Below are 144,179 nucleotides of genomic sequence, written 5' to 3'. Positions count from 1 at the left end.
TTATTTTTTAAATTATCAAATAAAGAATAACGTTGGCATCTGAATGTCCTCTTTCACCAGCACCCTCCCTCTACACTTACCATTCATACCTAAAACCCAGAAATAAAAGTTGGTGCATCCATCCAGACCTTTTTACATGTATGAAGTACACTTTTACATATATGCACATTTTTTATTTTATACTAATAGGCTCATACTATGTATATGGTTCAACAATTTGCTTTTTAAATTAAAAACATTATAAATATATTTCTGTCAACATAAGGGTCCAATTAATTATTTTTAATGCAGCATGATATTCTATAGCATGGAAAGGTCATAAATTCTTATTTTTCTAATCAAATTTTTAGAGCATTTCCCTCCTTATTACAAGCATTGTTGCAATAAACATTCTTGTGCATACATCTCTGTGCATGTGTATATTTCTGTTAGATGGATTTTAGAAGCAGAATTGCTGAAGCCAAAGGGATACATACTTTCCTAATCTGTCTAATTTTCCATTTTCTTCAATAGTGTTAGAAGAGTGGCTTGTTGGAACCTCAACTCCAGTTCTTGGGAAAAAAAAACAGTATCAATTTTTAAAAACATCTCCTCATATTTAAGTATTGGGATGCTATATCTCTGCTGTTTTCATTGCTGAGTACATGTGAAATTGTGGATTGTTGTATATTTGTATTTATGGGTTTTCCATTGTAAATTACATATTCATGTCACCTTTGTACATTGGCATACTAGGCTAATTCTTATTTCTATACTGCATTATAAAAGACTTTTATATTACGTAATTCACTTTATGTTAATAATAGCCATCATAAATATTTATTCCAGTCTGTCATTTGTCTACTAGCACTGTTTAGTGAACATAAGCTAAGCGTCATCTCTATCATTCTTTTGCTTTATAAATTCTCATTCTGTGTCTTACCTAAGAAAGCATTTTCCATCCCTAAATTTTCAATATATTTGCATTTATTTTTTGCTACTACTTTTATAGTTCAATTTATTTTATTTCTCTCTTTAATTCTTCTAAAATTCAAATTTGTATATGGCATGTAAGAGGGAATTAAACCCTTTTTAGCAAATTTATAGCCAATTTTCCAGACCATTTATTAAAGGGTTGATCCCTTCCCCATTGATTTGAAACACTTCTTTAATTATGAACTCAAGAAATCTTCGAGCTTTTGAATAAGTGTTTACCTCCTTTGGTTTTACTGTTTGCACTTTGTTTTATTTTTCTAAAACTTCCGTCATTATAATCAAATGATACTGACAGCATTCATAAGCTAATTTTTAAAACATATTTCATTGCATGGGGTGTCACTTCTCAAGTTATGATTAAACTGAGTTAAGCTAAACAAGATTAATATTCTTCAAAAAATGTTAAAATGACTTTTTCTATTTTTAACTTTGTGCCTCAATTCACAGAATGACTCTCTCTAATATTCTTAAAAGATATAGAGCTACAGTAATCAAAACAGCATGGTATTGGCATAAAAACAGACATATGGATCAATGGAACAGAACAGAGAACCTAGAAATAAACTAACAGACCTACGGTCAATTAATCTTTGACAAAGAGGCAAGAATATACAATGGAGAAAAGACAGTCTCTTCAGCAAGTGGTGTTGGGAAAGCTGGACAGCAGCATGTAAAGCAATGAGGTTAGAACACTTCCTTATACCAAAACAAAAATAAACTCAAAATGGCTTAAAGATTTAAATGTAAGACAAGACACAATAAACTTCCTAGAGGAAAACATAGGCAAAATATTGTCTGACATAAATCTTAGCCATGTTCTCCTAGGGCAGTCTACCCAAGCAATAAGAATAAAAGCAAAAATAAATAAATGAACCTTATTAAAGCTTTTGCACAGCAAAGGAAACCATAAGCAAAACAAAAAGACAACCTATGGAATGGGAAAAAATATTTGCAAAAGAGGAAACTGACATGGGCTTAATTTCCAGAATATTTAAACAGCTCATACAGCGTAACAAGAAAAAAACCCAACAACCCAATCCAAAAATGGGCAAAAGACCTAAACAAGCAATTCTCCAAGGAAGAAATACAAATGGCCAAAAGGCACATGGAAAAAATACTCAGCATCACTAATTATTAGAGAAATGCAAATCAAAACTACAAGGAGGTATCAACAGTCAGAAAGGCTATCATTAAAAAGTCCACAAATGATAAATGCTGGAGAAGATGTGGAGAAAAGGGAACCCTCTTATATAGCTGGTGGGAATGTAGTTTGGTGCAGTCATTATGGAAAACAGTATGGAGATTCCTCAAAAAATTAAAAATAGACTTACTGGATGATACAGCAACCCACTCCTGGGCATATATCCTGAGGGAACTCTAATTTGAAAGGATAAATGCACCTCCATGCTCATAGTAGCACTATATACAATAGTCAAGACATGGAAGCAACCTAAATGTCCATCAACAGATGACTATATAAAGAAGCTGTGGTATATTAATATAATGGAATACTACTCAGCCATGAAAAATAATAAAATAATGCCATTTACAACAACATGGATAGATCTGGAGATCATCACTCTAAGTGAAGTAAGCCAGAAAGAGAAAAAAAAAATACCATATGATATCACTCATATGTGGAATCTAAAAAAGAAAAAAAGAGGATACTATTGAATTCATCTACAAAACAGAAACAGACTCACAGACATAGTAAACAAACTTACGGTTACCAGGGAAAGAGGGTGAGAAGGGATAAATTTGGGAGTTTGAGATTTGCAAATGTTAGCCACTGTATATAAAAATATATTTAAAAAACACAAATTTCTTCTGCATAGCACAGGGAACCATATTTAATATCTTATAATAACCTTTAGTGAAAAAGAATATGAATATAAATACACGTATGTATATGCATGACTGGGACATTGCACTGTACACCAGAAATTAACACATTGTAACTGACTATACTTCAATTTAAAAAAGTTATCTTTCTCAAGGGATTTAAAAATCACTATCCTGGATCTGGAAACTAACAGTCATAAATTGACCTAGGTATGAATCAGTTTATATTGGAAAGAGAAGAGACAATAGTTTTAGTAGTTTTGCAATTATTTCCATTGTACTTCAGTGGGCATTCTAAAATGTGTCTGTATAGCTTGACTATTTGAGAATACAAGGTTAAACAAAATATTTATCTCAGTAACTTAGATGAAGCCTTTTTGAACTAGATAGTTGTCCTTCTGAGACACTTTGTAAAAACATGATTTTATGATAGTTTCTTGACCCCAGGCCACCTTTTCCATTTGGAATATTTTAAATAGGAAAAACAGTTCTCCACATCTTTGATTACTGCAATTATTGAAAAAAGTGCAATATTTACATTACTATAGTGTGGGGGTGATATGAACTGTTTTTATTTACATTTCTAACAACATATCTGTGGGGTTTTCCTCATATTAACCAACTTTCCAACTTTTTGGACACTAAATGGATGACCTACAATTCAATTCAATTCTGCCATCAATTATCTGGGGTTAACACACATCCCACAGGTTGAGGGCTCAATCCCACAAAACTGCCCCCAGGTTCAGATGCCAATCACAAGTCCTAGGTCTCCCATATTTCTGATTGACTGCTATAAATCAGTTCGATAATTTCCTAGAAAGACTCACAGAACTCAGGAGTGGGCTTTACTTACTATTACTAGGTTATTATGAAAGATACACCTCAAGAACAACCAAATGGAAGAGATGCAAAGGACAAGGTGTGGAGGAAGGGCATGTAACTTTCATATTCTCTCTGGGCACATCACCTCTCAGTACCTTAACCTCACCAGCCAGGAGGCTTAATATCCTAGGCATGTTTGATTAAGCGGGTGATCATTGATGATTAATTCAATCTCCAGGTCTCACCTGCCCCAGATGTCAATGTAACTGAAAGTTACAACTCTCTACACATGCCTTGGTCTTTCTGTAGACCAGAATCCATCCTGAAACTATCCGGGGGACCCTAAAAATCTAAGAGTCACCCCATTAGCATAAACTCAGGTATGGGTAAAAGGGGCTTACTATAAATAATAAAAGATGCACCTATCACCCTTATCACTCAGGAAATTCCAGAGGTTTTAGAAGCTGTTTCAAGGACAAATACCAAATATGTATTTCTTATTGTATCTTATTGTATTGTGCTTACACAATAAATAGAATGCAATTCTAATAATACACATATCTATGCTTCTAATATTTGTTTATATGAGAAAAGACACTAATTTTACAATATTTAAGAATTATTCCCTATATTAAAACATTAAATATGATTTCTTATGAGCAAAATTTCAGTGAAGTCGTAAGAAAACACTGTGATAGAATGTATTGATTAAGCAATAAAATCTATCTAAGCATTGTTTGAGTATTTTTCAAATATAAAATACATCCACAAGCAGTGTAGACTATAATCCTGTCATAATACATATATTACTGGTTCATAGGTTAGTTTCCTTCAACTTGATTTCATTCTGTGTATAATTGGAGCCATTAAGCTCTACATATAAAATCATAAAGATGGCAATCAAAAAACATCAATCATATAAGGTTGTTTTGATTCAACTAAATGCATTGTTTGAAAATGCCTAATTGAAAGTAGTAATTAATTACATCACGTTAGTGCTTTTATCCCCCTACAGCAATTGTTATTGCTTTAGATATGGGTGCTATACACAGAGCATTCGAGTATCAACAATAAGAACTATTCAATGTATTTGTCATTTGACTTTCTTATTTTTAACTTATAATCAATAAACGACCACTCAGATTTCTTCATATCCCTTATATCCATTGGGTTTAAATGTACAGACTTAAACAGAAACACTGTAAAACCATATTACATTAATTTGTATACTAAAAGCTTAATTTTATAAATAATTATTTTTCCATAAGGAAAGGAAAGAGGTAAGATTATTTACTGTATTATTTGTATTAATTTAGCTTTTGTAAATTAGTTTGAAGACTAAGCTAAGATTATAATACATAGCTTAATGTTTTGTTCGTAATACGAATTTAAGCTTGGAAGATTTTATTAAAGTCTAACATAGTTATTCTTATCAATGTTGATTGTTGTAACACATGATAAGGAGAATTGCATTATTTTTATGCATATGATCAGATATTGATAGGCTTTAATACTTGAGGAAAACATAAGGCACCCATTCCAGTGTATGTCTATGCTTGATCTTGCTGAAGAATTTCCATAGCAATTTTTAATTTTTACTAACATGAAATTTAAGGCTATTTAAATGAAAATTAGCAGATTATATGACTCTATTAAAGTAAGTTAAATACTTTAAAACTGTACCTTTATCTTTAAATATATAATTTCTTACTCTAGCATATTTCAAAATCATGTGTTTTCATAGGCATACCTAAATGAGTAATGTAGATAATATAGCCATACAGACTCCCATTGTCTCTAACAAAGACTTCTTTAAGAAGATTTAATATGTCACTCATAAAACCAAATAGACCTTTCATTATAACATGTAGACTAATCCTGTTGCTCTATCCACCCTGCTTCTCCACAAATCATGTTCCTAACCATCTTACAAAGACCAGAGAACATCCTACCTGCCATAAGGTATTGCTTTGGGTCTCAGTACAGTGATATAACTGAGGCCAATTTTTAATCTAAGGAATTTCTAAGTGAAAATACTGGATATTTCCATCCAAGGCGCTTGCAAAACTAAGTTAAATTGAAAAGTTCATGACAGAAACTGAACAGAAACATCTCTGTCAGCCTCAAATTTCTCCTCCCATGCCTAAGTTAGGTTCATCACCTGTTGCTTTAAGGGACTTCATTGCTGGCATTGTTCCAATTAAAGGGAAGTTTGCCTGGGCATTCTATGCTACATGAACATCTTCCTTTGAGTCTGTACCACAGAATCCACTATTTGATTATAAATTAGGGTGGTGAGAGGATGAATGCAGATTTGTGTGTTGCCACTATAACATTTTGAGCTGAAGTTTTCAGGTCTTTGAATTTATAAGCTGTTTCTTTTATCATTTTTTAATCCCAAGCAATAACAATAAAAAGGTATTATATAAATGCTTATCTTTTAAAATAATTATTTCACATAATTATAAAGATTAAATAATTCATATATGCAAAATGATTAGAATACAACAGCATGACACATAGTAAGTACTTTACATATAATGGTTGTTATTTTATGATAATTAACTTAGAGGAAATTATTCAATTTTAGAGAGCAGCTGCCACCAGTGAGAAGTATAGTAAAGAAGGCATTAATCAGAAGAGGTATTTATTATTTGCTTGCCTTAAGAAAATACTCCTCTCTTTGGTATTTCTCTAAAGAATAAAATATGAATTATTACCTTTGATTAATTTTGGTTGCTAGATTGTTTCCCTTTGAATACCAGATTTAGTTTAATTTGGACAATAGTGGTCCCAGGTTTTATTTAAGTTTATTTGAAATAACCAAAAATTCCTGATAAAAAGAAGCAACTGGGATAACAGAAGAAAATGTTATAGATCAGTATAGGGGGAGTGGCAAGAGTTGGCAATGAAAGAATTTAAAAAAGAACAAGCCAGAAATGTCAGCTATAACCTACAACTGGATGTTTTGTAAATTATTCAAGTTTTGTACCTTTACAGACAGAAGATCTGGTAATTTTTCAGTTAGCTCTTTATTCATTCTCTCTTCAAGGAATGAGCATTCAGGGATAGGCAGCTGGATTTACACTGATGAAATGACACATCTTTTAATAAGGCTGACATTATGATGAATGTAAGGCTCAGGACAAACTAAAAGAGATAGTGTATGTCAAACTAAAGAGTAGTCCTACCAGGAATGGGGTGCCATGGTAGGATTTTAAGCAGATAGTGACATTATCAGATTTTATTTCAGAGAAGGTACTTTGGATTCAGTAGATTAAGTTTATATATTCAATCACTTAACAAATATATGTTGTTACATGTGCCGGATATTGCACAAGGTGCTCAGGATAGCAAGGTGAACAGGACAAAACCCAGTCTTTTTCATGGAGCTGACAATCTAGCAGGACATTATGACAACAAACAGGTAAACAAATAAGTAATAAGATTTTAGATAGTGAAATGACCATGAAGAAAAAAAAGCAAAATTAAGCAACACGGTGTGACTGATAGGTGTGATCCATCGTTGGTATCACTAAACAGCACAGTGATACTGTACTATCTTTGAGGAGTACCATCAGATTTGAGACCAGAATGAAGAGAAGGAAGTCACCACCTGAAAGGCTGGAACCAGAGAATGATCAAGTGCAAAGAGCTGAAGGAAGAAAGAGCTGGGCCTGTTAGAGGAATGGGGAAAGAAGCCAATGTGGATACAGCAAATTGTATGAGAATAAAAGTGGTACAACCAGAGTTTTAAAAGCTAGTTTCATAGCTCATGTAGAGTGTCCAGCATAGAACATGGGAAAGACTACAATTTTATTTTCAGAGTGGGAATCTATTGGTTGATGTTTAAAAATGGAATGATGTGGTCTTAATTTTATGTTTAAAACTTAACTTTGAATTGTAAATAAGAATGTATGCAAGAGGGAAACCACAGTTACAGAGAGATCAGAGGTGACAGGTAGTAGTGGCTTATACTAAGTGGTAACAGAGGATGTGGTGAACACAGAAGTGGAGCTGCAGGTACTCCCTGAAAGGATGCATGGAAGGGGTGAGGAAAAAAGAGATCAAAGATGATTCCAGGGTTTTAAGTTAAGAAAGTAGATTGGTATGGCATGTCATTAACGGAGGAGTAGAAGTAAATTTGCGTATATACAGTTAGGGCTACATCTGAAATGTAACATGGCCTCATGAAAAGATGCAAGAGTCATATCAGGGCTGTGATGTTAGGGGAGTCCAGGTTATATTCAAAGACTACATGTCTTTCTCCATTTAACAAGTCTTCATTTCTCAAGATTAATTGCTCTCAAGTCTGTTCTTTTATTGACCAAAGCTATTATAGTCTATAGTTTTCCCTTAGTAGTAATACTTACTTTATTGGGTTACTGTGAGAAATAAATCAGATAGAAACATACTTTGCACAGTCAGGTTATATGAAGTAACCCTTTATGAAAAATACTGGCAAAGTTGTATGTTTCAATATAGTAATATGTTGTGTCCTATGAATATTATTATTATTAAGCAGTATTTATTTACTTAATAAATTTTAATTATCATTTATGATGTATTAGATACCACTCTACATGTATTTAACATAGAAATGAAAAGGATTGATACAATTACCCTACTCATGAAGTATTCTTTTAAGAATTCTATTAATTTTAGATAGAAAAGCCAAATAATATACAAATAAATAATTAATTTAACAAAGTTATACAAAGCACCAACAACTTTGTGGGCACTGCTGTATGTGCAGGAAATACAGAGTGAGCATAAGAGATAAAAATCTCTTCCCTCATGGAAATTACATTCAAGCAGTGAAACAAACAAGAACAACATTAGAACAGATCAGATTAAACCCTGGGAAAAGATTTACAATCGAATGAGATGATAAACTTAGTGGGTGGCAATTTTGATTGGTTAGACTGCAATCACATGTTTCACATGTTTACTCAAAAAGAGAGGATTATACAAATATTTGACTCATTGGGAGTTATCTTAATATGTGCCTACATCAGTTCTCAGATACCGAGCCCAATAAGTTGCAGATATTCTAAACATACAAAGATGCTGAAAAATGCTGACATATTTTCAATAAAGTTCTAACTTTTATGCAATTTTAACAAATAGCATACAATATGAATATTAATAGCATTTAATGTAACTGAGTCAATGCACATTTTAATGAAAGACAACATTCACAATAATAATATGTTGTTTTAGAGTAAACTATCTCACATTTAAAAATGATCAACAGTTATGATGTTAGAGAGAAAACTAATTCTTTTTAGTTTATCTAAATGGAAATCACAGTATAAAAGCAAGAAAGAACCTGAAAGATCATTAGTGTCTCATTATTATTTGTTTCGTTACAAGACTACAGGAAACACTGCAGTTATTATCTTTTTTACCAACTCTCTTTCCACGGACACTCTCTCTTTTTTTTAATCGATATTTAACTGATCTACAACGTTATGCTAATTTCTGGTGTACAGCATAGTGATTCAGCTATACATATATAATATTCCTTTTTATATTTTTATTATAGGCCATTATAAGATATTGAATATAGTTTCCTGTGCTATTCAGTAGGACCCTGTTGTTTATCTGTTTTATATATAGTAGTTAGTATCTACAAATCCTTAACTCCCAATGTATCCCTTCACGACCCCTCTTGACCCTGGTAACCATAAGTTTGTTTTCTATGTCTGTGAGTCTGTCTGTTTTGTAAATAAGTTCATATGTGCCATTTTTTTAGACTCCACATATAAGTGATATCATATGGTATTTTTCTTTCTCTTTCTGGCTTGCTTCACTTAGTATGACAATCCAGTTTCTCTTAAAAATAAGAAATGCAAAATCTTCGCAGATAACTCTTCTCATCAAGTGGTCCTGCTCAATTTTATCAGCAATATTTTTCAACATTCTTTCATACTCATAACAGATTAGCTACATTTTCCTTATCGTATCATCACTATCTGTATCTCTGAGAATGCTCCCTTCTCCACTCCTCTTCAGATGTTTAAAGCCCCAACAGAGTTAGTGCCTCTTACAAAAAGGAAAAGACACCAGAGCTCCCTCTCTGCCATGTAAGGATACAGTGAGAAAGTAGACTTCTGCAAGCCAGGATAGACTTCTCATCAGGAACCAAATTGGCTGGCACCTTGATCTTCGATTCCCTACCCTCCAGAAATGTGAGAAAATAAATTTCTGTTGTTTAAGCCACCCAGCCTGTGATATTTTGTTATGGCAGCTGGAGCTGCTTGAGACAATTACACTTTATATAATACGATGAATTTTATATTTTACGTTATATTCTTCAAGAATTAACTGCTCTCCTGAATAACCCTGCCAGTAGAATGCGTATAATTAGCCTAGCAAAGCAAAATTAATATTAATAAATTGTGGAAATTAAACTGCATTTGGCATTTGGGACTTAGCTAAATGATATGCAGATATAAATGCATAGAGTCTATTAAAAATCCCACTGACTGCCAAGGATCCCAGATAGAGTAGAGGTATCTCCAGCTTTATACATTCATTACAGAATTTGTTTTACTTTGGGTATTTTATCCAGAGTTCATGTTTGAGACCCAAATTAAATCATTTAATAAAGCTCTGAACCATGGAAAACATAGTTACAGCATCTCTAAAGAACCCAGATTAAAAACAGCATGTATAAAGATATTTCTTTCATGAATCTACTCTGAGATTAAATCCTTCAATACTTTATTGACATAAGAGTTTGGACTCAAAATTTTAAAATAAACTAACAAAAAGACACTCAAGTAGTCAGTACGGATTTTTCCAGAAAAATAAATCTCCACTTTTTAGTCTATTCCTCTTCCCTGGTATGGAACAATATATTTAACCTACTATTATCTCAATTTCTTTCAGTTTATCTCCATATTCTCTGAAATAAGCAGGCTAGTAAGTTAGAAAGTATTAGGTCTTCCAGCTGATTTATTTAAGGAAACATCCTTTTTCATAACTTTTCATTTATGACTTAGACTTGAAAGAAACTCATGCATATGTATAATGCAAAATAACCTTATATTAATTCAAGGTAATCCGGAAGAATTATATATGACAAATTTTCTCATCTCATCCTTATACACAACCTAAAAGGTTTGTATCAGCCCTGTTTTATAAAACAATAAGTGAAGCAAAGTAAACTCATATTGTCATTAAGAGGTAGACATAAGATTTGAATTGCATTTTCTCTAGATGTCCTGATAATGTTTTACAAAATCAAGGGGTCAATAATAATGACGATCATAATTTTTAAAAAGTAATAATGAAATAAAGTAACTTCCCCAAACTCTTACAATGGATAGTCTTTCACCTAAACACTTAAAAACAATTCTAAGAACTCTACAAAATACACTAAGTTCTGTGTGCATAATTGGAGTATAAAGTCAAAGAAGGAAGAGAAAGCACACACTACTAAAGCCATGGAAGAATTCACAAGTAAAACAATTTAGCCAACATTGTTTATTTTACCTCTTTAACATAATAATAACACATTATATGTAGTTATTTATAGTACAAATGTTTTTCCTTGCATTTTACAATGCCAGGATGTATTATGCATGAATATTTTAAGTATTATTTTAACCTCCATTTTGAAATGAAAAAAAAAACTGAATTTAAGGACATTAAGTGACTTATCTAACGTGACTCAGCCAAAGATGTCAGTGGTAGATCAAGAATCTAACTGTTCTACTCCTGTCCCATAAATCTTTTCTTTCAATCTTCAATGCTAGAACAAAAGTCACTTCTTCTCCTATAAAATCGTGCCTTTAAGCTGTAAGTAATCCATACATCTTACAATAAGAAATGCTAAAATTCATTAATCAAAGCACTTGTTTATTGGATTTGTTATCAAGGTAAAAAAAGAACATACTTTGAATAAATATTTAATTTCCTCCTAAGGGCACCAAGCTAATAATATCATTCATCTTCTATCCCTTGTACTTACAGGCAAGGAAAGGTTGCTGAGGAATAAAGTGCTTGCAGGACTCAATATTAGACTATTTAGATTTACAAATTCTTGGTGATAGTAATGTTAGTAAATATAGCCCATCTGTCATTTTTTATTTTAAACTCAGAATGGAAATAACATAATCTCTCACTTACACAGCATATGCTGAGTTATGAAACCAATAAAATTTAGATGAAATATTAAGTAAAAGGCCTGATGTAGGCAGAACAAAGGGTATAGATTGATACAAACTATTAAAACTTTGATTTGGGACAGAATGCAAAGAAAAAAGCTGCTAAAAGTGTTTAACACTTTCAGAGAGCAATCTCATTTTTAGTTGCAACATGAACTATAGGACTTGCATAAAGATGCAGCATTACTATACCTGCAATAGGTTTTAAACATTTTTAAAAGAGACATTAAAGTCTTACATGGTTCAGATGGCTCCAAATACTTTAAAATATTGCCAGTTTGTTTCATGAGTAAAATTTTTAAATGTAGAAATGGTATCACATGTCATACAATCTAATGATGACTTTTATTACCTATAAGCTGAAATGTTTTTACTAATTAGGTAGATAATAGAAATAATTAGTAATTAAGGTACCAATAGAGTTGTGTCCTTTCAGTTCTGTCTTTCAATAAATTCACATTTTGATTAATAACCTTTTCTTTCTTTTTTTGCTATTGTTATTACCCAGAAGACTGTCTCTTATCATTACGTATTTCCAAAGAAGAGCAGACTAAAAGGAATGCATTAATGTCCTTCTGTTATAGGTTAATATTTGTAGGCTTAAATAACTTAGTTATTGATAACAGTTCAACACATTAGATTAATTATTAGAGAGATGAGGCAGGATTTAATTTGATCTTAGCCATTTTAACTCATAGCTCATTGAGTTAAGAAATACATTTAATCAGTAATAATACTTGTTGCTGGCAAGACAACAAATCACACAGTTTCAATGAAAGGTATTTTAAGTTCTTCATGAAATTCTGATTAAGTTGACATATTCTTCTTTGTATACACACACACCACACACACAGACACACATATATATAAACTTTTTTTCTTTTCTGTAATTATAATCACTGTACCGTCCATGGTTGCTAAGGGAAAGTCAACCATTAAAATATAAAAGATAGTAAAAATCCAGATATCTCATCTTATTATTCTGTTTCTAGAGAGTTAACATTGTCAGCTTAAATTGATTTTACATATTTGCAGGTAAAATTAAGTGCATTTGAAGAGAGTAGCTCACTATTAGTCAATTACAAGTTCTACTAACATTTCCTTCCCTGGAACTTAGATTCAGGTTCTCCATATGTAAAATGGTGATGTTAAAATCATTCTGAATTTTAAAAATCTCAAATAAACAACCTAACTTTACACTTCAAGTAACCAGAAAAAGAAGAACAAATGAAGCCCAAAGTTAGTAGAAAAAGGAAATAAAGATCAGAGCAGAATTAAATTAAATAGAGACTGAAAAGACAATAAAAAGATCAATGAAACCAAGAGCTAGTTCATTGAAAAGATAAACAGAATTAACAAACCTTTAGCTAGACTGACCATGGAAAAAAAAGAGACATAACTCAATAAATAAAATCAGAAATAAAAGAGGAGACATTACAACTGATATTATAACTACAAAGTATTATTAGAAGCTACTATGAACAATCATATGCCAACAAACTAGACAATCTAGGAAAAAAATGGATAAATTCCTAGGAACATACAATCTCCCAAGACTGAATCAAGAAGAAATAGAAAATCTGAACAGACCAATTACAAGTAAGGAGATTAAACTAGTAATCAAAAATCCCCAAAACAAAGGTAAGTCAGGAGCAGATGACTTCAATGATGAATTCTACCAAACATTCAAAGAAGAATTAATCATAGTCCTTCTCAAACTCTTTCAAGAACTAGAAGAGGATGGAACACTTCCAACTACTTGGGATATCACCTCAGATCTGCTAGAACAGCTATTATTAAAAAGACAAGAACTAACAAGTATCAACAAAAATATGGAGAAAAGGAACCCTCAAGCACTGCAGGTGGGAACATAAATTGCTGCAACCATTATGGAAAGCAATGTGGAGGTTCCTCAAAAAATTAAAAATAGAACTACCATATGATCCAGCAATTCCACTTCTGGGTTTTTATCCAAAGAAAACAAAAAGACGAACTCAAAAAGATATATGCACTCCTATGTTCACTGTGGCATTATTTACAATAGGCAAGATATGGAAACAACCTAAGCGTCCATTGCTAGATGAATAGAGAAAAACATAAAGAAAGGGTAGATAAAATAACATACACACACACACACACACATCAGGCCAGGGGAGACTGAAATATACATATATGATGAGATATGACTCAGCCACAAAAAAGAATGAAATCTTGCATTTGCAACCACATGGATGGAACTTCAGGGCATTAACCTAAGTGAAATATGTCAGAAAAAGACAAATATCATATGATCTTACTTATGTAAGAAATTTAAAAAGAAAAAGAAGCCAAATTTATAGATACGGGGAACAGATTGGTGGTTGCCAGAGGCAGGGGGTAGGCAAAACTGATGAAGGGAGTCAAAAACTACGAACTTCAAATTATAAAATAAGTCATGAGGATGTAATGTACAGCATGGTAACTATAGTTAATAATATTTTATTGTATATTTTAAAGATGCAAAGGGAGTGAATCTTAAAAGTTCTCACAGTAGGAAGAAAATTATGTTAGTAGGTATGTTGATGGATTTTAACTAGAGTTATCATAGTGATCGTTGGTAAAATATACAAATATTGAATCATTAAGCTGTACATATGAAACTAATATATTATATATCAATTACATCTCAATAAATAAAAATAAACAAAGAAAACAATCAGAGCTATGCCAAATCAATGGAATTCATTAGAAAATGAATATTTAACATTTAAAATTTTCCAGTATTTTCTATTCTCATTCTTTATGAGTCAGAATTATTTTAACCAGAGATCTATTACTTTCTGTATGAATTTTACAATGGAGACTCGATAAATCAGTTTGTGTTCAGATCAAAATTTTAACAATTTTTATTTCTGCTTCTAATATAATATTTTTAGATCATTATTTTTTAAAGTCAGGTCTTCCAAAGCTAGACTGAGCACATCGAAATGTTACGAATATTTTTTTCTTTAATTTATAGTAGTCAACAACCATTTTTACTCTTTTAAGAATGAGCTGTTTTATTTTGTATTTAATTATACCAAATGTATTTTATCAAGTAATAACAAATATATTTTGTAGTTTTTAACATCACTATTAGATGGGATTCTTCTGACAGTTTTTATTATCCTAAGAAGTTTATAATTCAAAGTTGTGCCAGGGTTATTTTGAATAGTTTATATTCTTTACAAAATGGTTAATAGTTTGTGTCTATTTTTGATGAAGATCAAAGAGAATTTCCAGGACAAAGACTTGGAATCAACTCACAGTCAAAAGAAATAAATGTTAAGACATTGCTTTCTGTAGAATAAGACCAGAAGTAAATGAAGATTTGGTTACCTTTGTATTCTAATTTAACACAACCTATTAGTCCAAATTACAAATGTATAATCTGTCATTTTACCCTCATTATTCTTATTCTTTGCAGACTCGAAAGACTTTGTTTTTTTAAAGCATCCTATTAGTATGCATCTAATCCGCGGAGAATTCTAGGCTGACCCTTAGCAAAAGTATTAAAATAAGCACTAACTTTCAGACTACTTGACTTTTCCTTTCCATGCAACTATTTCACACCTTAAATTTCCTCCAGAGTTACAAAGACTCCTGTATTATTTCTTTCCTCTTTTTCATCAATGATTTTTTATAAAATTAAGTCAACTTGGAAATAAAGACATTAATTTTAATATGAGTAACATTCTAGGCTCCAAGAAGTTGACATCATTACCATTCTCATAAGAAAAGGAGATGCCCAAGGAGACAAATGTGATAATCAGCAAAACAAGCAGCTGAACTCAGGTCTCTGACTCATTTAACTTTAACTGAAGAACTGAATGCTTCTGTTCTTTTAAAAGAATTCCTGACATCAAATACACTGAGGAAAAACTAACAAATCCACCTCTCTCTCTCTCTCTATCTCAGTATCCATAAACTTCTACTACTAACTAAATCTGTGTGTATGAACACACACATGCACATACATGTGTGCATAGACACACAATCCTGGAAAGGAAGTATTCTAGTTCTTTTTAAAGGGCACTAAATGCCAAATAACAGTAACTACTCCATCTCCTTTTAATCTTAAATGATATTTGGTGAAGTCAGTGGCTGATTCATTCATAAATAACAGCTGAAAGCATGAAACACTAAGAAAAAGTAATGACTGACTGGCTGAGAAGCTGAACAAAGCTTTTACTAGTTTCAGATCAGAAAGTAAAATAATTAAAGCTCAGAGCTAAACAAGGTGAAGGGTGCAATCTTTAAGCTGTGACCAACATCATGGGAATACTAGCACTTAGATGTTGATGCTTAAATACCATCCTCCACTAAAGGGTCTAGAATTCCTTAGAGAACTGACAAATTCTAGGACTGGGGCAGCGAAAAGCAAGATGACCTTGGAACATCTTCTTGTGCCCAGATTTAGGAAGGGCCTATAGAATGATTTTAAAAAGTTCAAAATGACCCTGCAACTAGCTGAAAGATGATCCCACTGATCAAATCCCACTGATCAAATTTACCTTTAAAGTAGTTTTGAAATGTGTCAGTTTATAGTACGTTGCTAAAAAAAATGGAAAATGAGTCTAGATTGAAAATAATTTAAATTAATATATATTTATATTAATATAAATTGATAACATGAAAGTTTAAAAATAATCATGATATTTTTAAAGATTCATCTACTTCACTACAGGGTTAAAAAGTAACTTGACACTTAACCTCTGCCTTGCAGACACCTCTTTCATCAAGTGACGAAAGCACGTGTGCCAAACAAATAGTCTACTGAGTGACTTTCGTAGTCTCTTCCTGGCTGATTGTGAGGTGGAAGCCAATTAGATAGAAAGATGTATCCTATTGCTTTGACCTTTTTCTTGCCTTGCTTTGCTCCCCCCACTTTTTTTTTTTTTTAAATCACCTTCACTGCTTGGTCTTATACTTCCTTAGAATCTTAATTCTTGTTTAGTCACTGCTATTTTAGGACATTATTGAAGACATTTGGTTTTACATTGAAATTCAAATGATATAATACTCATATCAATAAAATCAGACTGAACAATCCATATAATCATCACAATAGATGCAGAGGCAGCAGTCAATAAAATTCAAAATTTAATAAAACTATTAACCTAGTAATAGAAAAAAGCTTCATTAGCTTAATAATTAATATCTACAAATGGATATCTACAAATAATAACATAATTAATGATAAATCAGTATCAATAGCAGAGTTAATGATGAAAGAATAATTATACATAAATTTATCTGAGCTGCAAATATAATAAGATGTCCCTCTGCATTTATAATCACTATTATATTTGATGCTTTATTAAATGCAAGAAAAATAACTACAAGAATTTGAAAGGATTAGAACTGTCATTTGCAGATGACATGATTAGTTACATAAAAATCTTTAATCTAAAATAGAAGTCAACAGAATTAAAATGCAATATAGTAAGATCACTTCATAAAATTTCCATATACAAAAATCAACTGCATTTGAAGGACCAATAAGAAAACACATTAAGATATTATAACATTTGCAATTTACTCAAAAAAAGAGATTCCTGTGAATAAACCTAGTTGTAAGAATTTTAAAAACAAGAAAACACAGTACAGAAATAGATACTATTGAGAGAAATTACAGCAGTTTTTTAAGCATTTAAGAATATATCACGTTCATGAATAAAATGATTCAGTATTATGAAGAACTGATCTATAGATCTGATTCAATGCCAACATAATATAGTAGTGCATTATGTGTATACGTGTGTGTTGGAATTTACTTATTTTCAAATTTATATGGAAGTGAAATGAACCAAAAATAGCCAAGATAATACTGATGAAACAAAACACAGATAGAAAATTTAACTTAGTGGATATCAAGATTTATTTAAAGCTCCAGTAATTAGGAATGTGTGTTATTGGTGCCAAGGAGAATCCAAATAAGTTAGTAAACACAACACTTAATTTATGTCAAATGTGGCATTTCAGAGCAGTAGGAGAAATCTTCACAGTAAGTGTATTGGGTCAATGAAATATATATCCATTGATTCCTATCTCACTCCACACACACATACAATTATATGCAAATTATATATATAAATGTGAGAGGTAGAGCATTATATTCTCTCTAGAAAATATCCATAATGAAAGAAAATAATAATAAATACATGCACATAACTAATTTACATTAGAGGAGAGGGGATATTATGGTATAATTGATACAGAGCAAAATTCATCTTTTTAGATGTACAGTTTGATGAGTTTTGGCAAATTTGAAGCTTACTTTTTAAACATCACAAATTTGTAAGAAAAGTAGTATGATAATCTAGACCACATTAAAATTTATAAAATCTGGCTTATCAAAAGATATTAAAAGTCAGGTGAAAAAGTCAAGCTATAGACCAGAAAAAATATTTGCAATTCATATTATAACAAATTTTTTGAATACTGAAAATATAGAAAACCCGTAAGCCAAAAAGAAAAAAGGAAAATCTATTCAAAAAATGTGGAAAAGATATGAATAGACATTTCAAATCAAAAGATACTCAAATGAAAAATAAATGAAAGTATGTTACAACTCATGAGGGAAATGTTCATTAATACCACACTTTTGATCACGTTCTGTGCTCATCAATGCAAAAGTACACAGACAAATCAGTGTTAGCTAGGATGTAAGGTAACCAGAACTCTCATTAGTTGATGATGCAAGAATAAGATGGTAATAATGCTTAGGGAAGCTGGTGATATTTACTAAAAGTATACATGCCTTAAGACCCAGCAACTCTACTGCTAGTATATGTGCAAGAGAGATATATCCCAAAAGATGTATAAGAATGTACATAACACTATTATTTATAAGAACCCAAAACCTTAAAACTAATCAAACATCTATTCACAACAAAATAAGCAAGCAAGCAAAAGTTTAGTAAATTCACACACAAAGGCCTATAATTATACAACAATATCAATAAACTATTCAAATTCAGTAACTTGTATGAACCTCACAAATAAAAGATTAAGCTTCAGAGACCAATCACAAAAGAATTCACATTTTTATTCCATAGAATAAAATGCAAAAGAGGGAAAATGATCTATAATTTGAGAAGTAAGGTAGTACTCATGTTTGGAGAGACCATGGGAGGTACTGTAAACAATGAGTAAGGTTTTGTTTTATAGAAGTTGAACACTTGGTTCACTTCTGATCTTTCATCAAACTTTACACTTAGAATTTGCTTGCATTTCTCTATGCATAGTATACTGAGAGAAAATATTTATTAAAATCGGTTGGTATTTTTAGTCTATCCTGTATTTTTCATTGAAATATCACCATATTAAATTAACTGCCATGAAGGATATTTGATATTCACATATTATGTACCAGGTTTATTCCGTAGCTTTGACTAGAATATTGACTAGAGATATTTCCCTGGAATATCTCTTCAGTAGTCCCAAAATCACACGTACAGCATGAAAGGTGGTAATCAGGTTATCTCAGTGAATAAAAACTTGTTAGCTAATCATGTAACAGCAAAGAGTAGGAAGTTCAGTGGGCACCAATTTGAGTGTCCATCCAGCCTTCTTTACTAGGCATTGCCTGCCCCACCCACAGGTTTGCTTCCTTGTATCACTGTTTCTTTTCTATGATTCAACTCTCCTGGCTTCAGATGGCTGAATATAGGTGGAAATATCACCCAAACTGGGACATTTTCATTCTATCTTTTGGAAGCATGGAATTTAAATTGAAAATAGCTAAACATAAGCCGGCCTATTAAATAAAGGTAATATAAATCTGAAAGCCATTAATTCACCAATTTCTGCTTCTTTATTCAAACATGTCAGTCTGCAGAGAAAGGACAATGAACAAATACAGAGAAAGTAGAAAAACTAAAATTTGAGAAAAGAGGTCATCTGGCTTTCCAGTATTGAACAGCACTTTCTTGCTAAGGCTCCATGTCATTTCGCCTTGGATTACACAAGCATGTCCACTATTCCTATCAAAAATACATTTCTTTTGCTCCTATTGTTTTTAATGACAAACTTCATCTACATCATAATTTTATTTAGGATATTTTGCATTTGTATTATATGTGCACGAGCGTTAGTGGAAAGAGGAGCAATGCAAATCTCCCAAGGTGAAGATATTTATGATGGGATAAGATGTACTTTGATATCAAATAATATAGATTTTAGAAATTAGAGTATTTTGGTTAAGTGATTATTTTTATACCTAATTAGAGATACAGATCCAAAAGGGAACTTTTAATAACAGAAATTACAGGTATATAAATAAAATAAACTAGAGTTCAGGTTATAACTACTTTTTCTCATGGACCAATAACACCATCCTAACTGTAGATTTATACTTCAGCAGACCATTATATTGTGATAAAAGTTTGTACGAGGTTTTTATACAGAATGTACACCTCTCACTTGCTACATAAGACTTTCTTTACTGTATATAAAAAGTACCCCATTAAAGTGACATAATTTAGTGGCAATTTTTAGTTAACAAGCAATCTTAATGACTGTGGATAATGTTAACTATGAACACAACACAAAGTTTATAGGATAATGTGCATGTCACAGGAGCAAAATTATAGTAGAAAAAATCCATTCTTTATATATTTTGCACTTAAGAACTATAAAGGTCCATTTTTTTCAGATATTAAAACAAAACAAAAAACTCTTCTGCATTGAGGGAAAGAATTAGGAATGGTGTGTGTGCGTGCGTGTGTGTGTGTGTGTGTGTAAACAAACTTGCTTCAGGGGACATAGATTAAACGTTATGTACAGAAATAAAAAATGAAAGCATTTTATATTAAACAAAATTACCAGCTGAAGTAAACTGCCTTTTTTTTAATGATGGTTTCTTGTGGAAAGTTTGACCAAAGACTTACATCAGACTGCATTTTAACTGTGATACTGTAAGTCACTAGGTAAACAATAAAAAACTAAATTTCAATGTTTTATAGCTCTTGGATAAATTGGGCTAAAAACTTATGGTCATCAATGGCCTAAACAGAAATCCCCCTTCCCTTTTCTGCTTTGCCATCTATTGACAGAGCTAATGTTTCTTTCATATGCAATAATTGGATGCACAGTCTAAATCAGTATGATCCAAAAACTGCTGAATTTGCGGTTAGAAGATCTGGGGTTATATGCTTGCTCTCTGACTACCTAGCTGTGTGACAAAAGACAACTCAGTTTCTTTGTCATTCTCATAACTTAAAAACTGAAAACAACAGTACCTTTCTTGGGGAGGGATAGATTAGGAGTTTGGGATTAACAGATACACATTACTATATATAAAATAGATAAACAACAAGGAACTAATGTAGAGCACAGGGAATTATATTCAATTTCTTGCAATGAGCTGTAACAGAAAAGAAACTAAAAAAATATATATGTACGTATGTGTTTGGTATAACTGAATCACTTTTCTGTATACCTGAAACTAACATTGTAAACTAACTACATTTCAATAAAAAATAAGAATAAAATATCAAAAAAAGTATCATAATAATTAACAAAAAAACTAAATATAAAGTTTCCGACATAAAATATGTTTGTAGACAATCTTTTCTCCTTATTTGCAGAGAGGCACTTGACATAATAATACTATTAACATACATTCAACATTTTCCAATACCTATTGAATGTCCTCTCTGAGTTAGATTTTAAAAACACAGTAGTGAACAAAATCTTGTTCTCTTGAAATCTGAGTTATTGTGAAGTAGGTAGATAATTAAACAGAAACATGAGGTCTAATAATTTATGATAAATTCTGTAAAATAATAAACCAGACAAAGTCACAGAGAATGAGTAGAACATAATAAGTATCATTACTCAGCCTACCTGAGTAATTGGTACCTGAGAGGAATAATAAGGACCTGGACATATGGAGACTTTTGAAAGAAAGAGAAAGAAGGGAAGTGTTAATTGCAGTCAGAGAGAAGTTGGTGGAAAATGTCATTGAAAAGATATCAGATACTAGTTCACGTGGGATCTTTCAAGCTTTGATCAAAGAGTCTGATCATTTTATAACTGTTAAAAAATCATTTGATGATTTTAAGTGGGAGGGTATCGTGGTCTCTTCTTGAGTTTGGTTTACAAAACTCTACACAATCTATTTGCTGTGTTAATGCATTAGAAGAAGGTGAATGGAAAAGAAGTACCAGTTAGAGGACTATTGACATAATCTACCAATAAAGCATGTCTTCCAGTAATACGAGGAACAGAAATGTAAATGCCCCGAGAAGAGGTTAAAAAAAATCAACTCAATCAACTGAACCATTTGATTTCTTCTTCTGTATACCATGAAGCCTAATTTTTTTTTAGTAAAAGTCACATGGTAACAAGAGAGGGCAAATAAACATACCACAGGTCATCTACCCTACGTGAACCATCTCACTCTTCCATACTGCACAGTAGCAATTTGAAACTGAGCAACAATCCTTAACCATTGACTCTGAATAAAATAAGCCAACACATTAGTACACTTTAATCTTTCTGATACCAAAATCTACATCACTCTCTTCTGTAAGATCTTTGTTTCCTTTTCTCTGAAGTTATCCTGCCTCTCAAGTCCATAATTTCACCAATTTGGGAAAGATATTTAACCACATATCAATCCCTCTCTTTTTGGTTTATTCAATTATTGCCTCAGTTGTATCTTCTAAGAACTTTAATACTGGTTCAAGATTCTCCTGTTAGTGGCTTTTGCAGTAATCCAGGTGGGAGGTAAAAATAGTTTAGAAAATGTAATAGCAGTGGGGATGGAGGGAAGTGTGTGTGTGTGTATGTGCACATACACACACACACATAAACAAATATGCATCAGAATGTGTACACAAAATACATTCAATAGATACTTAGTATGGTGGACTCAGTTTGACAAATTAAAAAGCAGAAAGAGAGGAAAGGAGATAATAAAATTCAATGTCATGGATGACTTTGAAAGAAAAAAGTTTTAAGGGATGAGCAATGGTAGAAAGAATATAGTGGGGCAAAGAATAGTACAAAGTAGAAAAAGGAAAACAAATGAACATAGCTTACTTTTGCAAGAAGCTTGGCTACAAGTAAGAGGGGAAATCAAAGTAAAATGTAAAAATCAATGCTATTCAGTTGGAATGCAGTTTTGAAAGGAGATGGTGTTTTGTTTTTATTTTGCTGTCACTGTTGAGCCTTGAAGTACTCATACACTTATGACAAGGAGTGGGTAGGGAGAAAAATTGAAGATCAGGGATTGAAAAAAAGAATCAATATTTTAAAGAGCCACACCATGGTGACGTACACAAAACTTCTACCGGATACAAGTGGAAGGATTGGCATATAATAAGAGGAACAACCCTTTGAATATTAGGAGAAAGAAAGTGAAAATATGGATGCAAGTGCAGTCATTTGTTATGAATAATGGTATGAAGCTGAAGGAATTTCAATAAGATGATGTTGCAACCATTGAAATGCACCACTTGGTTCTTTCTTCAGGAGAGAAACTGCTGTGAGGAATTTGATTAGCTAACATCCTCCAGCCATTGCCTCTTCATAATCTACAACAGTGTTTACTGTGAAGTCCCTCCCTGCCTGGGCTGCATCCAGTTAATGGCTGAACACAGCTGGGGTACCAGAGCCGGGCCACTCTAGCCCAGTGTGAGCAACCTCTAACAGGAAGTATTTGTCCCAAATCTCTTCAGTGGCCTGGCCAAGACTCTCAGAGCTACACTGCAGCATGAGAGTTTAATCCTCCCTACTTAATCCTCCCTCTAGTCCTTTCTCCTTTCATAGGTGTCAGATCTGCCTTGCAATCTGAAGTCCTTCTCCTCCTACTCCAGCTTACTCTGCCTTTGTCATTCATAGGCGCTTTAATAAGTCTTTTACATCCTTGAGTCCATCTTAGTACCCTGATCTCAAAGGACCTGAACCAATAGAGAGAGACTATCTCTCTTTGATCAAGGATTGTATAATTTTTCCAAAAAGAAAAAAAAAAAAAGAATGCCATGAAAAATATTAAATGTAGAATAAAGAGGACTTTTTTTCTTATTAGATATTTATACATATTAACAGGCTATAATAAGCAAAAAACACAGGGTTAAGACAGATGAATTAGGTATTACAAACTTCAGTAACAGTCTCATACTATTAAAATTCAATTTAGGATAAAGAGGATATCACAGATGACACTGAATCAATTTCTATTTGAATAAAAAGCAAATTTTGGATCATCAACTCAAATTATATGCTACACATGATAAATGAATGGCATTAGATAATTATGGCTTCCTGAAACTGCATTTTCAAGCTTAGCTGTCAGATGTGTGAAACTTTTCTGTTAAGACTTTTGCTCCATATTCAAATACAGGGTAAAATATAGGGGCTAAGAGAATTATGTTTGGACTTCTACAGACTTGGACTTGAGTGCTAGCTCTATCATTTCATAGCTTTAATTTGTCAAATTATTTGAACTTTTAAACCTCAATTTTCTCATCTGCAAAATTAAGGCCAAAAAATATCTACCTCATAAATAAATAAAAGTATTGCCTTAATTGCAACAATGTGGGTAAAGTTCAGAGTAAATATTTAATGAATGTTTAATGTTTATGTTTAATGGATTTGTAGCTATTATTGTACTGATGATAGTAGTAGCAGCAGTAGCAACAGTGTTTTATTACTTTGAAGACTGATCTCTACTATATCTAAATTATGACCTACTGGATTAACAATAGCACATTCTGGGCTCTGCTTTGTATCACCCTTGTTTTAAGAGGAGAGGGAGATGTAGAAATTTGATTAGTAGAGGCAGACAGTTAAAGTGCTACAGGACCACAGAAACAGGTTCACTAAGAACACATTACTAAAAAAAAACAACAACAACCTAAAAGTAACCTCAGTGAACACTGTCTAAGAGACTAAGGATGACTACTTGAAATGACGACAACAGATAAAATTTATGTTCAAGCCACCATAAGAAACTTCTCTTTTCTCTACCCTCTGGTCATAAGTTTCTAATTGAAAACCAATGAGAATAAAAGGGAAAAAACTGCTCAGTAAGAAGAAAATTGAGTTTAAAACTGTGGAAACTCATCTAATATAAACTTTAGTTGACATCCAAGATGGGGAAATGGTTCCAGAATCGGTGAAGAAGGCAGCCAAATCATAAAGGTTAAAATCAAAACAGTTTTTAAAAATTACACTTATCTCTTTCAAATTTGCATACAAGCCACAAGGTATGCTGGAAAATTAAAAAGTGATCACTGTTGCTAAATGGTCTGTAAACAGTTACTAGATAAGTATCATTATCTTAATCAAAAGCATTCATTAAACCCACATCTAAATTGGCTGGTGGTACAGTGTTGGGCATTGGGAACAAGGCAGCTTAATATGTGGTGATCCTTACCCCGGGGGGATGGGAGGAAAAAACTGTCTATCTGGCATAAAAGACAAATGAAGTAGCATTAAGCAAATACTTTAATAGGAAAAGTATAGGTATTAGGTTTAGAACAGAAAAAATAAAGGCTTCCTCTTATTTCTAAGTGATTCTATATGAAAAGTATCTCATTGTTCCTTTAAATAGATTCATCAGTGCACTTACATCACAAGAAGACTGATTTAATCCCAATTTTAAAGGTCACAGTAATTACATATATCGTGGCACACTTAACAGATATCATCTGAGCACATTTGCACAAGACAAAAGAAGTGGCCAGTGTAGCTATACTCAGCAATCCACACATCTTAAAATTGTCACCTTCAGAATTATTATGATAGAATGACCTCTCTACATGCAGTTTTCATGTAGAGAGTGGTCGCCGGTATTATATATTATAACTAACGTGTAACATAATCAGGATATTATAGCACGTGTGTGCACATGCATGTGTGTATGTGTGTGTGCGTGCGTGCCTTACTGCAGTAGAGAAGGATGCAGTGAATATATCTGAGAAGCAGGAGACAACTATACAGAGCATTCAGAAGTCTGCACCCCTGCACTTAAAGCATCTCTCTAAGTAAAAAGGCTAGATATCGCATATCATTAAACCAGCAATGCCTACCAGAATGAATCAAACATCTTCACAAAATCATGAATACTTTAAGAATATTCTAATTAGATTTGGAGAATACCAACCTCACCTCATTCAAGTCTCATGTTGTGCATTGAAAACATACAGAAAATGTGCAGATGTTTTCTAAATGTACACATTTAAAAAATGTTTCTTTTATCCTCAGGTAAAGGAAAGATTGCATCAGGCAATCAAAAGAAGAAGAAAGAGCAATTCAAGGAGAGACTTTTTTTTTTTTTGCTAATTTCCAGAGGGAATTAACCAATTTTCTGTATTATGATAGAATCAGCATATTGAGGATTGGACCTATAGATAATGTCAAAAGAAGAAGAGGTGCTTGCAGCTTTGTGTGCCTGCTGAATCTTAAATATGAATGGCTGCTGAGCTTCTGTTTGCTCCACGATTACCGGTCAGGTTTCATCAGATTGGAGCCTGCTGTTTAAGCTGTATTTAGGACACGACCCTAGCAGCTGGCTCCACTGAATGAGCCGCTTCAAGGTGGTTATTACTATGCATGCAATAACTAAAGAATTTGGAAGAGCTAAGAAAAGCAGTAATCCTTGTGTACTCTATTGAATATTTTGGTGGATTTGAAATCCAACTAAGCAAGGAGCATATGAAAAATAAAAGTATGGTAATTTACACTAAAAATAACTTTAATATTACCATCTGGATGACAGAAAATGCCATACAACTTTGTCAGAGTAAGGAGAATCTATTTTTTAAAGGCTTACAACTTTAAAAAGAGTTTGGAAGTTTTTACTAAGTTTCATAAATTTACAAAAGCATTCTTTAAATAATTGGTGTTTGAATAATATCTGGAAAAATGAAAAACGTCAAAATACATTTACTTTTATATCCAATGTCTAGAAAGAAGAGGATTATATCTTATTCAGTCCTATATCATGTAAGACATATCATATTGTAGTCACCCATAAATGTTTCTTGAATTAAAAGTTATCTACTAACGTTTGAAAATATAAAATGAGAGCTTTGGAGAAGCTCTAAAGAAAATTTAAAACCACCCAAAAAATGAGCATTGTGGTATGAAAAAGTCCAAAACATCCAAGAGAACTCAATCTTGTCTTTTCTGTGCAAAAGATTGAAAATTAAAATAAGGGTTAATGGCAAATAGTTTCAATTTACAGAATATCAACAAATAATATAAATATCATTATCTGTATTCTTTATATTGGTATTTATTCAATATAAATATCAAGAAAGAAAAGTAGGAAATCTATCTTTCTAAGTTTTGTAGTATCTAATTGACTCCGGAAAAGAGAAGATGCAAAAAGAGCCATATCATTTTTTCACAGAGTAAACAACTTAAATGTGATCAATATAGCTTTTTACCTAGATATGTTGATCAGCAAATACTTCTGAAATAGTTACCATTATCAGGGTTACCAAATAATTTGGAGATAGGAAATGACATATACTGATAATGATTGCTAAGTAGTTCCATGTAGTCAGATAAGTCTGTTTTAGAGCAACAAACTAGGGTTGCTTAAACACTAAAATATCCATTGAAAACTCCAGGGAAAATTGTGGCATTAGAACTCTTTGAACTCCAGAATCTGACCAAAATGTTTAATGAAAAGTTAAAATGCTAGGCTAAAGGCATGAAGGATTAAAGGAAGAAATTTCATCCCCTCTGAAACAGAGATAAGGTGTCAAATATATTTTATAGCATTATACAACATTACAAAGTAGTATTGTTTTTACCATGAAAACAAACCAACAAACATTAAATTTAAAAATATTTTTCCTTGCCCTTCCCCTAAAGGCATAAGTAAAATCTTCCCTAGCCTCCTTCATTCCTCCTACTCTATCTGAATGACATACTACAGCTAAATTGTATCTGATCAAGGGTTGTTTGGATTGATCTCTGATGGTAGGGTCAGTTTCTGGATTCACAAGTATCTCTGTGACTTTATTCTCCTCTCCCTCTATAGACTGTTATACCAGCAGAGTCATACTGGGTGGGGATACTCTAACCTCCCTCTAGGAAACTACCATGACACAAACATTTATCTTCCCGAGAAAGCTGGGGGTATATTTCAGGTTGTATAAAGTTAACCTCACGTTAGCTTTACCTAGAAAGTTCAGGAATGAACATTTTGTACAGTTACATAAATAAATGTTTTGAGTTAGAGTATCTCTCTATTGACCTGTTTCTATTCAACAGGGACTTAATGGATTCATTTGCCTTCATTCGATTCTTTCCTATTCATTCCAAATGCCTAATGCAATTGCAGGCCATTATATTGCAATTACTCAATAGGAAAATACTTTTAAATGAGAGCTTATGAAAACATTTTATAGTATTTCAATTGGAGCCAAAAAATAACTGCAGGTACAAGTATTATTAAAAAAAAAAAAAAGGAAAAAACTACACAGTAAATAGAAAAGCTCCTTTAAGATATTTCTCCTCATAAAGGTTGCTAAAGCTGAAACATGGAGAGTTAAAGAAAATTATATTTTGTCCCCTCTTTATATTAGGTTAGATATGAAGAGTTTGGTTGGCAGAGGACAATAAATTTCAACTAATTTATTCTGCAATTTTCAGCAATTATGTATTAACATGTCCACATATATTACAGTACTTTGATTTCACTGGAAAGGTATCAGGATAAATGATGCTCTTCAAAGCCACATAAAAAAATGATTCTAAACTGTAAGTATAATGTTTAGGTTTTATAAATTAGTATGTTTAAATAGTCTATACTTAGGACTCTGAAGATATATAATAGCTTTTAACTTTAATATTACATATTAGAATTACTGAAATGTATAATTGTATATAATTCTACATATAACTGCATAGAATTTGCAAACTCTTGCCAATAAATAATAAATGAATAATATTATAAGTAATAATAATGAAAGGCATTATAGACTGAGTTAAAATGCTTAGTATTGCAAAGAACCAAAAGTAATCAAATTGAGTTTTTTTCTTTACATAGGAATTTTCCACACTATCCCTAATACCTCACACTTAAATGTAAGCTGCTCCAAATTACTGCTGTTGACTGTTTAATTTTCACATGATTTCACTACTTGTAAAGAAGTAACAAAATTTTAAAAAGCTGTTCATTTATGACAGAGTCAATCATGAAACGGTCCAGTTTGGAATCATTGTGCCTCACCTTCCTTTCCCCAACTCCAAAGTTCTTAGAATGACTCAATTAGTGGTTCCTCTTCTAACTAAAGGAAACCTCTAGGCTTTATTCCTTCCCCTTTTATCATGCCAGAATGAGAACAAGCATGTAAAATAGAACAAAACACTAAATGGAAAGTGCTATGGTACCAAAAAAGGATCATGAGAGATCCAGCCCTTCAGTTTTTAGAATGGCATCTGCTGATCTACCTAGATCACCTGAATTAATACTGAGTGTACACTGAAACCACGTTAGAGTAACTTATCTGTAACAGTGCATTTAAAAGTCAATCAGAAGCATTTAGAGCAGTGCTAGTTGTTCACTTAATAAGACCAAATTTGTACGGCAGAGGTATGATTCGTTGGTTATTAGCTCATAATCCATGTAAGTGAGCTATGTAAATTAGCTAGTTACTCTATAACATACATATAAAATCTGTAATACAATTTAAAATAAATTGAACAAAGTTAAAAGTAGCATATTTTAAATATGAGCTTTACTTTTTTAAAAAGATCAGTATTCACAGATGAATCATTAGGGGAAAAAACTTACTTGGAACTTATATAGTAGTCAGAGATGGCAAAGAGCTATATATTATTTATCTCTTTAGTACAAATAACCATTTCCTTTCATTTAGCTACTTTATCAATCAGAGTTCAGTCAGGAGATAAAAACACAGTAATTTGAAGAGGGAAAATTTAACATAAAGAATTATTCATTAGAGCAGGAGACGAGTAACAAGGGATTGGCTAGTAAGACATAAAGAGAATGCTGAATAACAGAGCACAGATACAATAAATAATATAATAGCAAAGATAATATCATGTAATATATAAATATTTCTCTTTTCTTTTCCCCAAACTTAGTATATTGAAACCCCACCCCACAATGTGATAGAACTAGGAGGTGGGGCCCCTGGGATAGATGAGGTCATGAGGGTAGAGCCCCCATGCGTGAAATCTGTGCCCTTATGAGAGTCACAGGAGAGCTTGCTGCCCCCTGCTTTCTGCCGCGTGAGAGCACACGGAGAGGTCAGCAGTCTGCGGCTTGCAAGGGGGCTTTCACCGGAACTTGACCTTGCTGCCACTCTAACCTTAAACTTCCACCTTCCAGACCTTCAAGAAATAAATTTCTGTTGTTTAAGCTAGTCAACCTATGATGTTCTGTTATTGTGGCCCAAACTGACAAAGACAGTCACTACCCCTCTGCCTAAGAGAAAACACCCACGGTGGTGTTCCCTCCTTACTTACACTCCTCCTCCAGCCCAGGACTGAGACCCAGACCTCCCGGGAGAAGGCGCAGCCATGACTCATTGCATGGCAGAGAAGCTGCTCTGGTGCTGTGTCGGAGGAACTCGCTGGACATCCTCCCTCTGGAACTTGCTGGGAACCTGCTCTCTGGGGTGCCTGGAGAAGCCACCCACTGGGACATGTCACTCCTCAGTATCTGCTGTGAACCCAACCAAAGGGATGCCAGAGGAAGCTGTTGGCTGCCTTGAACCGCTGAGCCAGGAGCCACAGATACTATAAGGTGAGAGGAGCACATCAGAACCAGGAAGAGAAAGTCCCTTCCTCTTCCAGTATCTTTACTGGCAAAACACTCGACTGACAAAGACTGACACTAGTTCAGCTGGCAAAGAAGAAACTGCACAACTGAGAGGCAATAAATTGATCATTGTCACAGTTATTTATCTTATCAATGAGTAAGTCTCTTTTACCTCCTCACCTCTTCTAACTAGATTTGTAACACGGCCAATTCTCCTGCTAGATTTGTTTTCCTTTCTCAACAGAATATAAAAAGTCTCAACTATCTCAAGACTTTAAAAATCCTCTATTACTATAATTAATAATACATACTTTATAGCACTGTATGGAATTAAAACATTTTTTTCCTAACTTATAAAGCAATTGGCAAGATAGAAAAAGTTATTAACAACCTTACACAGAAGACAAACCTGAAGCAGCCCAGACAGCCCACTTCTGCACTCTTCTCACAGTAAGCTCCTATAATTCTAGAATACTGCTTAAAAGCTTATGTTAGTTTCCTTCTTCTTAGAGAATTAAATCTAAACTCCTTAATTTGGCAAACAGACATTCATATTCTAAACTCAAATTACTTTTTCATCCTTTATTTCCTTTTAATGTTATCACGCTCAATATTCACTCCAAAGACACAACATGGCTCTCTCTTTCCTCATTAAGTCATGTTCCTTTTTGGCAAATATATGACTCAGTATATTCTATTTCTTCTTCTGGCTCAAAAAAGCCAAAGTCAATAAATGGAGTAATTATGTACACTTGGCGGAAATGGAAGAACCATATTACTATATTACTTTTAAACATAGTAGGTTAATCCAAGTAACGTGTTCAGAACACTGCCTAGCATATTCTAAGTGCCCAATAAATAAATGTTAGCTTTTATTGTTATTATTTGCCTAATTTCAGTTTTCTCACCTCCAGCATTGGTGAAGTGGCTCTGTGAGAACTACTACATATTCAGATTATCTTTCTTCTGGAATGACTAGGAAACTAAGAAAATACTGGGCAGTAGAGCTGACTAAATTGTGGGAAAAACAAGTCAATTACATGGTGACTCTCACTTCTAATTCCCCATGACCAGAAGTGTCTCCTAATCTTTGCCATTGCTGCTGCCTTTCCATCATCATCACTGTCATCTACAAAAGTAAAACACAATGAGTCATTGGGGTCAAGTAACATAACACTAAAATGGGCCAGGTTTGTTGCATCACCCTAGACCTATGGAGAGTAAATGAGCTGAGTGAAGGGTGGCAGCAGACATGGCCAATGAGGAGAAATCAACACATTATCAAAAGAAGGATGTATGAATGCTAGAGAGAATACAAAAAGTGCTTACTGTGTATCCATTAATAGTGACCTATTTTAAAGAATTCTGTAGTAACTGAATGCCAGAAATACGTTGAAATATTCAAATGCCTTGATCATTACTTCCAATACTGTCATTTTAGAGGCAAATATATTAATGGTCCAGAGAATGCATATTTGGTGCAAGGGCAAACCCTGGGAAACATGAGAGCCAGGAGTAGAAAGAACCCAGTAATTTTAATTAGGTTAGTATTTGCTCAGAGTTATGCTTTGAAAGGTGCTTTAACATAAGCCAAGAAATGTAACTAAATTAGAAGCATCAGCAAAGAAAACTAATAATTTGCAAACTGCCACACACTAAATAGCAAAGAAGGAATATTCTGCTGAATACTGTATCAACCCTTCAAATCTCACCAAAATTCACAAAAATTCCTAAGAATGCATTTTTCTAACTTTTCTCCAAAACCATTATTCGGTATTAGCTCTTGGCTTCGTGTTTCCCATTAGCTGAGTTATTATTTTAGTAATGTTGTGTAGATTTAGCATCTGCTTGTGCTGTGCTTTTCACCACTTCTAAGGAATGCTGATGCTCCTTGCTTCCGAATAGCACTCTCTCTAACTTGACATTGATGATCATGTTATATAAGCTGTATGCAACCTAACAAGCAACAAAAAATTGAGTATTATGGACTCGCATGTTCTCAGCAAACATCTTTATCATGATATAGAGAAGTTCCATAATACAGAGGCTAAGATATTTGTCTCAGGATTCAGAAGATCTGAGTTCAAACCTCAGTTGGAACTTAAAGTTGTGTGACCTACGATGTTACTACTACTACCTGAGATTTCACATCTTTAAAGTAGATATAATATTAACATACATCCAATAATGCTATTTTTATGATCAAGTGAAATAAAAATATATAAGGTACTTAGTACTACCTTCCCCACAGGAATCACACAATTAATGCCATGATTGTTGTTGTCATGGCTACTCACGGTCTATGGGGTAGGAGCAAGGAGTTCCAAGGTCTGGAGAAGCTTATAGTCTCACTACAGACAGAAAATGAACTGCTGAAAAAAACTCGGGACATCAGACTTTATTAGAGAGAATAAAAAGGATTCAAATGAACCCAATATCAAAACCTGGAACCTTGGAGAGAGCACTTATTGCAAGGAATGTTTCAAATATAAATTAACTACAGTAGCTCCATCTCTTTGGGCAACTCATCTCCTCCAAACCTCAGTTTTCTTCATAAGTAAAATGACATATGTGGCTTACATTCACTGAAGGATACTCTTTGCCAGGTATTGTTTAAATATTCAAAACAATCCATCTTATAAGTCAAGTTCAATAATTATTCCTCTTTCACAGATGAGTAAATAAATTCCAGAGAGGTGACATAAAATGCCCAAGATCACCCCAAATTTACTGCCGGAACAAAGCCATCTAGTTTGGCTCTAGAGTTCATACTCTGAGTTACTGGGTAATTCTGCCTCCACTAGATCAGCATGGAAACTATTTGTAAGGTTTCTCTAAAGATGAAGTGCAGCCCAATGCGTGGAAAACAATAAGCACAGAGCCTGTCACATAGAGCAACTGCAATGCATTTTAGCTATTACCATTAATATAACATCATTGAAAAGAAGAGGCCGCTAAAATCTGACACCTTTGTCATACAGAAAGTACTTAAATGTACAGTTGACCCTTGCACAAAGCAGGCTTAAACTGCACAAATTCATGTATATATGGAGTTTTTCAAGAAATTCTACTACAGCACTATACAGTCCATAGTTGGTTGAATTTACAGATGTCAAACCACACGTACAGGGGGCCGACTGTAAAGTTATACTTGAATTTTCAACTGTGTGAAGGGTTGGTGCCCCTAACTCCCATGTTGTTTAGGGATCAACTGTATTTTTTTCCGTACCAAAAAAGAAAAAAAAACAAATTTGAAAGTTAAATTTCATTGCTTCTTGGCCTTTTGGCTAAGATCAAGTGAAAGCTAAATTCATGATTCAAAGAAGAAACTGAGTGCTTATTTGTGTGAATGGCTTAAGAAGCAATATTTCCCATGCTCTCATATCTGTTACTGTATTTTTATATGGTTACAAAATTTTCTAATCATAGCTCCCACTCCATTTTTTGTCAAAGCACATTGCTATTATAAGAATAATAAAATAATATATGTTTTTAAAATATAATATTATCCAAGTTTATGGGGAAGTTTTCTTTATCTGACCCTAATTAGAGTGAATTAGCACAACTCTGTGGGCTTATACATTATATTTAGCTTTTTTGAGCCACCCTAGTAACCAATGTGACAGTGAATGTGAAAAGAGTCTTACAAATTGTAAAATTATTTTTAAAAGTAGAGGAATTTATCTATTTTTACCAACATGACTCCAAAAGATCTATTTCAAAAAAAATTTTAGCCTATGTCTCCAATGTAAGTTTGCAGTTCACTTTAATTCTTCCATTACCCCATTATGTTAAATATATATCTCAAGCCAAATCCATTGTTTCCTTCCCATTAAACCAGTAGCTTCTTTCAGCCTATAGGAAAGTGTGGTATTACAAAAGACAATGAAATTTCTAGGTAATGGTAGATTCAAAGAAACCAGAGCGTATGTCTTCAGACTTCTAATTCAACACACTTCTACTGCAGGTGAGCAGATAATGTCAGATAATGTTAGAGAGACAGTATAACATGGTGTTTCAGGCATTCTGAATCTGCAATACGTGGGTATGATTCTTTGCTCTGCTGTTTCTTAGGTTTATGACCTTAGGAAAGTTACTTAACCTCTTGTGCTTCTGTTTTCACATCTTAATCCAATATACTTCAAATGGTCTCTCTGGGGACTAAATGTACTAATTTATGTAAAGTGCCTAGAAGAATCTGACATATGTCATATGTTAAATAAGTGTGAGAAGTTCTTAAATTATATTTGTAATTTGAACATGCTAATTAATCATCCCTTCTCCCTTTCAAGTTCTGATCAATAATAACAGACATAAAAATTCAAATGGAATTAACACACAGTATCATACGGTACCAATAATTTACATACAGTAGAGTTAGACTAGAGGATATGATGGTATCTTCTATCCCACTTGGGACTGAAATCTCAAGACCCACACAAGCCTGCCTTCCTCAGGGAGAGAGGCCAGTAGATGATATAAAATATTTCCTCAGAACCATCTCTCTACCCGAGCTGGAAGTTTTGGCCAGACGAAAAGAATCAGAGAGGAGAGTACACTTGGAAGGTGGGAGGGCAAGGGAATGAGAATGCGCTGATAGCAACTGCTACTTTGAAAAGGGGGAAACCAATGGATATGAAACTCAGAAATCAGGTAAGTCACTCGGCATCCTAAAGCAAAGGTGAGTGAGGTGATAGAAATGTGGCTTGTAAGTGTTCACCAGGCTACTCCTCCCTTGAGAAAAGAAGCTGAACTTTTTCTTCTCCTTAAAGGAAAACGAAAAATCTCAAACAAAAGCATGGTGAGGGAATAAGCATTCTTTGACCAGAGATTTCATAGGGATTGGGACATTGGTGGGTTAGAAACACTTCCTGCAAGTGTTTGCTCTTTTGACAAACATTGGACCATAGTATGTGACAGGGATTGTGCTTCCACAGGATGAAAAAAATAATAAGCAAAGATTAATAGATTCACTGATGTAGGGATTTTAGTTCTCATTAAGCGAATTAGAGGAAGGTGCTTAGAATTCTTCAAAAGACCATGTGCTCCACAATGCATAGGTAATAATATCCCCCCCAATAGATTAGAGTGTCCAACACAAATTCTTTGCAATCTCCCAGGATATATTCTTAAGCATTCTACAAGTATTTGATCTAGTGCTGAGGGAGCTGGACTAGATAAAAGACTCTCAAACCTTTTCTTAGTACAGACTCCTTCAAGTAGATAAAACTCTTATTTAAAACCTTGAAATGTAAGCTAATAAAAGATTCTCTGCTTGGTCTCTCCATCATCATCTTCACCTTCCCCTGAGGAGTCCTGAAAAACTTTCATCTCTAAAGGACATATTTGAAGACCACTGGACTCATGAGCAACAAGGATTTTCTTCCCAGTTTACTAAAGTGCTAATTCTAAGGAAGTCTATCTTTAGCACACATAGCCAGAAAGCTTAAATGAAAAGACACTGCTAGCAGAATCCTCTTTTAAAACATTCTTTTCTTTAAAGTGCAACCAGAAAATAAGAAAAAAAAACCCACACGTTTCTAAGAATGTCTTAGTAAACATGTATTTTTTTCTAAATTATGATCAAAAAAGTTATTCATTATAAAGATGATACTATATAAGTAAATTAAAATACTGTTTTTGCTCTAAATTTGCTTAAAATAGTTTTTTGCTTAAGCATAAAGTATATTAATAAAACATTCAAATAAGATGTTTAGCAAATTTTCCTGCTTTTAGAGCTTTCTTTTGTCAAGTTCTCTAAATTGAAGCTATTGTAATAATTATAGCTAGTCTATTTCTATGTATTTCTAAGTATTTACAAAAAAATTTAAGCCTGAATAATATGTTTACAGACACATGAATTAAAATACGTCCTGTCAAGTATTCCTTTGCCCTCATACATAATATCATAACATATATCAATACAGTATTTTGTAATGACAGCTCTAGCTGTTTTTCTTCCGTGCCTCTGTTCTTCCTGCTTCTTTAAAATACAGACCATTGAGAAGAAGTGAAGCCATTAGAATACCCATTTTATATTAGCACTCATAGTACGCAGTAACGTTGAATGAAAAATTGGCAAAGGATAAGAGCTTGACAGGGTTTTTTCTGTGCTTTGCTATTTTTCCTGGGCACATGCAGATGGCTATTTAAGAATGGGCACAGTGTTCAGCCTGAGGTTTGCCAACAATGAGGACTTAGAAGGTAGAATAAAGAAAGTCATCAATGAGCACAGTAATGGCAGGAAATGGTTCAAAAGAGAGCCTTGTGTTGCATACAGAAATATCCTAAAGTGCCTAAAGTAACTTCAGTAATCATTCATTATAAAATTTAGGTTTTCAATTTTGGAAGAGTGTACCTAGCCAAAAAACAAAAAAAGAAGGAAAGAAAAAAAGAAAAAAAATCTGAGCTGAATAATGTAGTTACCTAAAAGCTTTGGAAATTCAGTCTTCATAACTAGAATGTCATTAATCCATTTATTTTTCATTTATAGAATCAACAAATATTTATAGCTTGTTAATGATGTGCCAGGCACTATACTAGGAACCAGAGATAAAGCATGGGCCAGACAGCATTAGGTATGCTTTTACAGAACTTTCATCTAAATAAAATAGACATACAGTTAAACACACAAATCAAATTACAAGTGATGTGTCCCATAAGATATTTTCTCTAGGAAGCTGTGTGGTCTACTGGAGGGACCATGAATTTTGAGGTTCCTGACAACTGCTTTCAAGATCCTCACTCAGACACATGCCAGTTTTGCTACCTTAGAAAAGTTATTTAACTTGTATGAGACCATTTCACTAAGTGAACAATAGCTACACTGCTTGATAGTTTTGCCTCAAACATTAAATGAAACAGTGAACATAAAGGACATTATACCTGGCACATGCATATATTTAAGATTTTGTATCTGCTGTCCCAAGTTTTCAATAATAAAAGCAGAGATTAATGAGGTCCTAACACTTTATCTAAATTATTCTCAGAGAAATTCTGTGGGCCATTCCAAAGTCATTACTGTAATTACAGTGAAAACTTTGATTTTTGATGTGTGTAATGGTATTTCAAAAGAATTAATTTTATTCTTTCCTTTTATTGTATCTTGCTTTAATTTTTCCTATACACAAATATTTTATTTTTATAACCTTAGGAGGGATACTAAAAAGCTGAGTTGACCCTCATTACTTATAGATCTTGTATATGCCAATTTGCCTAGTGGCTAACATTTATTTATAACCACTAAATCAATATTCACAGAGCTTTGATGTGATTTGCTGACATGTGCGGAGTGAAGGAAAATTTGAGTTGCCCAGCTGCCATGTTCCCACGTGAGGTGAGAGGAAGCAACACTCTGCCTTCTTCTCTGGCTCTCATACAGATGTCACTTGGGATGGAGACGTGGGGGGAGTGTGGTTAATGCAAGAAGCTCCTGCTCAGGGTCCAGCTGGATGGGGTTTGAATCCCAACCCTGGCACCTGTTAGTTGGGGGGGGCTCAGGCAAATCACTTATTCTGAACCTTTGTCTTCTCTTTAGTAAAATAAAAAATAAAATAAAATCTACCAGGATGAGTTGTTTTTATGGTTTAAGATTATAATCTATGTGAGCTATATGTGTTTGTAGTATGCTGTTAGGTAGATACATAGGTAGAGACGAATATATTTCCCCTAGAAACAATAATTCAGTGTTTGCTAATTCAGCATTTGTTAGACTTTATTGAATGTAACTACCACAAATAACAGAATTGATTGTAATTTTTTGTTTTACAGTTGACCCTTGAACAACACAGGTTTGAACTGCATGGATCCACTTCCATGTGGATATTTTCTTCAGTAAACACTCACTACAGTACTACACGATCTGCAGGTGTGAAATCACGGATAAGGGGGACCGACCAGAAAGTTATACCAGGATTTTTGACTACCTTGGGATTGGTACCCCTAATACACATTGTTCAAGGGTCAACTATGTATAGTTAAAATTTTATTTTCAACTCCATGTGCTATTAAAGTAATTACTAAAAAATAAACTATACTTTGGAACATAACCCAAATACTTTGGTTAATTTCCTTTTGGAATAGGAAAAGGCATTAATGTTAGTCTTAGGGGGCAGTGAGTTTCACTCAGGAGATAGAGTTTACACTTCATGATAAAGTGATCCAACTCTCCCTATTTTTTGCATAGTAAAGCAATTTTGAATGCATTTGTTACTTCCATAGATAAAATTTTGAAAAGACAACATGGTCTGAAAGTTTAATGTTACAATTTGTGAAAACAAGAATTATCAGACTCTGTCACATTTCAACTGCTTACGTAACTGAATTACATAGTAAAAAATATGTGAAATAACAATGAATATAAGACCCCTCAGTACTCTGTAACAATATAGTTTGTGAAAACAGAGACAATTCACGTACCTATGTTTAGACTGATTATCAATAGCTATCTATATAATTAGATATAATACTGCAGTTTTTAAAAATTCCATTATTTGAAATTAAATATAGGAAATCCTATTAGGTTTCTTTGAGTTAAAAGAATAATCTTTAAAAATCTGAGATGTAGCTGAACACGATATTCTTACTTTAGCCTTTATAATCCAAATACCTCAGAAAGAATAATTTAAACTTAAGCTCTAAGTTACTCAAGATTTTTATCTTAAACAATAGATTCTGAAAACTAATCTATGATAATTTAAAACCAATTTTTCTGTGTTCAGCATTAGTCTCTTTAAAAATATTTTCCAAAGAGATTTGTCAGACAATGCAGACTGCAGTTGAAATTGTGATCTCAAAATATCCTAAATATGCTATGCAAAATTAGCTGCCCAGAATTAATGTTTATATATATTATTACATATTTTAAACCAAGCTCATTCTCAAAGAACTGGTAGAAAAAAAGAAATTTCAAAAACTGATTAAAGTTAAATAATTCTCATTTGGACAAAAAGTAGTTCCACATTTAGAGTGACCTGCCAGCATACATCCTGGTTTTTATTCTTTTTTCTCTTCTGCCTCAAATAGCTAATATACAAGGTCCATTAAAACATGTGTTATATATATGAATACTTGTGTTAAAATATGAATAAATGTTATTAGTGAGAATATGCATCCTATTTCTTTGGATGCTAACCTAAAATAAATTGGCATTTTTCTTCAAAGACTAGTTCATGACAGTGTTGTGACCTCAATTATACTAACTCATAATATACTGAGCAGCCCTGCAAGTAGGTGCAAATAGCTAAAATAATCACTTTTTGAAACGATGAAAGTCATAATTACAACACAATTCTGACTCTGTCACCACATGATTTCTATAAAAAGACGTAAACTTAAGTAGGCAGCTAACTGAATGAAGTTACATAAGTTTCTCAGTGGTCATGTAACCTGAGCACAACTTCTAGGATTCCTGTTTTTTTACAACGTGAACACAAATCGATCACAGAGACTTTTCTGAATTCAACCATACAAATAGAACTCTATGGATGCCACTATAGGAAATAGATGTGAGCAATGTTTAAAATAACATGAGTTAAGTTCCTGGCTCTGTGAATTTGCCACAGAATTAGACATAATAGAAACAAGAAGAAAATGTCTTGATATTAAATAAGGATGAGATATTTTTAAGGTGAAATTCAGCATTAAAAATTCTAGCCTCACTAATGGTATGAGTAACTAATAGTCAGCTTATTTGAACTCTGCTGCCAGGTTACTTCCCCTATGCTACAGTGCTTCCTTGAAATGGCTTTGAAACACAATTACACACTTCATAAATATATTAGCATTCCATTATAGCTGAGTTCATTATTATATATATTGAAATATACTTTGGATCAAATGATGTTCCTTAAAACTCAACCTTTACCAAAAAGTCTTATAAATAAGATGATAAGCCTACAAGGTAAGCATTCAAGTTGCGCCTTCAAATCAGCAGAATTACAGCCTATACCATTCTTCAGAATCATAAGCCAGGACAATATCAAAGAAGCAAAACATAGTACACTTCCATAAGGCCAACATCATGTAAACTAGGCTGTGATAGGAAGAATAAGGTCCCCCCAAACAGGTCTACATCCTAATCCCCAGAACCAAAGGATGTTGTCTTATATGATAAAAGGCATTTTTGCAGATGTGATTCAATTGAGAATATTAAAACAGGGAGATTATTCTGGATTATCCATATAGGCCCAAAATAATCACAAGGCCCCTTACAAGGCTAAGGAGGAAGACAGGAGAGACAGATCAAAAAGATGATAATGTCAAAAGGATTCAGTCCAATCTCGCTAACTATGAAGATAACGGAATGGGGCCATGAACCAAGGAAATGCAACTGGCCTTTAAAAACTGAAAGAAAATATAGTAAAAGATTCTCTCAGAGCCTCCAGAAGCAACCCTGCCAACAACACTGGGATTTTAACCCAGTGAGACAGACCGTTTATGGACACTCATTTTGGACTTCAGACCACTACAGTTGTGAGTGTGTGTATGTGTGTGTGTTTAAGCAGATTAATATTTTGGAGGTGATGGAACTATTCTGTACCTTATTTATGTTTGTAACTATGTGTCAGTATGTTTTTATTAAATCTCACAGAACTGTATAATAAGAGTACTAAATTTTACTGCAAGTAAATATAAAAAATTTTTAAAGGTAATTTTAATTGTGAAGAAGTGTTTCAAATTTGTATTTAGATAATTCTCTGATTTTGTTTCCCATGTATAATATTGCATTTTACCATCATCTTCAAAAAGTAAATTAATATATTCCTTTTTCATTAAATACATTTAAAATATTCATATTGATTGAATTGGAATCTTTTGTGTGTGACCATTGACACTGTTTTGAAGAAATGGAAAATTTATAATTCAATTACTTATTCCTTGAATAAAAATGTATTGTTTATTCTATGTACTATATTTCAGTTGAGACAAGCATGAATGGAAATATAATGTTGAAATCCTGAAAAGTTTCATTAGAAATCTAAGAAATGTCACAATTTAGGAACAGTGATAAACTATTCAATAATTTGATTCATAAAATTCATATTCTTTGGCACCAATCAAAAATTACCAGACATGCAAAAAAAATAGGATAATAAGAGTCATAACACAGAGTAAAAACTACCAATATAAACAGACCCAGAAATGACAAAGATGGTGAAATTCACCAGCAAATATTTCAAACATATATTATAAATTTTTTTTAATTAAAGGAAATTTAAAACAAAATTTTGCAGAGACACTGGAGTTAGCAGATTTGACAGTGCAGAAGAAAATAGCCATGAACTTGAAAGACAGAATTGAAATACACCAAACAAGAGGACAGAGGATAAAAGGGTTGGTAAATATGAACAAATCTATGGGTGATCAATGGGACCATATCATGCAATCTATACTGTAATTGAAGTCACAGGAGATGAGTCAAAGAGCTTTATTTTATTCCATAGGCTTTATGGTCATATTACTGTATTTGCTTTAAAAAGAATAATCCAACAACACTTTGTAATATGTATCACACTTGAAAGTGACTGATAACAAGAAGAAAGACTATGAAGGAAGATGATTGCTAGCACAAGTGTGAGATAATACTGATATTAGCAGTAATGTTAGCAGAAATAAAATAACAATTACTTGGTTTCTTTAATAAAATTGTTGTTCATTATTTCCTTAACAATACTTTTGCAGAATGTCTACTAGAAGCTTGTGTATTGTACCAAGAGCTGAGGGAGTAAAAAAATGTAGATTATTAGGACAAAAATAGAAAAATGTTATAACAAAGGTATTTGTAAGATATGGGTATTGAGAGAGAATTCATATTTCCACATATTTTAACAGTTAACTTGCTCTAGACCATCTTCTCCAGAATATTGTTATAAGCAAAGAACATTCGATAAATGGTGGCATATCCTACATTCCATGGTAAAAAAAGATAGATATCTCCTCCTACCACCAACCCCAGGTTTACTTACATTCCAGATAGCAAAGGTGGAGATGCCTCCCTCTCCTTCTAAGCACAAATATGTAGGTCAGTATCATCCAGACAGTGTCTCTCTTCATAGGGGAGTATGGGCAGTTTTCCAGCAATGCTTTTTATAAAATTGAGGTTTCCTAAACTTCAGGTTCCTCTTCTATAGTACATCACACAGTGTGCACAAGCAATACCTAATCCTCTTTTCATCTCTTTGTGGTAATTGGGGATCAGAGAACTGGCACAATATGTAACTCTAGCTACTGTAGTAGCAGTAAGACATTTTCTTGTATTTTGGACCTGGGACAGACGAACTTGTTAGCTTGAGGTTGGGTAAAATCTCATAACTTTTACAGTTTCTGACTTTCCAATAAGGGTACAAGAGAGAGTACAGATTGACTACTCAGCACAGAGAAGTTAGGTATAGCTTCATTATCACAAGTGACATTGCACTAGACATTGAAGAAATGTCTGCCCTTGTAGGCAGGAGAAGCTGCTTGTTTTTTAAACTAGAGAGCGTTTTTATGAGGTGTAGTGCCAAAGGCATTTTCAATCTGATAAATAATGACTAATACTTAGCCTGAAGAACAAACAGCAAGTTTTGGAAATGGGAAGTTTTTTTTTTTAAGTATATCCTCTCCAATACATTAAATGAATCATGCACCATGATCAAGTCAGATTTATCCCAGGGATGCAGGGATTTTTCAATATATGCAAATCAACCAACATCATACACCACATTAACAAACTGAAGAATAAAAACCACGTGATACTCTCAATAGATGCAGAAGAAGCTTTTGATAAAATTCAGCATCCATTTATGATCAAAACTCTCCAGAAAGTGGGCATAGATGGAACATACCTCAACATAATAAAGGACATATATGACAAACCGACAGCTAACATCATACTTAATGGGGAAAAGCTGAAAGCTTTCCCTTCAAGATCAGGAACAAGACAAGGATGCCCACTCTCACTACTTTCATTCAACATAGTTTTGGAAGTCTTAGCCATAGCAATCAGAGAGGAAATAGAAATAAAAGGAATCCAAATTGGAAATGAAAAAGTAAAACTGTCATTGTTCACAGATGACATGATACTATACATAGAAAACCCTAAAGAAGCAACCAGACAACTACTAGAACTAATCAATGAATACGGTAAGTTGCAGAATACAAACTTAACATACAGAAATCAGTTGCATTTCTATACACTAACAATGAAATAGAAAGGGAAATTAAGGAAACGATATCATTTAACATCATGCCAAAAAGAATAAAATACCTGGGAATAAACCTTCCCAAGAAGGCAAAAAGACCTGTATGCTGAAAACTATAAGATACTGATGAAGGAAATGGAAGACAACATAAACAAATGGAAAGATATATCGTGTTCTTGGATAGGAAGAATCAATACTGTTAAAATGGCCATACTGCCCAAGGCAATTTACAGATTCAATGCAATCCTCATTAAGTTACCAATGACATTTTTCACAGAACTGGAACAAAACCTTTTAAAATTTGTATGGAAACACGAAAGACCTCAAATAGCCAAAACAGTCTTGAAAGAGAAGAACAGAGCTGGGGGAATCATGCTCCCTGACTTCAGACTATACTACAAAGCTACATTAATCAAAACAGTATGGCACTGGCACAAAAACAGACACATAGATCAATGGAACAGGACAGAAAATCCAGAAATAAACCCATGCACGTATGGTCAGTTAATCTATGACAAAGGAGGCAAGAATATACAATGGAGAAAAGACAGTCTCTTCAATAAGTGGTGCTGGGAAAACTGGACAACTACCTGTAAAAGACTGAAATTAGAATATTCCCTAATACCATGTACAAAAATAAATTCAAAATGGATTAAAGACCTAAATGTGAGACCAGATACTATAAAACTCCTAGAGGAAAACACAGGCAGAACACTCGTGGACATACATTACAGCAATATATTTTTTGAACCAGCTCCTGGAGTATTGGAAATAAAAGTAAAAATAAACAAATGGGATCTAATTAAACTTAAAAGCTTTTGCACAGCTAAGGATGCCATCAACAAAACAAAAAAACAGCATACAGAATGGAGAAAATACTTGCAAATGATGTGACTGACAAGGGACTAATTTCCAAAATATACAAAGAGTTCATACACCTTAATATCAAAGAAACAAGCAACCCAATCCAAAAATGGGCAGAAGACCTAAACAAGCAATTCTCCAATGAAGGCATAAAAATGGTCAATAGTCACATGAAAAAATGCTCAGAATGCTAATTGTTAGAGAAATGCAGATAAAACTACAATGAAGTATCACTTCAAACCAGCCAGAATGGCCATCACTGAAGTCTACAAATTACAGATGCTGGAGAGGGTGTGGAGAAAAGAGAACCCTCCTACAATGTTGATGGGAATGTAGATTGGTGCAGCCACTATGGATGACAGTATAGAGGTTCCTTAAAAAACTAAAAACAGACTTACTATGTGATCCAACAATCCCACTCCTAGGCATATATCCAGAGAAAAATAAAATTCAAAAAGACATATGCATCCCAATGTTCACAGCAGCACTATTTATGATAGCCAAGACATGGAAACAACCCAAATGTCCATCCACAGATGACTGGATAAAGAAGATGCAGTACATATATACAATGGATAAAGAATAAAAGCCATAAAAGGAATAAAATAATGCCATTTGCAGCAATATGGATGGACCTGAAGATTGTCATTCTAAGTAAAGTGGGCTGGAAAGAGAAAGAAAAATGCTATATGACATTATTTCTATAAGAAATCTAAAAATAATAACAATAATAATAAGGACACAAATGAACTATTATTTTGATTTCTTGAATATGTATAAGCACATTTGACTGTCCTTTATGATTGGATTACCACATTCTGTCAATTCTTATTTTGTAGTTGGCTTTATTCCTTTGATAACTATGTAAGTTTAAAAAGCTAAAGATCTGAACTGTTCTTAGAAACAATTAGTACATACATTAAAACTAAAAAAAATGTGCAGTATGCTGTATATATGTATTTACATGCAATATAATGTGTATGTGCAGTCGAACTATAATAATTCTACATAACAAAACTGAAAAAGGGGGTGGGGAGTATATCCTCTCCACAAGCCCCAGAAATGCAGGTATACACCCTCAACATTCTCCTTCCTGCCTTTCCAAATCTTTAGAGCCAACAATAATGAAACACTTTCATGTATGTGTTATACCTTACTCACGTTCAGGAAGGACGATAAGTAGTCTTAAGAACCAGTATTATACAGTCAGTGTTAGTTAGCTAATAAGCCAGTTGTTACTTAAGTGTAATATGGAAAGGTGGTTTTAAAAAATAGAAGATAAAGTTCATAAACTCAGAAGTAAGATGAATTGACTGTTTAGTCATGTTATTGACTTGTAATAGAAGATTTAACAGCATTCTAGGCAAGGGAAGTTGCTTGCCATTTAACGTAGGGCAAGTTTTTATACCTTTAATGCCAACTGAAGAGAACGTTACAAGCGTGGTTTGTCTTTGTTTTTAACAAGTTTTGCAGTAAAATATTACAAATTATTGTACATTTCTAGTATACGACTGGCAGAAGATTGTAGGTGCTTAGTTAACGTGAAATGAATGCATTAAAAGTCTCAGCTGGGGTACCCCTACCCACCCAAAATCCAGGTAAAACTGACTTACTCCACAAACGACTGACCAGCCTGGGTAACTGATTTATATATATCACCAATTCTGTTTATTTTTACCCAGAGGAGACTTAAGAATTATAATCATGACTTTCTCATTTCCTGTTTGAATAGTATGTTTTATATCAACTATGTCTGTCCTTGGAGTTAGAACAATAACTTTATTGCTATTTGAAGTAACCAGTTTTTACCCACCGAAGTAGAATTACTTTTTTATGTGACTTAAATTATAAAAATTAAGTAATGTCAAATAGAGTAAAACTGTTCATTTTTTGATGAAATTATCTTTATATAATCATAAGTCATATAGATATCCTTTCCCCATTTCATGCCCTATCCTCAATAACCACTTGGCCCCTAACTTTTTGCCATCATTATTCTTTCCTGAGCTTAAAAACTATTTCCAACCAACTTTTATTCTTGAACATATCCATTTCTCTAGGGCTTTATAGGGTCTGAGATATTACTCTATTTGCAAGCTCACAAGTTAGCCTGCCACAATTTCATGAATGGTGGCAGAAGACATGAGATTTCTGGGTCAGAGACAAAGTATTTTATTACTCACAACACAGCAGACAGCGCTGGCTTCATATCTACATCAGTTCCTCTTGCCTGTCAAGTCCATGTGGCAACATGAAACAGCCAATGGGGATGCTGCATGCAAAATAAGTTTATGCCACAGATGTGGTACCTCAGACTTAGGGAACCCTGATATTTTATAACATAATGGGTTGCAAGGAAACATGCCTAACCTTCTCCTCAGAGGGAGATATTACCTCCATTATCCGGCACAGTAAACAAACGTACTGTCTGCTCTAAAGGAAGACACTACCTTTATCTTCTAAGTTTATGGCTACCCTAACATACTTGAAAAGGTCATCTGGGGATAAAAGCTGGCAATGTCTCTGCTCACGAGACATGCAGAAATTTGAGTGACCCAGAGAACTGTCTCCCCAAATAGTTTACCCCACTTGTTACCCTTTGTTTTTTACTTTATGTTTATGAATTTAAAAAAAAATTAGTAGCTACCTGACCAACTAACACATATGTATACACACCCACACGTTGCACACAAAAATCTTTTTTTTAAATAATGTTTAACCAATATTTAGGGTCACTGTAAAATTTTAGTAGGATAGTACATAAGAATATGCTTTGTGAAGTGCAATTTATACACATCATTTTTCTTCTCTCTGTCAACTTATCTATTTAGATCTTCTCTTCCAAATTTTCTTTCCATGTTGGTATTTGTTAATAAAGTTTATTCTTTCCCTCAGAAAAAAAAATTTCTATAATTGAAGAGAAGGGTTCTATATTAGCAGAATGGCTTCTGAGATTTGGATTTAACTATAAAAATATATAGAATATGTGATACTAAAATATTCTATGATTGTAATTAAATATTTTCATTATTCTAAATATTTCATTTATGGAAAGTATTAGTAGTAAATAATCATTCTAAAAATTTTCTTTATTTAAAATAAGGTGTGACCTGCATTTAGTCAGGATAGCACTATCTGAGAGTAGTATAACGTGAGCCACATAAGTCATTTTAAGTTTCACTATGTTAAAAAGGCAAAAGGAAAAAAGTGAAAAATTTTACATTTTCTCATACTAAGTCCTCAATATCCAATATGTATTTTATACTTCCAGCACATCACAATTCAGATAATATTGTTATTGGATATAGTTCAACTATATTTAATTTCATTTTTTCATTTTATTTTTCATTCCAAGTTCTCAATAGCCACATGTGGCTATTTGTTATTATATTAGACAACATAGAGTTAAAAGCTACTGAACAAAAGGCAGAATTTGTGTTATTTCTCAGGTCCACTTGGTAGATTCCTTCAAACGGCCTCTGTTTTTAAAAGTGCCTCGGGTACATGAATTACTTTTTCAGGCCTAGAGAATTCATTTCAAAGAGACAGAGGGTAAAATATTTGCTAAACAGTGTTGCTGAGCATCAGTAAATGGAGTACAATAGCAACAGGAGTGAACGGAAAACATATCCTGCCTCTGGGAATGGAAAAAAAAATGTATCAGGAATAACAAAAGCTACAGTGCAACTTGAGGAATACGGCTGACACATATCAAGAGTGAAGGGTCATATGGTAAGTCTATTTTTAGTCTTTTGAGGAATCTCCATACTGTTTTCCATAATGGCTGCACCAAACTACACACCCATCAGCAGAGTAGAGGGGTTCCCTTTTCTCCACATACTCTCCAGCATTTATCATTTGTGGACTTTTTAATGATGGTCATTCTGACCAGCAATCCCTCTCCTGGGCATGTATCTGGAGTAACTCTAATTCAAGAAGTTACATGCACCCTAATGTTCATAGCACAGTATTTACAATAGACAAGACATGGAAACAACTTAAATGTCCATCGACAGATGACTGGATAAAGAAGTTGTGGTATATTTATACAATGGAATACTACTCAGTCATAAAAAAGAAATAAAATAATGTTGTTTGCAGCAACATGGATGGAACTGGAGATTGTCATTCTAGGTGAAGAAAGACAGAAAGAGAAAGAAAAATACCATATGATATCACTCACATGTGGAAGCAAAAAAAAGAAAAGAAAAAAGAGGACACTAACGGACTCATCTACAAAACAGAAACAGACTCTCAGACATAGTAAACAATCTTATGGTTACCAAGGGAAAGTGGGTGGGAAAGGCTAAATTTGGGAGTTTGAGATTTGGAAATGTTAACCACTATATACAAAAACAGATAAATACCAAATTTCTTCTGTATAGCACAGGGAACTATATTCAATATCTTATAATAACCTTTAATGAAAAAGAATATGAAAACAAATATATATATATATATATATATATGAATGAATGAGATGTTATGCTGTACATTGGAAACTGACACATTGTAACTGACTATATGTCAATAAAATAAGTAAAAAAGTAAATAAAATAAAACATTGAGGACCCCTATAAAAAGTGAAGGGAAGGGACTTAAACAAGATAGTAAGAGACAATTAGAAGGGATGGAGAGCATATAGCTCAAGTAGTAGAGCACATGCTTAGTGTGCACAGGGTCCTGGGTTCAATCCCTAGTACCTCCTCTAAAAATAAGTAAATAAAGCTAATTACCTTCCCCTCACAAGAAAAATAATACAATTAGATACTTATGATATGAGATAGACGGTTGAAATAAAGTTGAATTATTGTGAGAAAGAAATATAAGAATACAAGCATTAAGGATGTTGTAAAAGGAATAAATGTAATTTGAATTTGCTAACATCTCAGTTCACTCCCCAATCCACCCTTACTCCTTCAAAAAAATGAATCAAAGTTAATTGGGTAAGACCAAAACTCTAAAATGAATACAATTATAACCTTAATATTTTATTAGCTTGTAAGTTGACTACTACAATAGTTAATGTTAACATTGTAGTAATTGCAATGCTGTTACAATATTGTGTTAATATTTTACAGCAACTAATGAGCTTAAGTAGATTTTAATTGAATTTTGAAATGTCTCGTTAATCTCTCATGATGTGTTATGCATCAAATATCTAGATAAATTCCTAAGGAAAGATATTTTAAATAAAATCAACATGAACCAAATGTTTAAAATGTTAAAATGCAATCTAAGACTTACCACTCAACATAATCCTATCTTTTAAAATTTCCCTATTTACTGACTTATTTGGTTTATATCCCAAATTCTTCTATTTCCTAGAAATGCAAAGAATGTTAAAATTACATATTGCATAGAGATAATTTAGTGGAGACTCAGTACAAGTAGATTGACTCTTGATTTAGCCAATTGTTTAAGAAAGAATATTTTATTTCTTTTTCAAGATATTAAGATGCTGAAAGTGAAAGCAAAAGTACAATTTGAAATGCAAAACTGAAGTTACTCTTTAAGTGAGTACCAAGAAGTGTAAACCCTACAATATGAATATTTAAAATATACATCAAGCAGATTTATCAAAACCCTTGGGAAATACAAACTTCAACCTAATGAGAGAACACTTGCAAAAGACAAAGTATATGATTTGGAATCCTTCAAAAAGAAAACAGATGCAGGGAAATTAGTGCTGTATCTTCATGGCTCCCATGATGCTCCTTAGAAGCTGCTGAATGGCACCATGGATCTGTCAATACCTGTTAATGTCATTATGCATGAACCTCTATTGAAACCCATGTAAATTGGTAACACTACTGAATATAATTTTATATTTTTCTTCTTTTGTTTTTCTGGGCATTTGGATCTTTGTTATTTGATTTTTCTTTTCAAAAAAGTATTTTTTATGCTGCCAGAGCTACTGTGGAATAACTTTAAAACATGATTGTAAAAATCTCTCATTGTGTACCCGTGCTCTTTCTTATTGTCCTCAAATTCAGGTTTTGTGTTTAAGAGACAATGATATCAGCTAAACAGTCTCAAAGCCATGTCTTTGTGACATTATCTTGCGATGTAACCAAAGGAGAAACACAACATGTTTTGTTGTAGCCTTTTCGCCATGTAACTGTGGATCAGATATTTTTCCCCAAGACAGTTCATTAAAAAGGCCTCAAAGGCTGTTTCCTCTCCTTGTGATGGATGTTGTGCTCATGTAAAGTGGGAAATAACTGCTATTAGTTTTTGTTATGTCTTCTGGAGGTTCCTCTGCTTCATAGACTGTACTGATTCTGGATTTATCAGTCAGGCCCCTCAGGTGTGCCATATTTAATTGGGCTACCTGGAGGCATCGTTAATTAAATAATACACATTGCCATAAGTTACAGCATTTTTCCCCTCTGATTGTATTTGCATATGCCACACTCAAGAAAGACTGTGAAACACAGCAAAATAACAATGGCTTGTTATAAAATAACCTTGTTAAGTCACAGGGCTACTAATAAACTCAATCATGTTCCATGTTATTGAGCTTCTAATGCTTACTGCATCGTGCTAATTTAGGGAGGCTCTTCCCATAACTATTCCTTTATCTTCTTTGCTGTTTTCAATGGCTAACATACAAAGAACTCCTATTCTTGTTATCTCAGAAATATGTGTTGTTAATCAAAGGAGTCACTGAATAAGCGAAGGCAGACAGATAAATCATTTATCTTACTCAGGAGAAAAAAATTTAAACATAAAACAAATAAATAATTTAAAAATTAAGCTAACCCAAACCCAAAGTCAATTAATTCATCTTTTATGCGAAGAAGAATTTTTCTATGATGTCTACCATTATTATGCTGTATTTAACATCATTTACTAGAAAAACAAAACTTGCCGTGGCAGATGAACAAAATATCTTGTCCTCCAACTTCTCTCTCAACTTAAAAAATATTTTATTTTTTCCTTGAAATATAATAATAAATTTATTTAAATAACAGTATTTCATATACATATTTATTGTGCAGATTACTACATGACAATCATTAGGATAGGTAATGTACGGTACACATGTTGTCTGTAATCTTTACCAAAGACTTAAGATTTCAATTCCACTTCAGATAAAGAAAATGAAGCTTAAAGAGGTTTAGTGGCTGGCTAGAAGGTTTCAAAGCAGCTGTAGGGACACTAAAGACACTTGAAATTTAGAGTATCAATTGCTGAACAATATGATTAAAAGCACAAGCAACAATTGAAGAGTAATTGCCTATAAAAGAGAAATAAGAAATATATATATTTCATCAAACAGGAATACCTATTAATGTGCCAACACAAATTAATAGACTTTATTTTCTAAAATTCTCCACCTGATGAAGAGAAAAACACTGAGAATTTCAAATTATTGTAATTAGTTTAACTATAGTTTAAATATAAAAAAGACATTTTCTAAGTGCTACTTTAAAATTACTTTCTCATTTTTGACTTGTCTCACCAGCTTTTTTATTTCATTTAGTAATCACCAGTCAATTCATAACATTCTTAGGCAAGTATATCTTTAAAATTTTTCCAAGTAAAATAAGAGCTAAGAGTGGTAACCAATAATTGGATTCATAAGAATGCATAATGTAATTAGCATATTACCCTGATATTTAGAAAACCAATAACCCTGCACTGCTTTGTGCACTTGTTTCTGATTTGGAGTCTATTCACTCTTAATTTTTCACAATATAATTTTATTATGAGCATCAGTTAGAGTAATTTGGACAAATGGACACTGAGAGCACTTGCTGGAGGGAAATAAATATTGTGGTGGAATTACAATAGAATTCATTGCTGCTTTTCTGTATAAGACAACTTATTATTCCTAAAGATGAATTCAGAATTACCTAGATATCAGGAAGATATTTAATGAGACTGAAGAAACTCGTGAAGATGAACATACTTTGACCATATTAGCATTTCTGTTATTTATCCTCCTTCTCATTTGTGTCTCTTTCTTGTGCCCTCCCTGGAGAGCCCGGCTTATCGTTGTCACTGGGTCTTGACCTTCTGCTCAACTTACTGTTGAGTCATCCAGACACACCCCGGACCCAACAGCCATCTTAGTACATATAGGGAAGTTGGGGGTTGTTCTGCACTTGGGTTGAGATGAGGAATTACCCTACCAAAACATTTAAATTATGTTTTACTTCCTAATATTTTACTTTTTTTCCTAATATTTTACTTTTTATTCTAACACTTCACTAAAAAAAGTAAAAAGCCCAGCTTTATTTATCAAATTAAGCAAGCATTTTGAACTTGTGTATTAAAGAGGCTATTAATCCAAGAAACAAAAAAGGTAAGAGCCATAAACTGTTAAGCAAAAGACATCTTTACTCTCCTCTCAAAGATTTCCCTCACATGAGAAATTAACCCAATAATTCAGTTAGGTTTGCACTAAAACAATCCAGCATTACAATGACCTTTGTTATCACTGTTATTTTGTGACATTTAAAATACTTTATAAGACAACACAGCAATTTGACATCACAGAGAATGCAGATGTACTTTATAAACTAGGAATTAATACTATTTTTTTCTCTTAATGAGAAAGAAACCTAAACATCCAAAAGATTTTTAAATTAACACTTGAGTCATGTCTTTGGATTTAAAAGAGAATGTAAAGCCTAAATAATCATACTTATTCAATGTAAAGCCTCCATTCAATGCCAAGGGGGAAAAAAACTCGGTCAACCTACATAAAGCCATGTATCATCCATTTTTAAATAACACTCGATGCTTGCGTTTTTAGTTACAGTTGGCAGGTGATAATGGTCAAATAACTGGTAAAATCTGGATCCAGTTCCTTTCTCAAAAATTCTGGTTTTCTCCATTTTTTGACCATTAGACTTGACCATTTCTCCCATCCTGGCCTCTTCCCAGTATTCAAAACTGAGAAAAGAAAACAAATGCAGAAAAGAAACATTCTTCTTGTTTCCTTTACAAGTCCATCTCATGTTTTGTTTATTATTAGCCATATGTCATAATCACAGATCCAAAATTCTAACCCCTCAATATGATGCTTCTTTATAACATTATCTCTGCAGATCTTTGTAAGATTATAATGAAAAAGGAACAAGAGACTGTCCTGGAGAATACTCTGAGGGAAAGGGAATAATAATAAGTTTCTGATCATGAAAGCTGAATGAGCAAAGAAAAGCATTTGCTTATTAATCGGAGTTCAAATATGAATAGTTCATTTTACTCTTACCAATTTGTGGATGAATTTAACATTTGTTTGTATTTTTTTTTTACTTTATGCAATTATACAGCCAGATGATTTCATAGATTTTAAATAAGTGGTTCTTAGTTTCTTGCCTATATTTTCTCATTGACAAAATGAAACTAACCTAATGGTCAAATCACTATCAGGGACAAAAACAGAATGAGAACACAAGAGTTTTTATATACAAAGCATCTCTTCAACATTTAAATATTATAACATAACTTGTTACCTTTCTTTTATTTAGACCTTTCTAGTAAAAAAATCTAAGACAATGAAGATTTACTTTGGTAAGTTTATAAATTGGGGCTATCATAACAAGCAGCACACTTGGAGACAAATAAGCCTCACTTAAAATAAATATTCCAATGAGTATATTATGTTTATAAAAACTAGTACTAGTTGTTTATGGTTAAGAGACTAGCTTTCATTCAGTTTGAATCTCCTGCTAGAAGTTTTAAGTGGCCCGGTCTTTAGTGAGATGCAACTTTTCCTTCCTTTAGAATTTTTATAAATAAATCTCAATCTTTACTCAGGCTTTGCTTAAAGTACGATTTTGTTCATCCCAGAGTTGACTGCATAATGAGGCAATTTCTCTCTAATCAGTGTCGGGGCATTCTCTTTGTTTTCTGTCTGCTCTCTCAGCATTTTGGGTCTGCTTGGATGAAGGGAGAGTTTCTTAAGCCCTTTTAGAGGAAAAAGTCATTCCCACATTGAAGTGAAAATGGAAAATGAAAATCATCCATTTCTGAAACACAGGTGTCTGTGTTTTTTGGGATGATGTGAACAGGACACAAAGAACTAACCAGAGGAGAAAGACTTCATACTCATGTTGAAACATTTCAGAGTAAAGGATCAAAAGAGAAATAAAACCAAAACGGAAATCAAATTATGTATAAAGTTTATCTTCAGAACAGTTCTTCACTTTTTGAATGTGAATATTCATATATATTCTCCTCTAAAGTTAACACTACTAGTCAAGTTTTGCATATTCAACTCTGATTCAAATAACTGATTCTGGAAATAACAATATTTGGCAACCATAAGTTAAGGAATTTAAAACCATTTTTATTTCTAAAAACTGTCACTTAATTCTGTATTTTGCATACCTGATTTGGAATTAATAACTGAGTGACTTATAAACCTACCCCATCGTATTACACAAAGTATTTGTGATTTTCAAACTGCCATATTATTTTTTGTGTGCATAAATAAGCTGCCAAGATTCTTAGAACTTTCTAGTCTCTCTCATACAACCCTTGTAACTATTGAATAACTTTGAAATCTTACCTTAATGTCATTATTTTCTGAAAGCCTTTGCTCTTGTAAACCCAACTCATTCCTAAGTTTTTTTTTTAATGTGTTCACACAAATACATGCGTACTTTCATTATTGTTATGATGCAGTGATGTCATTAGTTACTAGATGATCACTCCTATCAGGTATTGAGCAACAAGATGACACATGCTGCCCCTTTTAATTCTTCATGACCACTGTTTATCACAGTGCCTACCACAAAATTCACACTATTTTTGAATAAATGAACTGTTATAATGTAACCTAACAGAATTGTAGGAATTCTCAATTGTAGGAAAAAGCACTTCAGTTGGCTTGTAAGACTGATTTCTCCCAGGTATTTTAAGGGCTGCAAACAACAGAACGGCTCAGTTAAAAGTTTTTAAGCATCTCTGGCTTTCTATTTGGTCATAAGTAAAGCTTGCAAGTAATACTAAAAAAATCTCTTCAATTTTAATTAAAATTTTTTTTATTTGGTTTAATTTTTTTCTGCCTTATTAAGACGACCACCACCTCCAATCAAGCCTGTTGTTTATTTTTTGGTGGTTCTGCCTATTTTTCCTCTACTATTGAATACTTAAGTTTTCATTCTTTATTACTGCTGTTGTCTATAGTTTTGTTTTGTTTTTTAATTTGAGGCTGCTGAGTTCTTACTCAGAGCGTTCTTTGATAATTGATACCATCTTCTCAGCTTGAAAACTAGGACACATACCTAATATTTTATATCTCTATGCTTTGGAGAAAAAGTTACCGCCTCTCCATAATCCAACTTGATTTGGTGTTTCTACGGGGGTGTTTATTTAAGGGCTGTAACACATGAAGCTGCAGTGTAAAATAGCACATTAACATTTAGCACCAGGTTGGTTTTTCAAACAAGCAGTGATACAATTTTAAGAGTTCCCCAAAGTATTTTAAAGACTGAGAAAACATTTGTGTCATGACAAAGCCATAGTTTAAAGCTATGAGCTTTCCACCCTACTAAGAAAAGCATGCAAAACAACCCACAGAGGATAGGGTAGAACAAAAATAGGTGGATCTGTAATTACCAGGAGCATTAGGTTCAGCATACAAAATAGGATCCCTCCTATATGTATGAATTTTTAATGGTAAACATGTTTTCTTTAATAGTTGGCCACTAATAGTCAGCTTTTTCTAAATTTACTAAGCTTTCCTTAGAAATCTTGACTCTGGAAATATTCTTTGCTTATGAGAGAAGTAAACTTAAGTCATGGTCACTCTGGACTTATTTTTGCAGTTCAAGCCAGATCTGCTTTTATGAATAGTTTTTATTTCTGTTTCAGATAAATGTTTTTGCCTCACCAAAGACTGAATCCAAATTTAACTGTTCTGATAGAATTTTTCTACTACAATCACCATATGTTGCTCACATCTTTTATTTGTACCCATAATAGCCACTAGAGACTAAACTAATTCACCCTAAACACTCCAACGAGAGTGTTCTTCATAAAATGCAATTCTGATAATGTCAAAAGACATTGCTGTATAGGTTATTAAGATTGGGAGTTCAGATCTTGGTGCTCCCACTAATTACCAATATGTTTAAACCACCCAGGATTCAATTCCCTCCTCTGTGAACTGGGAATAATAATAATGTATCCTACTCCATAGGACTATTGAGGGAATTAAGGTTTGGTTCACATAAGACACTTAGATCAGATCCTGGCAATTTTCAAGCACTCGCAACATATTAGGTATGAGTGTTAGCACCATGTTTTTAAAATCTGCAATTGTTCCCCAGTGAATACAGAAGTAAATTGGGGATCTCTGCATGGAATCTCCACAAATTGGTTGTAACCTACTTTTCAAATGTATCTCAAAATACAGATGTCACCCTTTTTACTCCAATACCAGTCTGTATTTTATACAGCTTTATTGAGATAGAATTCACATATCATAAAATTAACCCTTTTGAAGTATACAATGCAATGGTTTTTACTATGTTCACAAATTTGTGCAACCATCAAAATGATCTGATTTTAGAACATTTCATCATCCTGCAAGGAACCATCAAACTCTTTGGCAGTCATTCCACTTCCCATTTACTCGCTACCACCCCCTCCTCACTCCTTAGCAACTACTAGGCTACTGTCTGTCTCTCTAGATTTGCCCTTCTTCACATTTTTATGTAAACGGAATCATACAAGATATGGTCTTCTGTGTCTGACTTCTTTCACTTAGCATAATACTTACAAAGTTCATCCATGTTGTAGCATGTGTGAATAAGAGATGCATTTTAATAACCAAATAATATTCTGTCCATTCAACTGTTCATGAACATGTGGGTTACTTCCAGTTCTTAACTATTGTGAATAATGTTGCCATAATTGTGTGGATGTTTGTTTTCATATTCTTTGTGGTATATACCTACGCTAGAATTGCACAGCATGGTAATTCCGTGTTTAACATTTTGAGGCATTCCTAAACCGTTTTCCAGTGTGGCTATACCACTTTTTGACCCCACTGGCTATTGTGTGAGGGTTCCAATTTCTCTGCGTACTCACCAGCACTAATTATTGTCTATCCTTTTTTATTTTAGCCATTCTCATGGATATGAATTGGTATTATAGTCTATAATTTTTTTAACTCTCTCTGTTCTCTTATATCTCTGTCCATTTATTCTTGCTGTTCTCTTTTACAGCAGTCCCCCTTTTCTCTTACCTGATCTCCTACTGAGGAGTTGAACTCCTATTCTTCCTTGAAGGTGAAAAATCTCACCTAAGGAGCATAATCCAATCTACCACTAAAAAAGGGAATCATCTTCTGCCTACTCGTATAGCACGTTAATCTTTATTACAGCATTTTAAATGTTTTGCTCTGCAACAAAAGCAAATATTGTATTTTTATCTATTTCCTAAACAGACACTAAAAGGATATGATCCTACTTAACATAGTGCTTTACCAGTAGAAAACACTGAGTGTTTCTCAAATTTACCTTTGACCCATTGTTCATTCTGATAGTTAGAGAAATGAGCACACTTAACTGGCCTCAAATGTTTTCCAATAAAATGCTGTCTCTTTTTAAAGAATAAATGTGCTTTTTAGATTACCAAGAGATAAACTGAATTGATATTTCACAATATTTGTTAATATTATGTTTACCTACCAGCCTCCATCAGTTGATTCCAATTTTCTTGAGGATAGATATCATCCCAGTGCATAGAACAATTTCAGAGGCATAAAAGGATGCAGATTCTGTTTACCTAATCTATTGAATTACGATGAAATAATAGTTATATTTTATTCTCTCTCTCAGCAAAGGACAATGACACAAGGGCTAATATATCATTTATTTCTCTGGCTGTGATACACAAATTCAAGTATGAGTCAAAATGATGTTTCTTCTAGAATTACATTAGGTTGCTTGTGAAAACTATGAAACCACTAATGGAGCTGACACCTAGGTATATTCACATTAAGTTTAGAGATGTGGGCTTTGATTGAAGTTTCTTGAGTAGAAAGGGAAAATAACTGATGGTACTTTTTTTTTTTTAATATTGGTGACTGCTTTTACTTTGCATAATATATCATTGGTCTTGCAGAAATATAACCGTAAACAGCCCTGGTCTTCATTTAGGACACTTGTGCTACTCTGCATCAAATGTCCTCCAAGAAATTATCTAATCATTATTCTCCTCCCTTTCAATAATAATGGTTATCATTATGTATGTATTCATCTCTTACCCTGGACTAGACATTGTATCAATTCCTTTATATAGATTATCTTCTTTAATATTCACCAAAACCCCCAAACACATAATTTATCTCATGTTAAACATGTACAATTGAGACACAGACAAGTAACTTGCCTAAGATCCCACCACTAGTTAGTGGTAGAGCTAGAGTCTGAACACAGGCAGACTGTTTTCCTAGAAAACACTGTCTCCCTTTTATTAGTTCCAAATTTCATGTAAATACCAAAATACACAGAATACAAAATAAAGACAGTGATCCTTAGAACTACTCCAAGCTCAGGACTCCATGGTTAGAGGCACATTACTTCATTTTCTTCTACCTAGCTCTTCACTCCTCTCCTTAACCCAGCTCTTCAGTCTTCTCCTCCCTCTCACATTTCACTTCTAAATACTCAATAATTAAATTAACTTTTAGGGATTCACAGTGGAAAATGTGGCAGTTAATTACTCTTGGGTTATCTCAAAATCATGGCTAAAAATTACTTAAATTTTACAAAAGTAATCATGCAATATGTTACACAATAGATACAGAACCTCTGGAGAATGAAAAGGACACCTATGTCCATACCAGACAGATAAACAGAACTATCTACTAGGTGCCACACTTCAATAAACAGATCATTTACACCAAATATACAGAATTATGTATCACAGTCTTGCTCTTTCCAGTCCCCAATGTAATAGCTCCTTTGGCTTGATACAATTCCATGAAGTGTTCCTTATAGAACCATTCTTGGAAACATTATTGCTAGAAAATCTAATCAAGTTGGCAAAGTATTAAAAAAAAGTAATAGATGGTGCTCATATATCAAAGATTTCTTCAAAGAACACTCTCTTAAAGTACATTACATACAGGAGAGTTGCATTCTCACTTGATCTTTTGTGCCCAGTGTTTCTTGTTTGCTTCTTTGAAACAGTAGTAGCATCACCACCAAGAATTACAGAATCAGCTTGCAGGCAAGGAATGAACAATATTTTTTCTTCTCTCAAAACTACTTACTGTACCTGTATTGTTATAGAATCTTGAAAGAAATCTTTGGCATTCAATATTCTCAATAATGTCATTGAGACAAGCAGATCCTGGCTATTAAAATGATAGCATAGTTTTTAGACTTTTTAAGGAAAAATAATACTCTGCATTGTGTCAGTGACTCAGCACATAGATAAATTTTGGGAGACCATACTAATTTTGAAAAAGAAAACCATATAAACATGGGTAGTGGGTTAGTTTAGCAGTTTGTCTCTACATGCTTTCACAGTAGTTATTTCCCTACTGTACCCCATTTATTACTTCACCCTCTTTCTTACTCCAACTTCCCCTTCCATTTCTTACCAAAAGAATTTATCCTGATCAATTTAGGTTATTCTCTAAATGTGTGCTTCTTCCCTGAATATAGGGGGAAAAAATAAAGAAAGAAACAAAAAAAGAAAATGCCTGATGCAGATCAAAACTAGTAGCAAGCACTATCAATTCAGACTCTTAGGAATTTTTGGAATATAGAATTAATGCATCAATACATGCATTCATTGAAAAATGCTCAGTTATCACTAATTATCAGAGAAATGCAAAGCAAAACTACAGTGAGATATCACCTCACACCAATTAGAATGGCCATCATTCAAAAATCAACAAACAATAAATGCTGGGGAGGTTGTGGAGAAAAGGGAACCCTCATACACTGTTAGTGGGAATGTAGTTTTGTGTGGCCATTATGGAAAACAGTGTGGAGATTCCTCAAAGAACTAAAAATAGACTCACCAAATGATCCACCAATCTCACTCCTGGGCATATATTTGGAGGGAATTCTAATTCAAAAAGATACACGTACCCCAATGTTCATAGCAACACTATAAACAATAGCCAAGACATGGAAACAACCTAAATGTCCATCAACAGATGACTGGATAAAGAAGTTGTGGTACAGTTATACAATGGAATACTACTCAGCCATAAAAAATAAAATAATGTCATTTGCAGCAACATGGATGGACCTGGAGATTGTCATTCTAAGTGAAATAATCCAGAAAGAGAAAGAAAAATACTATATGATATCACTTATATGTGGAATCTAAAACAAACCAAAAAAAAAAGACACAGATGAACTTATTTACAAAGCAGACAGATTCACAGACATAGAAAAAAACTTATGGCTACTGGGGAATAGAGGGTGGGAAGGGATAAATTGGGAATTTGAGATTTACAGATACTAACTACTATATATAAAATGGACAAAAAACAAGTTCCTTCTGTATAGCACAGGGAACTATATTCAGTATCCTGTAGTAACCTATAATGAAAAAGAATATGAAAATGAATATATGTATGTACATGTATGACTGCAACCTTTGCTGCACAACAGAAATTGACACAACATTGTAAACTGACTATATACTACAATAAAAAAGATAAGAATACATGCACTCATTCATTCAACCAACAAATATTTATTGACCCAGACATGTAATAGATATTAGAATACCTCTGTGAAAAAGACATAATCCTATGTAACTTACAAACACTGACTATTGTATGTTCCTCTACTATCCTGACACTAGTTGTTCCTTTTATCCTTCAATAATTATTCTTACTTCTCAGTGCAACTACGTGCTAAAACTCTTGTGTTTCTATGATCTATACTAAGAAAGACACACTACACTGACAGGAACAAAGCAATAATTAATTCACCTTCTTAACTGCCTTACTCAAATCACTAATATTTATCTTTAAAAATAAAGATTACAGATAATTTTAGCACACTGCAATTATGTTATCAACTAATTATTTAAAAATAATACAAAAAATTTTGCATAAGTCCCATCTATTTTCAGCATTTGAAGTTCATATCTTCTGCATCTGTGGCATCATGACAGATGGTATGTTTCCTTAAATAATTTTTTTAATATGAAATGTGTGCTAAATGTGGATAACCTGCTTACTCTCTTCTAAACCACAGTTTTATGAGTTTTCTGTCCAAAGTTTAATTAGCTCTTCCATACTCTGTCCCTATTTCAAATTGTAGTTATTTCCATTTTCATTTGGGTTAAGAAAAAGGTTGCGATGTATGTTTAAAATATTAGCTCGTCACTAAAGAGTAGAACTGCTTCCTGTGTTCTGCCAAGGAGAGTAAATTGCTTGGAACAATGTCAACACTGAAAAACTGTCAATAACTTTTTTGGCTCCTGTTGTTCAAAACATTTTATTAGTATTTGATCGCTGTTTTTAAAACAGACCAAAACACACTTAGGATTTATAGACTTTGGAAACACATGATTGCATGTTAAGCCAAAATCCTTTTCTTTCTCATTATATCAATTCCATTCAAAAGTATGAATCCATATTTGAACCTCTGACATTATATTTTTTCGATATAAGGTATGTCCCACCTGGATCCCATCCAGAGAGCCTTAATAATCAAATGTATCTCATAATGTTGAGGAAAAAGCATACAACCAAGATTTTGGAGACTTAGATCCAACCATCTTGGCAGTTAGAATTCCTTAGGTCTTAGTTCTGAAAAATATGGAGATAATTTCTGGCTTATCTATTTCAAAGGGTTGTTGTTAATACACAACGAAATCAAAGTCTAAATTAACTTTTACAAATTACAGATAAGTGCTTTTGTGTTACAGACACCCAATGTCAATAAAAAATGTGCCAAAGAATCTTAAGATAATTGAACAATTTTATTAAAACACATCAAAATGTGTTAAGTGCAAAGAACAAGGCAGAAATGTGTATATATAGTACATATGCTTAGAAATAACAGAAGGAAATACACTAAAATGTGAACTGTGGTCCTCTCCAGGTAAGGTATATTAAGGTGAGGACCACAAATATTATTCTTTTTTAATCTTATCCACTTTCTTCAAATTTTCAATAGTGAATATACCTTAGTTTTCTAAGAAAAATATCAATGTAAAACTTGACAATTAGCTTTTTTCACTTATATTTCACTTGATTTGCTAACAGTGAATATATAATTTAAACTGTTTATCTCTATTACTTTAATAGTTTAAAGCAATTAATACTTATTGATTGGATTATGTACACTGAAGTAGTCACAATCTTAGCTCTGAATACCCTTCCAATATATTATCTACATCTCCCACCCATTATGAAATGAAGAGAAATATTTTCTATCCTACACAGTTTTTAAGAAATAGTTTTCATGATTATCTCTCTCTTTTCTCCTTCTATATTAAAATTTTACTCTATATCTTATTTTATTTTCCATGTGAATAGCTTTTCTTAATTTAGATTTTTCCTCCAGAGTGTGCCATGCTTTTTAGCTCTTTATACCATGCCTGAAGTTAGCCAGGAAGAGTAACTGATGTCTTCCATGCTCCTGGGAACCACAGACAAACTAAAGTCAACGTCTCTACTCCTGTAACTCATGGATAATGATAAAATGACTCTCTTACTGAAAAACAATTTAAAAATGTGAATCGAGAACTTAATTTTGTATATGATGTCATCCTGAAAAGTACGTATAACAAGTGTGAAATAATTTTAAATAGTTCTACAGTGTTAACAGAATTGAAAATTGAAATCAGCCTGTGTCCCTATATTATCTCCACCTTATTGTAATAACCTCAAACACTAAAAGTGTTGTTGAAATTAAAGTTCAGTGCTGTAGACTTTAGGTCTTTTTCTTATAATCTTATATTAGGAGTTCAAGGTTTCAAGAGCAAAAACAGTTGGAAAATAGAATTTTTGATGGTAAGAAAGGGAATTTTTCCCCTAATGTCCACCATAGAAAATATTTTAGAATAGGAAAAAGAAGTTGAAATGTAACTCATGCATTCCTTTTATTAATACTCCTCTTCCCTCTCATATAAGTTCCATGAAAAGCAGTGGATTAACTCTCTCAATGGTACCCGTGTTCCCACACTAAAGTTAATTGAACTTAAAAGACAAGTCTTTCAATACTCTGATCTCATTCTAAGGTTACAGAGTGCACTGACTAATGAATGAATAAGGCACTTTGAAAACCATCTAAAATACAATATACAATTATCCACCATTAGGGGAACATATCGGAGGGTTTTACTTTCATTTTTTAAAAACTTGACTTCAGGCCAGTTCCTCATTTTACTTTATTTTTCTCATCTTGCTCTGGCTTGCGTTCAGAACTCTCATTGACTTCCAGAAGGATCTTTGCATTTGGCTCAGCATCAATAGTAGAAAACTACATATTGAACAGATCTTTACTGCTTCTGAATATCTCTAAAATAATAATGTTCCACCTTCATTGGCTATCCCACAATGTATTTTTCATCATCAACATCAAACAGTGCAAGTGACTCGGTACAAAATATTTTACAAAATGAATTCAGAGTATAAAGAAGTTTGCTTACTCTTTCATGGAATTTTCCTTAAGTTTTCTATTATTGAGTATATAGTATGTCATGTGATCCTCATAACATTTTGTGAAATGTTTAGTGTAGATGCAAGGTTCTCCATTGTGCAGAAGAGAAAATGCAGAATAGAATTATTAGCCATTGAAAAATAAGTCCTGCTTCCATCAGCAGTCTCTGTGCTCCACACTTCTGGAAGGTTTCAGCATTATTCAAGGGAGTGTTGCACATCCTTATAGTGTACCAAGTATTGTCTGTAGAGTGAAAGTCTTCTCACACATGTATGTGCTATAATTTTAAAATATGTTTAGGTATCATCTTGATTAATGCCATAGGCCAGTTATACAGTATTAGTATAGTCACAGTATTTTTGTATTATGTAAAATCTCATTCAGTGGCATAAAAGAACAATTCTTCTTATATACAATTTTATTCAAAATTATTTTCCAGTATAAAAGAAAAGTCTTAATGTGTAAAGACTTTGAAAAGTACTGAACTAGCCCATGCTGCTAGAGAAAGTGGTACTAAGGGAATAAAGCAGGTTACTCAAGAAGATGGGTTAAGGCATAATTGAAGTTAGCAAATTTGCTTCTAAGAAACTGTATGTGTGTGTGTGTGTGTATATATATATATATATAGAACAGATACAGACTAACTACTGAGGCTGTCAAAAGAAATTCTATATCCAAATACACTTTTACTGGATCTATTTTTTCCAAAAGAGGTGTTATATACTACATCACACCCAACTGAGACTTTTCCCAAAGAGACCCTAGCCCCAAATCAAGGGAGCTTAGCCTTAGAGAATAAATTTAAGCAGAAGTAATAGTCCTTACCTTTAAGTGTGAGATTGCAAAGACTCGTCAGTAAAGTCCTGAAAGGTGCCATTCTAGGAGCCATGCTTCACTGTCTCAGTAAAAGATACACTGTGAAAAGAAGGGGGGTTTTCTCATTATGAATGCAGTACTTTCAATAGCTATGACAGTAACATGAATAAGAAGCCATCAGTATTTCTGAGTGAAGAAAGCTAGCATATTTGAGAGAATCTACAAGTTAGAATCCTCTAATTTATTAATAAAATATTGGTTGAATCGGTCTAAATTTCCACTTCTAATACTATAGTATGAAAGGAAGAGAAAAATCAGAGATCCAATAGATCCTGAAAAAAGAGTCCTTGTGGATGAGAAGAAACAATGGAAAGTAGAGACAAAGGATATTGATTTTCATTTCCTAAAGGGAAATAGCATTCCTCCACTTCCCATATAGAGACAATGCTGTTTTCTGGTTATAGTACCTTCTCAGCCTTAAACCTGGTTCTGACTCCACGTATGCCTTGAAAAAAGTACAATACTTCAGTTCGTATGCCCCCCACCACCACACATACACAAACACACACACACATACAACAACAACAAAACTGGAGTCTGTTTGCTGTTAGTTTCTTTGTCGGGGCAGCAGGAGCCTCTTAGCTCTTTTCTATTTGGAGATATAACCAAGATTAAAAATGAAAGCAAACAAGTAAGAGTTCCTGGTCACCCTAACAATCCAGATGTGGACCTAACCATTGGGATCTGGTTTGAATATTTGGTTATTGATAAAGTGATACTAACTGCTAATGTTTGGAAGGCATAAAACAAATCTAACTGTAATTGGGAGATAGTATGTCAATTGACAGAAAAATTAAGCAACCTTTAATAAAAACAAATAAGTAATATTGTCATTGATTGATAAAATCAGTTCTGTTGACCAATATTTCTCAACTTCATATCTTACAGTATTGCAAAGTACTTTTTGTTCTCTTTGTTTTCTACAAGATTTGATAGAAAGAGTACAATAATTTGCCATTGTCTTTAGTAACTTTGGATATGGATCTTTATCAGATGGGTGAGAATTAGATGAAATCCATTTTCACATTTAAGATCTGCCAAAGAAAGGAGTATTTGGGGAGATTTAATGTTTCTTTCCTGTTAGGCAAAAGGTTAAGTTCATAGAACCACAATAAATATTATAAGTCTAAAACTGCCACTGAGCATTTAATCAGAGCTAAAGATGACACTTACAGTATGATATTCAAAACAGTGTAATTATCATTATGCCACATCTATAACAAGATCTATTCAGGCATTACAGCTATATAATGAGGTCATAATGACTAATACTACTAATAATAATAATCACAGTTAATACATAATTTCAAGAGACAGCCATGCTTCGGTTCATGCTGTGGCATTCTTATTAAAAAGGAAGTCCCAAAATAATTTAGAAATTATAAGGTTGATGTGTAGAAATGACAGGGCATGAATTACCTCACTGGTAGCAGAGCTCAAGTCCATGACTAATATGTCTACTCTTTCCACCAGAAATATTATCAAATTGTTGATTTTCTTCTTGTTCCCAATAATTATTAAGGAAAAATGTGAACAAGGGGCTTCTAAGGAAACATTTTGACCTTTACAATATAAAAGTGGACTTATAACAAGAAACTCATCTAGATATTTCTCCCTTGTCTTCTCTATAAAACAAAAGCTTTTAACATGTGGAAGGAGGGGTAACAAACACCGTTGCCCATACTGCATGAGTCAAATTTCAATGCAACTGTGGGATGAAAGAGGGAAAAAATTCAAAATCTAGAGGAAAGGAAGAAATACATGCTGGGTTCAGAAGTATGCCCAGAAAGAATCAGAACCACTAGCCTACACCCCAAGTTCCTAAAATACAGAAGTTATCTGAAACAGAGGCTTCATTTGAACAACAGAGAATGCCTCACAAGTTCTCCTTCTTTTATCAAATACTGAGTATAAAGTAACTTGTGAAAGACAGATCTTCTCTGAGCCCTAGTCAAATGAGGAAACTTAAAGCTAAAAGGAGAGCAATCATCAGAAAACCAAATCTAGCAAACCATCTCCCATACCAAACACAAGGTATCACTAGAGGTATTTGAAGCCAGTGATGTACTGTAGGAGAATAATGATGCAAGCAATAAACCTCAAACCTAACTCAACTTCAAAATTAGATTGTATCACACCCTGCCCAACAACAAAAGGAAAACATTTCCAGATGCAACGTCTATGTCCTTCACTTCTCTCTGTCCTATAAATGATGTCTAGCTTTCAGCAAAAATTTATGAGAAATATTAAATAGCAAGGAAAAAAATTACTCCTAAGAGACAAATCAATCATCAGAACCGGATACATGTATACCACAGATGCTGGAATTATTGCATAGGGAATTTTAAATAGCTATAATTAAAATGTTAAATGCTCTAAAGGAAAAATGAACAACGTGTAGCATCAGATAGGCAATTTCAAAAGAGAAATGGAACCTGTAAGAAAGAACCAAATGGAAATGCAAACATGGTAGAAAGAGATGAAGAATGAAGTCTTTCAAGACTTCCTGCTGTAAAAATATGCTTAAAAAGATTGTCCAGCACAAAGACAGTACCACTGCTCAGAGATGTGCAGGAGTGAGAGAACCAACCAGGGATTATCTCCCACAGTTCAAATTAGAATGACTATGCAATGGTTCTACAGAGAGTCAAAATATTATTGTATCATTCTCTGTACTTTTATTATGAATGTTTAAAATATTTCATAGCTTAAAATAATGTTTAAAGCATATAATTGTTTTAAGGCAATATTTAAACTCTCCTACATTTTTCTAAATGGGACAGTAGTGCAACATCTATCAATCAAGAGATTTGCAGTCCAGTGCTAGAATCCCTTTGGGAAATTAAACTTGACATTCCATGTCAGGACCTGACCTTGAGCCACCAGTGTTTAAAAACAAGCTGTATCAGCTACAGTTTACCAAAATAATGAACCAGACGACTTTTAAGTTTAATCAATCCACTCAGATACAACTGAATTAACTGTGAAGATGTGTATTTGTAAATATATATATGCACCATACTTTTGTTAACCTATTTGACAGCAATAGAGATCTATCTATTAACTAAATTAAAAAATGCAAAAAATACTTAAGGACTGGTTTATGTTTTATGTGTAATCAGAGCCATCATATACTTTTATATATATATACACATATATGTGTGTATGCTACATATATGAGCTGTGTACATATCAGCATAATATACAGATTAAGAAATAGAGGTTCCATTGTTTTTAAATTGTTTATTGACATTCTTTCAAGTTATACTACATCTTTTTCTTATCAGTTATATAAATATATAATTAAAATACATGTAACATGTAATTTTAAAAAATGATATATAATAAAGAGGAATATATAAGAGTTTAAATATAAGGGATGATGTCAATAACACATACATAATAGGTTAATTTCTTTATATAATCTCTATTGTATGCATATGTACATCTATATTTGTATATAGATGTTGGCATAATCAATCTATATATAGATAAATATAAAGAGATTCAATACTTTTAAATTGGCCCTTGACATTCCTACAAGGGTTATATTATTTACAAAGATACACACAAATATATATATATACACATATATATATATGCATGCCTACATTTATACAATTATTCAATTGGTAGACATCATATAACATGGATATTTTCTCATTTTTGCTTCCATGAACAATTTGCAGTAAAATCCTTGTACAAATGTAGTTAAGAATGTGAATGTATAAACATACATACATATACACGCAAACACAAAAATGATCAAGATTTTTAAAATTAAAAAACATCCACCAAGGAGAATTTATGGGTAAAATGTGCATATATTTTTAAAAATTTAAAGATATTAATAGCATAGACCATTGAAATTGCAGGAAGGTGTTAAAAATTCCAGAGTAACAGACATATGTATAAAAATTTTTTTACTCACCTACTTTGCCATTGGAGGGGGAAGTGTAGTGACAAAGTCTTGTCACCAGATCTAGAACCTCAATCCTAGCAAATTGTTTCACAGAAAAATTATAGCAATTTACACTCCCAGTTGACGTGTGTGAACATATTTATTTCTGTAAACAGCATCATCAGCCAATGGATGTTACTGTCTTTTTTTCCTCTGGCTTTACTGGTGAAAATTGTATTATGTTATTATTTTAACTTTTATTTGCTTGACATTTAGTAAGACTGAACAAATTTTTATATATTTTACTGGTAAAGTAATTTCACTTATTTAAAATTATATATCAATTATATATTTTCTTTTAGGGTTAATTTATTCCTCATTGATTATAAGGAATTCTTGTTATATTATTCATACTGACTTTATTAGTCACTTTATTTGTGACTCATTTATGTTGTCCATTTCCATAAAAATATTTAATTTCAAGCATTTAAATATGTCTACATTTAGATGTATTAAGGATGTTTTATGGCTTTTCTCTTTCTATACACAGTTTCATTTATTTGAATTACACATTTATGATCATAGAATTTTATCTTACTTTTTTACAAACTATCTCACAACCATATTTCGATGTTATGCATACCTCTTCATGAATATCAATTATAACATCAGTCATGTTTTGAGAGAAGACGAATAGGATTAAACTATCTTGTAAGCTTCTGGAATGTACACACTGTGCGCACCCAGCTGAAAACAGAACATATGCATGCCAGGCCAAGACAAACTTTTGTTATGCAACTTGATAAACATAACTTATATTCTTGCCCAAGAGAGGGACCATCCCACCTCTGAAAGAATATATGCTAGCCAGGGTCAATTTTAATTTTCTAAAGACGGAAAAATGTTTAGGTCTGTTCAAGCAACCACATGCATAACTGAATTTCTTAAATTCTGCACCACAAAGCATGGAGGATAAGATTTTAGCCAGGAATATTTTTAGAACAGATGTTGTTGGTTGTCTATCTTAAATTGTTCTATCAAATGTATGATTTTGAATAGTTATGCTTCTTGTATGGTCCTGCCAGGATGAGTCAGCTGCAAAATGTATCAACAGTTAGCTTAGTAAACTGAGTGAGTATCATTCACCATTTAAGATTGCATACTATCTTCAAAGACAATAGTTTTCTTCCTTCCACTGCACTTTCTGGCACTAAAGAAAAAGATCATATGGTTTTCCAAAAAACTACTGGTTTAGAATAGAAAAACTATACCTCAATATAGAACAAGATATTTTCATATTTACTATAGCAATAGCATACAAATGCAGTTTTTGCTAAAAGCTTATCAGTATGTTTATAGTAATAAGCTTTAAATGGAAATAGGGTTCCTTGAATGTTTGTCAGACTGATGTTTATCACAAAACTCAAGGAAGAATAATCTCTTAAAAAATTGCTAAAGAACACATGAAAGGAGAACTGAAGTAGTGTTTCATTTTATAACACTTGCACTGAAATCTGATAATTTGCAAGAACATTTTCACTCATTTTGATCTCATAGTAGTTTTTAAACTGTAAGCTTTGAAACACTTTTGCTAATCGTGAGTCAATGAAGAGCTGATATAATTGGATCCATAAATATTTTCTAACCATAGGAAAACACTGATAGCAGATTGATGAGTGTCAACGACAACACTTAGGATCTTGGCTATCATCAGCGTAAACTGAAAACACAAAAAAGAAAGAACAGCAGGAATGCTTTAAACCATTTGGGCCTCTCATATATTTGGTAGATTTTCAAACTAGACTGGGAGCTTACTGAGGAAGAAATAGACCTGGAAATTTTTAAATTTTTAAATACTAATACCTATTACATGTTTACATTATGCTGGAGCTCTACTAAGAATGTTATCTGTATATTGACTTTAATCCTGACAACAGCCAAATGTGATAGGCACTAATATTAATCCATTTTTGCAGACAGGAAAAGGTAGACTTACACAGTTGGACAACTTCCGTAAAGGAATTCCAAAGCTAAATTATGAACTCACATCTGTCTGACTTCAAAATCCATACTTTTAACAATTACATAAAAGTATATACTAAATAGTGTGTAGTATGTTATTGCTAGATTTGCCATTTTTCCTGTGTGAAATTCTTCTCTTATTACTCAGATTTCTTATCAAAACAAGAGTTGAGTTATAAATCTTTGATTACTCTAACAGAGAGTGGAAAAAAGGCTTCTAATATTTCTATCACATGTAGTTTGGAACAAAGATTTTTCTCAAAAAACTGTTGAATAGGAATATTTATTATTTATATGTGTAACCAGAAAAAGATCAAAGTAATTTTTGATAAATTTAAAAAACAGACATTCAAAGCAGAAATGTATGAAGTTTTGATTTTAGAGTCTGATTATAAGATTAGAACAATCTGCACACCAACAGTCTTCTTGTATGTATCCATTCATCATTCATTTATTCATTTAACAGAATAGGGCTTTTTAAGCAATGTGGTCATAAAGATGGGTAAGACATATTTTCTTGCCTTAAGACACATTTTTATCTAATTATAATACAGTGGGATTTAAAATAAATAAAATAAATAAAAGATGATTAAAAACAAAGTACTGTGCACTAAATAAAGTGACTATTTCCACATAATACATTTGGGGACTCTTTCATATAAGTGTTAGGTGAGATAAAACTTTGACGTTTATAAGGTACAAAGATGAGCCTGTTCTTGAAACAGGAAACAATGTAGTCAACTAATGGTTCATAATAGTCACAGAACACATTTTTATCACCTCTACCCCAAACCCCACCAACACACCCAATCTGTCATCAAATTGCATTTTTTCTATAACCAAAAGCGACAATGCATTACTTTCCAAAAGTAGGTACTTTGAGAGAATATTAGTATCAGTGAAACATAGTTATTTAATATGAGTTGCACTCATAAAACCTTATTTTGAGTTTTTAGTAAATTATTGATAAAGGAGGTTTAAAACAATAAGAAAGAATTTTGCTTCAGTAAGGCAGACTAGGTAGTTTGGGTAATTTGTAACAAGTCTTTGAGGTGCTTTTGGTCAGAAACTGCAGATGGCCCAAGGAAAGAAATAAAAGACAACATTTTAAAAAAATAACAGCAACAAAAAGAACAAAACAACCAGAGAACCAGAGCATGTATCTTCTTGAAAGCTCTTGGAAGTTTTAAAAAAAAATAGTGAAAAATTATAGGGCTAAGATCCAGGGGAAAGAAATTCAGAGAGGAGAATCTCAAATTTTTCCTATTTATTTCCCAGGGGCATATGTGGATTATAGAGATGAAATGGTCTGTGATGCTGTTTCATTTGGAAGAGTACTCCTCGTGATTTATATCTCTTCAATTGGGTAGTAATGTAGTGGCAATGCCTACTGGTTCTTGCTGGGAAGTGTTTCTATTTTCCCCAGTAGGATTTAAGGAATCATCTCATGTATCTTCTTTGGGCTATTCTTTCTTTCTTTCTCTCTCTCTCTCTCCCTCCCTCCCTCTCTCTCTCTCTTTCATATTCTCTCGCGCACGCCCTCTCTCTCTCCCTGTCTCCCTCCCCCACTAACTTGCTCTCTAACTGGAGATATGTTTTAATAAAAATCAATATATTGCTTTTCTCAAAATTCCATATATAACAATCCACACTCCCAAACAAAATATTTATCTCAATCTAAATTAGAAGTCACTGTAAAGAGGGTAGAAGCACATTAGTCCTCCTTAGTAAATATCTCCATTAAAAAAATGAATGAAAAGTGAATGAATAAAACATGAATTTTAATACCAGTCCTGTCACTAGATGCCAATGTGATCCTGACAAAGTGTCCTAGACTCCCTGTACCTTAGTTTATCCTCCAAAATTAGGAATATTAATATTATTCTCTCCAAGATTTTTGTAAGGATCAAATAAGACAATGCAGAGGAAGTCTTCCATCAACCATAGGTCATTTTTTACCCCAAATTAAAACATAGATTAAATATAAGGGAAAAAAGTCTCTACAGAAGAAAACTTCCTTAAGTCATTCTCAACTGACATCTGGTTTTTAGGAAAATAATCTGACCTTCCTAAGCACCACATGTTTGCCACTCTCCTTCCCTTGAACTTTAAGATTCCAGTTATGAATACTATTAAACTATGTTGATGGTAGGAATAACAACATTTTTTATAATTAACATTACTTAAGTTATTCTTATTTAATTTATATTAATTTAAATGTAAACATTAAGTATAAAACACCACCAGCTCTTGACTGGTGATCTAAATGAGTCTTTCAATAGTGAACCAAAGTGACCCAATGATAAAATTGTATTATTCTTGTGCATACATTTTTTTCTCAGTGTTTCCTGTCTTGGCTTAGAGTCTCATTTCTTTAAAAAGTCTCCTGCAAAAAATGATTTTATGAATCATATTATCTGAGGAAGAAATTTTGTAAGTGGTACCATGACTGACCTGCCATTCACAAACTGGCATGAAGGTATACATTAATTCTAAATGTAAAAATTAAAAATTAGATTTGTAATGAGTCTTAAAGCATATCAGTAGGAATAATATAAATGTAAAAGTTTTCTCTTGTACCCATTGTCAGGATAAATACAAACAAGAGTGTGTAGAGGGTATAAAATTGGTCAAAAAACAAACTCTCTAAAAAAATCTGTTTGAAGAAATGCCAGTTATCCATAGTGCCCTTTGCATCCTGGCAACTACTGAGAGGTGGAAAGGGAAGACAGGGCTTGGAAAGGTTTCTTTAATGCATCTGGTAGTACTTTTAACAATTATTATTAGCACTTTTAACAATTATTGAAATGTTGCTATGTCACAGACACCAACTCTACTCATCACTTTAGCTACTCGGCCACAAGTTCCAGTTATTTAGTCACCAATTATCCCCCACTGCATTCAGGGTCAAGGAGACCTTTTTGATTAAGGCAGCCCTAGCAGTTCAAGGAGATTTTCTCCCCTGCCAGGCATCTTAACTCGTTGCTGCTTGTCTCAGACTCACTCCAAGTTCTTTGGGGACCAGAACTGCCGTTTCTCTGTTTCACCTGAACAGCACCGCAGGAACACTATCTCCAGGCCTGCACAATACAGTTACCTTCTTATCAGGCTATACCATGGAGCTGGGTTTTACAGGGTATGTTGTTTTCCTAGGAATGCTGTAACAAACTGCCACCAACGGCATGGCTTAAAACAACAGAAATTGTCCCACATTTCTGGAGGCTCAAAGTCCAAAATCAAGGTGTTGACAAGGCCAGGCTCCCTCTGAAACTGTAGGGGAGGAGAATCTTCCTTGCCTCTTCCTAGCTTTTGGTGATCTGCAACAATGCTTAGCATTTCTTGGCTTGCCCCTGCGGCATTTCGATCTCTGCTTCTGTTGTCACATGGCCCCACTTTGTCTCTGTTTCCATATGGCATTTTCTGCTTCTTATAAAGACAAACACCAGTTATACTCGATTAGGGCCCACCCTAATGACTTCAGCTTAACTGCATCACATCTGCAAAGACCCAATTTCCAAATAAGATCATATTCTCAGGTACCAGGGATTAAGACATAAACATATCTTTTAGGGGAACAATTCAACCTATAATAAAGGACTAGTGACACTAGGGATGCTTTTCCTCAGTCCTTAGCACCATGTCCTTTGGCAGCTTGCCAACTTCAATTCTTATGAGACAGCCACATAACTATACTCAATTCTCCTCAGTTACTTTGGGGTAAAAGGAAGAATGGATTATTCACTTTTCTGCACTATAGTTTATATCCACAGCCTCTGCCACATAGTTTTGCAGTACCATCCCACTATAGCTAACACATGCTTTCCTGCCCCAGTGAGGTAAGTCTTGACCGTACAACTTGCTTGGCCAATGAAGTTTAGTGGGTTCATTGGAAGACTAAACTACACTTGCTTGATTTAGCTTGGTTCTTGATTCCTGCTATAACTCATGTGAAGAACACATCCCAGGTATTCACTGCTCAACAAAGAATAAGGAACATATGGAACGGTCTGATCCAGTCTTTAATTTGTAAACCAACCCAGCAGATCAGCAGATTAGAGTAGGGTCGTCCACCCTATTGACCCACAAAACTCTGAGCAAGTGAAATAAGTACTTGTTTTTGTAATCCACTGAATATTGGGGTTGTTTGCTTCATAGCATTGTTATAGTAATAACTGACCGAGCATGTTCTGCTGTGTTCTGACGATTCAAGACATATGCCTACTTTATCAATCTCTAAAAATGTCTTGATTGATTTTGCAGGTTCTTTCTATTAAACATTATGCCAGGTTTAATTCATTGAGAGAACTACTCAATATTAAAAGAAACACGTCTGTTTTATGTCCTATTTATTTCAGAAATTATACTTCTGATATTATGATGATCACAATTGGCCTATCACAAATTCTACTGAAATGAATGTCCCATGGAAGTTAATAGAAAGAAACAGAAGAGTCTAAAGTGATGGGCATGTGTGAAATAATTACAGGGATCTCTTAGAGGTAAGATGACCATATAATTAATCATACCCTCTGAAACAGCTTTGAGAATAGAAGGGGATGCTCTTAATGGTTATATCATAATCAGGCATAAACCAGGCTTCTGAACATCCTGGCATGTATGATCACCGTTTTTATAGCAAAACAACATTGAAGCACATAGAGTTTAATTTTAATCGTTGCCCATTCAACCCCTTAATGTCTGGCATATAAATGCTGGTTAAGATATTTGTATTTAGATTTCCAAGATACAGAAATCAGAAAGAGAAACTCAAGAGAACTTCCAATGGGAAAAGTAGCCACTAATCTTTTTGGATACGTATCAATTAACAGAGTCTGTATTTATTGTTAGAGCAACTCTTACTGAGGAAGATTCATGAAGAAAATATTTCAGAAAGAGTTCAGGCTCTTCAGGAAGCAGGTTAATTTCCTGTTGACATTTTCAATTCCAGGAATACACAGAACTGGTTCCTTATTAGCTAGAAGGATAGCAAATCCAAATCACATGTCTTTTAGCCTTACTTCCCAATTATTCTCAAAGCCATCAACACTAGTTTTCAGAATAAAAAGATGATTCAGCTCTCTATTTTTCTGTTTTCCTGCTCTAGCCCAGCAGTTCTCAATGTACGATTTGAGAACCCTAGGTATTCCTAACACTTATTCAGGAAGTAGGTAAGATCAAACTGTTTCATGATAATATTAAGACATTATTTATCACTTCAATATGTTGACATTACAATCATGTGGAAAAGCAAAGTAGGTAAAACTTGTAGGATCCTAGCACAAATCAAAGGAATAACTTAAATCTGTAGAAGCAGTTATGCATTCTTTCTTACCATGCACTTGCAATGAAAACAATTGCAAATTTCAACTGAGAATGTCCTTGGGAAAGCAGTAAATATATTGATTTTATTAAATCTCAATTCTTGAGTACCTATCTTTTAAATTTTCTGTGCAATGCCTACAAGAAATACACATGAAGCATTTCTACTAAAGTACAATGGCTATCTCACAGAAAACTTGCATGAAAATTCATTTACTTATGTGACTGAACCAAAAGCAAGCACGTTTTTTCATGGAACACATTGTTATTTGAAAGGATGTCTGATACACAAACTATGGGTATTGAGACTTGGGTCTCTGGCAGACATTTCTTTAAAAATGAACAAAGTGAGTCTGTCATGCTAAGGAAAGCAAGTGATGGGTGTGTTGCCAGGCTTCAAGGAAAATTTGAATCTATTTGAAAATGCCTACCCACTCCCATGAATGTAAAAGTTCCTAATAGGTAAAGAACTTTCAGAGACAGTAAGAGGTAATAATAATAAAGATGATATTTTGACATTTGATTTAATAATATGCCAAAAATTGGAAGATTCCACAACTCAGTGAACAAATACTTCCCAAATGGCCAATGTATGATATAACAAAATAACGCACAGAGAAGTGATATACTCAAAGTGCAAGAGTTACTTTAAGGTAACACTGTTTAAAAAGCTCATTGATATTGTTTAATGTACTTTATTAATTCTTTATTATTTGCCTAAGAAATTACTACATGTTGAGTTCTGATGTAGAATTAAAGAAGAATATTCCAAAATATGTGAAAAAGTTATTGAAATATTTTCTCCTTCAATGACATTATCTGTGTAAAGCTAGATTTTCATGTTCAGCAACCAAAATAATATAGTAGGGTGAATCCAGAGACATATAGAACAATCCATGTGTCCTCTATTATACCAGAGAGCAAAGAGATTTGCAAAAATATTTTAAAAATATTATTCTATCATGAATTACTTTTATTTTGAAAATTAGTTATTTAATTTTTTAAAATGTGCACACTATAGTGAATTTACTACTATTCATGCTTTGAAATTTGATTTTAATTTCCATCATAATAAATATCGATAGATATAACTCATATGAATAAAAGCTCTTCTGTAGCACTCAACAATTTCTTAACACAATAAAAGAGTCCTAAAAGCAGAAATTTCGATTACCATTGCTCTAGTCAAAACATTTCTGTCTCTTCTGGGTTCTGTTTTGTTTTGTTTTTTAACTGATGAAGATATAGAGCTAAAAATCACCTTTTATTTTCTAAAAACCCTGCTGTGCATAATCCCAATTCTAGTCAACTCTTGTTTAATTCTTATTTTAAGAAGAACATTAATAAAATTTACACCATAAAATTATCTGTTGGAAGCCCTGAACTGATGGTAGCAAAATCAATTTGTTGAGGTTTATGTAAAGTACAGGCCAAAGTAAAGGGGCAGTGATATGATTATAATTCTTCTGTTGTGTCTTTTCTATGAAATGTGATGTGAAATTAGAAGAGTTACACTGTGGGTTTCTCCTCTGGATGAGATTATGCACCCATTTCCATTTCCTTATCTATTGTGAGCTGCTTTCAAATTGTTTAAGTAATGGGTTGCATAGCTAATGTATTTGTTCGGGAAGAAAAGGAATTATTTTTGACATACATTAAGAAAAATAGTTCTGATATGTTCTTGGGATTAAACTTATTTTTTGCCCCCTAGTTTGGGGATAGTGACTTTTCAACCTATTTTTTTGTTGTTGTTTTATTTCATTTTTTTGACATTGGGAACTCAGTCATATGCTTAAAAACTCTCAGTTTCTTTGTGTTCTGACCTAATGCTTAAAGATTTCATTGAGGAATTTACTGTTTCCTGGTGACTTATTGCAGAGTCAGTTTCAAGGGAAAATGAATTAACTTAAGTTTCCTAGTTTTAGGCATATTCTACACCCCTCACTCCCTCACATTATGACTCCCTATGCTGTACATGTAAAAGACAAAAAAGCTTTAAAAGACCTTAGAGAAACAGAAAAAATGGATTAAATGAATTTAAAAATATGATATTCCTGTATATAAAATTCAAGAACAAACTCAGATGAACAAGCATATTCTTCGATAAGCTGAAAGGCTAAAAGTGGATGGGAGGTGTTCCAAACATTGCAACCTTCATCTCTGCTGCTCAGGGCAACAAATCCTTGTGGACTAAAGGCAGTGGATGTGTCTAGTCAGAATAAAAGTAAAGGATTTTTTCTTACTCTGTGACTCAAACTTGTAAATTGTATTGGAAATTAATATTTTTAGGGATGTTCAATTTTTTATTCAGTATCTAGTAAGTCCCTGGCACTTACTAGACATGAAATGTATGTTTGTTGAATAAAAATCTGGACTTAGTTCCATGTTAGTTTTCTTCAACAAATTTCAACATGCAAAAAAAAGAAAAAAATGCACCTAGTATCCAAACACTACTTTTTCTTCAAGAAATCATTACCAGTCCTGCACTGACCCTGAAAACATCCCTAGTATCTTCTTCTTCTTCTTCTTTTTTTCTGCTCTGATTCCAACTGTTGGATGTAAAAATTGAATACATGTGTGATCTGGAAATATAACAGCTATGAACTTTGGCTGCTCTACTCAGACATGTGAGTACTTAAGTAATAAAAGGTTAATACTATACCAGAAAGAGCCAGGAACTCTTTTCTTCCTGCTTAGTATAGAAGAGTCTAATAACAGCATGCGACAGAATACAACTTAGAAAATAATGTGTGCCAGAATTTTACCGAATACAAATATCCAAAGCTCCAGACGTAAAGTAAAAACTGCCTCAAGAAAGAGAAGGGGAACACAGCTCCCCTGAAATCCTTTGAAGTTCTTCCCTTTAAATGTTTTGTGGGACTTTGGCTGTCAAAATGGCAAAGCAGACACAATGTAGGGGGAAAAATCGATGGAAGAGTTGTATTTTATACTTGTAACTTGTGTTGCCGTAAAGCTTTGGGTAAAGAGTGAACGTCACAGCAGTGAAAGGTAAACATTGCTTGCTGTGAGGTGCTCACATTTCCAAGCTCAGCTGGAGGTGACTGTTGGTATATTGGTGCAATGCTAAGGACACGATGTGCAAGATTAGGACTCATTCAATGTTTCCATTCAACAACAAACTGTGAAGGTACAGTTATGCTTTGCAACCTCACTTTATAAAATAAGAAAAATAATATTATTCAGTTGATCCTGTCAGTGAGGTTGGGAGCTTAGATCAGTTTCTTCAGCTCAGAATGAAAAAAGATCTACCGTGGGTAGTCAGCAAATACAATCTGAAAATAGACTATACCTACTAAAGGGGGACTTGGAAAGAGTTACTGAAACCAACAGAAAAAGAAATATCAGGAACTGCTGAAACGAAAACCCTGGAATATTTAGAAGACCAAAATAACTTTAGTTTAAAACTCTGGGGCTAAATTACTTAGAATGAAAATAAAATGTAAAAAATTATTTGATATACCACCATTGATGACTATAAAGAGTACTTCATGTTAACAAATATATCCACTTCAAAATTTCCTCACAATTGTAATTTTGAAATTCTCCTTTCTTGCTGGTTTATGAAGCTTTCAAGGCTATTTTTGCTTATCACCATGTATTTTTAGTCACAGATTTCACTTCCCTCATCTAGCTTTATTTTGCTTAGCCTCTGTAATCAGAGACAACATCTATTTCATATTTTATGAGTTCTCAGTCAACTTTTATTTCCTGTTGTAACTGACAGTCTTATTTAAATAATTAAAGTTGAAAAGTCATTTTAGCTTTCACAAATGAATACTTGAAAGAAAAATCAACTCAATTATAAATCACTAGTTTCTCCTAATGGTGTACTTGCTTGATTAACTTAAATAAAAATGTATTTACCTTTAACAACTTAGCATATTTAATATAGTCCAAAATATCTCAATGTATACTAGATAGCACCTCATATTTTTAAATAAAATTTCCATGTAATATATACTAGTTTAAAGATCAAATTTTTAAGTTTTAGCGTGTGCTAGTAAATACTAATGAAAATATAGATACTACTATTATTAAAAAAGATACTAGTATTGGTAGAGTAGTTTTTACTGGACTTACTTTTGTGCAGATAACAAGTACATATAACCTCTGGATAAAGCATAAAAGGCATTGTTAAGTGACCAAAATTAGACAGACATTCCAGAGAATTTGACTCTTGAAAGAAATAAACCACAATGGATTAGATACATGTTTATACAGATTTTCCCCTTAAGGTATCCCCACATCTGAAGGTCATGGAGTTAACTAAAACTTCAGAAAAAACCCACAGACTTTTTAGATTGAGGTATCACAAGACAAAGTTTGGGGCTTCCAGACTGCTGGGATTTGAAGGAAAAGACGAGCTGAAAGAGGACACAAGGAGGGGAAGCCCCAAAGCTTGTATATAAATCTATGCAGGCATGAGGAAGACTTTAAGAAGCCCAGCAGAATGCAGTATGTTGCTAACAGCACAAGGAAAACAAAATTTGGTACATTTTAGATTTTTGTAAACATATTGGGTTTTCCCACGAAATCTAAGAGTGTCCATGCCTTTTTCTCAGGTCTAAGAAGTTCACTTTGGGACTAAAGGCAAAACAAATACAGACCTGCTCTAAGAAATCATACAACAAATTCTCCAAGATTTCAAGTTAATCATCTAGAACACAAAATTTTAAGAGGGAGATAACAGGAACCAATGACTCTGAATTATCCAGATTCCAGTAAAAAATTAATAAACTTGCACAGGAAAATCGAATCTGTAGCCAGGAGAAGCAGCACACAGAAACAGAGCCAGATAGCACAGAGATTAGATTAATAAGGACTTTAAAGCAGCTAACATAAAATGTTCAAGGAATTAAAGTAAAATCTGGTGATAATAATGCAACTGATATATCAACAGATAAATGGGAACTATAAAAAGAAACTAATGAAGTTCTAGGACAGGAAGTACAATATCTGAACGTAAAGATTTATAGGCTTCAGAGAATACTGAACTTTGCAAATAGAGAGAGAGAAAATGTAAAGATAGTAGAAGGGAATTTATCTAATATACCAAGAAGAAAGATACAAAATTGAAAAAATTAAAGCAAATGTAAGTAATTATGAATCCATTAGAGGAGAAAGAATTGAAAATAAAAAATAATGAAACTTGAAGAAATATTCAAAAAGCATATAACTTATAGATCCAAGAAGCTCAGAGAATTCCAATCTTTATAAATATGCATAAACCCACATTTAGTCACATCACAGTCAAACTGCAGAAAACCAAACATGAGACAAAATTTTAAAGATGCCAAAAACAAGAAGAAGAAAACTTTATACACAAGGGAGCATTGATAGTAATGCTTGTTAAATTCTGATCATAGTATGTAATATTAAAGAAAAAAGACAATTGTCTTTAAAATTGTGGTGACACAATTTTAAACACTAGTTGTGTCTACAACTAGGAAAGAATTCTTACCAGAATTTGATCATCCTGGTACCCTGACCTCAGACTTTTAGCCTCCAAAACTGTGAGAAATATATTCCTGTTGTGTATAAGCCACCTAGTCCATGTTTCTTTGTTATAGCAGCCAGAATCCGCCAAGACACTCTCCTCACAATAAAATCTTCAAAAGAGTTGTCAATACTCCTTGCTTCTACTTTCTGATCTTCGATTCTCTCTTGAACTCTCTCCAGTCATCACCTGCCACCTTAACTTCTTTGTTGTCAAGGTCACCAGTAACTTTCTCTGTGTTAAGTCCCACAGTCAATCCTCAGTGCCCACTGTACCAGGCCTATCAACACCACTGGATAAGTTTATTATTTCCTCTTTCTTAAACTATTTCTTCACTTGTCCTCTGGAATACCAGTCTTTTTGCTTCTCCTTCTTTGTTTCTCTTCTGTGTTGTTCTCAGCTGTATCCACAATGTGTAGGACTGTGATTGCAATGAGTAGTCATGCATTAATACATCTTGAGTGAATAAATTCAAGAATACTTGTGTTTTAAAGCCACTCTTGCTCTTCAGCTAGAAGTAATCATAGACTAGAGCCAAATATAAGCATTAAGAAATGTATGCCAATCATCTATCTCTTCTAATAATAGTATAACATGAGAGAAAATGTTTCTATAAAATTCATAAATACAGCCTAATGACAATAGCTGGGCAATTATTCTGTATGATGTTAAACCACAAGATTTTTTACAGTTTAATTTTAGTATTGTCTTTCTAATCAGAGTATAATTAACCTTGTTTTGCACTTGTATATAGTCTTAATTTTATATTTATCTACATTGTGTATATAAATTCCACAAATATATATTTTCTTCTACATACAAGATATTCTGTGCAAATTACATGCTTGTCAAAAGCCTTCTCAAATTAAATGGTGAGAAATGATAGCTACACAGAAAATTTCTGTTTTAAGACCACTATAAAACTTAAATTTTTCATTTAAAAGAAACAATTACAAACAAAAATTAAAATGTGCTTATTGTGCAAGAATGATTAGTTTCTTTAACATGATCTCTAGAGGCACAGCAGGGTCTCTGTAAAATAAGAACAAGTAGAGCAGGAAAACACAAAATTACTAAATAATTTGGCATGTATATTTATAATTTTTCTTTGGTTAAAATAGTTTATTATAACTGAGGAGATTATTCCAACCAATGGAGGCATTACCACCTAAGAAGTCACGAGATTAAAAAGGAGATACCGTTACTATTTTTTTCAGAACAGAGATACTTGAAGTGTGCTCAAGTAGCATAATTATATTATTCAGGGCTGGCTCACTGCTTTATCAAACTGAGTCTCCTTTAGGTGAAAAAAACCATCATATAATGATTAGCAGACAGATGTGATTTAATAAATATTTGAGAATAAAAGCACTGCACAATTTTAATGGATCTGTAATTGTAATTCCCAAGTATCTTTCCTTCCTCAACTAATTGGGTAATGACATTGCTAGAATTAATCCAAGGTCATCAGCATGCACATAGTGCAGATGGTTTCTCCACTTTACGGGCAGACAGGGGATTCGAGACTACTGTTGCCTGCTGCTTTTCAAACTAATTTTTATTCTTAAAAATCCACATTTTCACTGCAGCTGAACAGATAAGCCATATGGTACTTTGTGAACACTTTAAAATATCTGGTGCATGCAATTATTGCACTAAAACCAGCAATGCATTAGTACTTTTCAATTTTGTTGTAAAGAAAACACATAGTACTATGCTTGTGTGTTTTTCATTTTGTTTTTCCCTCTATGTACCAAGCTTTAGTTAAATTATGGTTTCAGTGAGAATTTTAACCTAAAATATGTTGGTTCGCTGATCTGTTTCCTCATATGTAATATATCCCAGCCTAGTTCAGAACTTGCCAAATGCAATCTGACATACTATGTTAATCCATGTAGCTACTAGAAAGTTTGGCCTTGAAATATTTTTCAAACTTTCCCTATAGTAACTATGATAAATAGGAATGAGATTATTTCTGTACTTTTGTCAGAATTCTGACATGCCATTGGCAGATATGACCATTTAGGGTTTTATGAAGTCTCATTTATGTAGTGTAATGGGTAAAATGTCTTTATTAAAAATAGTAATAGCAATAGTACTTATTTGTTAATATTTAACAGTCATTAAAGTGTGGGCATATTAAATATCTTTTACAACACAACCTGAGATCAGAGGCAGATGTATCATTATTTTGCACATGAAAAACTCAGAGATCTTAAATGATTTACTCAAGGTCCCATAGCCAATAAGTAAAAAAAACAAGGGTTAGAACCTGCTGCTTCTTTAGTCTTCCTAGAGCCTGTTCTGCCCTAGTGGGTAAGTCCAGGGTCCTGTCTTTATCATTTTCCTCTGACCCTATTCATAGGTTAGGAAATAGCCATGTAAAGACAGGCAAGATTAATCTATATTAGTCAGGGTTCTCCAGAGAAATAGAACCAGAAAGATATAGATGATAGATGACAGATGATGATAATGATGATGATGATGATAGATAGATAGACAGACAGACATATAAGACATATAGGTAAGATAGAAAGAGATTTATTAAAAGGAATTGGCTCATGCAATTGTAGATGAAGGCAAGTCCCCAGATCTACAGGGCAAGTCGGCAAACTGGAGACACAGGAGAGCCAACAGCTTCCTTGCAATATAAGTCCAAAGCCCCAAGAACCAGGAAATCTGATCATGTATTTCCTGACAAAAGGCCAGCAGGTTTGAGACCCAGAAAGAGCCAATGCTTCAGTTCAAGTCTGAAGACAAGAAAAAGGTCAATGTTCCCATTCAAAGGTAGTCAGGAAGGACAAATCCTTCCTTTCTTGGGGGAAGGGTTAGCCTATTTGTTCTATTTAGGACTTAAACTGATTGAATGAGGCCTACTCATGCTAGGGAGAGAAGCTGCTTTACTCAGTTCACTGATTTAAACATAAATCTCATCCAAATTCACCCTCACAGAAACATTCAAAATAATATTTGGCCAAATATATGGACACCACACAGCCCAGTCAAGTTGACATATAAAATTAACCATCACAAAAACAAACTAAATTTTTGCTTTAATTTTATTTTTTCTATATAGTTTTCCTAATTCATAAGCTCTGTTTAAATTAATCTCCATAAATCATATTCTAAGTAGATACATAAATATATTTACATATACATGATATATATGTATGTATGTGCATATATATATATGTGTCCAAAAGTCATCACTATAGTGAAACAAAAAACCTAAAAATTTATATCAGACTCTGTAAAGAGTCTGAGGAGTATCACCCAAATAACTTATCCTCTTTATTCCAAGGAGGAATTATCCTAAGACTTGAATGTAGAGATATAGTGTGAACTGAGCTGGACACTGGAAGATAGGTTATAATCAGTTAAATTCAATGGACCAAAAAAAGACTATTCCAAGCCTAGGGAAGCCTGAATGAAGTGAAAGGAACACATTTGGTAAACAATTTTTGCAAAACATGCTGAGGACTAACAAGGATCAAATAAGAGAGATAAATTAGAAGGATTATGGATAATATCAAACACCTCAAGTAGGCAGGAATTTATCCACAGAAATACGGAATCAACTGATGACTTTGAGCCAAGAGATAATACAATGAAAGTCAGGTTTCTGAAAATTTTTCTTGAGGTGATAAATGAAATACACTCAAAATGAAGGCAGAGATAAAAAGGAAAACATGAAAATTCAGAATCCTTGGCACAAATTTATAAGTGTATATAACAGAGTAGCAGAAGAAGGATAAGAAAAGGAAACAAAAACATTACTAAGGAAAACTAAAAATAAACCAGTTTGAATATGTAAAAGAGGAAAATTGAATTCTATGTCAAGATTTCAAGATAAGATAGCCCAGGAATGATATCTCTCATAGAAATTAAGAACTAAGGACCAAGGGTTTACAGCATGTATAAGAACAATTAAAAACCAGAGATTTGCAAATACTAACTACTATACATAAAATAGATAAGACCCAAATTTCTTCTGTATAGCATAGGAAACTGTATTCAATATCTTGTAGTAACCTATAATGAAAAAGAATATGAAAATAAATATATGTCTGTGTGTGACTGAAACATTGTGCTATACACCAGAAACTGACACATTGTACTGACTATACTTTAATTAAAAAAGGGCTCAAAAAGCCAAAAAAAAAAAAAACCAATGAAGAAAGGAAAGAAAAAGGGTTCATAAAAAATAATCAAATTGGAACAATTTACTTGGAGATCTAAAGAGGACTATGTGTCAAATAGAGTAGATGTTCCAGAGGGAATAAATAACAACAGACTTACACACACATAGATGACAGATGAACCTGTAGTTCCAACAGGGAGATAACTGGTGGAACTGTTTGCAGCCCTTATACTAGATGAACATTCCATACAGTAATCAAATGCAGAGGAAAAAAAACACTGTCACTGAATTCTAATTGCTTTCACTACTTCATCTCTCTGTGGAGATAAGTATTAGTTATGGAGTGTTGATGTAGATGGCAGTCATCCTGTTTGCCACAAACTCATTTGCATGGAAAAGCACACATCAGTTAGACCCCTGTCAAAATAATTAGCTAAGCATGAAATAAGGCCTTTTAGATGTTAGAACATTCCAAGCATTAACTCTTTATTTTTTAAACATATGAAACCAAGTTGACACGTTTTACAGAAATAATAAGCATGGTACATAATTGTACATTTTTCATGTTACTTTTTCCTTGGTTTTCCTTATGTATTTAATAAAGTATCTAATTTGGTAAAATAAAACATTAGCAGCTGGTAATCACTGAGATAATGAGAAATGGAATTTCTTCTCACTGTTCTCATCCTTCTTATTCTATGTGAGGTGTTATGAAATTGAAATAAAATCCATTTCAATTCAAAGAGCTCTTTTCTCTTACTGTAGAGCTTGATAAACAGCATTACTGAATTCAGGGCAATCATAATTTAATCACCACGTACCCATCATCTAACACAAGGTTCACAAGAATATATCTTTTCCTATTCTTATATGAAGCAAAACCCAAGGTTGAAGTGTGCTTGAAAACAACTTGTTACTAAGGGCGTTCTCTCCTTGCTCCTCCTCGTGAGCATGAAAAGAGAAAACATCAGGGCTAATACTTCTGGAAGATGTGATTTGTTGATTTATGAATAAGTTTATTTTACAAATATTGAGCCTGCTTCTTTCAGTGAATTTACTGTCCACTATTAAAAATTTGAAAACCATGAAGTTGATATTAGTCCCTTTTATTACTTATCTTTTAGATTAAGACATTTAATGAAATGATGGTCATTTTGGTAAATTAACTCCTCTAATTTCCATGTCCTCAGGCTATTTCAAACATTGAACAAACTTTTCAGTACTTAAAATACTACATTTTGTGGATATGGAAATGAATGAGAAGCATCACCTATACTCAAGTCTTCTCCACAGTGGCTAAAACATTTACAGTTACTGCTCTATTAATTGAACAAAAATTGAAGGTCACTTCACACACAAGTGCTTGTCTTTCTTATCTACTTTGTATTAGTCAAAATTGATCCCAAGCACTCAAACATTATATTCTTCTAATTCAAGGTGTCCCAACTTCATCACTATTGACATTTAAGTGCAGATAATCCTCTGTTGTGGGGCTGTCCTCTGCATTGTAGTATGTTTAGAAGCACCCTTAGTCTCTGCTCACTAGATGTTAGTAACATACCCCTACAGGTGACAGTGAACACTGTGTCCGGATATTGCCAAATTGTCCCTGGTTGAGAAGCACTTCTCTCATTGTAGAGGAGGACAACAACATTTAAAAGGCATGGATGGACCTAGAGATTATCATACTAAGTAAAGTAAGTCAGAAAGAGAAAGACAAATACCATATGGTATCACTTATATGTGGAATCTAAAATATGATACAAATGAACTTGTCTACAAAACAGAAACAGACTCACAGACATAGAAAAAAACTTATGGTTACTAAGGGGAAAGGGAGGGAGGGAGGGAGGGATAAATTAGGAGTTTGGGATTAGCAGATACAAACTATTATATACAACAAGGTCCTGCTGTATATAGCACAGGGAACTATATTCAGTATTGTGTATGAAACCATACTGGAAAAGAATATACATATATTATATATATATGTGTATATATATATATATATATATATATATATATATACACACACACACACATATATATATATAACTGAATCACTTTGCTGTACACCTGAAGCTAACACAACATTGTAAATAAACTATACTTCAATTAAAAATGTTTTAAAAAGGCAATCAGAGGGAAGGGAGTTCACACAGAGAAGACCTAAGAAATAGAAGGAAAAACAGAAGAAAGCCTGAGAAATCAAGAGAGGGAAGAATTTCAAGAAGGAATCTGATCAGTGGTGTCACATGCTATGCACAGTAATAAAGATAAGGTCCTAGAATGGAGCTTAAAGAGAGCACTTGAGGAGTGATTTTTATGTATTGACCTTTACCATACAGCATCCTCCTCTAGCCCAGGAGTTCTTAAGTGGCCATGCACATCTGTGTCACCTAGACATCTCAAGCTCCAGAGATTCAAATTCATCATCATGGAATGTACTGGGTTATATGTATATATTTTGGAAAAAGAAATTTACCTGAGAGATCCCAGAATGCATCCTAATTAACAGATATTTCTCTAATCCCATTTTCTGTTTCCTTTTTTCCTCTGTAATTTCCCCCCTATCTTTAGCAGCGTGAGATAGTATAAAGAATACTGAACTCAGCTGTTCTGGTCAGAGTTCTTAGTTCCCAAGTTGACACTAAATAAATGTGTTTACTGGAAAAACTCCCTTAAACTCTCAGCCTCAGTTTAATCACCTGTAAAATTGGATTGGACAGTCTCTCTAACACTGATCTTCTACATATAATCTGATAAAACAACCACAGTAAACAGATTCTTGGTGGAAATATTAGCTGATCCATTCCAAGCAGATACAAATATTATGAAAATAGAGAAGTAAACTACAGACTACAGAGTAGATTATACTCTAAAATGTGATACAATCATCACATAGTAACTTGTAATGATATTTCAAATTATAATATATGCAGACAGCTGGAAAAAACAAAGTAGTATATAATATACTAGATGTCCAAATAGAAAAAATTAATTCCCAAAACAACATTTTGAGTGACTGTACATTTCTATGTTCTGAAGAATGAATTTTGACATATTTGCATATATTACAGGTTTTTTTCTACCAATGAGATTACTATCTACATTTAGTTTGGAAATTTTGTTTTTCCTGTACATTCACTGCAACTCCTTTATCATTATGAAAGTTGTCATCTCTGAACATCCACCACCAATGCCACAATAACTACTTCTCAAGCATGGGAGGTGGAGAAGAGGCAACCCAAGTTGCAGTTTGTGGACTGGTGCATCTGCTGGAACATCCACCACAGCCACAGTTTCAACCTGAACACAGGGGAATGGATGCAGGAATGCTGGTGCCAGACATCTACAGACCTTCAAACCTTGTTTCCAACAGCCAAGTACCTCAGGAAAAAGTGTTCTGCCTTATTGTCACTTTTCAGAACTCACACAAGTGCATCTTATTTGTTGAAACTAATTTCTTTCAGCCAAAAGATATCTCGATTAGTTTTTGAACATCCCCCAAAAGAAGTACCAGGTAGGTAGGTAGGTGGGGGCACCGGGCAGATAAGGTGGAGAAGAGGGAGGATGGTCTGGGAGATGGCAGTATGCCTGCCTTCAGCATAAAGGGGCTTTACTACCTCTAAATGCATACCATCAAGTAACCAATCAGCACCCAACAGCCACAAAGGTAGTGACAAGGATCTAATCAGACATGATTATATTACAATGCTCATTGTAATATAATTAGCATTGAGGTTTAGGCCCATGGGTTTTCCTGTATGCATCATGGGTAAGGACATTTGCAAAAGGGAATGAACATGACTAAGCACTCCAGGAGCAAAAGCCATCAATCAATCAAGAGATTACCTCTAAGTAAGGGTATAAGAGAAGGGGCAAACAAAGACTATTGCTATCCACACTCGAATCAGTCCATCTCCCATTCTTGGAGGTATACTTTCTCTTTGCTAATAAAACCCTTAAAATATTTTGCTACACAATGCTTCAGTCTCCCATCTGAATTCTTATCTTTTGAGTAACATGAGAACTTCTCCCTTCCACTTTTGGGGTAACAGAAGCAGAGCAGAATAATATTTGACAGAATTTGAAGAATGCCCCACAGTGTATTTCTGAATTTTTCTCCTCAAATGGAGTAACAAGAGCAACAGTAATCTCTTTGAGTTGGTGATCTTTATTCTTGGCCATGATGGTATTATCAGCAAAGGACTTGAGCTATCTTAAAGGTTTAATGGATGTTGATGTGATTGATGTGACTATTAAGTAAGTAATCATAAAAATAGCTGATGTAAACTGAAGCAGGAAAAATTTATTAGTTAAACGTTCAAACCCTGGAGTAAAGCTTCTGGACTAAAATTTTAGCTGTACCATTTAGCTAACTATAGGACTATGGGAAAGTTACATAAATTTCCTGTTCCTCAGAGATTTTTTTATATGTGAAATAAGAGCTATAATATTACCTGCTTCATGTTATTTTGAGGATTAAAAAAGAAAATCTGTGGAAGGCATCTAACTCAATGATTGCCACTTGGTATAAATAGTACTAATTAAATCAAACTGTATTTATCAGACTATCAAGACCATCCTGAAAGAATTTTTAAAATTATTATGGTATCCACCCATCCACATTATCTCCAATTTGTCTATACGTAATTGGTCAAATGTTATGTACAAATATTTTTTCTCAGACTATTTTGTGGTTACAATGGTGGCCATATTTTACAGCCTGAAATTAACTCTATTTTATTATGTAATAGAATCTTTGGGAGGAAAAGCTGATTATCCAAAAAGATGGCCTAAATTTTTTTGATCAAAGTTATAGATCTATAGATATTGCTATAGTCATTTACTTCATTCTGTAGTACTTAATTTGAATTTCTAAAACATAATTTAAACTGTTTAATAATTTCTTGACCTCCTGAAAAGGGGCATTTTCCCCCAACTACTAGCTCCCTAATGTGATATAGAGATAATGAGAAATTCCTAGGATGGAGATAAGTATGTTATGTAAGTTGTAAATAATTATCAGTTTCCTTTTATTTACACAGTTCCACAAGGGCTTGGGCAATGTTGTCTTCACCTTAGAATGAATAAGAACAGTAGGTAAACAATGTGATATGGTAGAAAGAGCATGAGTTTGAAATTAGGTTCATATACTAGGTTTAAAAATGCCCACAAATTCCTCCCTTTCCCACATACACGTCCCTTGGCAATATGACGTCACCTTTCTTCCTATTAAGAACTTGAGAAATGTTCTCCATTTAAGCTTAACCATATAACTTGCTTTACTCGATGGAAAATTAAACAATACAATGTAGAGTCATAAAAAGTGTTTGAGTAGTGAGTGGTTGCCATCTCTCGGTATTAAAATCCCTCCACCATGTGAACAAGCTAAGGCTAACTCCCTGAATGATGGAAAACAACATGGAGAGAGGTCCCAAGCTTTCCCAGACACTCCACCCATCCCAAATCTGTGAATGAGGCCTCCTAGACTATTCAATCTCTTCCTAATCAAACTGATCCAGACTGAAAGAACTGTCCAGACAACATACAGAATTATAAGAAAAAATGAAAATGTACTGCTTTAAGCCATGTACTTTGGCATCCATTTGGTGAACAGAAAAAAAAACTGAAAAGGATCATACTACAGTTCTACTTAATAAAACTTCTAAAACTTGGACAGACTACTTACATTATTGAAACTCTATTTCATCACTTGGAACACTGAGATAATGTCTGACTATACGTGATTGCGGTGAGAATGAAGAGGTAATATCTTTAAAACCCTTAGCATGATGGCTGGTATCTGTTAGGGACTCAGTAATATTCCTTACCTTTCCTTTCCTCTCCCCTGAAAGTTTCTTTCATATGCTTTTGGGGTCACAATGTATATCTGTACAAGATGTGCCAAGCACAGAAGTACCAAACAGTGAGATCTGTAACACAATCCATGCTGTTTCCCAAACTGTGCACTCATGTTCAGGGTTTTCTCTGTCCAGAGGAAAGGGTACTTTACCTAATTCACACAGAGATAACAGAAGGACTAACTATAGCCTGGATTGTATGATTAACAAATTTCTGGTGCATTGCATCGAATTGGATTATTCAATAATGGAAAAGTTGAGCTTTAGAAAATAAAGTAGCAACAGTTATCCTGGCTGATTTCAAAATCTAGAAGAGTCATCCAAAAGCCATCCTCTCCTTTCCTTGATCTTTAGTGAATTTCACATCTATTTCATTTCAGTACTTTTTAGACATGTCTACATTCTAGAAATAATCATCACTTGCCTCAGAAAACTCAAGATGTAATGCACTGTACTTTGATTATAACTACCATCCTCTACTGTTCTGACTCCCTTAATTGTGCTACATTTGGGCTTCACCTCTTTTGATTCCCCCATTTTCTCCAATCTATCAGCAGCCTCTTTCAAAACTCTCTTCTCAACCCAGCCTGGATTGTACTGTAAATTCCCTAAACTGCTTGCTCATAAATATCCCCAATTTCCTTATATTCCTTTCTTTTACCTTATCTGCATAACAAAAAAGCCCTAATGCTGGATTATAGCCAAACCTCCTTTTTCGCTCCCATACCTTTGTTGCCAAGCTACACCAGAGAAAAAAGAAGAGCATAAAAATGTGGATGTTTTACACATTAATATTCTCCAGCCACAGCTGGACTTTAAACACTGCTTCAATATCCTTGGCCATACTTCATCACATTTCTCAATCCCCACCTGTTCCCACTCACCTATCTATTCACTCATTCATTCAAAAATTTGCATTAAGTTTCTACCATACAATTTATATTTTGATGAGACCTGGAGATAAACACTGACCAATATATGGTGAGATCAATAAGCTTATATTCTAGTCCAGGAAACAGAAGATAAACCAGAAAACAAAATAATTATAGTTTTTGGTTTTATGGAAGAAATAAATAGAAAAGATGCTCTGAGAGAATTACAAATTTGGATGGTGAAGGGGATACGGAGGTAGCATTCTTATATGTTAATCAGAGCAGAACATCTTATAGAACACATTCAAGCTGAAATTTAAAAGATGAGAAGACAGCCTTAAGAAAAGCTATGGGAAGATGCCCTGGCAAATAGCACAGCATAGGCAAAGGCTTTGTTTGTCAAAATATAGTGTTCTAGAATGTGTCAGAAGTTCATTATATCTAGACTATGGAGAAATTCCAATGTAGGGTTTAACTATGACATAGGAAGTAGGGTGATTCATTCATGGATCATGTCAAAGGAACAAGGGAAGAAGGGAGGGAGAGAGGAAGGAAAGGAGGGAGAGAGAAGGGAAAAGAGAAAGAAAGAAACTTAGAATACCTGCTAGCAAATTAAAGAAGTAAAATGTCTTACTGTCTTATTAGATAGTTCACAGACTTTTTGGAAGGCAGAGAAAACAGGCTTGAAGGCCATGAGAAAAGTATATGCCCAAACCACACAGCAGGACTGTGCCAATGAAGAACCACTGTCACTGCTTCTGGGATCAGAAACCTCTCTTGGCCCAGTGATCCTGGGCTCTGGTTCCTGATTCTCCCTCATCATTGGTCCTAAAAGCCTCCATTGCCACCTTTAACTAAACACAGGTCCCATGTGACACCACTTTGCTACAAATGGGTCTAGGAGAGTGAATATCCAGCTTGTACCTTGGACTGGAGGAAATTTCAAGTAAGAAATTTCCGAAACATGCGAAATGTACTTGGTAGCTAGATATTAAGATATGTTTATGCTGTGAAACATACAACCGCCAAATCTCAGAAATTTACAACTTAAGTTCATTCCTTGCTCATGATTATATATATAGGCGACAGGTTCTCTGATTCTCTTCTCCATGTGTCTTCTCATTCTGGGATGTAGATTCAAGAGCAACTTCTAAACCAGTTACATCTTTCTTGTGTAAAAGTGTTACTCCAAAATGCAAAGACCCCAGTTCTTGTCATACGCGAAAGATAAGTTTACAGTCAGGAGAAGGTGTGTTGTTTAGCAAAAGATTTTTTTTAATTTATTTTAAAAAGGAAAAGTAAAAATTTAATGAGCAAAATAAAATAAAAATAAAAAAGGAAAAGTACACCTCCAAGAACTGGAGGCAGGCTAATCCAAGGGAGGAAAAGCGGAGGTTTTTGTTTCCTTGCTTAGAGGTGGTCTCTTGATTGATTGACAGCTCTTGTCCCTGGAATGCTTAGTCATGTTTGGCCCCTTTGCGCATGTCCTTATCCATGGTGTACACAGAAAACTCCATGGTGGGTGCCTAAACTACAATATTATTTATAATACAATGAACATTGGGTCATGTCTGATTAAGTCCTTGCTGTGACCCTGCAATTGTGTCTGTCAGGTTCTAACCAGTTTCTTGCTGGCACTCATTTAAAGAAGTAAAATCCCTTTATGCTGCAGGTGGGCCTAACACCATCTTCTGGACCATCCTCCCTCTCCTCCATTTTTCTGCCTGGTGCCCCGACTTACCTAACTACCTAACAAAAGCACAATCAAGAATAAGATATTCCATGCAATCACACTGAATGCTCTAGTTTGCTAAACATCATGGCTATTGATATTCTTTGGCCAAATTAAGTCTCATGGCAAATTTTTTAAAAAATGGAATGAGGAAAACAAACTTCTCCAAATGCAGGGCCTGGGGGAGGAGAGGAAAAAATATTTGCGAAAAATAATCTATTAACACACTCTGCCCTTTTTGTCATAAATGTTTGTTTCCCTTTCCTCTGCACAGAAAACACACCCCAAGGAAAACATCCTAAATGTCTTATCCAGTCATGGCATCAGGCTGTAAATCCATCACTTTGTAATAATTTCTACTTTATATCTAAATGATGGCCCTCCTCTAGCTCAAACATCCATCATAAAATGGAATATCTACCAAAAAGCATTAGCATTTGGAAAGAGAATGGTGAAAGACACAGAGCAATCAATTACTGGTCCATAGATGCCTGAAATTCAGCTAGACAAACCTCACAGAGTTCCCTCTTCTTTGTAGTTGCGCATGTTCCTCAATTAGTTTATGGCTCTGCCCACTGGGAGGAATTCCTCAGTTCATTTCTCTCCATAGGTCCAAGCCTTGCCCTCTGGGAAGTTTCCTTTTGATTAGTCTCCTTGGCAACACATGATGAGAATTTTCTTTTTCTTTCCAACAGAGATTTGGAAGCCAAAAGTTCGTTTTACATATCAAAAGTCCACTTACATATCTATTAAAAGACACAAATTCTTTTAATACAGGCTAGCAGTGACTTTTAAAAGTAACAAATCTCTCAAAATTTTTTTTGGTTTTTTTTATGTGAAATACATAAAATAATCTATTCAGAGATTTTAACAAAGAGTTAAACCATGCTCATGACATGATTTCCCTTAAGCATGTGTTTTAATGGCTATGTCCAGGATTTGGTCTTTGGCCTAAGGATGCATCTTAATAAGGCATTGGGTTTCTACACATTTCTCAATTTTATATTTACTGTTTAGAGAAGAGAACCCATTATATTTCCTAGCCCTGCAAGTCTCAGGTAGTCAAAACTCTAGTTTCTTTTTTTATCCTTCCTTGAAACAAGCAACTGTTTTTTTTTTTCCTGAGCTCATTTCTTGCTGTAGCATTTTATCCAACATAGCATAATACCGAACCCTCATAATAACATATAGTTTCCAAACCTTACAGGTCTAAGCCACAGTTTTATTAGACACATTAGCTACCTTCCAAATTATCACAATTAATGATTTTGTTTTCTTTCTCACTGCATGATATAGAGCATCATTTTCTAGTTTCTAATAACACATTTTTGGAATTTTTTTTCTTCCTTTTATTGGTCCCAAAGCCAATGTCAAGTGTTATAAATTTTTGTTTTAGGAGTACAATGTCTGTGTTAGTCAGCTTTGATAATCTATGTTGTGTAACAAACATCCCCCAAACCTCAGTGGCCAACAAAAATGAAGGGTTTTTGCTCTTTTTTACATGGATTTTGTAGGATGGCTGTCCCTCTGTTCTAGTTTGTAGGGGAGATTTGAGTCTTCTACATTTGTCCTCCAATTCTACAAGCCAGCTGTAGATTGGGACAGCTCCATGACTTTTCTAATACCAGAGGGGAAAAGCAAGAGAAGATAAGCCAGAATATGCCACTGTGCATATAGCTCCTGCTCAGGGACAGCATATGGCAAATCTTCTCACATAAGTTGGCAAAAGTTAGTCACTTGGCCAATGGGATGAAAAATTATAATCATACATTGGGAGGTTAGTAATAATAGAGGAAGGGAGAACAAACGTTTGTAAACAGTAATACAACTTATCACAGAGTGAATGTGAAAAAAATCTCAGAACCAACTCCTCAGGACTATAAAAATTAGAGTTTAAATAAACAAAAAAGAGGCAAAAAAGAGGAAGAATCAATCAGTGAGATAGTAGGAATATTAGGAAAATATGAAATCATATGAACAAGTAAGAAAATAATTAAAAAGAAAACAAATAGCTAACTCTGTCAAGAACCACTAAAAGGTTGAGTAAGTTGAGGCCTGAAAGACATCTATGGATTGAGGCAACATGAAGACCATTGGTGAACTAGATATGAAAAATTTCAGTAGAGCAAAGGAGCTACTGCCAGGTCAGAAACATATGCTAAAGAATAAATAGAAGATTGTGAAGTCTGAGAGAACTGATAAATTCACCCATCTATTCCTTACCAATTTCAGAATGAAATACACATAGGATCAAGAGCTATTAAGATCAAAATGACAAATTTATAACTAGTAAAGCTCAAATGGAAACTAAAGCTAGACTTGTGGCCAATATATGCATCCTTACATTTTCCTTTTCTTCTAAAACATAGAATATATCCACAGGGTAGACTGGATCTGCAGAACAGACTTCATTTACCTATGTGTAAGAAAAAAAAACAGTTGTTTCAGTCCCTTCAATCCTTTTAAGTCAGTACATAGAGAATCTGACTTTCAAGAGTCTTTAAATGGCAGATCTTGGGCCTCAGTTCCAACAAATTTCCTATATAGAGAGCATGAGAAGTAGAATGCATCTATCCTCTAGGTAGATATGGTGGAGACTATTAATTGACTCCCAGTGTCACATTTCCTTTCATAACCTTAGAACTGTACCTCCTCCCCACTGAATTTAGCAAGACAAATGGATGTCTAGCTAGAGACCAAACTGCCCACCATTTCTTGCTTCCAGTATGGTCCAGATTAAGCAACAAGTGAAATGAACAAATTCCAGGTCATATTCTTAAAACAAAAATATATTATCATCTACTTTATCTTCCTCTTCTGGGTTCAGAGAGATGGAAACAAATAGCATATCAGAGATGGAAACTACATGTCTCAGGCAGCAGAGCCACTTCACCAGCCCGAATCTCTGGAACAACTTTTGGATCAGTTACTTAACTACCCTGGAAGCTTCATAGCCCTCTGGACTCTTATGTGAAAGATAAATTTTCCCTTGTTTGACTGACTGTATTTTAATTAATACAGAATTTGGAATTTAGCAATGTCATGCTGCTATAATAAAAATCTGAAATGAAGCACTGGCTTCTCCACATGGGCTGTGAGCATCAAGAACACAAAAATTTTAGCTTTAAAACTTGGTTACCCTTATTGTGTCATGACAAAATATCTAGTCGCCTACAGTAGTGTGGAGGGCAAATCACATGCTTTTCAAACTTATAAGTAGTTCAGAAAAGGTAATTGTGCTCTACTCTGTGACTTTAACTGGTTGCTTTTAGCTAGATCCTGAAAGAGACTAATGAAGATAGACAAGAATTAGCCAGGTTTCAAACAGAGACAAAATGAAAAATTTTGCTTCCAAAGAACATTTTCTTGTCCTGTGTTTGCAATTTGAATTAACTGTAAGTCTAGAGTCTGAGTACCTAACAGTATTGAAAATATTACTTTTTCTGTATAACTCTACTCAAAAAAGATAAAATTACTTTCCAGAGCCTTTTTCTAATACATCTCACTAAGATTTCTCAGTTAGATATGATGGCAAAAATCACACTATGATGTTTCTTTCTATCAAGACTTTTTTTTCGTACAAAATAGCCTCATGTAGCCTCAGTTACTCTGAGGAAGGAAGAATGGACCTAACAGTGTAAATAAATAAAAGCACGAATGATTAAAAACAATAAGTACATAGTAGACACGAAGGAAGCCTCAGAAGGCAAGCCAAAAACCAATGAGGAAAATGGACAAAGGACAAATCAGACAAGAAGAAGGTCTAACCAAGGAAATTTTCCACTGTCAGTTGGGGAAGTCTTTATAATTCCTGTCCAACAGGAGTTCATCATTATTATGAACTAGTGAGGGCTAGGTGTTGCCTATTCTTTCCAATTCCAAGTGGTCAAAATAGGGCTTTATCGCCAACACTCTGTTTCCATTATACTGTGCATTAGGGAGGGGTGTGTGTGTGTGTGTGTGTGTGTGTGTGTAGTAGGACTAGAGAGTGAAGGAAGTAATTCGTCTATTAATGTATATGTCACCAGACCTTGAAATGTAACATCCAGACTCAGTGGAGAGAATTACTTATTACCAAGAGACAGTGGACTTTATGTAGAATGGAACTGTGTCCTATCTTTTTGGAGAGAAATGTGGGAGATGATATACATTTACACTTGAGTGGCCAGAGGAGAAGAAACTGCTCATCATCCCTTACTATCCATTCACCCATCTGATTACAACCTTTACAACCCACCCTTCTCTTTGATTCTGAGCCACAAAAATCCAAATGAAGAAAATTTCTCAGTTTCTCTTGTTAAGTGGCTACAGTCTCAACTGGATTTAAAATAGAAGGGATATGTGTAACACACAGGTAACATCTTTAAAAGGAAAGCGTATTTCCCTTCGTTTCCTCTTTCCCCTTACTGCTTGCTGGGAAATGGCAATACCTGAAACAGATACTTTTAAGTTAAGAAATAGAAACCATGTGCTGAAGATAATAGATGCCCCTCAGCCAGCATGCTTAATACCCTTGGAACTTGTGCCAACTTTACGCCAAAAATTGAAAGAGAAATAAACTTGTTAGATCGAATAAGTCTTTGCAGGGTTTTGGTCTGTTTTACAGAAATTTAACATGTACTCTTAACTAATTTAATTAGTTCCTTTTCCCAAAATCACGAATAGCATATATCACTCATCTTAAGTAGAAGATTAAGTGAGGAGGACTACCAGTATCATAAAAATAATCTTCAGAGTGAAGTAGGAATATTATTCTTCCTTAACTTAGGTATAAAAGTAGACACAGGTTATACAATAGCTCTATCAAGAATTAGGAACAGTAAGATGAATAAAGAAATGAGGCATATTTAGAGTAACTGGAAAGCACTTTTAAATGAGGATTGGCTAGAACATTTCTGTAGCATTATTATTTTAGGGGTTCTGATAGATTACACATTAAAACAGAAGATAAAAGTATAAAAGCCTAAAGATTTGGTTGTTCTATCATAGATAAACTAAGTCAAAAATGTTTCAGGGAGTTAAGCAAGGGTCAAAAGATTTTTATTTTTTTAATGATACAAAGGATGGTGCCAAATTGAAAGAAAGGAAACTTAAATTCTGCTGACTCAGAGACTATGAATTTCAAAAAGAAAACTTAAGTTCCACAAATGAAGGAAGCCATTGCTATTGGCAGGATCTGGAAAGTGCCACTGAAATGGCTGGCAAAATTTAAACTGAGAAGGGACACAATATAATTAATGCCATGCTGAGTTTCAATCACCTTGGGGACACAACCAGTTTCTGATCAAGAGTCAACTAGCCATAGCCAGAATGGCTACCCTACCTCCCTTGCTTAGGAAAGTAAAGCTTTCCTTGCTTAGTAAGTGCAGTTGCAGTACTGGTACAAAAATAAAGGAAAATTGCATAAGTGTGTGGTACTGATAATTTACATTACAACTATTTGTAGATATAATAAGGTTGGAATCATGGAGATACATTGCAAGGGTTGCATTTATTTTCCTACATCTTTGAAACTTTTAAGAAAACCAAGCATATTAAATCTTTGATTTAAAGGCTGCAAATTTAAATAGAAGAACTGCTGAGCATTTCATTTTACAAAAAATAGGCAGTGTGCTGATGGTAAGGAACAGAGAGAGTTATGATATAGTAGACAGATGGAAAATAGAAGAGATATGCCTTTACAAAGACAAGAAAGAAAAGGATCAGTTACACATGTGGAAGATTTGGCCTTTGAGAAAGTGATGTACTTTCTCACAATCACAATTTTAGTGAAAATGAAGAAAATATGGTTGCAGCTGCAGGTTGATTTATAAATTTGGTGATGGAAAGATGAATGAGTCTCATTCGATGGCTTCAATTTTTTAAGTGAAGTGTGAGGTAAAGTCATTACTGTGAAAGGAAAAGAAGAGAGAGAAACATAAGTAAGTCAAAAAAGGGAAAAAAATCGTGGTCAGGAGATGAACAAGTAAATTTTCTACGTAAAAACATTTGAGTGTTCAGTAAGTATTAAGTAACCAACTGAGTTTATGTTTATGTAATTAAAATTACTCTACTTCAGTAAAAAAATTGGAAAAAAACCCCAAAATTATGGAACTAATAAACTGTATAATAGTATTCCAAAAAAAAAATCATGCAGTCTTGCCCAATAGTGTTCTCTTATAGCATTCAGCAGCATGAATACAATCATAAATAACGGAGATTCTTGCACTGAACCAATGTGTGTCTCCTACCAGGTACATGTAACTTAAGGAGCACAGGGAGTTGAGAGTACTTTCCAGGAGGTGATTAGACTATCATGCTATTCCAAGAAATAAAGGGTAAAGACAAAGTGAAGCCAAGGATAGGCTGATGGATGATGAAAAAAGTGACAGGACCAGTGGACCAGAGATCTCAATGCGACTGAAAAAACTTGTTCTGTTACATAAAATATTGGATCTTGCTCTCCCCATGAGCATCCAGTAACTCCCCCACAATTCTCACTTTCTGGTGATGATCTTTCTTCATATTCTTCTGGGGGGGAAAAAAGTCAGTCGGAAGAGACAGTACACAAATTCCCCAACTATCACTACCACATCTCCCAGCTGATCTGGCTCCCTACTTATATCCAATGAGTTCCCTCCAGTTGCCAGAGATCAACTGTTCAAAGTCCCACCCGAAGCCAAACTCTGCACTTTTGCCCTGGACCCCACCACTGATACACTGCTTTTCCTTTCTTTCTCGGATAATTAATTCTTTCTTCTCACCTGAAACACAACCACCAGCCAAAAACATATGCTATTATTTCTCATATCAAAAAATAGTTACTTTAAAAATTGTGACCTCACATCACCTTGTATTGTAAATTGTTACAATACAATTTTTTGCTGTCTCTTTAAAATAAAACTCTTTATAGACATCCTTCTGATAGATGAGGAAGCTGAGGCTTAAAAAGGCCAAGTAACTTCTACAAGGTCCCTCAGTTAATAAGAGACAGATCCAAGAGCATAGTCATTTCTCTTAATATGAGTCCAATTATCTCATACTATATGCATTGCAATATGTCTGCATTTCATCTATGTTTAATAAGATGCTGAAAATGGGCACTTTCTGTCTCAGTTTTGAGAAAGGTCACAAAAGCTGAGAACAACAACAACTCTTTAAAAGCAGACTCTGTACTCATCATTTCCAATTTGTCTCCTCTCCTCTCTTAAATCAAGTTCAATCACAATTTTATCCACAATTACATTAACTGTTATCTTCAATGTTACCAACGACCTCCAGATTGGTAAAACCAATTGAAAATTCTCAATTATCTTCCTACTCAATTAATAATTGCTTCATTTTTTTCACTAACTCATATGTGTAATTTTTTCTTCCCTTGACTTCTGTGATACATGTCTATGTTGGTTATTCTTGTTTCCTCATAGTTAACTTTCCCTCTAGTCACCTTTGTTGGTTTCCCTTAATTTTTCCAGCTGCTAAAATATTGGCACATCATGAAGCACCATGTCCAACTCCATCACTCCTTCATCTACACTCATTTCCATGGCTGTCTCATCCAATTGCATAATTTTAAATGACATCAACATGCTGACTAGAACAACACTTAGATTTCAAGCTAGATTCCCCTCATAATCTCAGATCTTATACTTGCTACTTGATATCTCCATTTAGATGACCTTGGGTTTACTCTGCCCCAAACAAAACTCCCAGTTTTCTACCCCAGTAACTGAAATTTTAAAAATCTCGAGTCACCCTTGGTGCCTCTATTTTTTGAGATCTCATTTGCATCAATATATCATCTTTCTTAATTTTAAAAGTTTCTAATATAGCATCTAATATAATCACTTCTTATATCTCTTGCATTTTGACATAAATGTCTTATTATCTTGCCCTGGTTCATGCTGGGAGCAATGGGTGCAGTAGGATTCTGAGGCTGAACTTAACCACGCAAAAAAAATCCATTTTTTTCTCACTCCTAGCAGAATATTTTATCTACGTCATTAGGAAAAACGACATCATCAAACATAATCTACAGCAAACACTATCTACAAGCATGATCCTACTGAGATATCAAACACATTATAACCTGGAACCAATCATCAAACTTAAACACATGGTATCATTTTTCAAATCAAAATTAATTTTTTAAAAATGTTGATCTCCAATTCTCTTTCAGCTACAAAAATACTTCTCTGCTTTCCCTTTATTTGCCTTTCTTTTTTCCTGAACCTACATTTATCACCTTACTTCCATTCTTGGAAGAAGATAAGATACCTTTTCAGATTCCCTACTTCTGCTCAATGACAACTCCTCCATCTTTTTTTTTTTTCTATTTCCTTAAATATATTTCTCTGTCAATTAGCCCTTTTTCACTCTGTGTATTCAGTCTCTCTCATTTTCTCTCTCATTTTCAGCTTTTAAATATGCACAAGATTATTCCATCCTAAAAAACAAAGCAAAATAAAATTCTGTTGACCCTATTTACTTCACAGCTTTCCAGTACCTTTCTTTTTCTTTTCACTATCATGGTCCTTGAAAGATTCCTGGGTCTTTCCTTATATCACATTCATTTCTTGATCAGTTGTTAACTGTCTTTGTTCTCCTAACACTACTAAAATTGCTTTGGAAAAAGGTCACCAATGATACCCTTATTGCTGAATGCAACAGAAATATCTGTGTTTGTTTGTGTGTGTGTGTGGCTTATCTTCTGCTTGTGGTGTTGATCATTTCCTTCTTGAAATCCCTTCTCTGCTAAGAGTCCCATGACACTCCCCTCTTCTCACTCTTCTGCTATTCCAACTTTTCTCTCAGTTTTCTGTGTCACCTCCACTCCTAGGACTTGATAAATTCAACTTGCTTGATCCCTTAAACCAAGGCATCTTCATGTTCACCCTTGATCTAACATACTGCTAGAGCCTGATAACAGAGTATCATATCATCTGATTTCACACTGCCTCCAGGTCAAACCTGAAAACTCTGTGATGGTGTTGCTAGACTGTATCTGTCTAGCCAGAGGGTCAACATGATGTTTGGAAAACAATCAATGGTTCTGAAGTTGGAGATCCTAGTCAATTGGAGATCCTAGTCAATCTCAGAACATTCATCAATCAACTTTGTAGCAATTTAATCCTATTGGCCACAAACCAAAGTAATTTGCTGTTGTTAGAAGATACATGCCAACACAGGGTGGTGCCTCTGAGACCTCCAGCAAGTGACAGGGTTCTTAGAGGGTGAAAAGTTGGTTGTCATGGAAACCCTTTAGGTCCTTAGGAACTGAGACAGCTATTTCCTCTTTTGAAGAAGGCTTAAGAACTGCTTTCCTACACGTGGAAGGACAATAAAAATATGATAGGGCTTCAGTTTTTTTCTGGTCTATATAAGAGGAAGTGATACTCAATTTCAGGGAGCTCAGGATGATTTTCATGGAAATAAGGCCTTAGGCAAAAATCCAACTCACAAAGTTTTACAAAAAGAAAAAGCACAAATAAACCTCCTCCGCAGGCCTTAAATCCCACCAAAATGAATTAAAAAATGAAACAACATTAACAATAATAAATTTTCATCCAGCTCTACCTAGTGCCACCTTCTTCCTCAGACCTACAGTGCAGAGGGGAGAGGCAGCCCTGAACGGGTCCCTCTAACAGCCACCTCGGGGGAGGGCCACATTTTCCCATCTGGCTCCAGCCCGCCCACCCCATCTTCTCACCAGCTGTTTGCCATTGGAAACCGGTTGCTTAAGCCAAACTCAGTTATTCACCACAAATCCCCAGCTCTTTGTTGTTCCTGGAAGATTGCCCACCTCCTGCAATGCTCTCTCCATCTCCTATGTTTTGAAGTATTTTCTCCATTCTTTAAGGATCCAATCAAGTCTTGTCATTTCCCAGAAGACTTCTCCAACTATAACTGCTTTTGCTGACATAGCTGAATTCATAAAACTCTGACAGTCTGTAAATACCATTTGACCTCAACAAAGATACCATATATTTGTCTTCTGGGGTTTTTTTTGTTTGTTTATTTGTTTAACTTATGCTACTCTCCTCCCCACTAGAGTTAGCTTCCTTGAAGGGCAGAACTTGGTCACAATCATCTTGGTCTCTACCTTAGTCTGTAGCACAGGGTAGGTTCATAGTTAATGCTTATTAAAGGCAGAAGCATAAAAACACAAACTATAAATTAATAATAATAAATGATACAGTGTAATTACATTCTCCATGGTAGAAATTTCTATTTCTACTGCAAATTCTCAAGACTCAAATGTATCATGGCTATGTACAATTTACTTCTAACTCCATATGGTCTACTCAAGATTCATAGTTTATGTGCAGTATATTCATCCCTCGTGTGAATATTTTCACCTGTGGCCTAATTTTACTTTTCTCTAATAATCAGAGGTGTTGATCAAAGATTAATTTTCCTAGGTGGAATAGTTGGAGTGATATAGATACTAAAAAAATTCAAAGCATTTACATTACACATGGAGAGTATCTAGCAATATATATTTTTCTTCAATCCTGCTTCTTTATGGTAATTCCCTTGGGTAAATATAATACTTCTTATAGCAATATAGAATCACATTGCTTTGAAAAATGTATGTTACAGCAGTATTTATATTGAGAATATCACACTTTGTAGGTATGCTCTGTTTTTTGACCTCAATGGTTCAGTTTAACTGGGGACCATTAGCACCTCTGCTAATGTATGCATACAGCACATATCATTAATTTTCTTCCTACCCTCACCTGAATGTGGCCACCCTGAAGATTTGGAACTTCTGGGGATGTTTCAGAATCCCTAAAGTGTTTCTTAACTACATTGAACAGGTCTTTTACTGTCTTTGTTATGTTCAGCCAATGTTTGGAACTATTCCACTAGTATTAAACAAAGTTCCAATTTTTCTGCCAAGAATGATGTCTGAATAATAATTCTGATAGAAACTTTGCTGGGTGGTTCTCACGTTTAAAAGAGGAAAAGGGATATTCTAAGTGTTTATGGTTGGCTATGAAAAATGTCAAGGCTCTTAGGATGGAAGATTACATAAAACAGGCAGGGGACATGCCTATAAGGAATCAATCAATGCAGAGCCAGTTTCTTTTTTATGAAAATTATACTTATGGCTCCATGCAATAAGAGGTATTTGGGTAGAGAAAGTTCAAAATGAAAAAAAAGCCAGCCTTGTACTTTTGACTATTAGCTGGACTTTACTGTTGCTGATATGAGGTTTTTAGAAACAGCAAAAAGGAGCCAATTTTCACAGCTAACACAGATGATTTCAAAAATATCTGCAATATTACAAGTACCCAACAAATGACAGCAACTATTTTCCCCTAAATATCAGGATAGAAAATCCAATATGTCATTCTGCTATTTAAAAGTCTCCTGCGTTAACCAGAGATAAGGAGAAAAAAGCCATTCCTATTGATCTATGGATGAAAACAAATAGTATACTATTGAGTGAACAATACTGGTGAGAAGATATCTTACTGTATTAGAGAAGAGAGAGACATCAAGTTTAGTGGCTTGATGAAAGTATGTTAGGTTAGGAAGTCTAAAAAGAATGTTTGCATCAATGTGACCGTTGTGTAGAAACAAGGAAAACAGGGAAAGAAACAGAACAGTGTTCCATTTTAAATTCTTTAGAATCAAGAAAGAAGGTGAACCAAGACCACAGCTAAACAGGATTAAGGTTTCCATAATGCTAAACAGCACTATCATGGCTCCTTGGTGAACTGACAACAACCATCTCCCCCACACCCCCATCACTTTATGGGAATTGTATTATACTGAAATATATTACCTGCAAATTAAGTAATTATTATTCGTGTGAAAGATGTGGCTAGCTAGTTCCACCCTAGAAGAAAGTCTGTCTAGGCACAAATGGTTTTAAGTCTTTTTTATTGTTTTTTTTAATGTCATGGCATACATAGAAAATAATTTTTGCATGCTCACTGGGATAAATAGACAAGGTGAGCAGTTGGCACAAGCTCACTGGCTCCCCAGGCTTTGCACAGTTTCTTTGTGGGAAGAGGTGATCAGCCTCTTCTAGGCACCTTTAAACCTTTCCCTGCAGACATGTCATGTCTGGCTCATTTTCAGACATTGATTGATATGGTAGGGGGCAAAATTTGCCACCCTAAAATGTGTTCCTTTGGCCTGAGAATTAATTTAGGCTGATTATGTTTAAGAAACAGAAGCCTCAGAAAGTTTTTCTTGTTACCTCTTCCCTTAACTGCCTAAGAGAATTTAGACAAAGGGCCTGTGCCTAGAGTTATCACCAGACATATCTGCAAAAAGTATGGGCTAAGTGTGGTGGGGGAAATTTACCAGGACCTAGCCGTCACAGTGCACTTAGTGTCCCATTGTTTCCACATGGCTCAGGGGAAATGTGTTTACTAAACATCATTTGCTTTTCCATCTCCATGTAAATTTTCTTTTTTTCCTTGAAGTCCCAAACCACTACCCCCAACATCCTCTTTTGTTGTTAGCTGAAGATGGTATTTAAGATGAGGATTTCAGCCGTTTGGGGGAGTTGCTCAGTTTTCCTGGATCTCTCCTGTGTATACATGTTATTAAACTTAAGTTTGATTTTCTCCTGTCAGTCTGTCTCATGTCAGTTTAATTCTTAGACCATCCAGAAGAATCTAGAACGAAATATATTCCTCCCTGATAATATTAGTAAGGACAGAATTTGTGTTTAGAATAAATGGATTAAATTTGGCCGGTGTTTCCTTGAGTTTCTGGACCACACCTATGGTATTTCCTTCTGTTTTAGTTGCAGACAATTTGAATAAATCAAATAGTTGCACATCCACTTTGCATGACCTGTTCAAAATATTGGCATTACCTATGGAGTGAGATTTTGGACTGAAGAACAGAAGTCACCTTTCTGTGTATTTTGGCTGGTTGTTGTAGGCATTGTAGCAGCTTGTTTCTTGGATTGATTCATACTATCAGCCAAAGGAGTTTCGTTGGCATAGAGCCCCAGAGATAAAGGGTACCAAAAGTCAAAATATAATAATTACATTTACGTATTCACTTTCATAACATCCCAATTAAAATACCATGGTATCAATCGTTTGCAAATCAGGATTCTAGTTTTTTTGTTTGTTTTAATTTTAGGTAAAAAGTTAATTATTACACTTTGCAAATTACCTCTGAAATTTAATAAAGCATAGGTAAGTATACCTTAACTCAGGAATGAAAGCTAACACAGATCATGAAATATTAATGCTCTGCTGCCAAATTTATAGATACACAGGAGCTTCAAACTCCTTTTTTGGCAGTAAATGTCTTGAGAAAACTTGCCTGAGGCTAAACCCTCTGGCTGACAATATCTCAGAATGCTTATCACAGGGTAGTTTTTATGCTTAAAGAGATCAAGCAGTTGATAAGCAGCAAAATCACCTCACTGGAGATCTTTAATTATAATCAAAGCTTTTTTTTTTAAATCACCAAATAAATAAGGCAGATAGGCTCAAATTAGTAACCAGACACCTATACAGTCATTATTTTACAGAGTCAAATACACTGGCTCCTACCAGATAGGGATGTGACAATTTTTGCCTTTGACATTTTCTTCTTTTTTTTCTTTTTCTTTCTTTCCTTATTTTTTTTTTTTAAATGGGGGTACTGGGGATTGAACCCAGGACCTGGGCATGCCAAGCATACACTCTGTCACTGAGCTACATCCCCATTCACTGAGCCTTTGATATTGAAAGTATAATCTGTAAATCAGACACAGGATCTACAGCATTTACAGACTTATAGTATAAATGTGTACAGTTTGAATACAGCAGACTTTGAAACGCATGAAGTGAGTTATTGTTGGGTCATTTCCACCCTTACATAGCTGTCCAGTGATTTTTCCTGTGTTGCATTTGTTTTTCTCAGTTTTTTCCCTCTAAGTTTATGTTTGCCTTTTACCTCTTCACAATTCACCTTTTCCTTTCTTTTTCTTTAAGTGAGTAAACTAGCTAGTACTCATTTATATGAAATAAATCCCTTTTGTATTCCATAAAGTATTTTCCTTTGGGGAAAGGAACCATTATGAAATTTTTATTGAGGTTTAGGAAAGCCTGGAGTTAAAAAAAAAATTAAGCATTTTCTGCACAAGCAACATGACAAAGAAATTCTCTGAGATTTTACCACTAGTTCTGGTACACAACTCCAGCCTGACAATGTTGCAACTTCATTAATAGTAATTTGTTTTGTGAGCTACACTGGAAATACCAAGAAAATAAATACACTCAGCTAATCCTATATGTGTTTATTTTATGTAAACTAACAAAGCAAAAACACAAAGTGACTATCTGTGAATTATCTGATATAAAAATACAGATTGAAAATGGTATATACAACAACTAAAAGATGTATTATATATTTAAAGAGCCTTTCCAATAAGAAAAACAAAATACTCATTTTGTTTTATGTTTAAAAGATGTCTGAAGATGTTTATCTAGGGCTATCGGGAAAAATCTTTGCTACAAAGGCAATGCAACTTCATATAAAATCTCAATGCTGCTGATGGACCAGATATGCTGACAGACCATTATAATAGAAAAAATCACAAAACGAGCAGAATAGTGACTTTCTCTTGTTGAAAAGGAAAAGAGAGAAAAGTAAGGTACAGGATAAGAAGGAATGGGATGACATGGTAGTTTTGAATGAACTGGTTACAGAAAAATACTTACCAAGATAGTGATAAATTGCTTTGCCTGAACTATGGTCAATATTTTGATGCAGTTAAAGTTGATGACAATTTGCTTCACTTGCCAGACATTACTGGTATCATTAATAGTCAAAATCATGCTAAAGTTTCATGGTATTTTCCAAATCAAGTGTGTATGTGTATATACAGGGAAATACGTTATCACTGACAAGAAAGAACACCTGTTTTGTTTCCTTTTAGTATTCCTAAAATACTCGAAGAAATGAATATTTGTATTTGTAAGGCTGTTAACACAATAATTGTTGGCTAATATTGCAAAAAGTATATGTAATAAATACAATAGGTTTATGACATTTACTTTTTTAGTCTAATTTAAAAAGTAGCCATGCCTTCATAAAAGCAGAGTGATTGACTCAACATGACTTGTTATCATATAGTTAAATTTCTAAAAAATATGTATCATATAATGCCTCTCAGTTGCTTTTCTACATAAAAGTTATTCAACAATCATCTCTTCTGCCAACCCTCCAACACTCCAAACCCTAACCAAAGCAATGTCCTAATATGCTAAGATCTTTCTATATTTTTACAGTAGTTTTTTGCACGAATAAAGTTCATTGAAAACAAACAATACAAAATTTACTCCAAATTTTTCTTATTGTTTGAAATAAAGACCGAAGAATGATTGGGTTTCTACCTTTTGACAAAATTTTCTGCTGCTCCTAAAGTGGTATTATTTAAAAATATATTACCCAAACGAGCAACATATTCTTTGGAGGTTTTTAAAGGATCTATGTCCATTCAGAAAACACAAATGTAAAAGTGTGAAGTGAGAAAAGTAATGAAATCTAATGAATTTGAGTCCAAATGTTGTATTTTTTCAAGTTCACCAAAGTGACTTAGTTTTAAACACAGGGATAAAATAACTTGTCATGGGGAAATTTGTATTTGTTTTGGCTCTGCTCCACTGTTTGGAATATGACTGATACCTCTGCGCCTTTTACTATTTATACTTTCAAATGCATACTCCTAATAAAATTTATTATTATAAAATAAATTTTGTAGCTTAATCACTTAATACTGTTACATAAATTCATATAATACCTGAGTGAGTAAAAAAATAAAGCACAAATGTGAGTGCTTTTTTGAAACATAACAACATATATATCCATCATTAATAAATGCATTAAGCATTGTAGCAGAGAAGTGTGTTATGTCAATTCACATTATACATTCCCAGTGTGAAATATGTATGTCACAAATGCCTCATTCTGTGTCTTGCATCATAGAAAACAGACTTTTGAAAAATCAAAGGGAGATATCAAAAGGAGAATTCTTTTATATTCCACTCCTTTGCTGCCACAGGACCGTGTAACACCAGCCACATCCGTGACTTCACCAGTCTTTGAAGCCGTACATGAAGTACAAGCATGCATCATTGGCTTCTAAGAGTTATTCCTTAGGATGTCAGTCCCTGTCATAGCAGCCTATTAATTTTTAAAAATACAACCGGTAGTTTTCTCAGAAGACTTATTCATTTATGAGGCCAGTGGTTATATGTATCATGCTACTCAACAAATGCAAGTGTTCTTCTTGCACCAAAATTTTTCTCTGATGTTCAATAGGGTCTATATGCCCCAATTAGTATCAGTCTTATGTTATGGGATATGGAATCTCCATAAAGCCACTCAATTGATCATAAAGCCACTCAATGATGGCAGCCTCCATTTATTAACTGATTTGTATCTAATTTACAGAGCAAAGTGGTCTAATAGAATTGGCCATAGCTCAGGTAAGGATTTTTTGGAAACAAAAATAATGACACAATTTAAGGAAAGGGAGCTGTCCAAAAAGTGCAGGGCGCAGAATCTAAGAAATTAGAGCAAAAATATTGAGAGAAAGAGGCAAGGGAAAGATGGAGAGGAGAGTATTGAGGAGACTAGAGGGGAGAATGGCATGTTTAGTGAACAAATAAGAAGTGGGTTAACTTGGTAAATCTGGAAAGGAACCTCCATTACTAATGTGCTCACTGTGCTGAAACACACAATGTTGAAAAGAAATAAATGGTAGACTGTTTTATATTCTTCTGAATACTGAAATGAGGGAAATGGTGGGCCCAAGGTTATCCTAAGTCCTCTCTTACTCTGTGTCCAATGAGTCTCCCCAGCTGCTGACCTTACCAAACAAAATGAGCCTCAAACCCACCATCACATGTTTGGCAGCACCTTACACAGAGGTGGAAGTTCCCAAACATGACCATGATCACCTTCTTCATGGTCTCGCCTTCACAGCCTGATGATCCTACTTTCTCAGACATTCCTCCAGGCTCTAGCTGTTCACCTGTCCACCCACACAAGTAATCCAGGCTGATATGATAAGTGATTATTCTCTTATCCTCCTGCTGACCCCTCCCAGACCATCACTTCCCCAGTGTCTCCCACATTTGTGTAACTTTGATTCCTATTAAACTTCTAACTTCCAAAATAACTCATAGTAATTGTTTTCTTTTTTTCCTAATTGAACTCAAACACATTGGTACCTGAGGTAGACTGGCTTTATTATTGGTGTCAATTTCCATGTTTCACTGTCTCCATTCTTTTTACAGAGCATTATCACACTGACGCTTGGCTCATTATACGACTTGCTTTGGCCAAAGCACAGGTGCAATTTTGATGAGTGTGGAGACTTGAAAAATTCTTGAATGTTTCTGCTTTTTCTCATGAAACTATGCTACCCCTATGATGACATACCTAGTGTAGCCTGCTGGAGGAGAATGTGGAGGAGAATGAAGTCATTCTAGCTGAGGCCATCCTAGACAAGTCAGAGCCCATAGACCCACCAGCTGACTGCAGATGCTTAAAGGAGCCCAGATAAGATCTGCTGAACTTGGTCTAGATCATCAGAATAGCCAGCCAAATGGAAGAACCATGAAAATTAATAAAATTTTATTGCTTTAAGCCAGAATTTTGGGGCGAATTTAGTATGCAGAAATAAATAATTGATATGGAGTGGTTTTTTACATCTTAGTTTTTCTTGGCACTCTAAGCAGAGTAAAGATCCTTTCTCTACAACCCCCAGCAATTTTAAGTATGTATATTATAAACATTAACAATGCCATTATTTGTACACACATTGGTTTCCTCTTTTAGAATCTAAGCAACCTACTCTCAGAAATTATGCGTTATTAACCTTATTCAACTTTATATCTACAGCATTTAGAATAGGTCCTAATAAACAGTGTTTAGCAAACACTTGTTAAAGGAAAGAAGGAAGGATTATCACTTTTTCTCTGAAACCTTCCCTATACCACTGCCCCATTCTCCATCAGGCATGCAGCATTCTACTGCTTGCTTTCTTTGTGGATACACCTTCTATTAGATTGCAAGTAATTGGCATGCAAGGGATTTTTTCACCTCTTATCTCCTACATCTAGCAGAGTACATTGTGGAAAATACATATTAAATGAAGTAACAAAAATATTAAAATTCCTACTGCTACAATGCCTAACACAATTAAAAACAAAAATAAATAGCAATATAATATTGAAAAAGAAGGGCTTGTTAAGGATCTGTTTCATTTTAATATATTTTAATGACATTTTAATATATTTGCCAAGATGGTTATTCAAAAAGGAAGTAAAAAAATCTTGGAACTGTTAAGCAAAGGACATATATTTTTGGTCATTGAAAGTTAGGTTTGAATTTCACCTTTGTCACTAGTCTTGTGAATTTTGGAAGTCACTATACATTCCAAGATTTATTTTCCTCATCTTTAAAGCAAAGTCCTATTTCATAGAACTTTTGTAAAACTTAAATGAGAAGAATTTAAAGCAAGCTAATACATAGTAGATACTCAGTAAATAATAGCTATTACCTTTTATTGTTTTTTAATATTATCATCATTTTTACTATCAATATAAGCCTTCCTGGAGTTTACACTCTACCATAGTCAATTTTGTTTCTAGAAGTAAATTTAAATTTTTAAACTCTGGCAAATAAAAGGTCAAATTTCAGTAGTCATGCATGAATTTTAAACAGTTATTGTGAGTTCTTTTTCCTCTTAAAACAATACTCCTCCTCCCCTTTTGGTACTGACAATGGAAACTATCTTTTTCGTCCTGAAATCTAAGCCCTTCTCTAGGACTTAAAAGTTCTATTGAGATATGTAGTCAAAGGACTGGCCCATTTAGAAAATATTTCTTCCCTTTTTGTCTAGGAAAGGGCTGAGATTATTCTTTCAGAATCTTAAAGAATACTAACATATTATCATTTGTAAAATATCACCGTATTTTATCTCAAAGCTTTTCTGGTATAACGTACTCATTGTTCATTTGCTTACTTGTATTCATTTGAGAAAAACAAAATTTTATATAACTCCTGTGGAAATAAATGTAGACCAGTCAAATGGGAATGAGCAAAGACTATCCAGAGCTTATTGTAAAGCTTGGGAGTGAGCTGCTATCACTTGAATTTGGCAGAGACTCAAGGCAGACAGAGGAGTGGGAAAGCTTTATAGTGAAAAACAGGGAAGGCTCTGATTGGAGGTTGTTGGCATGCGGACTCTGGAGGCAAGCTAAAAGAAGCAGAGCATTTAGTTTGATTGGTTAGGGGCATCCTGTGTGATTGGTAGGGGAGCATACTTCTCTTGTTCTGGTTGGTCCTAAACTGGGAGTGGGGGCAAAATTAGGGAAGCTGTCATTTATTGATCAAGTCATTATCATTCAGGGACAATTGGTATAGAAGTTGTGGTTTGGCTTCCTGGAATGGTTGCTGCAGAGTTTGTGGATTAGAGTTTTATTTTTAAACATGGTCTGGGCATTTGCGCTTTGCATATTCAGTCTCTTTTTCCCTTTGTGTTATACACAGAGGACCCCTCAAAATACTAAAGATTTTCTTTTCATGCTAATCTACTCTTATAGAAGTGAGTTTCATAGTAAGTTTATATACTCAAAAATACATTTCTAACTGGGAAGCAAGATGGTGGAGTAGAAGGACACTTGTAGCTCACCCTTTCCCACAAATACACCAAAACTCACATCTACGGACCTACTCAGCCAACCAGAGCACCCACCAAACTCCGACAGAATATAGCCCTCTTCGAAAGACAAAGACACCAAAAATCTGGTAGGAGAAAAGGAAAAAAATAAAGAAGAAAAAGCAAAACAGCAAGGGACCGATCCCACGGGAGAGGGAGCAACAAAGGAGGACAGGCACTTGTTCACTGGGTCTCCCCCCTCCAACGGAGAGGCCAGCGGGACAGAGGGGGAGCCCCCGAGGTTCAGATCTGCCCTGAGCATCCCTTGACTGACAGAACTGAGTTAAATGGGCACAAAGGGTCCCCACGACACCCAGTCTGAGATGCAAGCCTACAGCTGGGGTGGGGACAGGCCACCCGAGTCAGGTGGAGGACTGGGGCGGCTGCACTGAGGAAGCCCCAGGGGACTGCAGGATGCTGCGTGCCCTGGCTGGGAGGGGATATGAAGCAGAACAACTTCGGTTCCCCATAATTTGCAAAAAAAAAGCAAAGCAACATGGCTGGTGTGCCCTGGGGGGAGGGGCGCCATAGCCTTTGTCTCCTCAGACCTGCATCGCCATTACTGGCACATCTCACGGGAAGAGAGGCAGGGATCAGCCACAGCCACCATCTCCTCCTGTGGACAGTGCCTGGGCGGGGGCAGGGCCGAGACCTGAATCCGCACCCAGGGGCTCCACAACCTCCTAGGCAGAACTGAGACTTGTTTATAGCCCAAGACAGATAGGATCTTTCTGCCCTGGCACCTCAGAGAACTTGTGCCGCCAAGAATTTGACACAACATTGTGAAATAACTATTACTCAATAAAAAAGTAAAAAAGTATGTTTCTACACTGGAAATAAATTATGCTTTTGAAAACATCTGTATACAGATTCCTATATAAAATAGTCAGACATATTTATATTGACTTAGGTTTTCTGTCAGTTTGTTTTAGGAAGAATCTCAATTCTGCTACTTTGAATTGGTGACATTTTAAGGACATTTATGAAAACCAAGATGGAAATTCTTTCTAGACCACCAGAACAGAAGTATGATAACCTACTATCAGTGTTCTTCATTCATTGATCACAGCCCTGAGAGAAGAGTAATCTGACTGTGAAATTGCTTTTTTACTGGAAATAATTAAATCTGATATGTAAAATAATTTATTAACGCTACAAGGTCTTTGAAAGCAATTTTGTTAGATGAATAAATTATTGCTATCTTTATGAAGAGGTCACAACAACCATAAAGCATGTATAAAAATAATTTCACAATAGAAAAGCTTTATTCTGGGTAAAACAAAGCTTCTGAGTACGGCAGCATGTTACTTTTAAGAACTCGAAAAAAACACCTCTGAATAAGAAAATTATAAAAGAAAAGTTTATAATATTAAATTGCTTGATTTAAGTGGGTTTTCCTTTAAATTAAACCAAATATCTACAATAAGTTAAAGAAAATTATCTTCTTCAAATCATTCATTCACTTTTTCAACAAGTACTTGTTGACCACCTAGGAATCTAGATTGAGAAGAGCTCACATAGGGTCATCTGACATCATATACTCTGCCTGCTTGTTTTAAAAAGTTGAACCAACATTTTAAAAATCAGGACATTTCATACCAAAATCTAGATTTCTATCTTCCCTTAAACAACATGGTGTTGTATTTGCACAGGCTAGCAACCAGCTGGAAGAGAGAAGAGGCTCCCTTCTTTAGACAGGATATGTCTGAGTCCAGACCACTCCCCACTCAAACTCTGTCTCCCTCACTTTTCCTTTATCAGAGCCCTGCCACCTTGCTACCCATAGAGAAACATTTCCTCCTACCCATGCTTCTATACAGAATTGAAAATAAAAAGCTAGACCAGTAAAATATCACATTTTAAGAAAAGGGGAAAATATATTTACTTGTGGAAATAAGACTATTTCCACAATTAAATATGCAAACCGTCGCTATAATCAAAAAGCAAAAAAAAAAAAAAAGACAAAACCCAATACATTTTCAATTATGTAATACTATCATTGTGGCCCCTGCAAACTTTGGCACTAGAAGCCCTAGGTAAACAAGCCAGGCTCTATGCTATTTCCATAGATATAATTGTTTGCAATATCGAGTATGTCCTTGATTTCATAGAGCGTATAGTCTAACAGGGAGAAAACTATTAAGAATTCTAATAAAGTTAAACAAACAATTGCAGTAGAAAGGTTCCCTCCTTAACCAGTAGAAAAATGGAAACTTTAAGGATCTATCTTTTAGTTATTCACTGGAAAAGCACAAAGGCCCAGGGAAACAGGTGTTTGCCTCACCCTGATACCTTGATCCCTCACATGGATTATTTATGCTAATAATCACCAGTTTCCACATTGCTGTCTACACACACTTACCTACCAAATTGTCCTCCACTCTCTTTCATGCATTTCAACCTTCTAACTTATGATCATTAAACTTCCCTATAGCTGCCATGACTTCCCAGAATGTTCTCATGACTGGCTGATCTTCATTAAAACCTGGCTCTCTCTTATGAAAACACTTCCAGTGAACTGCTCTTAATAGAAAGTCCTTTTTTTTATTCTTTTTTGGTCCACATACTTTAGAACCAACAGATGAGACAGGTGTTCACTTTCTTCTTTAATGCTGTATTCAGGTAATTAATCCTTCCACTTTCTTCTGAGAGAATGAATGTTTATCTTCTCTTCCTGGGCCACCCTCTTGGGTCCTGATATCATCTACTGAACTACTCCCTACTATTTGTTGAAGACATCTCTCAGGGCAAAGAATTTCTCCCTACCTCATTACCATTCTCTGTTACTTCAACATGGACATTGAGAAATTAGCCTCACCCAATCTCTTTGGTCCTTGAATTCTTATCCCTTCTCTAACTTAGACACCCATTCCCATATTTACTTTTGACTTCATTAGAAATCCAACTACATGTGAAATGTGGACTTCAGACAGTTCAATTCCTTACCCCTCTCCAGCCCTCTTGGTATAACTATCATTTTATTAGCACTTTCCCAGGTTTTTTCTTTTTTGTCCAGGTTGATTACACAGTATGCCACTAAAATCACTCATTTGCGCACACCCTCAACTCTTTCGTCTCTTTTTTCCTCCATTTTTCACCGTAGGAGAACTCTTGTTGAATGCTAACCTACACCATTTCACTGCCTGTAATTGAGTATATGAATATTTCCAGGGCAAGGAAAATCATACAATGGCATATTTCACAGTAAAGTCATAATCACATTTCTCAAATGAGCACAAAATCAGTAACTCCTAGAACTCCTATGATGTTTCCTCAGAGTATTTGTTTTCCATCATTGAGATAAGTTATCACATCATTTCTCTACATTCTCAACTCCATTGTGTTAAATGATCTACGTAATATTTTATTGAGAGAACTGAAGACATCAAACATAACCTCTTTGGCAGAAACTGCTAGGCACCTCAAAATATCCATTCAATCTTTCTGTTTTTTAAGTAACAGAACTCCATTCTTTCCATATTGCCACTGGCTAAAAGATTTTATATCTCCGAATTCCTTGAAGTTGGGTATGGCCCTATGACTTACTTCCAGCCAAGGAGATGTAAACAGAAATGTATGACATCTTCATAAAGTTCATTAGAAGGTATGGATGTGGCCCCCTTTTTTTTATTTTTTCACTCTCTCCAACTTACTGCCTACAAACTAAAAATAATTGTGGTGACTTTTATGCTAAAAGGCAGAACCTTTTTTGAGAAAAAGAGAAAAGGGTCAAGTAAAAAGAATGAAGAAGACTCACTGCATGTCAAGGTAAAAGATCATTTGGGGGCTTTGTCAATTATTGCTTCAGGGGAATGGGAGAATTAGAAAACACTGCAGGAAACTGAATGAAAGGTAGGAAAAAGAGACAACCTATAAAAATCTTTCAAGAAGTGTGCTTATGAAAGAGATGAGAGAGATGGAAAAGAAAACTGAGGAAGAAATATAAATTAAGTTTTTTTTAAAGAGAGGTGCATGATTATTTTCACATTTTTAAAAAATTTACTAAAGGGGTATATGGTGATTTTAACAAGTTTATCAATCTAAAGTTGACTAAAAGAAGGATTAATATTTTCTCCACATCTCTCCTGTTCTAGCCCCCTCAACAACCTGTTCTTTGTCCTTATTACTATTTTATTTTTAATTTAAAATGTTGTGTCAATTTCTGATGTACAGCATTATAGTTCAGTCATATATATACATACATATATTCATTTTCATATTCTTTTTCATCATAGGTTACTACAAAATATTGAATACAGTTCCCTGTGCTATACAGAAGAAAATTGTTGTTTATTTATTTTATGCATAGTAGTTAGTATCTGCAAATCTCAAACTCCCAATTTATCCCTTTCCACTGGCTTACTTCGCTTAGAATGACAATCTCCAGGTCCATCCATGTTGCTGCAAATGGCATTATTTTATTTCTTTTTATGGCTGAGTAGTCATTGTATAAATATATCAAAATTTCTTTACTTAGTCATCTGTCAGTGGATATTTAGGTTGTTTCCATGTCTTGTCTATTGTAAATAGTGATGCTGTGAACACTGGGGTGTATGGATCTTTTCAAATTAGAGTTCCCTCCAGACATATGCCCAGAAGTGGGACTGCTTGATCATACGGCAAGTCTATTTTTAGTTTATTATCATTTTTAACACAATATTGTTTTAATTTTCTCTCCTGTAAAGTGGGGATAATACTGCCAGCATCAAAGGTTGGTAAATACCACATTTGCTATTATTCTTTGGCAGCTGAACCTGTGATTGGTTTGCTTACTTTCAGATCCCTTCCCTGATACCCCTTGCTCTGCTCTACACCACAGATGCGTGGCTCCTCCACTTCCTGAGCTCCTTTGTCTCTTGGCTTCTAATTAGTTTCAAGATCCTGGATGCACTAGCAGAATACTATAGGAGAGAACAGAAAGAAGTCAGGATACTAACCTCTCTCTTTGACTTGGCTCCAAGTCAGGCCTCAGCAGGAGCTGCCTATCCTTCACTGTGTGAGCTCCCTTGGAGACTCTCAGTCCCTGAACTCACAGCACCATCTTCTCCCACTGGGTTTGATACACTGTCCCACTATATCATTTTGGATGATAGCAGCTTTCACTTGTTCTAAGTTCTGGGTGTCTTACTATCACCCAATTGGTTTTTCCTGTCTTTTATCATTTCTCCAACTAGTTTCCAATGTTATATTCCCTCTATTATACCACCTGGCATGGGTTCTCTCTTCTTGACTTTGCCCTGATTGATATAGCTGTCATCATCATCATCGCCATCACAATGAGTCAGAAAATCAGAATCAATTAAATATAGAAATAAATGCCTAAAGAAAGTAAGAGATGAGTACAAAGCCTAGGTAAGAAGAAAACTCTACAACTGGTAGAAGAAAAACTATCTTTCTATTAAAAAAGAAAAAAAAAACAGGCAATCAGAAGCAGGTAAATGGTCAGTTGAGTTTATTTTGTATTACATTTTGTTATTTTTATATAGTCCATTCATCTTGAATGCATTTGAGACAACTGAGACCACGATGTAATTGTATCTTATCTCCTAGTAACACCTCAGCAAAGTAGTGAGTCTCCAGGGAAAGATGACTAAATTGTGTGTTATGCAGATAGAGCCTTCAAAAAATGTCACAGAGCTCCTTAGGTCCCAGAGCACACAGCAACAGCAGGATAATATCTATGCAACTTAAAATGAGGCAAAAAGTAAAAACAATTGTATGGAATTTTTAGGCAGATTGGGGCTTCGTCAGGCTCAAAAAGTTGGCAAAAAACAGAAGAAGTTCTCTCTGCCTGAACATGGCACTACAGAAGAAAAGAGCTTTGCCGAACTGAATGGACCAGATGAGAACCAGTAATAACTTAGTAGGCATCTATATAGACTGACCACTGAGAAACCAGCAAGACAAAAGATTCAAAAGAAGTCAACGTGGACAAAACACACTTAGGACTAGATGTCCGACTTACCCTCCAGTGTCTTGGGACTATGTAGGGACCATGGAATCTTGACACAGTACCTAGAATAGGAAAAGGGAGCCTGTGAAATAATTTGGATTACAAGTTTTGACACTGTGATGGAATAGGGCTACAAATAAAAAAAATATAGTTTATAAAAATAAATTTCTATTTATTACCTATATGAATTAGTAAAATGAGATTTCTATCTGTGACTTAGCAAACAAAAATAGTTGAAGCTTCTTACGAGTTTTCAACTCATAACAGAAAAATAAGCTCATGCTATGGGAAATTTTATGAAGTACTGTACCAAAGACATGAAAGAGTCTATTTTTGGTAAAAAGAAGCCAAGCTGGAAAAAATGTGTCCTTATTTTATAAAGCTTATATAATTTTCTGAATAATTGATTGAAAGACTGAAATCAACCAGAATGTTACCTTGAGCCTTTATGCATGGATAGTTGCATTTTAGTTCTTTTGTTGTTTTGTTCTAGTTTGTTTTCCCACATTAAAAATTATATGTTTGAAGACAGTTTTAATTATGAAATTACTTGTAAAGAATTTTTCAAGTATTAGTATTTTTTCAACCGGGAAGAAATAGAGATAAATGCTTATATGGGACAAGAACTATAATAGGTAAAATGCAAGAGTCAGGATTCCTAGTTGGCCCATTCTGAGCCCAAACAGCTTTCACTGAGATTTCTCAGCTTAAAATTATTTGCATCCTGGTTTTCTCAGTATCTTCACTGGGTCCTTAAGTGGTAAATTAAAATAATAATTTAAACCCTTTTGGCAAGATTTATAATGGAATTTGAAGTGACTTGTAAGCTTTCTTCAGATGTAGAGATAAATCTTTACTTTGCATGTAGAATGCATTAGCCAAAATTTATTTGCTCCTTTTCTTAAAATGAGAAACATAACGATGTCTTGGTAAAGTATAAACATGAGGATGAGGGGGAAAGATTCATTGTTTACTTAATAAGTTGCTCACAAATTCAGATTATTTAGCAGCTATCTTTCTAGCCTGAGCATTCATGTTCAACAACTGATGATATCCGTATAATAGAAATACCATTGATCAAGTGGAAAAAGAGACTTGATCATTGGCATTATTAAGTAGTTTTTGACTTTTCATTATACATGACAAAAATTGTAGTGTTAATGGTTAAAAAGAATGCATGAGTTATCTTCCTTCACTGAACGTGTCTGGTTAAAAAAAAAAAGATGTGTAAGTCAGTGAACCTTTCATTAGCATATGACACAATTAACTAAATTCCCTAATAATACTGAATGTACTGAATAATACATTTACTGAAAATTTCAGCACTGAATGGTGCCACCTCTTTGGAAACATTAGCCTAGCACTTCTGTATAGGGGTTCTGCTGACATAGCTCATTAAGCTGGGGAATATTGGCTTACATTTCTCTCTTTCTCTCTCTCTTTCTGTGTGTGTATATATATATATATATATACACACACACATACATACATATATATTGTTTTTTTCTTCACAAAAGGAAATTGATCAGACAAGGAAGCTGATATGCAGTGATGTTTCTCCATTCAACCTAGATTTTTCATAAATAGACATTTATTTTAGCCATTAAGCAAAAGAGAAATAAAAAAATCTTACATGGTAGGTAATGTAAAACATCATCTTTATGGTAAAATATTGATGCTTTACAGTTGAATGTAAAATTTCCATGAACTTTTAAGAATAGGGCAACGGGACACCAAGCAATTCACTAGGTGTCCTTAGTTTATGATCTTATGCCATTAGAGATACTTCTATAAAAACTTGTAGAAACATAGCTATAATTTCAATCTTCGGTCATGATTTCACATCTTTTCAATAATTCAATAACTCTGCTCAACTTTGTCCATCAGCAAATAGTACCACCCTGAGGAACCATCAGCCCATATCCCTCACAATGATCCTCTCACTGTAAAAACAGAAACCCATGTCCTGGTCTCAGATCCCAGTGAAAGGGGCCAGACACTCTGGCAGCTGAGTCAACTGGTAACTAATAAAGGCCGTAGTGGGCACTTCACAAAAAACAGCACACAATATGTATGTCTCTGTTTCCCATTGCTTTCAGGCTTTCACAGCAAACAGAGAAGAATCTTCCAAAATGTCTGCCTGCAGTATAATAAAATAATGTAGGTTCAGTATTAATATCATGAAACACTGATAAATGGTGAAAATATAAACATGATAATAATTATAAAGGGCACACAGAGAGAAAAGAACAAGTCTGTTTGAGGATGGCTTTTACTTTCTAGCGAAAAGCGAGGAATATTACTTCTTCTCCAAAAATCTCAAATACAGAAATAATTTAGAATGTGCCTTTATCTTGCTTCTCTGACCTGTGCTTCCATAAAGGTTAATATTTGGATTATTTGTCTGGCTTCTGTAAAATCTAATGCTAGATACTTCTACAGACTTAATGATTCCCTGGATATGGAAAAACAGCCAGGCCTGTCCAGTGCAGCAGCAGCGTCTCCTTACAGTGCTGCCGCTGTGCTTGGTATTTCAGGCCTGCTTTGCATTCATCCCCACTGCATTTGGTGAAGCCTGTTCATGAAAGAGAGCGGTAAGGATTTCCTGCAGATTTCAGTCTCCTTGATTTATTAACTGATTTCTATACAGTGGTTGTTTTAATACACTCCTCACTAGTGATGACACAGAGAATAATTACCATCCTATAAATGATCAGGAAAGTCATTTTCAATATGAAACTAATAATCTTTGATTATTGAAAGTCTAGATAGACCCAATCTCTCTTTTCTAGGATACTGCAATAACAAGGTATAAAGCAGGGTCTTAAATACTCTTTCAGTGTGTTAATGTCATTGACATCAGTGAGAGGGTCAAAGCAAACACACGTTTTGTAGGGCTAATTGTTTTCCTTAAGTTTCCTTGAAGCACAGTTGAAAGAATTATCAACAGATTTAGCAATAAAATGACCAAAATATTCATTATGAGGCAATTCTAATAAATTGTGTATTCTTTTAAAAAATGCATTCAGCTTAAACAGAAACATATCAAACTATGATTTCAATGAAATGGTCTTAATTGGTGCTAGAAGTAAAATAATATATTACTAAAGAAAAATACTACATAAAATCAATTTTGAATCACTGCTTGGGTCAATGAGCTCAAATTAATATTGATATTGTATGTGTCACTCTTAACTAAAGAAAAATAACATGGCTAGAAAATGTTCATATAATGATGCTGCTCCGGTTGGCTTTCTGCCACTTAAGCAAGTAACGGTGGCTTTTTGTTAGGCTAGTAAAATTATATTCTGGTGTGAAAAAAAATTATTCTTTAGTAACTATTTCCATTATATAAAAATGTTCAATAGTTCAAAGTTCATTTGAAACTTCTTTTATAAACTTTTTTCTGGATTAATAATGTCTGGAAATTAGATATTCACAACAGAGACTTTTCTTTTTCTGTCTCTTGATTTTTCTCTAATACGAATGAATGTTATGAATACCTTCTTCTTCCTTTTGGTTTTATAGATACAAGAATAAGACAGTTGTTTTCCAATTCAGCATTCTAAAACTGTTATCTGCCAAATCATATAAAGTTAGGAATGCTCACAATCCCTACATCACCATGAACCACTATGATCTATACCTCTGTGTCCATTTTTTTGAATACGGCCACTGTGACAGCATGGACATTTTAAATGGCAACATTGCTGTTGACACCATCACAGTACATCTTGAACTGCAGAGTTCTTTCCTCATTAATGTGACTTTTTAATAATTATTATTTTTATAATTCATTTTATCATGACTTCTTTGTATGGATATTTTAGGCATTTGGACACTTGAAAAAACAATTTTCTTCTGTAAGAATAAAAAAGCTCTACTTTTTTTTCCAAATGGAGTTAGAGTTTATAGATTCCTGTTCCTTTTTCCTTCTTTTCTTTTTCTTTTCTTCATCCCTTCCACAAAATCCTCAGAGAAGCAATAAATAATTGCATCATATTCTAGTTCACTAAATACTAATTTAGTAACTTCATGTGAAAATACTTTCTCCTATTTGTATATCCTCAGTGAATCCTTTTATATTTCTTCAAGTAAATAGCATTTTTGTGTAAGAATAATATGGATAATATGGATGAACTGTAATAGTTACACTTTAATTTTACCCACTGTATTAGTCAGGGGTCAGAGAAATAAAACCACTGAGATATATATATATATATATATATACACACACACACACATATATATACACACACATACATATATATACACACACACATACATATTCACACACACACATATACACATTTACATACATATCTGTATACATATATATATACATATATAACTACACATCTCTCTATATATATCTACCTATCTAAAGAAATTTATTATAAGGATTGGCTCACACAATTATAGAGGCTAAGCCCTCAATCTGTTGTCTGCAAGCTGGAGACTCAAGAAATTTGGTGGTGTACTTCCAATTCAAGTCCAAAGACCTCAGAAGCAAGAGAGCTGATGGTGCAAAACTCAGTCCAAGGGCAGGAAAACACTGATGTCTCAGCTGACCTCTCAGGAAAAGAGAGTAAATTCTCTCTTTTCCACATTGTGTTCAATTCAGGCCCTCAGTGAATTAGAGGATACCTACTCACATTGGGGAGGGCAATCTATTTTATTCAATCTACCAATTCAAATGTTAATCTCATCCACAAACAACCTCAGACACACTCAGAAATGATAGTTAACCAAGTATCTGGACACCTCATGACCCAGTCAAGTTGATACATAAAATTAACTATCACATTCACATATTATTGTTCCATTTGACTATTTTTCCCTGTTAGTGCTGATAAAATACATTACTTTATAAAATTATGTTGATATATCATTCATAATTACTTTCTCTCCAAAACTAGGACATGTGTTTCATTTGCTTTCCGTACACTATTTTTTCCTTTTCTTTCTTTCTTTCTTTTTTGATATGGGAATCCAATAATCAGGTATACTACAGGAATTCAAAAAGTAACACAAAACAGGCCTTGACAAAGCAGAAGGAGGTGAGAAGAGGAGATCAGGATTCGGAGAAGGAGGATACTGAGCTCACCTCCCCCCACGAACACATCAGAAAAATATCTACACGTGGAGCAAATCTCACTGAAAACAAACTGGAGGTGCCAGAAAATCTGTTATACAACCAAGGCTGTAAAGAAAGAACCACACGGAGTCAGGCAGGAAGGGAAGAAGTCATCAGGTCAGGACTTGGACTCTTAGGAGGCGATACAGAAGAGGAGGAGGATTACATGGGCATGGACATCCTCCCTGGTGAGTGAGCCATTTGAACCACATTTTGGGCACCACAGCCCTGGGGTTCAAGACCAGGAAAATAAGTTCCATTAGCTGTTAACTATAATCTTTTTAAATAGATGAATTATTTTATTTATTATTTCAGTTACATATGTTTCCAGGTATTCTGAGTTCCACCTGAAGATATCTGTAATGTCAATACTGAACATGTATTTGCTAATAAAATTGAGATTACAAAGAACTAAACATTAAAAATATGAACTGTTCTCACATCAGTTAATATTATATTTCCATCTTCTCTTAGGATAATTTTCTTCTTCAAAAGTAAGGTATGTAAATATCAAATATTTGGTGAATTTTCACTACAATTCATATTCTTCTTAGTTTATTACGGAAAAAATATAATTAAATAAAAGTGGACATTGATCTATTTTTCTAGTTTAAGATTTTTTTGTTGTATAAGTGTGTAAACTACCGTACTGTGCATTTTGGGGCATGAGGTATTAAAACATTACTCTGGTTAAGACTACTGTTATCTATTGAAATTAATTCCTAATATTCGGTATTTATTTAGAAATATTTAATTTAAGTGACATTTGAAATCATCATAACCTTATTTTTAAGAAAGTTTTATTATTTGATTGTTCTATGGTATTAAATTGTTCAATTTTCTATGAAGTTTAATCAAGTATATATCATATATAAACACATACATATGTATTTTATAAGTAACTGTCATTTTTATAGAATATATAAGCAAATTAAAAAGTTAAACCAGAACTAAAATTTTATTTGTCTGCTACCAATTAGGAATTGTCAAAGGCTTTGTCATATCATCTCAATCACAAAAGCACAGATTTTCATAAATTTAAAGAAGAGAGACAAGGCATGTATCTGTTCCCTTCATTATAATGGGAAAGAAATGACTCAACAGTTAACGCCGGGGCATTGCTTCCAGTAGGGAGATATAAACAGAGTGATAACGTCAGCAGTATATGTGATTCTTTTTCAGCCTAAAATCCAAGTAACATGTTAATGCTTATATTCAGGGAGATTTTAGGTGTTCTGCCCTTGTGGCAAAAAGAAGACTGTTACTATGGCCAGAAAGAAGAGCCCAGCATAGAAAAACAAAGAGAATTCACGGTATGGAAACAAAACGATAAGATATTTTACGGTATTGACACTCCCAAGGATTAATGTATTTGACAATAGTGATACTCCCAAGGATACATCAAGCACAGAGCTGTGCAGAGCATAGTGGACAGAGTAGGCTTGAGAGGCCCCACTAGACTAAATTATGCAGAAGTGCATCAAGATTAAGATAATAGCAAGCAATTGATTGTATCAGTGCAGCACAACTGGTCATGATTGAAAGATATTCGGGAAAAACATTGAAAATCTTGACTAAAGCAGAATAAAGACCGTTTTCCTACCTTTACTAAGAATTATAAGTCGACTATCAGAATACAGTGAACAATGATTTTATTTATTTTGCATATTTATTCTTGTATAATGTACATTAAATAAGCGTATTTCCCATCATAGAATATGATTCGTTATTCTCTATAAATCTGTTAGAAACAAGACAAATGATTTTTTTTAATCCTTACAAGTATTTAATATACAGGTACTTGGATTAAATTTATCATGAGCTTTAGTCAAGTGAGCAGAAAAAAATGTGGTATGACTTTTAAAATCCTGTCACTGTAAGACCAACTTCTGTTTGGGTCCCTTAGAGCTTCTATTTTAAAAAGTATGATTAATTTTGGTGAAAGAAATACTGTGTAAATAAATGGAAGGGGAAATGTATATAGACATTGACAATAAAAAGCATAGTTACACTCCAGACTCATAGACATAGTGGATAATCTTGTGGTTACCAGAAGGAAAGGGAGTGGGAAGAGATAAATTGGAAGTCCAAGATTTGCAAGCATTAACTACTATATATAAAAACAGATAAAAGTATTTCTTCTGTATAGCAAAAGGAACTATACTCAGTATCCTGTGGTAACCTATAATAAAAATGAATATGAAAATGAATATATGTATGTACATGTATGACTGAAGCATTATGCTGTACACCAGAAATTGACACATTATAACTGACACACTGTAACTGGTTACACTTCAATAAAAAATATATATAAAAATAAAAAAGTATAGTTATACTCAAATATAATTATTTTTTATCTGCCCCTCACCAAAGTAATTGTATTTTTCTCCTTCTTCCTATGGAGTCTCTCCAAATTGATTTTGCAAGTAATACCACATTATTAAAAAACTGTCTGTGAAAAGAAAAAAAATTGAAGAAATCTGCCTTCTAAGGTTGTGAATTAGCTCTTTTCGAATAACTATTGACAAAGCCATCAAATACAAACTGGCCAAATGAATTGTGTTATGTGATATGAAGCAAATAATTCACTTCCCATCCTACTTGACTATCTTTTCATTCTTGCCCATAAAAAGTAATGTTTTGATAACTAGCATTTCTGATACCTTCCTGGGAGGAAATAATATTGTATCAATAAAAAAAGATCTGATGCACATCTAGCATTTAATGGGTTCAATTAAATGCTTTGTCCCACCCTCTACCCCCAAAATACATTTTTTCTTGTTGTAGGGAAGAAAATCAAGCTTAGTGTTCAGCTCTGGTAGTCAACTTCCTATAGAAACTGCAGTAAATTTACTGCAGTAAATTCCCACTCAGGCAAAGTGACGTGATCCTCTAACCACTTTTGCTTTCCTTTCCTAACAAAATGATACATACCAACTGCGTGAGGATCTCCTGCAGTTTTAGAAAAGAGAAGCATTCTCTTTATGTACGATTAAAGGAGTTATTGCAATAGAAAGCTATCATAGAAATTTTATAGTTACTATTGTGCTATTATAGCTCTTATTAAGTTGAAACTACTCAAAAGTAAAGAATAATTACTAGATAAATTAGAAAACCATGGGAATGCAAGTTTATAAAAAAAAAAGTCTAGGGAGAAATTATGGAAGAGTTGAGTATACATATTTGAATTTATTTAGAAAAATTTATTGTAGGTAGGTAAGGTAAGGAAAATGAAGGTGGAAAAATACACTATAAAGTAATAAAGCTTGACAATGATATTTCAAAGGCATTGCATGTCTCCACAACAAATGGTCACCAAACTGATTTGAAGTACTTAGAAGAAGAACTGAGAAGCACATTCTGGTGAGGTAAGATGGGCTTCAGAACAATAGGAGGTAAAGGAGACAATCCAAAAGTTATCACGAACAAGGCAAATAAACATACATTATTATTTGGAGCTTAAAAAAAATGAAATTTTGAGAGCTATTACATCAAAATGATCATATGTACTATTTACTGTAGTAAACTTCAGCAATAAATGTAAGCAAAAGAGAAACAAAGTTTACTATTTGTTGTCCAGTAAAAGAAGAAAGCACATAGATAACCACAAAAATAAACAGTCATGCTTACAAAGTGATACAGTCTATGAAGTAAAGGAAACTGATGCTCTGAGATTATTAAAAAAGGAAATTATTTATTTTAAAGATTCATGGAAGGGTTTTTTTGAGAAATTGACTTTCAAGCCAAAACCTCATTAATGACTATGAAAAGCTTGGCAAAAGTATTTGGAGCACAGAGTGGAGGGAGTCAACTAAACAGAGGTGTGCTTCAAACAAAGAGAGATGAAATTTTAAAGGCCTAAAAGAATTTTCCAGACCCTGACTGAAAGCCAAGGTGTTAAGAGTAAGTGATAACAAGAGTGGTGGAAGATAAAGCGGGATAGGCATCAGGAGAGCAAGGTCATAATTTTTTAATTTTATCTTGAATGCAATGCAAAGCTATTGAAAAATTTAATCAGATACATATGACACCATCCGATCTCAGTTTATGATAATTTTGGCTGCTATTAGCAGATTGGATCGGTTGGGACCAACAGTGGAAGAGCATTTGTTATAGAATATAAAGCAAGATGACTAAGAAAGTGTGGGGGGTAGAGATGGAGATAATTGTCACTTTTGATGTATTGTTTTTGAGGCAAAATTGCAGGATGTGGTGTTCAATTATATATGAAGGTTGTTCTGCTTTCTTCCTTGAGCAACTAGTGGATAGTGGTGTCATTTACTGAAATAATGAAGACTACAAGAGGAGCTAGCTTATTTGAAGAGTTAAGACAGAATTAATTTTGGACCTGTCAGGACTGTGATGATTGCAAGATCTCCAAATGTAGATGTACGGGTACAGTCGATTATTACTGATGGGTCCTGAAACTCAAAAGTGAACCCAAGGCTGGTGATATACTTTTGGGAGAGGTAAGCATACAAATGGTTTTCAAAGGTATGGAAATGATATGAGTTAGCCAAAGTAAGTGTATTTAGCATGAGAGAGAGAGAGAGAGAGAGAGAGAGAAGGCACAATGCAAAGACCTGAGGTTGTATGAAAAAGAGAAATAGCCAACAAAGGAGACATAGAAGAAAACATAATGAGGAAAGGAAACACACAGCCGAAAGAACACGGTATCATGAAATTGAATTCAAGACTATTTTTAACCAAATCCAAAATAAATCAAACAATGCGGAGAAGTCAAGTGAGACAAACAATGAGAAATGCCCATGGGTTTGACAACATAGAGGTCACTGGTGACTGTCACATGAGCAGAGGACAAGATGGAACTGGAGCCAATAAAACTTGTGATAGTTTCCGATGAAGAGAAGGAGCTGTCTGGATAAATCAACCTACTATCCCAGAGTTACCTTACAGGAACAAATGGGAACAAATGAATAATGTATTTTTATGTATATAAAGAAGTTCAAAGTAATTTCTTACTTAACAAATCAATTAAAATTAGAATCCAGTTGGCTTACTTTTCCTAAAATTTATGCATAATATCGTATTTTAAAATACAATCTACTTTTTCGTTTTGCATTGTCATTTAATTGCTCCTGGAAAACACGATTATCAGTATTCCAGTAATCTTAGAGGAGAAGAAAAAAGGATAACATGAATCTGACAAATACTCATTTCAAAAGGTCAGCAAAATGAAAGCCAATAAATATTTGAACTAAAGGGACTTTAGACATTTTGAAGTTTACCCCAAACTTAACAGATAAGGAAATTAAACCACTATAAAGAATAGCTTCTTAGTCCAGAATATTGCAAATATAAAATTATCTGTGCTATTCTAGTAAAAAAAAAAAAGTCCCCTGAATTCAGTAAATATTAATAATACCATTACTCAGAAATTAGACTTTTCTAAAAATAAACATGAAAAGTAACTGCTATCTGAAACAATTCCTAGAATGCTGATTTCAAAATTGGTCTAGCACAGGGAACAGTTACCTAATTACCTATTAGACTACAAAGTAAAAAATACATACTTTTTCACATTTCAGAGAAATTTTACAGCCAGCTCAGGTGACTGGAATTTACTAGTTTACTAAGCAGGGCTGCTCTTTTCTGATTTTCATTCTTTGACCACAGGAATGCTGGTGGCAAAATCTGATGTCATTCTATGGACTGTAGCTTTTCAATAAACTGTGCTTCAGTTTTAAATATCGGGTTCTTGCTTTAATTATGTGTTTACACTGTGGTCAACCGGACTCACTTCTACATTTGGAAGAGTTCCCAACTGGACTCTCAATAACCAAATGAGACAACTTATACAGAAGTACATGCCTGGCCTGATTAAACACGTGATCATCTCTGTGCACTACTTTTCACCTTAATAATTTAAAGACAGTCCTCAATAAAATTTTCATTTTCGAGCATACACTTGGTAGTTTTAAGAAAAGAGGCTAATAAATAAGCCTATCAATATTAAGAATAAAGTAACATGGTTTTCACAAGAAGTTAATTTTTCATAGATTTAGGTAGATTGCTTTATTGAAATAAGGAAGAAAAATGAGGGAGAGAAGGAGGGAGGAGGGGCACGAAGGAGGAAGGATGAAAGGAAGGGGAAAAAATATTAATGTGAAAAATATATATTTCTGAAAAAAAAAGGGTTTTCAGTGCCCCTTCCTTGATCTTTTTACAATAAACAAACAAATCTGTCCCTAATTCAGAACATCTTAAGTGGGCATTTAAGATGAAATCAGTAAAGATGAGTAATCCAGCAGTTATAAAAGACTGTAACTTCCATCTTGCCGATATTCTCTGTCGCTTTCTCAGCTTGCATGTTTTGATGAAGCAAGCAACAGAGGAAACTCTCCAGGAACAGTCAGCTTGGAACTGAGGCCCAACAGGCTGTAAAAATTGAATTTTATCAAAACTACATGAGCTAAGAAACAAACTTTCAAACCTTCTCTAGCCCTGGCCAAAACCTCGATGTAGCCTTGTGAGATATTCTGAAAGAGAGGACCCAGGTAACCAATGATTCATTTCCAACACCTAGAAACAGTGAGATGATTATTATATTGATTACTATGTGTTGTTTTAAGCAATTAAGTCTGCGGTAATTCGTTACTAAGCAATAGATAACACCATGACCTCAAAATCCAGAGTACATGGTACTGCATTGTATATTTGCAAATTGCTAAGAGAGTAGATCTTAAAAATTCTCATTACAAGGAAAAAACATTGTGTGTGGTGATGGATGACTTATTTTGCAATATACACAAATACTGAATCATGATGTTGTACAGCTGAAACTTATATAATGTTATATGTCAGTTATATCAATTACAAGAAAAATCTGAAGTACAGATACTGGATAATCTAATTAGTGAAAGTTTTGTCACATACATTATTACACTGTGTGAACTCTGTCCTGTAGATGAGCATTTTTGCTAATAAATTAGGGATGTTATCTCTTGGGAGAATATTTCTCACTTTTAATAAAGTTTCTATAAAATGTAAGGTTTTGCTAAGATCATTTGTAAATGCAAACTAATTTTAAAAATAATGTTTCAGAATTGAGATAATAAGAAAAAAATCTGTAAAAACACTGGGTGAGACACATCTGATTTTTTTTTAAATAACAACTTTTTTTTTTAACACAGTCTCAACTTTTACTGAGGTAAGAACTTTTCCCTAGAGCTTGTTTAGTATATTGATCACTTAAATGTAAAATGCCTCCTATTAAGCTACAATAATACACAAACTCATGAAGTTGCTAAAGAATTATTAGAAGATTGTGAATTGAAAAGAGGTAAAATCCTACCAGTAAATTTAACATATCTGTCCAGTTTTTGATCAAGCAAAACTGTCCACACATGGCTTAAAGGCATACACGTATGCCTGAGGCATACACAAACCATACTATTTCAAAGTTTGGAAGAAAAATAAAAACTGTCACTGTGAAGATCGCCACTAGCAAAGGAAAAATAAAAGAAAAATAGCCTTTATAAAATACAAATTACACTGTTTTCAAGCTCCTTGTATGAATATTATTACATAAAATATGCAATGGCCAAAGAAAAAAAGTAACAATTTAAAACTTTTGCCAAAGAAGTATATGGATAAATATATATATGAATGTTACATATTTTGTATTATAGATTACAGATTATTGACTATATTTGAAGAGATCATTTTCATTGCGTAAATGCACAGTTGAGCACAAGGAAAATCAAGCATGAAAAGCAGATGAAATACAAAAGATGTTGAGAAGTATGCTTTTAACTTATCTAAAATCTTATTACTTTTTATCCTCAGTTGATATAAGAATAAATGTATTTTTACATGAACATGAAGCAGCACAACAGAAATAGTAAATAATGTATAAACAGTCTGTCTTTTCAAGATGGCTATTTGCCTTGTGAAGTTATATACAGGAAACTACAGAAAATTAGAGCTTTAGGACCTAATCCAAAATGATGGCTAGAGAAAGAAAGAAAAAAGATTATGGCCTGTGTATTTATTTATAGGAGAAAACAATAAGATACTTTCTGAGAAATAATAATAAAACATGATGCACTGGGGGTTTTAAAAACACAGCTAATCTTCCTTTACATCATTCCAAGGCAGAAAGCAACTGAATATAAACTCTGCTAATCTTTAAGCAATCAAAGGTGCTTGAGATGTTTCTGCTACTCTTTTCCATCATACACAACTCTCATGATCAGAATGACTAAATATCCATATCATATTTCCATGTAAGAAAATTATGAAAAATATTCCATGCATACCTGGGACTTTTTTAAGCAAGGAAATGACATTAGCTAATTTGTTATTAAAGGTAACACATACATGTGGAGAGACTATTTCCCCTCCTTTGAACCCAGTTAGATCATTTTGGCTGCATTAACAAGTAGAACGCAAGGTAAAGGATGCTGCATGACTTCTGAGGCTACCTCATAAAAGGCAATCTCACTCTCAGGAGGCTTGTCCTCGGAAGCCAAGGCTACACGCAGAGGAAGCTGCTCAAACCCACAGCCCCAGGTTTTAGCTGAAAGCCAGCATTAATCACTTGACATGAGAGTGAAGGGGCCTTCAAGTAATTCCACATCCCAGCTGACACCAAGTGTGACAGTGACAAGCTATCACCACCAAGCCCTGCCCAAAAGGCACACTTGTGAGCAAAATAAATGTCATTGTACTTTAACCCACCAGTTTTGCAGTTATTGTTTTGCAGCCACAAAAACTGGAATGGTTACTTGGTTTTTGTTGCTTGTGTGTTTGTTCATGTGTGTGTCCATGTGCTTTTGGAGGGGAGGCAGTTTATGCATCCAATTAAGAGCTCAGTTTTGAACATGTACCGAAAAGATATGCAAGTTGATATGTCAAATATGCAGTTGGATTGAGTTTGGAATTCAAGGAAAACTAGCCCAGAGATAAAAATACAAAATCATTAGCACAGATTATAAATAAAATCATCCAGACATGTAGTGTAATTAAGTTAATTTTTTTAAGTAGCTAAGAAAAGTTACATAGAATAATAGCACTAAATCATCAAAATTAATGCTATGGTCTGCAAATTACTAGGCCTCAGGTGTTAGGTATTGACACTCAATATATTTCTTCAATGAGAATAACATAGCAATGATAACAATAAGATCATTTATTTAGTTACTACATGCCAGGCATTTTGCTCTAAAGTTAAGCTATCTGTACATATGATCTAATTTCAAATGCAGATTAAATCCATGAAGTTGTTTTTAAATTTCCTTCATTTAAGGAATATGAAAATTAAGTCTAAGGGAGGATGGTAACCAACCCATAGTCATGTAAGCAGTGACTGACAAGACCTTAATTTTGCTTAATTCTGTGTGACTACTGCTAAATTATGCTGATCTTTTCTTATAAGTTTTTGTATGTTCGCATTTAAGCAGTTTTATTCCAGTGTATTTTTAAAATTTCTGATGGTTTATATATGCTTATCACATAGGCAGTCTTCCCTAATTGTGAGATAGAAAAAGGTAAATTTAAAAAGGTTATAGATGTGATATTGTGGGAAAATGTAATGATTTCCCCCCTTTTCTTTTATTACATTTTATAATTTGAAAACAGAGCAATAGGTGCTTGATAGCTTGAAAGAGAGGAGAAAAATACACAGAAGAATTTTTGTTACACTGCTTGCAATATAACACCAAAATAAGTATGGACAACCACATGTGAGAAATCTATCAAAATCTCCACATGATGTCAAATGATAATATTGATAAATTTTTTTTGCTAAATTATCTGTTTTCTGGCTCATAGGATACTAGACCTCTATTTATAATGACCTGGTATAAATTTACTTAACTAATAATTATACCTAAATACAACTAAATTTTACTCAATCAAATCAATCTTATTTTTATAATTTTATCAAACATTATTATAAAGTCTAAAGATCTATTTAATATTTAAAAATACTTACACAGTCTATTTTAAATACTCATCATGGTCATATTCTAAGATTCATTTGAATAAAAAACTACATGTTTGCATTCATCCCTTCAATGAGTTTTTTACCACATATTTTCACTTCCCTTATCTTTTTTTTCTTATTTATAAACATGAAGAAATCAGCTTGGAATCACAAAAAAACTGATATACCCAAAAGCCACAGTATAAGGAAGCTCTAAGTAAAGAATAACCCACACAGCCAACAAACGAGTTAATTGTCTAATTCTAAATGAATCCCGTAAAATTGGACCGTAAGAGATCAAGCCTAAATTTTCTTGGGAGAAGCTCTCATAACTGCCAGCTATTTGGGATTATCTCTTATCTGAATGTGTGAATTTGTTCTTAAAAATTTAGATTTACGTGTTCAGATCCCAATGTGTAGAGGGAGGAGCTGAAGCAATGGATCTAGTTAAGAGCAATGGTGACCAATTCCCCACACATTCATCCCATACTGCGCTTTATTTCTGGAAATAATATGATTGACAGCAATACAGCCTGGTAGCTGTGATTATGAATTCTTGAGTGGCACCTACTTGGTTTTCAAGGTCATCACAACTTTAAAATTTCACATCTTTAAGAAAAAAATTACATATCCTGTGTCATCCACCGAGTCCTCTGTATTGATTTGACTCTTGCCCCAGGATTCCCAACATCAGACCAGTCAGCAAATTCCCTTCTTCATTAGGAATGTCTCTTCAATTCTTCCCATAATATAATTAGAATTTTTTTCTATTACTCCACTAGTCAAGATTCTTGTCATCATAAGTCTGGATTATTCAAGCAGCTACCCAGTCTCTTTCTACATGGTAGATTTAGTCTTTGGTCCCAGTTCTTTGCTCCCTCCCTAAATTGCAGCTGTACTGCCACACCCTTTGCCCTGCACCATTGTGGTACTACTAGAATGCACAATGTATTTTTCTATCCCATTGACGCTGACTTCAGCCACTGACTTGCTTTGGCCCATGGAATGGAAGGGAGTGACAATAACTAGTTCTGAGCTGAAGCTCTAAGAGTCAGCAGGTGTTTCTGCTTCTGCTTGTTTCATTGCTAAGAGAAATGTCCCTGGTAGACCCTGATTCAGGATAGAACACTGTGGGGCAGACCTGAACTCAACCTGCAATCTATAGTAAGCCTAGACAACTGGCAACCTGAAGGAAGAGTGCTTCAGCTGATCTGCAAAACTATGAAAGAGAAGCTATAAATGCCCACTGTTGTGGGCCACTGATATTTTGAGGCTCTCTGTTGTACAACAAAAACTGACTAATATCCAGCCTTTAGGCTCTCTTTCCTCTGTTTGATAGAATGCACTGCTGCCAGTTTTAACCTCTATAATACCACTGGAATTCACCTTTTTACGGCTCAAATGTTTTATTGTTCCCCATCACCTAAAGAAAAATTCCAACATTTTAACTTGATCGTTCACAACCTGGCTACTACTTACTTTTCCTGACTTCAAATACACCTAAAAATGAACCTGTTCATTCCTGCACACTGATGAATCCATGGCTACAAAAGCATTTATCATCTATTTCCTGGTTTTCCCTGTAGCTCATTACTCACCTCCTCTCTTCTTATCCTCTTTCATGAGCAACAAATATTTGAAAGCTTTAACATATTTATAAACAATAGTTGCCTCTTGTGGGGAACATCAAAGGTATTTTGTAATCTTGTAGAAAGATTAGGCTGTTGATGTCCACATAAAGGTCAGGTGAAGATGGTACACTCTGCCCTTCACTCCTGAAGTCCTTTAAGCCACAAATGCTGAGTGACTATTTGGTGGTTTAAATAGCTTCCACATACATGGCACTTTTAAGCTGCTCCAGATGGACACTATTATCTTAGCTGTGTTTACCATGTTAACTAAATATTTAAAAGCAATCAAATGGATATACATCTCAAGTGCAAACAGAAATCAGAGGGAAGATGAAGACTTAATTTTTCCTTAGCCCTGATAAGCCAATATGACATTATTTGCTTGTTTTGACTTACAATTTTGTTGTTGTTTCTCAGTGTTTGAACCCACTCTTGAGATTCTCAGGCCAGCTTGAAACTTACTATGTATCTTAGTTGCTTCCTCCAAATCCCAAATCATAACTGTATGCTCAACTGTCCCAGTCATGAATATCTCCTCCTATGAAGTTTTCTCCCTTATTGGATTGACCCTTTTCATGTGCTGTCTTTTATATAAATTTTATTTTTAAATGGATATATCCAAATCCCCTAGCTAGACAGTAAACCTTGAAGAGTCAAACCAGTCGTTTGTAACTCCAAAAACTAAAGGGTACCCTACATATTGTAGGCAGAATGTTAAAGAAAGAGCGCAGGATCTGCCCCATAGACCTAAGTGCAAAATATGACTCTACCAATGGACACTATGACAGTATATGTTACTAAGCTCTCCATACTCTAGATTAACCATGTTTGAAAGCATGGGAAGTGGGGGGAGTGGGTGTGTAAGTATTAATACCTAATACCTAATACATTTGGGACAAGGTAGTTGCTTAACAGCTCTTAGTTACCAATCCCATTTCACTGACCTCATATTCTAAAACATGAAAGTTTTCACACAACAGGTCTATTCTGGGAGCCCCCATATCTACCACATTGCTCCAATTCATGATTAAGAGTCCAGTTTTTTTTTTAATGAGATTTGTGGAAATTTTTTTGGTTTTGCTCTGGCTTTTTCGGGGCGGGGGGAGATAATTAGGCTTGTTTGTTTGTTTATATAATGGAGATACTGGGAATTGAACCCAGGACCTCATGCATGCTAAGCACACACTGAGCTATACCCTTCTCCCAGAATGTTAATTTTTTTCCAGAACTGCTTTTCACCAAGATGTCAATAGCCCATTGCTATCTGCAGCAAACCACAATCAAAATCAAAGAACTCAGACCCTATTGTTCTGTTCCTAGAAATGCAGAAAAGATAACCTAGGTAACAGAGCACAGAGCTATGTGAGGTATTTTCCAGACTTAGAGGTAAAGTATCCGTTAAAATGGGAGAAAAGCTGAAAGGGAAATGAGCACACCATTTTTGTTTGATTTTAATTTAGATGCTCTTTCCTAGCACAGATTAAAATTGACAAAAGTTATATTTTATCTAACTAGGTAGCAGCCTGAAAGCCAAATTTAAGTAGGGCTGCTTTAAGAAAGCTTTATCCAGTTTCAAAGTTCTGAAATTCATAGTGTGATGCCACAGTGGAGGTCTGATAGCTCAGACCACCTGCTAGGCACTCAATAAATATATGACAACAATTGATTAAACCATAGATGCAGTTTAATGATTGAGTACCACATACCTCTTATGATATATCAGTAACAAACAGCTGTTTATTTGCTTTATCAAGAATCACCAACTTCAGCATCAACATTATGGCCATAGAATATGTCATTATCTGAAAATTTCATGTTAAGTTTTCAGTTTAAAAATGGAATCTGACTAGTGATAGTCTCTGATCCAACTTTTTTAACTTTCCTCCAGGTGCCCATAAATAGAAAGGAGAAAAGAGTTGTATATAATAATGCCAATAGATAAACAACAAGGACCTACTGTATAGCACAAGGAACTATATTAAATTTCTTGTAATAAGCTATAATGGAGGAGAATCTGAAAATATATGTACATTTATGTATAACTGTATCGCTTTGCTGTACACCTGAAACTAACATTGTAAATCAACTACCCTTCAATAAAAATTAAAATAAAATAGAAAAGCAAGCCATAAACTTACTGCCAAAAGTAAAGAGAAAATTTAAGTAACAAAAGCCTTGGAGATACACTGGCAAACCCAATTAATTAAACCATATTTGCTGCTCCATCCTGTGAAACAAAGTGCATTTACGGCTCTTGAAAGTAGGTAGAAGTGGCTCCAATCCACAATCAGTTTCTTGAGCAAAAGGCAATAGACCTGGACTCATCAGTGTGAAGGCTTTTTGGTGTTGCCTAGAATATGTCACTCTCATTTCCTATTATTAGAATCTTGTCAAAATTATGCTAGAATTTGCATAATACAATTTGCCTTCCAGTCATAGGAATGAGACAGCAAATCTACCAAAGACTACAAAGAACACTTAGCAAAACTATAGCTCACACACATGCTTCCTGAGGGCAAATGTCAGTTTTAAACACAGTGATAATGGCTTCCGTGGGTCAGAGTGACTATGTAGATTACATGGGAGCCTCTTACACGAATTGAGTTTGCCCCCATCCTGAAGCTCTTTTCTATGGACCTTTGCAAGGTGTTCATGAGAAAAACCGGGGACAGGGCAAGAGAACTGAAGCTCCCCTTGTGGCACAGCCTTGGAGGGAGTATTGAGAGTGGAGTATTCATACTTAGAGAAGTGTATCAGTGACTCAGGCTGTGCATGAATGCAGGATGGTGACCAGCTGCTGCTGGGGGAGTGGCAAAAAGTCCACTCTTGCCTGGGACCTAACCCTGTTTTGACAGGAAGAGTTGACTGCCATTGAGGGGGGAAGGGAATCTTCCCTTCACCAGGTCCAAGGCAAAGACGGGCTGATAGCAAAAGTGAAAGGCTCTCTCTAGGTGGAATGGGGCAGACTACTCTTCCACTCCCAATTCCAGCAAAGGCTGGATGCCTCTGAGGGACGGATAGAAAATTGGCCACTTCCAATTCTGCTCTGAAGTAACAGCAGACCAAAGCCATATGCAAAGTCAGGAAATCTGCCCAGGCCTGGTCTCTGCACTGACACAAAACCAAACCCCAGTGCCACGGTAGTAAGAGCAGAGCATTAACTCACAACCAAGACTTCTGACCAACACAAGGAAGAGTCTGGCTACCACGGCGGGAGGAGCAGGAACACACAGGCCTCAGGGACTGCACTGTACATGTGTCTGCCCCGCCCGGACGGCTTTTAGAGAAAGCCCCCTCCTGAGTCTCAGACACACATGCCCTGCTTAACACGGTCAGAGGGGACATGTGACCCCCCAGACAAGCCTTGCAGTAAATAACAAGCAACAGCAACCTGTCACACTGCAGGGCCGGGCAAGTGATCCCTCTGCGATACAGCTGCACGGGATCTGGTGAAAGGAGAGGAGGGAGCACTGAGCCCAACTGTCCAGCACTTTCCTATTTACTGTCATGTGTTGAATCATGTCCCCTTCAAAATTCATTTGTTGAAAAGATAATCCCCACTATCTCAGAAGTTGACCTTATTTGAAATAGGGCCATTACAGATATATTTAGTTAATATGAATTCATACTAGAGTAGGGTAGACCCCTAATCCCATGTGCCTGGTGTTCTTATAAAAGGGGGGAATTTGGAGACAGACATTCCACACAAAGAAAATGCCACGTGAAGATTGGAATCATGCTGCCAAAAGCCAAAGGACTACCAGAAACTAGGAAAGAGAGCTAAAATACACTGCTGACACCTTGGTCTGAGACTTCCAGCCTCCAGAATTATGAGACAATAAAATTCTGTTTTTGAGTCACTCAATTTGTGGGGCTGTTACAGAAGCCCGAGCCAACTGTTACATCCACAGGATAAACAAGGTAGCAATACCCCACTGCTGGAGGCATTTGAATCCCACAGTGCATTAAAGGTACTTACACCAACAACAGAAACACTAACCCAGCTCAACTACTGACTGGATTGACAGCTAAGCATTGTAATGACCGGACCAGAAGAAGGGAACTCGTTTGCAGCCATATGTATTTTTACCTCAGATTCTACTGTTCTTTTACACATATTACCCAGTATTCAATCAAATCTCATGAGACACATAAAAAAGCAAAAAAAGAATCAATTATAAAAAAGAAAATGGTCTATAGAACCAGATGGGAGAGTGCAGGTATTGAAACAATCAAACAGGGACATTAAAATAACTATCGTTAATAGTTAAATAATCTAATGGGTAAAGTGAGCAAGTCCATGAACAGGTGGGGAATTTCAGCAGAGAAATACAAACTATTAGAAAAAAAGAGTCAAGTGGAAATGCTAGGGGAAAAAAAATACCAGAGATGAAGAAATCTATTAACAGGACTATGATAAAGCCGAGGATAGCAGTGGAAAGAATCACTAACTTTGAATCATTTAACTTGAGATATGCCAATAGAAATTATCCGAACTGAAATACCGAAAACAAACAAACAGTAACAAAAATATTTTAAAAAGGAAAGAGCATCAAAAACCTGGGAAAATATCAAAGGGCCTAAAATGTATGTATCATTGGAATACAGGGAAGGGAAAATAAAGCAGAAATATATGACAACATAATGGCTAAGAATTTCCTAAATTAAGAAATGAAAACAAACCACAAACTCAAGAAGCTCACAGAACTCCAAGCAGAATACATGAATACAAGGAAAATCGCACCAGGATACACCATAGTCAAATGACAGAAAGCTAAAACAAAAAGAAAATTTTAGCAACAAGCAGAAGAGAAGGAAGTAGGGAAAGAAGGAAGGAGGGAAGGAAGTGAAAAAATAAAGAAGGGAGGGGAGGCGAGGAAGAAAAATGGAGAGAGAGACGATGAAGGAGAAAAAAAGACGTCCTCAATTATAGGAGTATACAAAATTCTTTTCAATTGTACATGAAACTTTGACCAATATAGATAATAATCTGGACCATAAAACAAATCTCAATGAATGTTAAAGGGTTGAAATCAAACTACATTCTGTGAATTGGAATTCAGTATGATAGCAATAACTGAAATATCCCACAAATAGCCGGAAATTTGTCATTATACTTCCAAATAATCCACGAGGAAAGAACAAATCACAACGGAATTTGGAAAATATTTCTGAACTACATTTCACTCAGTGAAAACACTACATACAAAATATGTGAGATGCAGCAAAACCAGTTAACTCCTCATATCTGTGCTCCTAAACTGTAAGAACAATTATCTTCAGCTGAATGTATCTATTATATCAAAACACAGCATTTCTATAATTAAACTTAAGATGTCCCCACTCCCAATTTGCCCCTCATCCAGTTTCTCCTCTCAGTGTATGGCCTACATGCATGCCAGGGTTTTATAGAAATCATGTTGCCCAAGCTTACTTGTCAATTATCTTTCTAAACATTCATCAATTCTTTTCAATTTTTCCTTGGAAAATTTTCTTGACTCTACTCACTTATTTCCATCTCTATTCCACCACCTTGGTCCCACCACCTCTTCTAGCCTCTGAAGTTTATCTCCTCTTGACTTACATCTAGCGGGTTCCTCACAGAGAGGTCAAAATCACCTTTACATTTAAAAAAAAAAACAATGAATTTCTAGAAAGTCTTCTAGGTGTGCTAGGATAGATTAAAATGACTTCGCTTTGGACAAAATTTGAAACCTTTCACATGGTTTAAGATGCCTTTCATAGTTGCTTGTTTTAAGACTGTATTTTACTACTCTGTCTTCATACTCTTGTTCTTGAGACACTACAAGCATCGCCATTTCTTACACTCACTGCGGTAGGCAAAATAATTCACCTGCTTTCTAAATGATCACATCTTAACCCTGGAAACCTGTGAATATGTTATCCTACACGGTAAGTTACTTCACAAATGTGACTAAGTTAAGGATCTTGAGATGAGGAGGTACTCCCACAGTATCCCAGTTCACCCAATGCAATCACAAGAGTCCTTATAAATAAGTAAAAGTAGGAGACAGAAGAGTCAGAAGAGAGTTTGGGGTGATGTGACTGCTGGCTGGGAGGGACCCATAAGCCAAGATAAACGTAGGCAGACTCTAGAAGTGGCAAAAAGCAAGCAAACAGTTCTTTCTCAGAGTCTCCAAAACGAACACAGCTCTATCAACACCTCGATTTTAGCCTAGTGAGACTGATTTTGCACTTTGACTTCCAGAACTGTTACATAATAAATGTGTGTTAAATCATTAAGTATGTGAACTCTGTTACAGAAGTAGTAGGTAACTAATACACTCACCATGTTCTTTTTGGCCTCAAATTCTTTACATATACTCTATGCCCCTTACCTGGAAATGTCTGCTCTTCCTCACCTCGCTAATTTTTGCTCTTTCTTTATGCCTCAGATTAAATATCATTTCCAATGGAAAATCTTCTCTGCTTCTTACCTACAAACATTAGGTGCCTGTATTTGTTTCCTATTTAGTGTACACTTAGTGGCTTAAAAAAACAGACATTTATTATTTTTCCTGTTCTGAAGGTCAGAAGTTCAAAATCACTTTCAATGGGCTAAAATCAAGGTGTTGTCAGGGCTAGTTCCAGCTAGAGGCTCCAGGGACAGTTTCGTTGATTTTCCCAGTTTCTAAAAGCCACGTACTTACTTGGCTCCTGGCTCATTCTTCCCTATACTTTAACCTCTTGCTTCCATGGTCATATCTCCTGCTATTAACCTTGATCTCCTCTTAAAAGGGTCCTTATGTTTACCTCAGATTTAGCAGCATAATACAGGATAATCTTCCCATTTCAAATTTCTTAATTTAATCATGCGCCAACCCACTCTGCCATAAAAGGTAATATTCATAGGTTCTGGGGATTAGGATGTGAACATCTTTAAGGGGCCATTACACATCCTGTCACATCCTGTACTCCATACATACCCTGGAAGTATTTTCATAATTAAAAACATCTTATATGTCTTTGCAGAATCAAAATTATTTATTTATAACAACTTGTTTAATACTTACTTTTCCTTCTTGGCTGGATTCTTTACAAGGGCATTGAAAAAATATATATGTTTAGTGTAAAATAGAGAGTGGATATTTTTGGACAACTATGACTTCTATATTTTGAAGTCTTGAAAATATTTTCATATGGCAAAAATAAACACTTTTAGGTATATTTTCTGATACCTGTGTCCAGGATAACCCTTGCCACTTTCAAACGTGCAGATTTGTACCTACCTTTTGAAGCTAATCTCTGAGAGAAAGCAAGTAGGTAGAGCCTTGTCTATCTGAACATGATGAAAA

The 144,179-nt window shown here is 34.2% G+C and overlaps 1 long non-coding RNA gene across 1 annotated transcript; it reads right to left on the bottom strand.

The window, feature by feature from the left end:
• Positions 1-53,281: 53,281 nt before the first annotated feature.
• On the bottom strand, positions 53,282-120,210 carry LOC140700159 (uncharacterized). Its single transcript, XR_012078429.1, has 3 exons — positions 120,156-120,210; positions 65,087-65,176; positions 53,282-53,552 (listed from the first exon to the last, which is right to left on the bottom strand). It is a non-coding gene; the product is annotated as an uncharacterized lncRNA (long non-coding RNA).
• Between the last annotated feature and the right edge of the window lie 23,969 nt (positions 120,211-144,179).

This window comes from Vicugna pacos, chromosome 2 (assembly GCF_048564905.1).
Source record: "Vicugna pacos chromosome 2, VicPac4, whole genome shotgun sequence".
Taxonomy (NCBI): Eukaryota; Metazoa; Chordata; class Mammalia; order Artiodactyla; family Camelidae; genus Vicugna; species Vicugna pacos.
The sequence above is the reverse complement of the archived record's forward strand: the minus strand, read 5'-3'. Positions and strand labels throughout refer to the sequence as shown.